Source organism: Centrocercus urophasianus, unplaced genomic scaffold, assembly GCF_019232065.1.
Source record: "Centrocercus urophasianus isolate 14NV4802_14NV808 unplaced genomic scaffold, USGS_Curo_1.0 seq_1060, whole genome shotgun sequence".
Classification (NCBI taxonomy): Eukaryota; Metazoa; Chordata; class Aves; order Galliformes; family Phasianidae; genus Centrocercus; species Centrocercus urophasianus.
The window spans coordinates 1-111,799 of record NW_024884210.1 but is presented as its reverse complement, the minus strand read 5'-3'; the positions used below and the strand labels follow the sequence as shown (position 1 = coordinate 111,799).

The window sequence follows — 111,799 nt, the reverse complement described above, 5'->3', positions numbered from 1 at the left end:
ACGGGGCCGGGCGGCGCGGGGGCGGCGGGGACCGCGGGCGCGGGGTCGGCCTCGGAGCTGCAGCTCATCGCCCGCCGCCGAACGGCTCCGGACGGTCCTGCGAGGCGCGTGCGCCCGGCGCGCCGCCCGATTGGCCCCGCTGCCCCACCGGCCCCGCCCCCCGCCGCGCCCCATTGGCCGCCCGGCGGCGCCGCTCTCCCGCGCGATACCAGCACAGCACAGCAAGGGGCGCCGCGCCGCGGCCTTTATTGTCATGGCGCCGTCAACGCGCGCAGCAGCTGCGGGAAGTCGGGCGTCCCCCAACCCGTCACCGCGTCCCACGCGGGGCCGGCGCAGAAGCCTTGGCCTTGAACCGTGCCGTCCAGGCAGGAGAGGTGGCAACCCTGCGTCACCTGCGGAACGGAGAGCGTGGAGACCCCGCGGGGACACGCTGCCCCCCGGCGGAGCCCTGCGCTCGTCCCGCGCCCGCCCCCACAGCGTGACCCCGTGTCTCCCCCCCCGACGCGCTCCCGGGTGCCAGGAGCTCCCCCCGCCCCCCCGCCCCTTCCCGGCCTCTCCCCGAGCAGCGGCACTCCGCCCGCATCCCGCAGCTCCCCGCCCCGCTCACGTCGAACAGCGCTCCGCCGTGCCCGCGCTCCCGCAGTTGGTACAGCGCGGGGTTCAGGAAGCCGAGCGGCGGCTGGCCCAGCTGCAGGCGGCGGTCGTTGATGAGCGCCAGCATCCCCGCCACCACCGGCGTCGAGGCCTGGGAGGAGAAACGCCTCAGTACCGGGCGGAGCGCGGCCCCGCACCGCGACCCGACGGCCCCGCGCTCACCGAGGTGCCCGACACCCAGGGCAGCGGCAGCCGGTTGGTCACCACCCAGTAGTTGTCGGACAGCGCGGCCAGGTCCGGATAGGCGCGGCCGCTGCTGTTGTAGTAGGAGCTGGGGGGCAGCTTCGGGGCGGAGCGCAGGAAGCTCCGCACGGCTTCGACCTGGGGATGGTTCAGCCCGGTTCAGCGCCGGCACCGCTCGGCACCGGGCGGCCCCGCACCCCCCGCCCGCACCTGGTAGTCGGGCATCGGGAAGACGTTGCTGAAGCCGCCGCCGCTGATGTAATCCGTCACTTCTGTCGTCACCAGGAACGGGTTCTTGAAAGATGTGCCGCCGACGGTGGTCACGTAGGGGCTGAGGACGGACGGACGCTGCGGCTTCCCCAAAGCCGACCCCGCAGCGCCCCCCATCCCGGCAGCGGAAAGGAGCCCCGGGGCCGCCCCGCCGTTACCTGGAGGCTGGGAAGCTGGGCCGGAAGGTGTGGTTCCCCCCCGGCACCCTCCTGCACCCGGCACCGTCGTCACCTGAGGGCGGCCGTATGTGAGGGGCGGCACTCGCCGCTCTGGGCGGCCGGGCGCCCCCAGCCCAGCAGCTCACGCACCCGAAGCAAAGAGCACCGTGAGGCCGCGGGCGGCCGCCTTCATGAATTCCACGTTGACCCGCTGCAAGTAGACCTGCGAGAGGCTGTCCTCGTCATCCCCGTAGCTGACCGAGTGCACCCAGGGCAGCGCCGACATGTTGCTGAGCAGCAGCAGCCACGCCAGGAAGGGCTCCTGGCTTTCGTGCCGCCCTGCAGGCACAAACGCACTGCTTCAGGGGGGATTGGGGTCACTGTGCCCCCCCAGCAGAAGCCCTGCCTCCTCCTGTCCCTGCCTGCAGAGTGCAGAATAACTCAATTGGACGCTGCCGTGAACTCCTGGAGCAGCGCAGCTGACAGCAGCATGGCAGGAACGGCTCTGGATGCCTGCAGCTCTTGTGAAACGGCTGCACTCAGCACCTCTCCCTGCTAAGGTCCCCCCTGTCCATCTCCCCACTCTGTGCAATATAGAGCAGAGGGTCCCAGCCTCCCTGCTGCCTTGCAGCTGCTCAGAGAGTCTCTCTGTCTCCCTCCCGCACTGCAGGCAGCACAGAAGAGGAAGAAGCCCACACAGGGCTTTGTGCACCAATAGACATCACCACCAGGACAGAGCCAACAGTCCCAGTGCGCTCAGCCCCTGGCCACCCTCTAATATAGACACGCTGTTCCACAGCACCAGCACATCTCAGAGCAGACTGGTTTGCAACCTGCTTCCCTCAAACTGCCCTTCACCCACCCTATGGCAGATTCATGCTCAGGTCAGCCCTTCATGGAAAGGCAGAGGAGTGAGGTGACTGCCTCACACGGCAAAGCCAGGACAGGGTGAGCAATGCTGCAGGGTGCTGTGGATGGTGCAAATTCACGTGTCCAAAACCAATGATGACACCTCCCCTAAGAGCTGTCAGAGACCCACAGCGCACAGTGCTGGAAGCCCACAAAATATGTCCCCAAAGCAGTTGGGAAACCACAGTCCCAAAGCCCCTGTGAGGTACCACGAGGTGCAACTCACACCAGCTGGACAGCGTGCAGCCCATCTCACACCCCTGGCAGATTCACAAGTGCTTCCCTGACCCAGTGTGTCAGTGCTAGATCGAGTAGGACAGGTGGAGGCAGACAGAGGGCAAAGTGGGCTCTGGCAGGGGAGCAGTACCTGCATTGCTGAAGACCCACGTGGAGATGTTGGCGCCCGTGCTCATGATGTACTCCACATCCAGGCTGGCCTCCAGCCCAGCCCTGCCCTGGCCCTGGTGCCCAACCACACGGTCGATCTCTGTGCGGTGGGCAAAGCTGCTGCCAAAGAGCTTCATGAACACAGCCAGGTCAGCCTGGTGGAAGTACTGCTCCAGGAACTGAGGGGACACAGAAGGACACAAAGTTCTTTCTCCCGACCTGGGAAGTTGGCTCAGTGTTCTCGTGGAACATTGGCAACAGCTCTCAGCAGCTGATGAACCCTCCCACGGCACCCTGGGACCATCGGAGTGGCACACCAGCTCTGGGGTGCAAGCTGCTCCCCCTCAGCACTGGGCAGTACCTGGGCACAGGCCTGGCTGTTGTTGGGCAGCAGTCCGATGTCTCCTTTCGTCATGTTGTATCGCTTCCGAATGACTGATGGCATCACACCCAGGTGGAAGGCTGCTCTCTGCCCATGGGACTCCATCCCCTCCTTGGCCCAGGCCTTGCTGACCACACTCCTCTCCGCAGGGAACCGGTGCAGGCCCCCCACTGTTCCACAAACAAGGACAAGGTGCCAGGGTCCTGTGCTCTGGCAAGACACAGCCCTGCTCCCCCTCCTCACCCTGGCTGGAAGCAGGGCACAGGATGGAGCACCCATAGCACACTGCCCTCCGTGTCCTTCTGGGCTGCCATTACCCCACTGCTGAGCAGCCACCACTGCCCGGCACCTTATGCTCTCCTTGTGCCATGACTGCGGTGCCACGGCTTCCTCATGGCAGGAGCTTCAACCCCTCAGAGGCAGTGGCAAATCAAACACCTGCAGAGCCACAGACACCTGCACAGCCGGCACAGCCATGGGAAGCACTGAGGTCACCGCTCGCCTCCTCGGGGGGCACGGGGCAGCCGGGACACGGCCAGAGAACCACTGTGCTCTGTGCGCTGTGGCTGCCCCATCCTGGCCAGCAGCGCTCAGCCTCCCACCTGCATCTCTGAGCAGCCCAATGCCCCCACACATACCAAAGTCGATGTGCTCTGCCAGCTCCTCAGGAACGCTGTAGGGCTGCGGGGAGCGGATGACGCTGCGCTGGCCCTTCACGTAGCGGTGGAACTCAGCCCCGGGCAGGAGGCGCTCAGCCGTGCTGCAACACAAGGACAGCTCACACGGGGACTCGCACACAGCACGGCCCAATCCAGCCCACGCCCTGCTCACACTTCCCACTGTTAGGAGCCAGGGATGAGTGCCTCTTCCTACCCACGCTGTCTCTGTGGAGCAAAGAGTGCCCTCTATACCCGGGCTGAGCACCACAGAAGCCAACTGCAGCTCATCCCAGCCCTGCTGTGGGGACACTGTGGCTCCAAAAGCGGGCACAAGGAGGCGAGGGGCAGCCCGAGCACTATTTCATACACACACCTGTCTATCTCACATACACTCTGGGCCAGCAGGCCGCAGCTACTCCAGCACCGGGGCTGCACAGAGCAGCCGGCTCCGGGCCACGGAGCCCCATGGGCCAGAAGGGCTCGGCCCCCGCCTGCTATTGCCCAGCAGAGGGCCGGGTCCGGCACAGCGCTCACCTCGCCGGCATGCTGCACTCCAGGAAGTCCAGAGTGGCGACGCTGCGGCAGTCCTCGACGCCGTGGCCCCGCAGCCACTTCAGCACGGTCACCAGCGTGGCCGGGGAGGGGCGCACGAGGTCCCGCAGCTGCTCCATGGTCAAATATTTGCCTGCGGGCACACGGGGTCAACGCGCGGCCCGGAGCGCGGCGGGGCCGGGCCGGCAGGTCCAGTCGTTACCGTATTGCGGGGAGCGCGGCTCGGACACGGCGCGGACGAGGCGGGCCAGGCGCTCGGTGCCACGCTGCCGGAGCGCCAGGGTCAGCTGCACGCCGTGCTCGGGGCTCACGCGGCCGGCGAGGACCCATCCGGGCGGAGGGCTGCGGGCAGACCGTGAGCGGCGCGGGCGGCGCGGGAGGCACCGCCCCATCCCGCAGCGCACAGAACGGCACCTACCGGAACGGCTGGTCCCGCTCCAGCGCCCGACCCGCGGCGCAACAGCTCCAGGCGGCCGCACAAAGCGCCAGCACGGCGGGGAGCGCCCGGCACCTGCGGTGGGCAGAGGGCAGCGGGGCTGAGCGGGGACCGGCGGTCCGCCCCCCCCCTCTCGGCCCCGCGCCCCCGTTACCCTCGCGCCATCCCGCCGCTGCGCCCGGTCACGTGATGGAGCGCATGAGTCTCGGTCACGTGAGGAAGCTGCGGTCACGTGACGCGTGACCCAGCCCCCACCGGCGGGGCGCGGCCCTGCGCTGCTCGGGGCGGGCTGTGATGGCGGTGCCGGAGCGGCGCCCGGTCCGTCCCTCTCCTTGCCTGGGTCACTGCCGTTGTGGCCGTGCGAGGCCCCGTGGGGCGGGCTGGTCTAGAGGTTGCCCTGGGGCAGCGCTCGAATGGGGCCGGGGGGACCCTGGCGGGGCCGAAGGCTCCGTGCCCGGCAATCACCGGGCAGGGACGGCATTGCAGGGCTGGAGGAAGCCATCCGGCGGGGCTGTGCCTGCAGGAACCGCACTGCGGTGAGGGGAGCGGAAGGTAGAGGCTGCCCGCGGGGTCTGCTGCTCAGTGCCCACCCTGCAGTGAAGGGCCGGAACCGGATGGACGGGCTGCCGGCTGCAGGGCGCGTACCCTGGAACGGGTTCCTGGGGTCTGGAACACAGGCCATATGAGGAGAGGCTGAAGGAGCTGGGAATGTTCAGCCTGGAGAAGAGGAGGCTCAGGGGAGACCTCATGGCTCTATAACTCTATATATGGCTCTCTATAACTTCCTGAAGGGAGGCTGCAGTGAGCTGGGGGTCGGCCTCTGCTCTCGTGTCATCAGTGATAGGACCAGGGGGAATGGCTTCAAGCTACGGCAGGGGAGATTGAGGCTGGACATGAGGAAGTATTACTTTTCAGGAAGGGTGGTCAGGCAGTGGAATGGATGCCCAGGGAGGTGGTGGAGTCACCGACCCTGGGGGTGTTCAAGGAAAGGCTGGATGTTGTGTTGAGGGACATGGTTTAGTGGGAGCTATTGGGAATAGGTGAACGGTTGGACTGGGTGATCTTTTAGGTCTTTTCCAACCTTGGTGATTCTATGATTCTATGATTCTATCCGGGTGCTCTGCGGGGTCCTGAGCGCCGCCCGGCTGTCCAGCAGGAGCTGGGAGGCGTTGGAGCACATCTACATACCGCACATCTACGTACCGTACAGCCGGGGTGCAGCCGCCCAGCACTGCTGCCACCAGCCGCAGGGCCTCGGGGAGCTGCAGGCGTGGGGCGCCCCGGGCAGAGCAGGGAGGGCGGGGAAGGAGCTGCGCTCTCACGGGGCTGTGGGAGGGGCAGCGGGAGTCGTAGCGGTTCGTCGTGTCCTGTCCAGCTGGTGCTGTCTCTGCAGCTGCTTGGCTCCCAGTATTGCTGAGCAGCAGCTCTTGGTTTCCTTGCCTTGTTCTCTTGGATATTCCCACACTAGGAGCCATCCTGATTAGTATCACAAAAGCAGGATCGTGATACTTGTGGATCTTGGGACTGTGGAAAATTCAGGTACTTTTTGCTGCTGTTGAAGGCAGGTCTGGAAATGGTGCTGTGGAGTTTTTTACCCTGCCCGTGAGCCCAAGGACAGCCCTCAGAGGCAGACGTGAGGTGAGGGTGCTGTAACCCCTCCTGCCACCTTGGCGTGGATCAACGAGTCCTTGTCCCAGCCACAAGTGCAGATGTGCTGCTTGCAGCAGCTCCAGGAACTCCTCCTTCGTTTCCTGCTTCTGCAGAGCAGTGTCCAAGCCAGAAGGAGATGGACAATGGGAAAACCACCTGCCTGGGCTGGGCTGCCATCTCTCCCACGCCGGAGCCACAGCGTGGCCGTCCAGAGCAGCAGCTGCAGAATGCAGAAGCACTCTCATGCTGAGAGCGTCTTGGGGCGCCACTGGGGTGGTGGCTGCTGAGTCTGGGGCAGGAGGAGCAAAGGTGGTGGTCCAACCTTTCTGCCTCCTGCCCTCAGCCCTGTTGTGCAGGCAGTGCCATTCCAGCCACAGCCGTGCAGCTCAAGGTGCCACACGCCCATGCAAGGGGTGCCTGGTGCAGGCCTTGGCTCTGCTCCCTTTGGGTGAGGCAGGGCTGCTAAGGGATTCAGTGGGGCTGAAGCGCAGCCCTTCCTGTTTGCAGAACAGCATTCGGCATCTCACTGACACGGGAAATGCACCCACGTTCCTCAGCCCCCATTTGGCCTCTGAGGTGCTTCCCCCGCCACCCGGAGGACCTCTCCTGTCCTGTAGGAATCCACTGCTTCAGACCCGCTTTCTGCAGGACACCACGCTCCTCTCTGGGTGTTGCCCATAGCGTGAGTGTCTGTGCAGAGCCCTCGGGCATTTCTGGTGCCTGCAATTGGAAACACATGTGGGGCCGCTCAGAGTTTCCATGCAGGCAGCGCAGTGTGGTTTGCAGCAGCTGGAGTTGGTTGACCGCCCGAAACTGTGCAGTTGCACCCTGTGGGGCTGGGGGGAAAAACAGGAGGGTGGTGGGACAGGAAGGAGCTGGGCATGGTGGGTGCAGCTTTGAGGGGACACGGCAGGGAGGGTCAAGGACTCTGCTGAACCCCATCTCCCAGCCACGTCCACGGAAGGAGCTCTTCTGTGTCGTGGAAGAGCTACCGAACCACGTAGGACAGCCGCCCACCTGGGCTGAAAGCTGCTGTCACTGTGTGAAGGGGCTCCTGGAGGGAGGAGGCCCCATGTATGCTTGGGGCATTCCGGGAGGTGCAGCAGACCACAATCCATGTGCCAGGCCACGTCTGACTGCTCCCAGCCGTGACACTGCCTGGTCCTGCTCCCGGCTGCACAGCGTCTGCCCGGTGCCCAGTCCTGTCCTGGCTCACCCGTCCCCTCGCCCACGTGTGGCCCAGTGCCCTGCTGGCTCCCAACCGAGGGCTGCAGCTGCAGGGAAGGGACGTGGACTGCTCCGTGCTGCTGCTCCGTGCTGCTGCTCTGTGCTGCTGCTCTGTGCTGCTGCTCCGTGCTGCTGCTCCGTGCTGCTGCTCCGTGCTGCTGCTCCATGCTGACACGAAGTGCTGCAGCCCAGCCGGCCATCAACTTGGGGCAGGGCTGTAAGTGGGATAAGATTTGCAGGAGATTATTTCCTGGAGCCGTCTGGCCAGCAAAGATTAGGATGTTCTGGCAGAGCTAATTACTCTAACAAGCATCTGCTGCTGGGACTGCAGCAGGCTGGGATGGGAGAACCGGAGCTGCCAGCGGAGCTGCCAGTATGTCCCAGGATGTCCCAGGTGGGGCCGTGCCGCCTCCAGTGTGCCGTAGGTGCCGTTCCTATCAGCTGGTCAGGATTGCCTGTGATTGGGCAATGCTGGAGAACATCCAGAGTCAGCCTCAGCCACAGCCCTGGCATCGCGTTTGTAACGTCAGGGAGATGGAGGTGCTGCGGTGAGTGATCAAAGCAGCTCAGGGGAGCAGCGGCAGGCAGGGAGCCCCGACAGCCCGCGCAGGGGGGCTGCATCTGCTCCGGGCTGCGGCAGCAGGGATCGCAGCACAGCTGGGGGTGGCACCACACCGCGAGTGCAGGCGTGGTTCTGCTGATTAACAGCTACAAGAACTGCAGGGCACGCCCTGAGAGGCGGAACGTGGAGTGTTTTAGGGTCATACAAGACTTATTATGGGATGTGAGAAAAGAGAGGGATCGGTGCACTTTGGAGAGGGGAAATCAAGTGTGAAAACAAGGAGAAAGGGTAAAAGCAGCTGTAAATGGATTGGTGCTCGGCGCATTTGTTTGGCTGTACCCTTCACTGGGCAACAGCACAGCCTGCCCCGGCTGCTTCTTAAACCCCACTGCAAAGGATTCTCCTGGGGCTCTATTCTGTGCGTCCATGGAAGCTGTGTCAGCAGGTTGGATCACATGTCCCAGGGCCCGCAGTGCCAGCCTCCTAGCAGGTGGATGCTCGGGGTCATCGCGTGTCCTTCCCGGCAGGCTTATTCTGGGCTGGGCGATGGGCAGAGTGCCCTGGGAGCTGTGCTGAGTGAGCCTGGGCAGCTGCAGCAGGGAGGGAGCAGGGCAGGCCAGAGAGCACAGAGCCTGGGGTCAGCTGAGGCCCCCAGGGGTGCCTGTGTGCCCGTGTAGGAGAGCTGCAGGTGAGAGTGTCCAAATGCCAGCTGGAGTGGGGCTGTCCCTCGAGGGTCCGTATGCAGGGTCTGTAGCTGAACTACCTTCATCACAATACTGAAAATCACACCCACAGGTGAAAAAGATTCCTGCCCAAGTTGAAGACCCCTCCCCTGAGGGGTTTGATTCTGGAAGTACAGAGTCAGCGTTGTTACAACTGCGTGTAAATCACTGACCAATCACCGCCGGGAGGATAGGCTGGAAAAACTACCAACTCTGTGTCTCTGTGCACAAATATAGCACTGATGGTTCCATTGGGTGTGCTGGGTTTGTGGGAAACCACTGCACAGCCAGGCTTGGGCAATCCTGAAATAAACAAACGATGTCTGCTCACTGTATGATCATGGATTGCGCAGACGGAGCAACGAAGCTGCCTTTGGGACAACACGACCTGGATGCATGGAGCAGTGCAGCCTCGCCTGCCGGGCTTGGCAGCCACTAAGAGAAAAGCCTGCAGCTGCTGAGAGGAGACGTGCAGCCACGAGGAGAGGAGATGTGCCCGGTGTGGCCATGCATGCAGATGCAGGCATCTTGGCGAGGGCAGCAGCCAAGCCTGCACGTGTGCAGCACTGCAGGGGAGGGCACAGCTGCAGCACACCTTGCTGGAGAAGCTGGGCGTCCAGACCAGGCCCACAGTGTGTGTAATCTCTGCATCCTCTGTTGTGCTGAAGTCTGAAATTGCTGCATGTCCTTCGTTGGTCAAGGCCAGGAGGCAGCTGGGCTGGGCAGCGGGGATCCTGGAGCTGCCTGCTCCCAGGGCAGAAAGCAGCACCACGCTGCCTCCGTGCCCCCAGCAGTCCCAGCTCTGCCACAGGATTCCAGGGACAGGTCCACAGCTTCATGGTGCTGGGTTCCCCAGCGCCGCCTCCCATCCCCCAGCCCTGACAGTGCTTCTCCACAGCTCCTGTAGGGCCACAGTGCCAGCATGGCGTGCACCCACAGCAGCAGTGATGATGCTCATCATGGCTGCATCGGGCCCTGAGCAACCTGTTGTAGCTGTGGACGTCCCCATTCATTGCAGGAGAGTTGGACTGGATGACCTTTAAAGGTCCCTTCCAACTCTGAGGATTCTATGATTCTCTAAGCCGAGCTCTGTACAAACAAGTGTGGTTTATTAAGGCATTTCTTTGAGAAGTTGGCACTTGGGTCCAGGCTGTGCTGGAGCAGCCCAGTGTGCGGGCCGACAAGCAGCGCCCAATACATGCAGCTCAGCGAGACACGATACAAAAGTACAAACAAAGTAGAAAACAGGAATCATAGTACAATGTGTAAAAATAAATAAATGGAGGCTCGGCTCCTGGCTGGGCTCAGCAGCACATGGCTGCAACCCCCACACCGAAGAGGGGCCACGTGTCTGACCCTACCCTATGTGGCGTGCAGGGGTGACCCATCCCAACATGCAGAGAGGAGTGGGGCTGCTCAGCCACCCCAGCACTGCGCAGGGCTCACGCAGCCCCTCAGGGCGCCTCCGGACCATCCCTGTGCCGAGCAAGGCAGGACATCCTCCCCTCCCAGAGCCACCTCAGCCCCCCTTGGGCCTCAGGCATGGCCCCGTGGCCTCCCCGGTGCCACCTGATTCTGGCCCTCTGTTGTCAGCCAGGGCAGCTCCCAGGGCTGCCAGCGCTGGGGACCTGTGGGCACCATGGGGTCATGGGGTCTGGGGGCAGCGTGGTGCTGGGGTGCAGGGCTGTGCTGGGACCTGTGGTGTGCAGAGATGGGGCTGCGGGCACAGGTGGTTCTCAGTGGGATGCACAGGGGCGGTGGGTGAAAGTGGTGGTTTTTGGCTGCTGTGATAAATATTTGGGGCTGGGGTGACCGACGAGGGTGCAGCCAATGGTGCGCACAGGCTTTGCACTTGAGGCTACAGAGTGGCTCTAGGAAAAGTGTGATAGGAAGGAAATCCCAAAATTCTGAAAGCAGCCCCAGATCCCCTTCTCAGACAGCTGGGGGTCCTCCCAGGCTGTGCTTTTGGGGCTGCCGTGGCTCGCGTGCTCGGCTCCTGATCCTCACTCTGCACCTGTATCTGAGTGTGGGTCACAGCACCCTGAGCACCCAGGGCTGCAGCGCCTGGCGCAAGGACAGCAGTCCCAGGGCCATGCCACGTGCTGTGAGCCGAGGTGAGCGCTGCACGAGGGCTGACACCGATTGTGAGCTCATGCCAGCTGCGAGCTGACACCAGCTGCAAACTGCTGGTATGAGGATGGGGACCAGCCCCAAGGATGTGTGGCTCTGCCTATTCCCACAGTGTGACATGAAGGAGCAGTGCAGTGCAGCTGCTGCACAGACGGCTGGGCACAGGGGCTGGGGATTCTGGCAGCCCCCCACGCCGTGGAGGTGGCCCCGCTCATCCCGATGAGCACGGCAGGCTCCTGGGGAGCCCTGCTGCCCGCATCCCACGCTGTACCAGGACAACAGGTTGGCTGCCACCGCATCAGCCTCAGGCCACATGGCTTTTTGGGGTACCCCCCATGCTCCCCTGCAGCTGCAGGCTGGCCAGCAGGCCATGGGCAGACGGAGTGAGAGGAGGTCACAGAGCAGCTCTCCCGGTGTCTTTCTCAGGGCCGGGCCATCCTGGGGTCGGCTAATGCAGTTCTGGCTTCTCCTGCCAGCAGTGCTGCCAGCCCAGTATGCAGACAGTGCCTGTGCCCAATGCCAGCCTGCAGCCCCAGAGGGCAGCCATGCAGCCATGCCCCAAGGCCCTCAGCCCTGCAATAGTGAGCCCTTAGGTGGGGCAGATGCAGTGGTGGGAGATGAAGGGGCCTCCAGGACCATAACAGATCCATTTTCCCCCCACCAGCCACGGACAGGCAAGCAGGTAATGGGCACTGCCGTTTGCTCCCTGTCCAGCTAGGCCTGGGATGTGTTTCAGACCATCAGTAAGCAGGGTCACCCACGCTGCTTCCCGCAGACCTGCAGGCTGCTGCAGCTGAGCAGTGACACCCTGTCCCTGTGAGCTCCCACGGGGACAGGGCCGGCCGGGACGGGCCAGCCCCTCACTGCTTCTGGGCTGCTGCACGGCTTGGGCAGGTGGCCGGGACAGAGCAGGGGCTGCAGGTGGCAGTGCTCTGACCCAGCAGGGCAGGGAGCGCCGCTCTGCTCCCAGCCCCTCTTAGAGCACGGAGTACCACAAAGCAGCAGCGTGCCAGGCACTGGGACACCACGAGCAGTACAAGGAACCGTGCCTTAGGGTGCTGGCGCTGGGCTCAGCAGTCCACAGGGCACCAAAACCAGCACCGAATCTGCCGGACCACAGAGAGCGACGAGAGTCAGCAGTCCCAAAGCACGGGGGAGCCCCCAGCACGTGGGGCCCTGGAATGGGCAAGGTGCCGGGAAAGCCAAACCAGTACCGTGCTGAGCGGCCCTCGGCCTGGCCCCGCTCTCGGCCCCGTGTCTGCCGGGGAGGGCGGGGAAGTCCGTGGGCCCAGGCCTAAATCCTGAGCTCGGCCTCCTCAGAGGGCTCCAGTGAGTGCTCGGCGCTGATGGTGGAGGCGGAAGGCCCCTGTGAGATGCCAAAGGGAGAGACCACAGGGGAGCGGGCGGCCAGCGGGGACAGCGAGGGGGAGAAACTGGGTGACATGGCGGAGGACGAGATGGAGCCCTCGTGGCTGATGGGCGAGCGACGCAGCGACGATGGGTGCGGGAAGGTCCTGCCTGCTGGCGGCTTGGGGGGCACGGACTTGGCGCCCGGGTGGGCCACAGAGGTGATGAGGGGTGGGGGGTCGATGCGGGGCTTGGGCTCTGCCTTGGGCTTGGTCGGGAAGGGCTTGCGCAGGGAGCTCTCATCCTTGAGGCGGGCGATCTCCGTGAAGACGCTGGCCAGCGGCTGGAACTGGGGGCACCAGTTCAGCAGGTAATCCCAATTGTAGCTGCCACGGAGCTCCTCGTCGCTGGCCACGATGGCGGTGAGAGAGCCTTCCACAGAGGGCTTGCCATCCTCTGGGAAGGTGTAGTCCTGGGGCTGGGAGGAGACGCTGAGGCCGCAGCGCACGCCGAGAAAGGCGCTGCCTCCCCCATCCTCGCGGTACAGCTGCGACGTGGGCCCTGGGAGCAGCAGCCCGGAGCCCTTCTTGCTCTTGAACCACTGGGAGCTCTCCAGGGCGGCCGGCTCGCAGGAGATGTCGGACAGCTGGTCGGCATCCTGCTGGATGCCGGAGTCGGGGCCGCGGGCCGAAATGTGCTCCTGCATGGACGCTGTGATGCTGGCCACGCGTGGGTACTCGTTGATCATCCGGATCTCGTCGTCCTCAGCTGCCTCGGCGGAGCCTCTGCCACTGGAGTGCGAGGGGTCCAGGGAGCCGCCCCGCGTGTACGGCCCCGCTGGCTCCCCCCCCGTACCCCGGCAGCGCTTGGTGGTAGATGTGCTCAGCCCCGGGGAGTGCCGGCTCCTCGTGGCCCAGCTTTTGCAGAGAGCTGCTCTGCACGTGGGCCAGCGGCCGGTCCCCCTCCGTCTTCTCGTGGCTCCGGCGGTGACGGGAGCGGACCAGCGCCAGCACGATGGCCACAGCAGCCAGCACGACCACAACGCCCAGCGAGGCGGCCACGGCCACCAGCAGCAGGTTGAGATCTGGAGCCAGGCCGAAGGAGGTGTGCGTGACGTCGATGGTGACCTGTGCAGAGGCTGAGCGGGAGGCTGGCAGCGGGCTGCGCGCCTGCACCTCAAGGCTCATCTCACGGGGCTCCCTCTTGGTGCGCCCGGCCCCTGCCTGGGGCTGGCTGTCCACCCGCAGGTAGATGGTGCCTGTAGTTTGGTTGATGGCAAAGTACGGCGAGGGCTTGGCCAGGTTGTACAGCACGACACCGTCGGCCCCCTCGTCCTCATCTGTTGCCAGGACCCTCCCAATGCTCTGCCCTTTGTGGGCACCCTCAGGGACCTCAAAGCTGAAGGAGGGGCTCAGGAAGATGGGATCGTACTCGTCCTCCCCGGTCACCAGCACCCGGACGGTCACCGTAGCAGAGGCGTTGCCGGCATCCGTGGCCCTGACGAGGAGCTGGAAGGCTTTGGCTCGCTCATAATCGAAGGTGAGCCGGGAACGCAGCTCCCCAGAGCTGCTGTTGATGGCGAAGGCGTCCCGGCCCTCTGCCACACCAGGCCCCCCCACTGGCTGCTCCAGAACTGCGTAGTGCAGCTCCCCAAACACCCCGGTGTCGGTGTCGATGGCACGTAGGGTGGTCACAAGCGTGCCCGGAGGCAGGTTCTCCCGCATGCTGGCACTCAGCACCTCCACTGGGAAGTACGGCTTGTTGTCATTGACATCCTTCACCTCAATGGCTACAGGCACCAGAGCGAAGTGCCCGCCTGGCACATCCATGGCCTGCACCACAAGAGCGTGCGATGCCTGCGTCTCCCGGTCCAGGGGCCGTGCCAGGCACAGGGCACCTGTGCTCTCATGGATCTGGAAGAGCCCGTGCTGGTCACCTGAGCTGATGGTGTAGTGAACGTGGCCGCGGGGCCCTGAGTCGGCGTCGTGGGCCGTCAGACGGAGCAGCTCTGTGCCAGGAGGCGTGCTCTCGCTCACTGCCGTGCGGTATTCGGCTCGGGCGAACACGGGTGGGTTGTCATTGACGTCCTGCACCGTGATGAGCACAGGCACCGTGGTGCTGCGCTGCGGCAGGCCCCGGTCCAAGGCAGCCACGGTGAGATTGTAGACCGGGATGGCCTCGAAATCTAAGGGCTCCACAAGCACCAACGCACCCTGTGTGCGTAGCTGCCCACCTGCCCAGGCCACCCGGCTCTCCACCTGGAAGGCATTGCCACCGTTGCCACTGACAATGGTGTAGTCGAAGCCGGCGTTCTCTCGGGAGAGGTCAGCATCGCCTGCGTCCAGCGTCAGCACAGTGGTTCCTGGCCGCAGGTCCTCAGGGACGCTGGCGTTGTAGTGTGGCACCTGGAAGATGGGGCTGTGGTCATTCACATCAAGCACCTGAAGCTGAACCGTGGCCCAAGACGAGAGGCTGGGGGAGCCGTGGTCACGGGCCTCCACCACCAGTTCCAGGGTGGGCTGGTTGGCATCAAATTCCACCGGTCGGATGGTGAACAGGGTCCCTGTGAGGGCACAAAGGCAGAGTCAGCATAGGGGGTCAGCAGGGAGCAGGGCAGGGTGTGAGGGTGGTCAGGGTTATTGGCTGCAGGGACAGGCGTGCGGGATGCTTGATCTGCCTCCCTGGCCACTGCAGGCCTGGTGAGGGGGGAGCATGAGGGCCCCTTCCTCTGCAGGAGCTGCTGGAGCAACCCACAGCGTGAGCCCCCCCATAGCAGCCAGCCCCACGCACCGTTGCTGGGGTCAATTGCAACGTCAAGGCTGGGCACGGCCAGGTGGAAGGTGATCTCCCCATTGCTGCCCGAGTCCATGTCAGTGGCGCTCACGGTGAGAAGGATGCTCCCTGCAGGAGTGTGTTCTGGCAACGTCACCTGGAAGAGGAGGAAGCTCTGATCAGCACCGCTCTTCATGTGGGCACTGTCCCCGTTCTCCTGGAGCTGGCCAGCAGGGATGGGAGAAAGCCTGGAGCTGGCTAGGGCAGCCATGACGGAGTAACCCAGTGCAACGCTAGCCAAGGCCTTCCCCACCTCTGCACCAAGGCCATGGGTGGAGCCTGCAGGCACCTGTCCCACATGCATAGCATGCAGCCTCGTCTGTGTGACTTCTGAGCTTCTAGAGCATCCAGGTATTGACCTTTTTCTCTGCTGATCCCAGTGCTGTCTGCTTGTTTTCAGCCTTCTGACTGCAGTGACAGCAGGAGGGGTGCTGGGATGCGGCCCAGAAGGACGGGGACCAGGATAGGCTCAAATCCATCCTCCAAAAAGTGCTCTCTGTCTGCTACACGCGTGCTCGTGCGCGAGTGCAGGCAGTACCTGGTAGAAGGCCTGGCTGAAGGCTGGAGCGTTGTCATTCATGTCCTCCACGATGACGGTGAGGTTGGCCTCGGTCTCGTGGCGGCTGTCGGAGGCTCGCAGTGTGAGGCTGTAGCGGCTGCGCTGCTCGTAGTCCAGCGGCCCCGTCAGGGCGATGCGTCCCCCATAGCGTAGCACACTGAACGTTCCCACAGCATCACCATCCAGCAGGAGGGTGTAGGAGAGCGCCGGGCCCGAGTCCACATCGTTCCCCGTCAGCTGGGCTATCTGGGTGCCAAGCAGCATGTCTGTGGAGAGGTGAGGCGTGAGCCAGCATCCCCGTCTCCTCAGAGGCACTGGCTCACGTGGTGGGAAACCTGAGCACTGGGGACAGCAGGGAGATGCTGAGGTGAAGAGGCAGGTGCTGGGAGTCAGGCCGGGGATGGGGCACGAATGAGGGCAGGAAGCTGGCGGGGCGGGGGCGCGCAACCAGAGCCCTCCTGGTTTGGGGCCAGGGAGGCCAGAGCTGAGTTCAGATGGTTCCCTCAAGACACAGAGCTGCACAACCCGCGGGCACCAGGACGTCACAAATGGGCAGTGCTGGAGGCTCAGAGAAGCTGAGTCTAAGGGCCAGCACAAGCCAGCCCTTGGCAAGGGAACAGGCCCACTGGGTGCTTCTGTGCCACCCACAGGCGTCCACCACAGCCCAGCTCCTGCTGTTAGTGACACGTTACCTCATAGGGCTGAGAGGCACTTACTTTCTGGGACCCGCACCTCCCAGGGAAAAGGAATGGTGGGGCTGTTGTCGTTGATGTCCATCACCACAACTGTCAGCGTAGCAGAACCTACGAGAGGGGGTGTCCCTCTGTCCATCGCTGTTACCACCAAGCTGCAGGAAAGCACAAAAGCAAAGCAGGAGGGTCACAACCACATGTCAGGAGCAGTGTGCACACAGCATCTGGAACAGGAGGACGCTGCACATGTGCACAGGTTGGAGCACGTAGTAAAACTGTGCACAACTGGAGCGCATGGGGCAATGGATGTGTACAGAGCATCTGGAGTGGGTCAATGGATGTGCACCTATCAAGAGCATAGGATGCACATCTGGGTGTGTATTTGGAGGGCAGTGGGTTTTTGTCCCGCACCTGGAGCATATGAGCAGGCCGTGCATGTGGGCACAAGTGTCTGGAGCATCTGGTAGGCAGTGCATTAATGCACAGACATGGCACGTAGGCATCCACAGCTGGCCGCTTTTGCAAGGGGACAGCAGTGGATGTTTTCAGTCTGTGAAATGGGCAGGAGGCTGGGATGTGCATGGGAGAAGAGCTGGGCAGAGCAAGTGGGGTGAGCAGGGGACAGACAGGGGACAGATGGCAGCATTTGGGGCGTATTTGGGAACTAGGGAACATGTGGAGCCTCGGTTTGAGTGGAGCAGCGGTGGGTACGTGAATGGAATGAATATTTCCTAGGTATTTCCTTGCCTTGGAAAAGGGGAGACAGACGTGGAGCGGTGAAGCATGGATATGGCAAAGGGAATGAGGTCTGGGTGGGGTGGTGGGAGTTGTTCCTTGTATCTGGGCCATGCTCGTGCACAGAGGTAGGGGAGGACGTAAGCTCATCTCACATAGCTGTGGTTAGACTGGAGGATTAAAGAACCTGTATGTGTAGTGAGGGACCCAGAGGACTTGGAATGAATGCAGGGGGACTTGCAGGATGGTTGAGGTTGACGCATGGCTGCTGGAGGACATGTGGTAGGGCAGCAGGGTGCAGTGTGTGAGAGTGGGTAGAAACTGAACAGATCTAACCTGGGTTAAACATGCAGGAAAGGAAATGGATGCAACTACTGAAGAGTCCACTGCCCCCTCCACAGCCTGCTCGGATTTGCAAAGGCCAGGCTGCACGGAGCTCAGGCTCATCTCATGGCCATCTGTCACACCCTCGTTTGATACCCAGGTCACCACTTAGTCCTGGTTTCTGCTGTTTGGCAACAGCTTGGTGTGGCACCAAGCAGCAAAGTATCCTCCGCAACCCTGGGGCTGCTGCTCCTGTGTCACTTTCATACCTAGGGTACAAGTTGGTCCGGCCCTACTCACCGGGTCTGGGACCAGATCTCCCTGTCCAGGATGGCAGCAGTGGTGATCGTGCCGCTCTGAGGATCGATGTGGTACAAGCCTGTCATCGGCAGGGACTGGTTGATGGCGTAAGTCACCTGCCCGTTCATTCCCTGATCCAGATCATCTGCTAGGACCTGCAAGGCCATCGGAGAGATTCAGCAGTGCTGTTTAGAGCCCTGTAAACAACGGATCTGCAGAGCAAGACATACGGATCCACAGGTGCCAGCCTTAGGCACAGCCCCCACCTCCTCCTGGCACAGCGGCCAGGGGAACCACTGTCCCTGTTTTTGCCCCCAGTGCTACCTGGATAACTGGGGAGTCATAGCTCTGGGACTCCCAGATGAATGCCACGTAGTTCTGCAGCTGGAAGCGTGGCAAGTTGTCATTCACATCTTGCAGGTTGAGGTTTATGGCCATAAAGCCAAAGGAAGCCGTTGTCTCTGCCTGGACCACAAGGCGCAGCCGGGGGCTGGCCTCAAAATCCAGGCTGCTGGAGTCCTGAACTGAGATGGCACCTGGAGAGACAGCAGGGTGGGGGGAGAAGGGGCAGGTGATGCACCAGCATGCCCAGCCCTCACCTCTGTTGTTCCCCTGCACTTAGTCCATCCCTCCATCAGTCTATCCATTCTCAAACAGGAGCACACTGAGCTTCCTTCAAACCAAAAGCCTTCTCACGAGCCACACTGAGCTGCTGTGCTGGTAAATTCTGCACAGTGCTCGGGACAGACACCTTGCATTGGCATTAAAGCATGCAATAGTCTTCCCAGTGGGGACACATCTGGTATAGAATCATAGACTCCTCAGTGTCAGAAGAGCCTTTAAAGGCCATCCAGCCCACAACCCTGCACTGCACAGGGACACCACAGCTCCATCAGGTTGCCCAGGGCCTGATCCAGCCTCACCTGCAAAGTCTCCGGAGATGGAGCACCAACCACAGCACTGGGTAACCTGCTTACTGCCTCACCACCCTCACCATAAAATATTTTTTCCTTACATCTAACCAAAATCTACCCTCTCTGAGCTTGAAACTGTCACTTTAGATGAGAACTGCCCCATGTCGAGCCCCATACTGCAGAGCTAGCTCATCAAGCCCTAGCCTGACGTCAGCTATCTGCACTGTTTGTCTAGGCTGAGTCCATACAAAGAGACTGAAGGGCTGCAAACAGTTCTTGCAAGGAGCCTGAGGACACACATCCACATAAGCATGGGCTCTGCCCATGACACATTGCTGTCCCACCCAGGAAGATCATGGGGCTCCTAAAGGATCTACTAAAACAGAGCCAGGTAATTAGTGCAATTGCACTAATTGCACTAATTGCACTAATTGCAATTGCAATGGCATGAGGTTCAACAGAGGAAAATGTCAGGTTCTGCACCTGGGACGGAGTCACGTTGGATGCAGGCACAGGCAGGACAGCAGCCCTGCAGGAAGGAACTCAGGGCTGTCAGTGACTGCAGGCTCAGTGTGAGCCAGCAGTGTGCATCTGGGCTGCACTAAGAAAGCACAGCCAGGCGGTCAGAAGAAGTGATTCTCTGCCATATTTAGCACTGGTGTGGCCTTGCCTTGACTACTGTGTGCAGTTCTGGGCCACACAATATAGAAGTACGCCAAGTTACATGGAAGCATCCAGATGAGGGCAACAAAACCCATAAGAAGGACTGGAAGACAAGGGGAGAGGCAGGGTGCATGGGAACAGGCAGAGCTGGGCATGGGGAGGGTCAGGCTGGGCATTAGGAAAAACCTCCTTATCACAAGCTGGTCAGACACCAGACCAGGCTCCATGGAGAGACGCTCGATGCCACATCCCTGCTGGTGTTTGGAGGCTTTGCATAACGCCTCAATTGTAAGCTGTAGCTTTTGTTCATCCCTCTGGTGGCTGGGGAGCTGGATTCAGGGGTCTCTGTAGTTCCCTTCTGCTCTGTTCTATGCTATGCTATGCTGTTCTCTACTAATGACTGGCAGCATTCCCAGTGATGCATCCAAACATGAGGAGGAACTGACTCGGTGCTGCAGTGCAGCTTAAAGCCAAAGTGTGCCACTGCTGGCAGCCGGGGGGGCTGGGGAGCCACACAGAGCTGCCCCGTGCCTGCCCCATCTTCATGGTGCTCCAGAACCTGCATACGGTCACAGTGTGCAGCCTGCTGCCCAAGGAGGAAGCAGAGATGTGTTTCCCAGGCAGACAAATGAGACCTGAGGGAAAAATCCTTCTGGGCACTTTGGTGGAGGAAATGTTTCCTCGCTGACATGAAGTCACACTGCCACAGAACCGAGGCACAGCCAGGGCATGTCCAGGATGGCTGGGGAACTGCTGGCAGCGACAAGCCGGGATCTGACAGGACAGGGATCACACAGACGTGGCAGGGGATTTGTGTGGCACCGCTGAGCTGGGGCCCTTTGGCTTGGAGGAGACTGAGGGGTGAACTCATCACTGTTTATGCAAAGGCTGCGTGGCAGGAGAATGGAACCAGGCTCTTCTCAGTGACGTCCAATGGTGGGACAAGGGGCAAAGGGTGCAAGATGGAACGGAGGAGGTTCCACATAAATATGGGAAAAACTTCATGGTGAGGGTGAGAGAACACTGGAATGGGCTGCCCGGAGGGGTTGTGGGGTCTCTTTCTTGAGACATTCAAAATCTGCCTGTATGCCTGTATTCCTGTGTGATCTGCTCTGGGTGTTCCTGCTCCAGCAGGGGGATTGGACTCGACGATCCTTCAAGGTCCTTTCCAACCCCTGTCATTCTGTGATTCTGTGACTGCTGGCCTGTGAACCAGGACTTTTCCAACTTGCCACCCCATCAGCCCCTCTTGCACTTCACACAGCAGCTCCAGCTCAGCCCCACTTCTCCTTTTGCATGCAGCATCAGGCGGGCAGACTGCTATGGCAGTGTGTGAACCCCTTCACAGGCGGCAGTCGCTGGGACTCAGAACACACAGTGGACCACCAATAGGTGCAGCTGCTTTCCACAAAGACCTCTGTGAATCTGACTGAATTTCCAGCACCTGCCCTTTCTTTGTCTCTGGGTTTCAGGAATTGCACTGTGGCAGCTGCCAAGCTGTGGTTGGAGCTGGGATGACTCTAGGAGTGACAGAAGCACTGCAATGAGGCACACGGGGAGGTGGAACCCAGCACTCCGGGCAGGCAGGGTGCAGGCAGGGTGGGTCAGCTGCAGCAGGAGGTCTGCAGTTGTAGCTCAGCTTCCTCAGGGCTGGGGCTGCAGACTGATGTGAGGCTGGGACGGGTGCTGTGACCTGGTCTGGCCTCTTCCCCATGATCCCAGTGTTCAGAGGCCTCTTCACAGCAGCAGCACAGGGTAATGAGTGGCTTGCAGTGACTGCAAGGTGACTGTAGAGCGGCTGAAGGGACACCTGATGACACAGACACTGTGGCTGGCAGCTGTTAATAGGGGTGCTAATGGTCTGCATGCCGTGCCATACTGCAGGCAGCTCACAGGGACCTGCACAGTGGCCATGAGCTCAAGCACAAGCACTGTGTCCAGAATGGTCTGGAATCCTGTTCCAACCCCAGTCATCCAGCAGGCTACAAGAAAATTGCATTTTCACAAGAAGCTCCAGCTTGACCTTTGTGTCTGCAGACCTTCTTATATACCAGCCTCTTCCAAACTGTAAGGCAAAAAAGGTCCCCCCTCCCCCTAGACTCAGCCAGGACTTCCTTGATGTCAGGGGAAATGTAGCCCTTCCAAGGCTGCCCTTTGAAGCTTGTAGTGCAACCAACACCAGCTTGCCTTGCAGCACCCTGCAGCCTGCCTCACTTCTCTGCTGGGCCATCAACCCCCCACAAGCACCACTGTGATGTTCAGTGTCTGCTGACTGCTCAGGGCACAGTGGTGCAGAGATCAGAAATGTCCACAGGTCAGTGAGCTGCTCACCATTTTTGTCACCTCTGGGACCACGCAGCCATAACCACGCAGCACAGCACACTGTCACCTATAAGGCATGGCAGCCCAGGTGCCTGGCTCTGAGATCCCACCTGGGCTGTGTTGTTTGGCCATGGCTGGCTGTCTAAGGCAGGGGCACATCCAGATCACCTCTTAATGTTGTGGCCTCTGCTAACTCCTGAGCATGGCATGCGAATTTTTTAGGAAAAGTCCAATTAGCAGGGACCAGTACTTTGCCAGGAGCTGTACCAGCCTCCTCTGGACACTGATGGGATACTAACACTATTAGATTTAGTAGGATAGAGGTGTAAACTGCATTCCTCTGCCTTTGGAGGACTCTGAGCGCTGTGACAGCTGAGCAGGCACTGGCAGAGCACAGGCGACTCTCCCTTGCTGCTTCCCTGTGTGGTTCTGGTGCTGTACCTGAGCTGGGCTGGATAAGGAATGCGTTCTTCTCGTTGCCACTGATGATGCTGTATGTGATGCGCCCAGAAGAGCCCCCCATGTGCACAGCTTGGATGCTTGCGACAGCAGTACCTGGAAAGACAGGAAGCAGTGTTGGATGGGCAGCACAGTCTCAGGGCACACTGAGGGTCAGGATGGTTTATAGGTAGCACATGTCATACCACAGGAACGCAGCCCTGCCTGATGACACTGCTGTCAAAGTACGTGAGAACCAATGGTAAACTCTGGGCTGGAGATGAGACTCCTGGGGCCTGTCTACGGCCCTCCTATGATCTCAGTGTGAACCCTGCAGCCATTCCACCAGCAAGTGGGCACTGTGACTGCCCACAGCAATCAGAACGTCTTGAGGCAAAGGCTCACAGGATTATCACCCCCAACACCCTGGGCTCAATCAGGCCCCGCCATCCCCCTGGGTCTACCCAAAGCATGACACGACTTCCTAAGGTCTGAGTTCCAGCCCACGGAACTATTCTAGCTTGTCACCCACCTCCCCCCCATCCCATCCCACTCCATCTCAGCTTGCACTGAGCGTTCTGCCCAGCAGACACCTGGAGCAGCATTTTCTGGCAGGACCACTTCATTGGTGCTCCGGGGAAAGCGCAGCCCCCGGTAGGGCTCTTCCTGCAGATGGATCACCACTACACCAGTGGACGAAAGCGCCGGCTGCCCCAGGTCCGTGGCCAGGACGAAGAGTGTCCGCTGGCGCTGGCTGAGTGAGCTCAGGGGCTGCAGCAGCTGGATATCCCCTGTGTAGGAGTTGATTGAGAAGGCCGAGTTCGGGGTGGCAAGGCGATACAGAATGGAGGCATTGGCACCCGCATCCCTGTCCTCCGCCCTCATGGTGGCCACGACTTGCTTGAGCGGCGTGTGGCGAGACAAGCTGACAGTGAGCGGGCTGTGCAGGAAGGCAGGAGCGTGGTCATTGACATCCCGCACCGTGACCGTGACACGCACAGCCGCGCTTTTGGGCTCCCATGGTGCTGAGTCCACAGCCTTGGCCAGAAAGCTGTAAGTTGGCTGGCGTTCCCGGTCCAACTCCTGGGCACTTGTGATGCGTCCGCTCTGCGGCTCCACCTGGAACATGCCCAGGGACTCATTGCCCAGGTAGTAGGTGACCTGCCCGTTGGTGCCCTCATCGGGGTCCTTGGCTTCCAGCTGCAGCACCAGGGAGCCAACAGGCAAATCCTCGGGCACCTCCACCATGTAGCTGGCTTGAGCAAAACCAGGAGCGTTGTCATTTAAGTCCAACACCTGCACATTCACTGACATGGTTGCACTGCGTGGTGGGGTGCCGTGGTCTTGAACCACTACTGTGAGGCTGTAGAAAGCAACTTGCTCTCGGTCGAGGGCACGTGCAGTGGAGAGCACACCAGAGACAGGGTCTAAGATGAAATCCTGCTCAGGATCTCCATCTAGAAGAGAGAAGGAACAGCAAGACAGCATGACTGTACACTTGAAGTTGGCACAGAGAGGGTCCTGGACTATGCTGCCTGGGATGGTAGTGAGCTGGTGTCTGTAAGGCCCCTGTGGGACTGAACCTCCTCAGGCCCAGAGTGTGTGTTTGAGTACGTGTGTTGTGCAGGAACAGGCTCCACCAGCTCACTGACCAGTGCAATGCCACAGTAAGACAAGGCATGACAGCAAAGACTCGGCAATCCATAAATTCCACAGGCCATAGCAAGCAAGAGAGGTACGGAGCCAGTCTGAACCTGGGGAAACGGACAGAGTGTGAGCAATGCAGCCTGTGCACATCCTGGAGTGCTTTTCACTGCGGCAGAGGAATCAGAAGGTTGAGAGAAGGGAACAGCTACTCGTGGTCCAGGGCAGGAGAGAAATGATGCAGAACAGGAATTGCCAGAGGTGATGCTTCCCAGAACTCCTGGCAACCCGTGGTGAGCAGCCATTACTCTCTCCAAGAACGGAGCTACAGAGCTCCCGCGCCCCTGTGCTCACCTGCCACGCGGTACTCCAAGCGCCCGTTCTCGTCTCCGTCAGGGTCAGTGGCACGCAGGGTGTAGAGCGCCACGCGGCTCTGGTTCTCAGGGACCTCCACAGAGCAGGACTCACTCTCCAGCTGCGGTGTGTGGTCGTTCTCATCCCCTACTGTTATCCGCACAGTTGCCTTGGAGAGGTTGGGGGGCAGGCCACCATCCCGGGCATAGACTGCAGGAGCACAGCAAGAGTGCTGCAGAGTATGCTGCAGACTGGGAGCTACAATCAGAGCCACCACGGGCGGCCGTCCAGGCAGTCACAGGGCAGCAAAGAATGGGAGCGCTGCCATTTCTGTATGCCCGAATCACCCAACAACGCCGCGTGCTCCACAAACCTCCATTACTTCCCACATCCTGCCCTCCTTGCAGTGCTGCTCTATCCCAAAAGCAGACAAAGTGCATCTGCCTGCTCCGTGCCCTCCACCTCTCCCTCCCCAGTGCCTGCTGCTCCCTCCCATGCCCCAGCACAGCCGTACCCATCAGCACATGCTGCTCCTGCTCCTCACGGTCCAAGGGATGCGTGGTGACAATGAGACCTGTCTGCGGGTGGATGGAGAACGGCCCCCCAGAGAGACCTCCATAGGTCACCTGTCCGTTGGCACCTGCAGGAGAAGCACGTTTGAAGGTAACCCAGTAGCAACACCAAGAACCTCTCACTTGGCTCACAGCCCTGTACTTCCTTCCTCCCAGGGGTGACACTGAGGAAGGGGGTGATCTGACGCCATAGCAAGTAAAGGCGTGGGGAGAGATGTGTGGTGGAGGGAAGCCTCAGCCCTGTTCAGCTTGTGGAAGACAGGACAACAAATCTCCAAAGAACAAAGGGCACTGACTTGGGAAGCACAGGGAATTGCAGCCCCTGTTCTTCTCCTCAGCTTCTTCCCAGGTCTGTCCCATCCCTCATTGCCAGGTCAGCCGATCGTCCCTCCCTCCATTGTCAAACATGCACTGCAAACCAGGCAGGAGGGAGCACATCTTGTCCCGTGTGCTGTGTCTCCAGAAGGTCCCTGATTGAACCCTGCATCCTCACCCAGGTCCCGGTCTGTGGCCAGCACCTGCAGGACAGGGCTGCCAGCTGGAAGGTTCTCCGTGATGTGCGCCTCGTACTCAGGCTTCTCAAAGGTGGGAGCTTCATCATTGACATCCAGCACCAGTATGGAGAGTAGCTGTGTGGCCGAACGGCGCGGGAAGCCATGGTCAGCAGCCACCACAGTCAGGTTGTGTTGCACCACCTCCTCACGGTTCAGAGCCCGCACAACAGAGAGAGCACCTACAGACACGGGGAGAGGGGTGAGCAGGGTGAGCAGGGATCATTGGCCTTGAGGCCAACCACCCCCGGACAGAGTGTTGCAAGTCTGCAGGGATGGAGGGGAGCCAGGGCAGCCAGGTCTCAAGACAGCAGGGTCACCTCAGCCAGGTGTGCACCCCACAAATTCTTCACAACTTCAGGTGACCTCAACTCTCCGGCCTACACTCTCCTGCATGTGCAACATCCCCACATCTGCCTGCACCCTGCCCAGCCCCCACAATCCAGTGTCACCCTGCACCCTGCCCAGACCCCACAATGCAGTGTCACCCTGCACCCTGCCCAGGCTCTCACCGGTGCTGGGGTTGAGGTGGAAGCGCCCATCGCTGTTGCCCGCTCGCAGTGAGTAGCTCACTCGTCCATTCTCTCCCAGATCGTTGTCCTGGGCCACCACATGCAGAGCCACAAACCCAGTCGGCCGGTCCTCGGTGACGCTGATGGCAGCGGGCGACAGGAAGACGGGCGCGTTGTCGTTCACGTCGGTCACGAACACACGCGCCGTCACAGCGGACGAACGGCGCTGGCTGACGTTGCGGGCCTGGTCCGTGGCCTCCACCACCAGGAGGAAGGAGGCCACGGCCTCGCGGTCGAGGCTCTGGCGAAGGCTCAGCAGCCCCGAGCGGCCGTCGAGCTGGAAAGGGCCCCCCGGGGGCTCCTGGCGCAGCAGCGCGTAGCGCACCTGGCTGTTGGGGCCGGCCCCGTCCCCATCCAGAGCCTGGAAGGTGAAGACAGACGAGCCGGCCTGCGCGTCCTCGGGCACCACGATGGTGATGGGGTCTTCGGGGAAGGTGGGCGCCTGGTCGTTGCAGTCCTGCACGTGGATCTGCACCAGCACCAGCCGGCTGGACGGGTAGCCGTGCTGCGTGTCCTCGGCGCTCACTTGCAGCGTGTGCCGGGCCCCGGCCTCGTAATCCAGCTCCCGGGCGGCGTAGATCTCCCCTGTCACGCTGTCAACAACAAAAGTGCCGTCCCCGCCACCTCCTACCACCGTGTAGGTCAGCTGTCCCCGGGCAGGGGCATCGGGGGGGGCCACTGAGCCGATCACAGAGCCCGGCCTGACCCCCTCCGGGGGGTGCAGCGTCAGCACGGTGGCATCGGGTCTGGGCAGCAAGCGGGAGGAGGGCAGCACCTGCGAGGAGAGGAGAGACAGCAGTCAGGGATGCGCTCTGGGAGGGATGCTGGGGAGCCGGTGGAGAGGGGACGCGCAGACTGCAGGTTCAGGGAGGCCAGGTCACAAGTCTTGTGGCCTGAAAAATACACGGAGAATGAGCACAGGCTTGACAAGGTGAAAGACGAGCTTCACCTGGGGAGCTATGGCAGGTAAGGACAGAGCTGCTGACTGAGCAGAGAAGGTTCTGGGGCACCAGTGTATGTGAGTATCTGAAGAGAGAGTGTATGGCTCTTTTCTGAGGATAAGGAAAAGGCAGAGGTTCTGAATGCCTTCTTTACATCTGTCTTTAAAAGTCAGACCAGTTATCCTCGGGATACTCCTCTCTCTGGAATGGACTGCCAAGGGAGGTGGTGGAGTCACCGAGCCTGGGGGTGTTCAAGGAAAGGCTGGATGTTGTGTTGAGGGACGTGGTTTAGTAGGAGCTATTGGGAATAGGTGAACGGTTGGACTGGGTGATCTTTTAGGTCTTTTCCAACCTTGGTGATTCTATGATTCTATGATTCCGTGGCACCCAGCGAGAAGACAGGTTTCACTGGGCACAAATGAGAGCGCAGTAGGTTCCACCTTGACACCAGGAAGGTCCTTCTGTATGGGTGGGTAACTGAGCACTGGCACAGGCTGCCGAGGGAGGTTTCCATCCATGGAGACCTTCAGAAATCACCAGGACGTGGTTCTGAGCAAGCAGCTCTGGGTGGCCTGCAGCAGGGAGTGGAGCAGATGGCCACAGATGTGCCTGCAGCCTCAGCTGTGCTGTGATCCTGTGAGTGGGTTAGGTACTGCAATGGGAACAGTTGCCAGCAGAAACAGCTTTGAAGTGAAGTAATTTCAATCAGATGAGTGGTACAGAGAAGATAATTTAGTATGATCCAACGATACATGAATACTATTATTACTCTAATTAAAGATACTGCTATTAATTCAGGGGTGACAGTGAAAAGCAGCAGTGCCATCTGATGGGAACGTATCTCGAAAAAGTCAGTGCACTCATGTGAAAGAGCTGGGAAAAAGAGAATCCAGCAAAACTATCAACCTGGAGGAGTATCAGAACCAGTGACTGTCAAGCTCCATTATGGGAATGCAAACAAGCAATTCAGCCTGGTCTCATTACTTTGAAGGCTGCAGAAGAACTTCAAAGACAAGAACAGCTACAGACGTGGCATAAAAAGGAAATGTTTTCAAAACGTGTTGTGGAATGGCTGAAGGCAGATGTGCCAGTCTAACATGGGACTTCTCAAGCACAACGGAAATACAGCGAGTCTAATTTAATGTAATAATAAAAGGAAGCTGCGTACACGATGGGCTCACTGAGAGTGTTATGGGCACTGCCTGCACTCTGTGCAGCAGAGCATCAGATGGGAACATGGAGCGGTGATGGAACTGCAACGACACGACAGGATGTGAAACGGCACACCATGAAAGTGCATCGGCTGCAGGGAAGCTGGAGTCTGCTGTCCAATTAAGCTCATTACTAACAACGGGGAAAGGAGTTGGCGATCTGAGCCAACACACCAGACAGTGAGCACCACAGTTGGGCAGACATGAAGAAAACCCCACATGCCTGGAGAAAAAAATGCCAGGAGGAATTAACGTCTCCGGGCCGGAGAATTCTAAGATCTTCCCCACAAAAGCACATCTAGGACAGGGCGGACTGTCCAAGTCTGGAGAAGACAAGTGTTCAGACTTTGTGAACGAGGATTCATGCACAGTGGCCACCAGACCCATCCTTTCCCATCCCACGTCCTCCACACAGATGCTGAGGCCGGTGCAACAGCTGAGCAAAGGCAATGGCTGCTCTGGGTGGAGAGTAAGGACGGTACAGAGGAATGCTGTAAGTAGCTGCATGGTGTCCTCTGAGAGGTGAGCAAGGGGTGGATGGTGCAGGGCCCAGAGCGGTTGGGGATACCTGGACACGAACGACGGCTGAGGTGCTGCAGGGCACCATGCCCCGGTCGCTGGCCGTCACAGTGAAGACGTACTCAGCACGGTCGGAGCGGCGCAGCACCGTGGCAGTCCGCAGCTCCCCAGTGGCCGTGTGCAGTGTGAAACGCTCTGCCCAGGCTCCTGCGGAGAGAAGGTGAAATGCTGCAGAGAGAGGAGGGAGGGTGGGGGCACGCGGGGATGGAGGAGAGAACGTGCTGTGGCAGAGCATCCGTGTGCCTCTGAGGGTCACGGCTGCATGCCGAAAGCCAGGCTGGCAGCTCGTACCTATCAGTGAGTAGGTGATGGTCCCATTCTCACCCTCGTCAGGGTCCTTGGCTTGCAGCGAGGCAACAAGAAGTCCCGACGGCTTCTCTTCCAGCACCTGCAGAACAGCCCAGGGAGCAACTGAGTGACATCCTTCACACCATCCCCGAGACCCCAGCGCAGCAGCATCGACACCTTCCTACACCCATCCTGCACCTCACCCAGGGCACAGCGCCCCAGCCAAGACCCATAGGCTGTGCCTGAGGCTGGGTGATGTGGGGAAGCTTACAGACGAGCAGGTGGAGGGGGGTCCTGCCCTACCAACTGTCCTGTGATGCCACAAGGCTTAGTGCAGCTCAACAGCCTTGGTGCATGCTGCAGTGGTGAAGTATAGGGTGATGGAGGGACACTGCCCGTGTTACAGCCAAGGCCTCTGCAGTGAGGAAAATCCCCTCCGCCCCAGAAGAGCCCTTCAGAGGGAAATGTTTGAGCACTTCCCATCCTGGAAATGGAGAGAGTTCCTTCAGCTCCCATCAGCCACTACAGGTGGTTCATGGTCCCTGGAAATGCAGCAGGCAGTTCTTCCTGCACCCACACTCTGACTCTTTGGGCCTTTCCCTCCTCTCCTTTGCTCCCATCTAGCGCTGCTCTCTGTAGGATTTAAGGCTACCATTTTGTGTCAGTGCACCATGTGCTCAGCTAACCCCACACTCTGGGCTTCCTGACAGAAGCCACATGGAGCAGCACCGCATGGAAGCTCCCTTCCTGGACAGCTGTCAAAATGGACACATCCCCATTACAGACCCTCCCCATTCATCATTTGGGGTCCCTCAGTGCCCCACACCTGCTGGCAGACTGTTCCTTCCCTGGCACAGACTCTTGCACCTCCCCACACCCCTGCAGCAGAGCAGGAGCCCTACTCAGCACAGACTGCGACCCGTTCCCATCAGTACAAGACTGTCACAGACCAAATCTCATCCTACAGCACAAACCATGCTCAAAGACCCAGCTCTCTGACCTCCGTGTTGTACCACTTCAACGCATGCATGCATGCAAAAGGCAAACACAATCCATGCAAGAATGTAAGGGAAGAGGCTGCAGGCCCTCGGGAGGAAGCATGTGCTAACACTGCTGCACAAGCTGTTGGCACAACGCTGGTGGTGCTCTGGGGGGGGGAAGGGGGGGACAGAGGAGCTGGACTTGTTTATCCAGGCCAAGCAGTGATGTGACTGTACTCTGTAAACACTGGGGAAAGGGGAGGGAAATTCCAAGGAGAGAGAAGAGCTCTCTAAGCAAAAACACAATATTGGCACAAGAACAAATGAGTATAAAGTGGTCAGAAATTAGTTTAGGCTGGAAATTAAGAGATGGTTTCTAACTACTAGATCAAGGAATCTGGAACAGCATTTTGCAGCAGTGATGGAGGCAGAGACCTTCTAAATATAGCTGGCTGTTTATGAGGAGGACTGTCTGCGTGGACACCTCAGAACTGTGCTTGAGAAGACCCCTCCAAGCCCCTCTCCGCTCCAGGCTGGGGCAGGGCTTTCTCCTCGTGCTGTTCCTAAGGGCCTTCAACTGAGATGCAAAGGGCTCCCACGTTGTGCACAAAGCCACACTGCTCGTCCACCAGGAATCAAACTCCATTTGAGAAAGCAGTGACTCAGCGGGGGAGCGAAACAAGCATCATCTGCACGGGCTGCGTTAGAAACGCCATTTCAGATGCTCCGAGGAATCAACAGCAACAGAAGCGGTTTTGCCTCTGCAAAAGCCTCAACTTCAGTAAAACTCCTGCCAGGCAGCGGCGTGCAGCTCAGATGCCCGCTCTGCAAAGGCTGCTGCAAATGCCAGCCTGGCCCACAGCTCAGAACCGCCTCGACGAGGGGCACGGCTCCGGGAGCGGCAGCAGCGGATACAGAGAGGATGCGAGAAGTACGGAGCGACTCTCCTGCGAAAAACCTTCCAGCTTCCAGCAGCCTGTGGTTCAGTCACTTCCTGAGCCACACATCGTATTTTTGTTCAACGGACTTTGATGGATTTTTTTCCTTTCCATGAATTCATCTAATTTTGAACCCATGCGACTTTTGGCAATGATTTCACGTTTTAATTACGCTCCGCATGAGGAAGTTCTGTCTTTGTTTATTTTAAACCTGCTGCCCGGTCATTTGCTACCAAGCTGCCTAGTTTTTGTACCGTGAAAAAAGGACCTTCGATTTCCACACGACTTTCTTTGCACCACTCAGGGCACACCTTGGATGTATGTTCCCACAGTTTCTATCATGCCAAAGAATGTTCAAATATTTTCTATCTGCATGAAAACCATTATCTACCGAGATCACATCAACACTCCTTTCTCAAGCCTTCTTAGCACTACTGCTGCTTCAGAGCGATGGGGGCAGAGCAGAGAGCGTACGCAGAATTGGAGATGCAAGGTTTTCTTCCAGTCTCTGCTCCTTTCTGATAAAACCCAGCATTTCTGACCGCTGCCGAGACCTGAGCTGACATTTTCAAAATGCACTTACAGCAATGCCTCAATTTTCTCCCTAAGCTTCAGCAGCCAGCTCAGAGCCCATCGCTGTGCAGAGTGAAATTTGTGCTGCTTTTCGCCACGTATGTTATCGCTTCCCAGTTAGAAACAGCGAATGCCATCTTCCATCTTCTTTCCTCACTGAACAGTAAAAGATCCTTCTGCTGTTCTTCACTGCGAGACCTCAGCTTTATTACCACAAATAAAGCAGGAACGTCAGCAAACAGCCACCTGTCCTGGAGGGCATAGCAAGATGCTGAATAGCAGGAACTCCAGCAGCAGCCCTGGGCGCTGCCAGCGGCATCTCTGCTACTGAAGCAGGTATTGACCCCCTGCTGGTCTCTCTCCTTTTCCTGGTGGCTGCGCCCTGGCAGGACCCAGTAATACACAGAGTTTGTTTCTGCCATCCCTGTGTGAACGGCTCCTGGAGCTGACACACACTGCCCACGTGTTGAGAAACAAATCTCACAGACCCGCAGTGGAGAGGCCAACCCAGCTCTCGCCTGGAGCCAAGCATCGATACAGAAGATACAGAAGCCTCCCGCTGCTTTGCTTGGTGAGCATGAATACGAGAAGTTCACTGAGCACATTGCCAGCAAATCACAGAATCACAGAATTGTAGGGGTTGGAAGGGACCTCCAGAGATCATCGAGTCCAACCCCCTGCCAAAGCAGGTTCCCTACAGCAGGTCGCACAGGTCGGCATCCAGGCAGGTCTTGAACATCTCCAGAGAAGGAGACTCCACCACCTCCCTGGGCAGCCTGTTCCAGTGAAATCCAGTGAAATCTCCAAGTTTATGCCTGTTGTTTAGTTTCTCCTTTTTTCTCCAAGCCTTTCTTACACACCCAGATCATCCAAGAAACCTCTTCCTGTGCTTTACTTCTCTTTCAGTGTTTCCTACCAGGAAAGCTTAAAATCAAAGCGTACAGATAAGAACCTGCTTCAAACTCCCATCACATTTACCTGCCCTCCCAATTCTAAATACATCTCAGCCATGCTCTATCTCCTTAAGGATGCATATGCTTTTGTGGTACCTCTGCAAGAAAAGAGACCTCCCAGGTTCTAAAACACTGAGTGTCTCATGGCCCAAATGCTGCACACATCTGTTGCAGGTGTCCCCACACAGAACACTCAGCAGACCACAGACAGTGAGCAGTCTTTCAGCCTGCCATGCTTTAAGGTGCACTTCAAGTCCATCCGTTCTGCTGCAGAGGCTCCCCATTGCACAGAGATGAGAGCAGGCCTTTCGTCACGCACGCCATTGCGCTGCTGTGTCCTGGCCACACACCACTGCAGAGGGGCCAAGCAGAGCAGTGCTGGGGGACAAGGGGACAAGGCCTGGTCCTTCCCTTCAGCAGCGCAGACATGACTCAGAGCAGAACTCTCGGCGCTGGCTGACCTTGGTCACCACGTCACATTAAAGGGAAAGCTGGGCAGGGACCCATTGCAGATTCTCAACAACCTGAGGAGCGCTTTCTTGGCCTCCCAGAAACCAAAGTGGCCACTGTGAAGGTCCTGAGACCCAGAATACAAACATACCCCAAGCCTCCCCATCCATCAGTGCTCCACTCTCGGCTCCATCAGTTCAGGTTTAGGGCTTCCTCCCACTTTCCCTCTTTGCAGGCAGGTGTGAACCCAGACCTTCTGCCTGCTGTTGGCCCCAGAGCCCTTTGCAAGCCTTACTCACTCTGTGCACAAGGTCTGTATTCCCCAAGGACGTGCTCATCTCATCACACCCTCCCTGAGATTTGCCAGGCTGCCCTGACTGTTGCATGCAAGCAACCTGTGCCTTCTCATCTCTCACCACGAGACTCTGCTCTGCCCTCACCCTCCCCAGCCTGCCCCCAGCCCAGCCCACCAGGGCCTCAGCCGCTCCACCTACCTGCACGGTCAGCTCCTGGCCAGCAGGGATATGAAGAAAAGCAGGAGCGTTGTCGTTCTCATCCAGCACAGTGACATAGATGGTTCCCGTGGCACTGCGGGGCGGTGCTCCTCCATCCTGCACAATCACCAGCAGCTGGTAGCTGGACTGCAGCTCCCGGTCCAAGCTGTGCTTGGTGCTGAGCTCCCCTGCAAGGGAGAAACAGGGACACAGCTCAGCCCCAGAATCTCTTTAGAAAAGGACTTAAGTGTCAGGGAGCCCAACACCACAGGGGTAGGAAAATGAGTAATTTATGGTGGCACTGGCTTGGTCTGCATCACTTCTGACACGCTCTGAGCTCTCACCTCCATCAGCCCAGGAAGCCAGGGGGACTCTCACCTGTCTGCGTGTGGATGAGGAAATTGGAGTCGTGCTGGAGCAGGCGGTAGGTGAGACGGCTGTTCTGCCCAGCGTCCCGATCGCTTGCCATCACCCTCCCTACGCTGCTGCCAGGAGCCTGGTTCTCAGGAACAGTGAAGAAGTACCGCTCCTCACTCAGCCGGGGGCTGTTGTCGTTCTCATCAGTGATGCTGATCCGTACGGTGCTGGTGCCCGTTTTCCGGGCTTCCCCCCCTGAGCCGCCGCCTCCTGCCGACGCCAGCACTGTGAGAACATACAGGTCTCGCGTCTCCCGGTCCAGGGCGCTTTTGACATACAGCCAACCGCTCTCAGACATGATGCCAAAGCTGGCAGCATCTCCATCTGCACGCAAGTGGTAAGTCAGGGTCACAGCTTCTGCATCCCGTGCCAGGGCCCGCACCTGCAGGAAGCGGGTGGAGACAGGCACGCCTTCCCGCACCTCCACACGGTAGGTGAGCGTGTCAAAGATGGGCCCGTTGTCGTGCTCAGCCTGCACGTGCACCAGGAGCGTGAAGGTGGAGCTGAGCTGGGGCACGCCGCTGTCTCGGGCCGCGATGGCCAACCTGTAGGCTGCGCTGGCTTCGTACTGCAGCGCCCCGGCCAGCCGCACCGCCCCCGACGAGCGCTCGACGCTGAAGGTGCCTTCGCCTCCTGACACCAGCTCAAAATTCACCTGGCCGTTGGCACCGCTGTCACGGTCCTCGGCCTGCAAAGTGTACACTGTAGTCCCGGGCTCAGTGGCCTCTGGCAGCAGAATGGAGTCAGAGGGAGAAGGGAATGCTGGCGCGTTGTCATTCACGTCTGACACGGAGATTTTCACGCGGGTGTTGCTGTAGGCCGGGGGGGAACCACTGCGGGCCTGGACATCCAGAACCAGGACCGCCTGAGACTCGTGATCCAGAGGCAAGCTGGTGCGGAGCTGCCCAGAGTCGGAGTCAATGGAAAAGTAGCCATGAGGATCCCCCGAGGAGATGGAATAAAAGATGTCATCGGTGTGACCTGCAGGCAAGGCAGTGAAAACAGCAATTATTCGCGAACCTGGCTTTCGGCCCGCTGAAGGGAGTAGAAGAGCAGGGCAGTGCTGTCTGGGGCAGGCTCTGCTCTGGAGGAGTACAGCAGCAGCGTGCACTGTATGTGAGATGCGTGGGCACACGTGTGTACACACAGGAGCACGTGTGGGAGCATGCACTGCAGCTGAGGGACACGGGGTGCGCGTTCACGTGTGCGTGCATCTGCGTGTGCACGGAGCTCCCAGGACGATGCTGCTCTCCGAGGAAGCGTAGAATCACTGCTTTGAGACAACGCGGGGACAGTGAAAACAGCTGCATAGGAAAGGGCAAAGCCGTACCGGGAGGATTTTGGGCACGGACAGCCCCCACGGTGGCGCCCTGCAGCGTGTCCTCCGGCACTGTGAAGAAGTACTGAGCTTGCTCAAAGACAGGCGGTGAGACCGTGCCCTCCACGATGCTGATGTTGACTCGGGCATTCGGCTGCGCCTGCAGGCCCCCTCCATCTTCTGCAGAGATCACCAGCTGCACCAGGGTGTTGGCTTTACCGCTCAGGGACCACGAGAGAGAGATGACACCTAGGAAAGAGAGGCGTTCAGGGTGCGCTGTGCCCACGGCCCTGCCCATCATCCGGCACCAAAGGAGCAAGCAGACTGAAATGGGCAGCAAACAGTGTGTGTCACAGGGCAACTGGCCGTGGAAGAATCGGAGTAAAGAAGACAAATATTCCTGGGGAAGGCTTCCCAAATTCTCCCTTCTTGATCTCAAGCCCAGCCCCAAGCTAAGCAGCTATGAGGGCTGCAGTAAGCAAGCCAGAGAGAAAGTCTTGCAGAAGGGGAAGGATGGAGTAGGATTTCAGAGGTGGGGCACAGGGTGAGGGCCAGAATCTAGCAAGGGCAGGTTGGTTCTGTGCTGCGAGCCTCCTGGAAGAAATACAGAGCTGAATGACCTTCCCAGACAGGCCCTACAAAGGAGGTTGCCCCTGTGTAATGGTAGCCAATTGGCCTGTTTCATCCCAGATACATTCTGGCAATCTAGTGTGGGGAGACCTGATGCCTGTAGCGAGCACAGAACACCATCCTGTCCCTCTGAGAGCCCCTGGCATCACACAACCATGTACTCATTCCCCCACGCGGAAACTGTTCTGGCTTTGGTGGCCAAAGAAGGCAAGCATTGAGAGGTCAACGAGAAAGGTTAGACTAGGAGAGCAATAGAAGGGAGGGAGAGTAAACTGAGCAGGGAGAGGAGGGAATTAAGCAGGGGCAAAAAACTAAGCAGGATACAGTTTGATGGGGCAAAGCAAGCACTGTGCAGGAGGAAAGGTGTAGGGAGACATTGAAGAACAGGGAAGAAGAGAGCAAAGAGAAGAAATAAGGAATCAGAAATTGAGAATGGGCAGCCAGAGGATCAAGAAGTTGGAACAAGGACAAAATAGGAGAGCAATAGACATTCTGGTAGCATCTTGCACAGCTGAAATGGCCAAGCAGTAACTCTCAGGCTACTCTTCACATCTTCCTGCATCACACTGCTCTGCCTGGTGCTGCCTTTGGCTGGCCGTGAGTTCACTCTCACCTGTGTCCTTGTTGAGGGAGAAGAGGGGGGGCGAGTTCCCCAGGACGATGCGATAGGTCACTCTGCCATGCATCCCCTCATCCTTGTCGTGGGCAGTAACACGCAGCACAGCTGTGCCCGGCATGCTTTGTGTGCTGATGCTGGCAGCATACTCCAGTGGGTAGAACACCGGCCGATTGTCATTTATGTCCTCCAGGAAAACCTTCACATACACCATGGAGTTCAAGCCACCCTGTGGAAGGACGATAGAACCATAGAATGGCTTGGATTGGAAGGGATCTCAAGGATCAACAGGTTCCAATCCCCCTGCTGCAGGCAGGGTTGCCTACTGCTAGATCAAGTATTAGACCAGGTTGCCCAAGGCTCCATCCAACCTGGCCTTTAACATCTCCAGGGATGGGTTGTCCACAACCTCTTGGGGCAACCTGTTCCAGCACCTCCCTGCCCCCTCAGTGATCAGAGATGGGGCAGAGAACAGGGCAAGAGCCCTGTATCCTCTGTACGGTGCGGAGACAGCAGCACTGTATGGCCACGAGCTCTGCAGCACTCACCCCATCCACAGCAGTGATGGTGAAATCGTAGGCAGACGTGCCCTCGTCGCGGTCCAGGGGCTGCGCAGTGCACAGATGCCCCGTGTGCTTGTCGATGCTGAACTGCGTCGGGACCACGCTGCCGATGCCAGAACCAAGAGAGTACGAAAGGGTCCCAAACAAGCCGCTGTCGGCATCGGTGGCTGTCACCTGGAAGGGGGAAGGCACTACGTGAGCGAGGTAACACTGCTGAGACCACCAGCCTGAGCAGATGGACCCAGCCCACCACCACCACCTCCACAACCCACTGCTGCCCTCCATTGCACAGCCCAAAACCACTGCGCAGCTCTCAAAGCTGGCCACAGTGAAGCACGCTGACCGCTGTGTCTCAGCCCTGCCATTCTTGTCCTAGACAAGGTGACTTCCACTGCAGCACTCCCTGGAGGGCCCATGGTGCCTGGAGCAATGTGCAGGCAGCAGCGGGGCACACCGGGGTCAGCCTACGTCCCCAGAAGACACAGGGCTGGGAAGCACAGGCTGTCAGACTCGTTAGAGCTGCACCACGCTTGCCGTCTGCAGTGCTGCCACAGGTGCACACAGGTGCTGCCACCGTGCAGCCACCAGAGGCGGTTTGTTCCAGGTGTAACCTCTGTTCTTGCACCACTGGGGCAACATCCACGACCCAGATCCACTGACTTCCCTTAGCAAACAAAAAGGCTGTATGGGAGGGGGTGCAGAAAAGCACACAGATGCCAAAGATCTAGCAGCCAAGCATCCCCACTGCACCCAGCCTGAGCAGCCAGCCGGAGACAAGCCATGCTTTTGCAGCTGCTGGACGTGGCCTTCCGCTCATTCTCTTTTGCAAGCTTGTCTTAAACTGGGAAGAAAACCCTCCTTCCCCATGCCCCAGGTCCCATCCTGTCCTCAGAGCTCTGTGCCCAGCAGCCCTGGGCTCCAAGGGGTACAGCGGGCTGGCACTGCCCTCTGGCAACCAGGCCCAGCCAAACCTGTGGCACAGGATTTACAGCAGCAGTTGCAGTCACAGCAGGGGGATTAAAACAGCTCCTGCCTGCAAGGTCCCATTCTGCCTTGGGTTCCTTGCAGCTCAGGCTAGCAGAAAACAGCTTCCCCCTGGCCGCAGCATCACTGTCCACGGCTCGTCCACCAGCTGGGAGCTCTGAGTGGAGAACAAAGCTGGAGCACGAAGCCAGGAGGGAGGCAGCTGGGCCAGGCCCGGGTGAAGTGGAGTTCAGGCCTCGTCAGCCACAGCTCCTCCCAGCAGCAGCGCTGGGGCCTCGGCTCCCGTGAGCAAGAAGCGCAGGAACGTTGCACACGCGCCAAGGAAAGGGCCCAGCTGGGGGCTGCAAACAGTTCCTTCCTACGGGCAGGGCCCCCAACCTGAGCCACTACCAGATCCTCGGAGATGGAGGAACGACCAGAGTGCACAGAGGCTGCCGGGCCAGGGAACACAAAATGAAGCATGCCCTTCGTCAGGCCTCGTGTTCCTGCCCCTGGGAGTAGAGGCAGCAGCTGGGGGAGCCCCTCGCCAGCTCTCCGGCCGGCACCCACAGCCCCGGGAGGGCAGTCAGCACCTGCAGCGCCCTGCAGCCCTGCCTGCAGGCCTGGGCTCCCCTGCAGGGGAGGGGGGGAAGCTGAGAGCACAGTGAACACTTTGCTCCTCGCAGAGGGACTGGATTTGCTCCTCAGCCCTATGGCACAGCTGGAAGATGCGCCAGGGAGCAGGATTCCTCCTTTCTCCTTTCTGCTCCAGCTGCAGAGCACTCAGAGCCTCAGGTGCCGTGACAGCAGCCTGTCCAGAACACACTGGGGAACTGAGCCCACTGCCTCCCTCTCTGTTCAGCTTCTTCCCTCTCCCCATCCCAGCTCCCTCCAACGCAGCACCAGCAGCATCAGGTTAGAGATGCTTGGTGGTGTTCAAGGCCAGGCTTGACGGGTTTCTGGGCAGTCTGATCCAATGGTTGGCAACCCCGTCAAAAGTAGGGCGTTGGAAATAGATGATCTTTGAGGTCCCTTCCAAGCCAAGCCATTCTGTGACGATTCTACCATGAAGCTCTGGCACAGGGAGTTCAGAGCAGGGCCTGGCTGTCTGCGCAGGGTTGTGGGGCAGGCTGGGCTGAATCCACTGAGTACATATGGTCACTATGCTGAGTATCTGGTTCAAAGGGCCACAGGTGAAATGCAGCACGAATCTGGATGGGATGACTATAAACCTGTGTCATTCAGATCAGAATCCGTCTAGAGACCCAAACATCAAGCTAAGGCTGTCAGGGAGCAAGAGGAGGGTGTTAAGTCAGGGATCTAACGATAAGGACAGTTAGCAGCAGATGGGGCTGCTCATCTGAGAGTATAAATCTGACCTCTCACATTGCTGAAACATTTATTTGAGTTACCTGCACTCTGGCTCCATGCTGAATATCACTATGGGAGAACTGCCCTGTTTCACCTCATTGCAGCTGTGTCATGATAGGGTTTTACTGGGAGCATGCAAAGCCACTGCAGATGGAAACACACCTGAAATGGTTAAGCTGCTATGATGGCTGGGATGGCACTGTGGCAAATTAGTAAGGTCCTTCCTTCAAAAGGAACTGCTTATCACTCCCAAAATACTCTACAATGCATGTCAGCTGCTTTAAAGTGCTGTACAGTGAGAAGCTCTACAGCACGGTACATTGTTTCCTGTAGGCTTCTTTGGCCAAGGATGCTGGTACTTCCAGAACAGCCCAACCTTCCCCATGCTCTGACAATCTCTGTCCCGAGACAGTTATCTGAAGTTATCTGAACTCCAGCTTTCTGCCACAGGGGCTGGGTGGGGTTTTGGGAACAGGGGAGAAGCAGACGAGCTCTCACTATTACACAGCACAACACATCTGCCTGGATGCTCTCTGGTACCTGCAGCTATCTCCCTGCAGGAGTGCCTCAAGCAGTCTGGCATCACAGGCCGGCATCTAGTTGGGTGCAGAGCCAAGGCATACTCACAGACATTCCCCATTCATGTGTGCTTGGCGGCCGGCCTCACCACCCTGCTGCACTGCCTCAGGAAGCAGTGACTGCCTGGGAACAGAGCTCCAGCACAAGCCCTGTCTGCAGGCAGCGTCTCCCAGCGCTGCACACCATGATGGCCACGTCCAGGCCCAGTCTGTAACAGGCTATTGCACTTCTACGTCCTGCAGCATTCCTCAGCCCTATCCACCTCTTGTGTCCCACCCTGCTCCACCACGTCCTAGGCCCCATACGGATGGTTGCATGACTTCTCTGACTGGTACATTTCTGTTGTCACCCCACAGCATCTCTCCTTCACCTCCCTGTATTGTTGGCTTCCTCCACCACTTCTTATCCAGACTGTATCAATAGTGCCCCAAAGTTCTTTGGGGGATGTGCAGAGTTCGCTCCTGACCGGGTGCTGGAGAGCACAGCATGGACTTGGGGCACTCCTCACCTCTGCTGCAGGACAACCCACAAGAAGAGCAACACAGCTCTTCTTACCAGGGAATCTGATAAACACTTCCAAACACCTGAAGGGAGGTGGGAGGTAAATGGATGAGGCCAGGCTCTTCTCGGTGGTGTGCAGCAATAGGACAAAGAGCAGTGACCCAAAATCTGTACAAAGGAAGTTCTGTACTAACAAGCAGAAGTTGTTTTTTTACAGTGAGCTGACAGAGCACTGGCAGAGGTTGCCCAGAGAGGTTGTGGAGTCTCCTTCTATGAAGAAATTCAGGACCCGTCTGCATGCCTCCTTGTGTGACCTCTTGTAGGGACTGTTCAGCTGGTGGTTGGACTCGATGATCTCTTGAGGTCCCTTCCAGCCCCTGTGACCCTGTGGCCCCAACCTGCTGAAGTGTGCTGACAGCACCCTGGTTCAGGGCCAGCCAGAGCTCATTGCTTTCCAGCAGCGTAACAAAAATGCACTTCGCTCTGGAATTCCTTGATTCTGGGTACTGTGATGCTGAACTGTGTAAGCAAAGAATCGCAGTGAAAAATCCAGCACAGGACTTAAAGCACAAGGACACGGATGACGACCCAGTAAGTCCCTGGAGTTGGAGCTGAGACAGCGTGCCAAGGAGGCAGCAGCTCCTGAGGAACATCTCCACATCACAGACCCCAGCTTTCTCTTCAGCTTCCCAGGCCAAGAGAGGGTAACACACAGCTGGATCTGCTGTTTGCTGACAAGGAAGAGTTGACTGAGGATGTGCTGATAATCTAGTGACCATGCACTAGTAGTGTTCAGGATGCTAAAGGGAGCAAGGAAGGAGAGTACCAGGATTCAGACAAAGCAAGACCTCAGCTTCTACAGGGACCTGGTAGGTGTAAGGGACCCCAACTATAAAGGCTAGAAGAACTCAAGAAAGCACGTAAGCCTCCAGGACAGCATCCTCCAGGCACAAGAGCAGCATCCCAGTACTTGTGAAAAACACTGCCTTGGCTAAGCGGAGACCTTGGGGCAAAGCTGCAAAAAGGCAACATATGTGAGGCAAGCTACAAAGAAAGAATTTATAAACACTGCCCAGGAATGTAGTGGTAGTGTCAGGAAAGTCAAAGTTCAAGTGAGGTTGAGACTTGCAAAGCAAATTGAGGATGATAAGAGCTTCTAGCACTACATTGGCAGTAAGAGGCTGAACAACAGCCTGCTGTGAATAGGGTGGGTGGTTTAGTCACAGCAGACACAAGTAAGACTGATGCTCAACGCTTCCTTTACCTCAACCTTCACTAAAAAGTCTTCCAGGCCCTCCATGCTTAATGTCCACATATGAGACAGAGAAGGCAACAGCTTGCACAGACTAAGTCTAAATCATGCCTGAGGAGGCTGCTTGCTTGATCCAGGGCCCAGATGTGCAGGGAAGGGAGAGCAGGGGATGACAACGGCCTTGCCTTGAACGAGGATTTGGGCACTGCGTCCCGCAGTCCTCACACCAAGGCACGGTGCTACGGACAGCTGGGCAGACGGCAAATCGGCTGCGGCTGGGGGGGCTCCGGACGGCGGCTCGGAGCTGAGCCCTGCCTGGAGCCGAGTGGCAGCGCAGCACCACGGGGCTCTGCCCTGGGCCCTCTGCTGCCCAGCATCTGCTCTGTGCGCACGGGGCGCCGCCAGGAGCAAGCGATGGCATCGGCCCTGCTCTGCTCTGCTCCGCCGAACCGCGTGTGGACGCTGCTGCCGGTTCGGGGAAACGCGGGCGCAGGAAAAGACTCGGCCCAGCGCCCCAGGTTCCAGGCGGGCCCTGGGGACGGAGTTCAGGATCCGAACACCGGGAAGCACTTCTGCACACTGAGGGGGCACAGAACGTCCGCTGCTGCCCACGGGCTGCGGAGTTTCCCCCCACGGAGATCTCCCAAAGCTGCCGGGACGCGGAGCCGGCACCGCTCTGGGTGTCCCTGCCGGAGCAGCGCCGGGCCTGAAGCCCTGAGAGATCCCTGCCAGCTCCACCAGCTGGGGCTCCGGGAACCCTGCAAGGAGGGAGCTGCAGAGGGACCGGAGCTCACTCAGCCTGCGGGAGAGCTTCGACCCAGCGGCGACCCACCAGCTCCCATGGGAGGTTATGCGCAGCCAGAGCCGGGCTCTGCACTGTGCTTCACAGCAGAACCAGAAGCCACGGGCAGAGCTGGGAGCGCAGGGTTCAGGCTCCATCCGGGGAAAGGCTTCCCCCACACCCAGTGCAGGGGTGTTCAATACAGATTTGGGTCACTGCTGGCTGTGCAGCCCGGTCTGACCCCACAGCTGACCCCACTGTGAGCAGGCAGTTGGACCAGAGGCCATTCCATGTCCCCAAGCCCTCAGTCACACCGTGATTCTCGTACAGCTGTTGCATCCTTTTCCCAGAGCCACTAGCAAAGGCAGCCTACTGGGCCGTACAGAACTTTGCTGTTTGGCTCCTTGGCACTCAGTATAGCCCTGGATTTGCTGCAGCCACGCCATTCAGTTTCAGTTATAGATTCTCTCCCTCGTCTTCTCTCAGTCATACACAGAGCAGTTCACAGCTCTTCCTCTGAACCTGTACACTCCTTCCCTGTGTCTGTGGGGGTGGGAAAACACAAGACATTCGGGAGGGCTCCAGAAACACAGTCCATAAATCCCTGTCAAACCTATGGGCAAGGGGCTACAGGACTAGCTGGGCTCTCCTCAAATACCTGCATCCCTACAAGAAGGTAAGAGCCTTGTGACCAGAAGACATAAACCACCCACTACACACAACATGTATGCCTCACTACGGAGGTCTGCAGTCGCCTCCGCTGCCATAATCCACAGCAGGAGTCAAAGCGTGCTGAGATCCTGTGGGGAACAGCAACAGACTCAGATTCCCAGCAGGTTTTCCCAACAGAATCTACATCACCCGCACACATAAAAATGTCCAGTGCCAACAGCAATGATTTAGCACAGCCCCCACTCAGCAGTGTCACACAGCAGAACACGCACATTCCTGTGCTCATTGCCCATTCCCTTAATCTCTCTTGCAGGCTACCTCTCTTTTGCCATGCTGCCCTGGCCTCACCTGACACCCTGAATTCCGCCTGGGACCATCTCTAACGCCTCCTGAAGTTCTTTTATACAGAATTCTGCCTCAGCTGTTTTCTGGGGTCAGTTTTTCATATCATTGCTCCCTTTTCTGGATTCTGCAAGGGTAAAGCCCCCTTTGGCTGGCATGTGCTGAGAGCTCCAAGGTGCTGCACAGCCAAATGGAATAAATACTCCCTGGAGGAGGGAGAAGGAAGCAGGAAGTCCTTTCCCAAGGGCCACGAGAGATCCGATGTATTTGGCTTAGAACAGGGTTACGCTGATCTAAAGGGGCAGCACTGGCTTCCCAGCCTATATGTGCCACCGGACCCTGCAGGATCAGTCACTGCCAGAGCCAGGCTGCACGGCCATCGCCGCCCTGTGCACACAAACAGCACGGATGCTCTTTAAGGGAAGGTGAGACAGGGCTCACAGTGACACAGGCAGTGCCCTCGCAGCCGGGCAGTGCCACGGGTCCAAACACAACGGGCAGAGCAGGTGCTGCTAACAGGGCCTGTCGGCAGCCCTGGGCAAAATGAGGATGAACCGGGTCCGGGGTCCTTCGACAGAGCAAGGCAAGGCCAAATGCAGATAAAGTCAGAAAGAGAACTGGGGTTACGGCTGAAATACATATGGATATCCAAGGGGATCCACCCCAGTAGATGAGCTGCCTAAAACATGGGTTTGGGGTCTATGTAAGAGGCAGGAGATAAATACACTAACATCGCTTCAGTCAGGCTTCGGTGCCAGACCTGATCCTAAATGGAGCTTCTGGAACCACAGGCAGATGGTGGGGGCTGGGGGTCCCAGGTAAGGTTAATCAGGGCGATTAAAGCCAATTAGTGCTCTCAGGGCCCCATCATTCTCCACCATCTGCCTCTTCTAGGAAGGCCTTGGTTTGTGCTAAGCAATGTTAGTCCCACGCTGTTCTGCAGCATGTACTGCTTAGCCAGGATCGTGCAGCCAAGTCATAGAAGAGCAACAGTGTCAGAAGGATTCTATTCCCTTCATTAATTGTTATTCAGCCCTGCTTCACACTTGAATTCTGAGGCTGGTGACTCTAAGGTTATTTGGAAACACGTTTCGTGCCTGTTTTGGTTTTGTTTTGGTTGGTTTGGTAGGTTCTTGTTTTGTTTTGTTTTTGCCCTTTCTGTTTCCTTCTCACATCAGACAAGGCGAATAACACAATACAAGGCCGCTCTCAGCAACATGCTGTAGAGCAGCACAGACAGTAAGGAAAAAGCTGATGGAAGGGAATTAACACTTTGCTTCCTGAACAGTGGAAGCAAGAGGTGGAAGGAGCAGGGGGAACTGAAAGAGGCTGTGCCCCTTTGGTAAGGTGGAGCAGCCTGAACCAGGAGCATCACAGTGCAACTGAAGAAAGCAGCCCAGAGATCCAGCTGGAGGCTGGGGCCTCACACCAACAGCATCCTTAAGGGAAAAGCTGTGTTTCACTGCAGCCTTTGGAGACAAAATGTTTACTATAGGCAGTTGTTAATCAGTGCTGCAGCCGTGCTCCAAAGTAGGATGGGCAGAGGGGACAAAGACACTCAAATGTTGATAGCAGATGAGAGGGCAGGAAGCCTTACAGACAACCCCAGCAAAATGTGTATCTGTGTATCAGTGCATCTGACAGCCCCTCCATGTCTGCTGTGTAAATGTGTGACAACTGTAGAAAGGATGAGTGTGTTCTTAAATCTGTACGCACGGTGAGCCCTGAATGTTTATTTAAGTGACTGGCCAGATACGGTGTAATTAGACCTAGGAATATCACAACAGTCTTGTGAATACTGGTATATAAAAGGCATGTCAGTAGGAGAAACGTGCTAATTGAAAAGCACCAAAAGCAGTAAAATGTTAAACTAAAATAGCCATAGTTTGGCACAGCTACCATCTTTGTGCCAGGAAGGAAACCGAGGAAGAGAAAGGATGAAAGGCAGAGGGAGAAAGACCAGGATGGTAAAAGTAAAGAGAACTGCACTGTTTGGTGGTAGCATATATATGCACCTCTGCTGTGAGGAAAGGCTGAGGGAGCTGGGCTTGTTTGGCTTGGAGAAGAGAAGGCTGCAGGGAGACCTGATGGTGGCCTTCAGTGCTTGAAGGGAGCGGATAAACAGGAGGGGAACGGCTGTGTGTGAGGGTGGGTGGTGACAGGACAAGGGGAATGGCTTGAAAGTGAGACAGGGGAGGTTTGGGTTGGGTGTGAGGAGGAAGTTTTGGAGGCAGAGGGTGGTGAGGCACTGGCACAGGTTGCCCAAGGAGGCTGTGGATGCCCCATCCCTGCAGGCATTCAAGGCCAGGCTGGATGTGGCTCTGGGCAGCCTGGGCTGCTGGTTGGCGACCTGCACACAGCAGGGCTTGGAGCTGGATGAGCGCTGTGCTCCTTTGCAGCCCAGGCCATTCTGTGATTCTATGAGCATCATTACATTAAAATGCCAGGTAAAGAAAAGAAACTGGGAGAAAGAATGAAATGTACTGTTTCTTTCCTAGAATGAATGCAATTGAAATGGCATGTGCTCCTAGAGACCCAAGAACGTGTTTAGGAACTCAGGGGAGGGACCTGATGCTGTGCTTTCAAGAGTTTTCTTTGATAGAGGCTGCTATCACTGAGGGGCTCATGAAGTACAACTGGGGCATTTTCCAATGAAATCGTTGACTGACCACTGTAAATACATGAAAAACTTGCTGTTTGCATTCAGCTTCCAAATGGATTGGAATTTGGCCAGGGATCTCAAAAACAGTCTGAAGGACTGCTGCTGAGTGATTCAGGGACCTGGTAACACGGAATTAGTGGAAAAGTGCAAGGTAATGGACCCCTGCTTTGCCTCAGACTTCACCTGCAAGTGGATATTGCCTCCCTGGATTTCAGGAAGGCATCTGCACTGTTCCCATAAGATCTTCACAGACAAGCTGCTGAAGTATGGACTGGATGAGAAGGCAGCGAGGAGGGCTGAGAAAAGGCTTAATGGTAGAAGATGGAGGTGATCAGCAATGCAAAGTCTAACCGGCAGCCAGAAACGAGCACTGCAGGGTCATGCAGAGCCTAGTCCTGTGTCACACCTCCATTACTGATTTGGACGATGGGCAGCGTGTCCTCAGCAAGTCTGCAGGTGACAGCAAAGCTGGGAGGACTGGCAGATACACCATTGTCATGCTGGCTTCCAGAGGGACTGTGACAGGCTGGAGAAACAGGCTGACAGAAACCTCAACAACAAGAAGGACGAAGTCCTGCCCCTGGGGAGGAGCAGCCCCAGGCATCAGGATGTCCTGGGACCACTCATCTGGAAAGCAGCTGTGCAGAAAAGGACCTGGTGGACACGACGACCATGAACCAGCAGTGCGCCCTTGCTGCTGAGATGGGCCTTGCTGCCCCCAGCTGCGTTAGGCACAGCGCTGCCAGGGGGTGAAGGAAGGTGGTAAGGTGATCCTCTGCCTCTGTTCGGCTCTGGTGGGGCCTCACCTACAGCACTGGGTTCAGAGCTGGGTCATCCAGCACGAGGGAGACGTGGATGTCCTGGAAGGACTGCAGCAAAGGTTCGATAGATGCTGGAGGGACTGGAGTATCTCTGCTGTAAAGAAAAGCTAAGAGAGCAGGGCCTGTCTAGTCTAGACAAAAGAAGATGCATGGAGAACATCATGAATGCCTATGAATAGCTGAAGTGGCAGTGCAAAGATGTCAGAGCCAGGCTCTCTTCTATGGTGCCCACTCTTAAGATAAGGGCCAATGGGCACAAACTGAGGCGCAGGAAGCACTTCTTTACTGTGCAGCTGACTGAGTACTTAGGTGACTCAGGCATTGTGGAGTTGTGGTCCTGGGCAGCCCCAACACAGCTCTCCTTTCTGCGAGTCTGTGATCTGCATCCAACTGCCCTGAGCAGAGAGCTGCTCTGCTCCACCAGCCCTGCACGCAGCCAGCAGCATCTGCTGCCTGATCCTTCTTTCCTGCAGTTTGCTGGGAGATTTTGCTTGTGTACCCTGCAGCCGCTTGACAGGCACAACTGGGCAGAAGGGGAACCTCATGGAACTGCTGTGGCTGAAGTAGCAGAAAAGAATGGCAAAAAACTGCAAGATGCTGCACGGTTAGGGGAAAAGAAAGTGCAGCACAAATATCGGGGAGCTAAGATTGCTCTGAGGGAAGGAGTGCACTGAGCAGGTGTGCCTCTCCGCAGTACACAGAGAACTGGGAGAACAAAGATGGGCACTAAAGAATTCAGGCCTTATTTCACCTACCTCCTCTAGTCCTCTGGCAAGATGGGATGGAAGGGAGTGGAGTCAACAGACCACAGAGCTCTTCTGAGTCCCTCAGAGGAGAAGGATAGAGAGTCACATACTGCAGTCTCCAACTGCACAACTTTGAGCAAAGGCTTCTCCCTCCATCGGATCTGTCTGCAGGGCAGCACCAGAGCGCCTTGCCCTCCCAGCCTTATTGCTCACCCACGTGCCCCCCTTCACAGTCCGCAGTGCGTGAAAGGATGGAGTCCCTCTCAGCAGCCATTCTCTGGCTGTCCTCCCCATCTCCAGTAAGCACTGTCAGCAAGCAGGGAGCTCATCTGGAGCCCTGCCCTGGCTGGATCTCTGCTACGCACATGTTACGCTGCGGCTTTGGCAAACATCTGGCTCTGGGCTCCCGCCCCTCAGAGTGACGGCTCTTGGTGGGAGAGAAGGGGAGGCTGGCGCCAGTGTGGTCAACGATCCCACGCACGGCTCCCATTGCTTGAGTGTGTGCCAGGCATCCTGCCCTCCCCAGCCCTGGCACAGATGCTGACCAGCTAAAAGCAGCCAGGGAGCGGCCACGGCTGCTATTTCAGGAGTTGTCTCTGGCTCCGGGGTTGTGTCTCAGCCTCCAGCACGCTCGGGCCTCAGAGGAATGAACGGGGTCAGGGTTCGGCCCCAGTGATTGTCCAGCACGCGTGGCAGAGGCGAGGGTCAGACCCTGAGGCTGCAGGATGCGCCACATCCGGGGGGACTCTGCACAGCTGCAGGCGCTGTGTGCCTGCTCCGCTGCATCCCACGGCTACAGGGCGCAGCAAGGCTCTGGCTGGCAGCCCCACAGCCATGGTCCAGGCGTGGGAAGACGCAGGGCTGCTGCAGCCGTGCAAGAGTGAGTATGGAGAACAGGGGAGAGGCTGTGCCGAGATGTGGAAAAGGCCTCGGTTTTGAGAAAGAGGGGAAGCAGTGCAAACACAGACACTAGCGGGGAGGTAGAATCCAATGGGGAGTAAGGCTGGACAAGACCTGCAGGAACCTGAAGGTGAGTGCAAACTTCCTGGGAGCCTTAGTGCTGCGGAGAGCAGGGGAAAGTAAGGAGCAGAACAAGGATAAGCAAGGCTGACACACAAGCATCCAGGTGTCCTCTCTGTTCGAGCAGCAGGGAGACAAAATGGGAGCTGCAGCAGACAGCTAAAGGGCACTAGGAACCTCAACAGAGCAGAAGAGTTTGGGTGCTGAGCAGGGGAGAAAATAGGACTCTGCAAGAAAAGTCTCAAGGGGATTCAAGCAGGGCAGCAGCGGTGTAGCGTAGGATGTCAGAGGGTCTGGATGCAACCTGCTGGGGGACGCCGATGCCAAGGACTTTAAAGTGGGTTGCTGGGCTGCAATTTGACTGCACAGAGCTCAGCAGCGAGAGCTGGCAGATTGTGTCTACACAGCAGGACAGGACACAGGCAGAGATGTATGAATAAGACTGGAGCTTGGCGTATCAGAGGGAGAGCAGCAGAAAGGGATGGGGAGCAGAAGATGCTGGGGTGCCCCAGGGCCATGCCCATGAGGAAAAGCACTGCCAGCGAGAACTGTCCTGGGGGTAAAACAGCAAGGGTCCCCTGGGGGCAGACATCAGCAGCTGGCAGCAATCAAGGGGTGTGGAGAGAAGAGGAGGGAGCAGAGACTAAGGGAAGGGGAGGGGGAGAATGCTGTGGGGCTCTGTGAGGGGAGAAGCAGGGCTGGGCACTTTGGGGGGTAGGGTGCACAGGTGTGGGGCTGCGGGTGGCGTGGAGGAGGGACGGTGTGAGCAAGGACTGTAGGAGAAAGGGGAGCTCTAGGGGACCTGGGGCCAAAGCAGAGATGAAGGAAGAGGGGCAGCTGTGAGGGGGCTGGGGATCAGAGCAGAGGAAGGAGGGATCTGTGGAGGGGGCTGGGGGAGGAGCAGAGCATGGGGGGAGAGGAGCACGAGGGGCTGGGGCCTCTCGGCTGCAGTGGAAAAGCTGCTGCAGCTCCAGGGGAAATGCTACTTGAATTAATCATGGCGCTGGCTGCTGTGCCAAGCCCAGGAGGAGGCTGCTGGCAGCACAAGGAAATAACTTTCACAGGAATTTGGAACAAATGCAGCTCTTCTGGCGGTAACAACAGCGCTCACCTCCCCCAAAACCTCCCTGAGTACCAGCATCTCCCCCATGTCCCATGTCCCTTTGCACCCCAGATTCATCCACACGATGGTCCCTTTCTCAGAAGCATGATGCACTCCCTCCCCTCACGCTGATCCCCAGTTAGCTCACAGACATCTCCTCATTTTGTCTCTGAAAGCTCGTCTTCCTATTTCAGAAGAGGAGAAGGCCTGTTCTGTGCTGTGCAAAAACCTGAAAATAGGTTAATGCTAAAGCTCTTGTCCCAAGAAACCGAATGCACACAGCAGCATCCTCCCGCTCTCCTTGGCAGCAAAGTCAGTGATCATCAGTCCTCCTGCTGTTCTGGTCCCCGTCTGTGGCTGCTCCCTGTGTTCCCTCACAAATATTCCCCTTCGGGGCCATAATGATGCACCAGGATTATCCCTCAAGACTCCGTGTTACTGTAGCCTGCTTTAGCCTAGAGCACTTCATGCAGGCGCCATATAGTGCACAGCCCCAGAGGCTGCCCAAGTGCTGTTCATGCAGCACAGCCCCTCACAGAACCACAGAATTGCACTCGGGCTTCAAAGCTCATCAGACTTGTCCTCAAAACTGTAAGACAAGGATACACACTGTGCATGGGGTTGGTCAGCTTCTGATTGCTGATGTTCTTCCCTAACACCTAACAATGGTGTGTAGGGGTGCAAGTGAAACACACAAAGCCTGGTTCCAAAATCATTGATACTGGATCTATACAGGAGTCCATAATCAACCATCTCATCTCATTCACATTTCAGTCAAATCAACCACTGCTCACAATATGGGGTTTACACAACTCTCTGCTTTATGCAGACTGCCAGAGGACAGACAATACTTGATTCAGCTTAAAAAGTTAGAAAGGCCCAGAAAGAAAATATCTGACCATGCATGCAGCTTGGTACAGCGTCAATCCAACGGAACGTTTGAAACAAATGTAAGCCAGCAGAGTGAATTTATAACAGAACAAAGTTCCACATCATGTAAACACAGCATTTGAATGTGAGCTGATGAGCCTTAAAGTATCCATGCCAACCTCATGAAGTTCAACAGGACCAAGTGCAAGGTCCTGCACCTGGCTCAGAGAAATCTCAAGCACAGATGCAGAACGGATGGAGAACGGCTTGAGAGCAGCCCTGAGGAGAAGGCTTTGGGGATGTCAGCTGATGAAAGACTCAACACGGGTTGGCAATGTGTGCTTGCAGCCCAGAAGGCCAATGGCATCCTGAGTTGCACTGAGAGAAGTGTGGCCAGCAGGGCGAGGGAAGTGATTCTATATCCAGCTGTGGAGCCCCCAGCACAGGAGGGACATGGAGCTGTTGGAGCGGGTCCAGAGGAGGGCCGTGAAGATGATCAGGGGGCTGGAGCAGCTCCCCTATGGGGACAGGCTGAGAGAGCTGGGGATCTTCAGCCTGGAAAAGAGAAGGCTGCGAGGAGCCCTTATGGTGAGTGGCCTTCCAGTACCTGAAGGGGCCTCCAGGAAAGCTGGGGAGGGAGCTTTTATAAGGGCGTGTAGTGACAGGACGAGGGGAAATGGTTTTAAACTGGAAGAGGGCAGATTGAGACTAGATATTATGTCTTCCTGTGAAGGTGGTGAGACACTGGCACAGGTTGCCCAGCCAGGCTGTGGATGCCCCCTGCCTGGATGCCCTCAAGGCCAGGCTGGATGGGGCTGTGAGCAACCTGGGCTATGGGAGGTGTCCCTGCCTGCAGGAGGGGGTTGGAACCGGATGACCTTAAGGGTCCCTTCCAGCCCAAACCATTCTATGATTCTATGATATGTATTACCAGCTCATGTCTACACAGTGAAGCAGAGACAACTGACTAGTGTCTGCCCCCTGCTCTATTGTTTGATGGTCTTGTGTTCATTGGTTACTTAGGCTCCTTCTGTGCTTGTGTTTTTCTCTCATCTCAGATTTGAACCGTGGTTTGCTATTTCCTTTGCTTAGGCACACGCAGGGTCAGTTACTGTAGGCCTCGACCCATGATAAACATAAGTAATAAATAAATATGTTGAGGTTTCTTTACTATGAGATGCTGGAACAGCTGCCCAGGGAGGCTGTGGATGCCCCATCCCTGGAGATGTTCAAGGCCAGGTTGGATGGGGCCCTGGGCAGCCTGGTCTAGTATTAAACGTGGAGGTTGGTGGCCCTGCATCTGGTGGGGGGTTGGAGATTCAATGATCCTTAAGGTCCCTTTCAACCTTGGCCATTCTGTGTGATTCTGTGTGATTCTTTCTCTTTCTCAGGTGCTCAGGTTTGCTCTGCTCAGCCCTGTTTGTACATCAAACACAAAGAACACCGTGGTGGGGAGAATGGGATGTTGCTGGGATGCAGGAGACCTGCAGTGGTGCCATGGTCAGTTACGTGGTGTCCCCACCTCCCTATCGTTCTGTCCTGCCCACACAGAGCAGATGTCAATATCCAAAAATGGAACTGGTCCTCCCATGGTTTCTGGCTTAGAAACTTGATGGTATGATGGACACCAAAACCCTTTCTGTTCTGGGTCAGCCTTAGCAGCTGCTTTTTTCCTGCAGGACGTGTCAGCAAGGCCTGGGCTCTCATCAGCATTATGCAGGTCTGGACCCTCAGACCAGATGAGCCCTGATGCCTGGAAGTCACAGAGAGATGAAGTCAAGCAGGGGGAAGAGAGGGTCTGTGGGGCTGCACACCTGACTGTGACCTATGAAATGTGGCACCAGCTGCTGGCTGCTGTGCACCCCAAAGAGCCCATGGAAGCCCTCCAGTTCCTGGCAGGGGTGGCTGGACTGGGCAGCTCAGGCCGCGGCTCCTTGGCCCCCAGCTCTGCCAGCTCCTCAGCCTGGCCTGAGCCTGCTGGGGCCTGGTGCTGAGTCGGCAGCCTGGCCGGCCTCCTTTCCCATCCTCTCACATTTCCCGGCCCAGAGGAAGCAGCAGCAGATGTGTGCGCTGTTTGCTTTATGCCGAGGCCACGAGGGAGGTACCTGCGCTCGGCCCAGATGCACCGTTTCCAAATGAAACATGAGGGCCAAGCCAAGACCATCGAAACCTGTCCAACCCCCCAGTCCCTGCCGGCTGCTGGACGGGTGCCTCCCTGCGCTGTGCTGTGCAGGCCAGGATGGCTTCACTGCCGCACGGCGTCTCAGCACGGCGCAGCCCTGTGGCCCTACCAGCATCTTCATGGCATCCCCACAGTCTCACGTCTTCCCACCTCCCTCCTGCCTGTCCTTGCACTTGCAGCCAGAAAGCCAGCCTTCAGTGCCGGCGATATTTCCAGAACGCCTTCCTGCCTTTGCAGTAAGCAGCACTGAGCAGGATGGCACTGAGAACGAGAGGGGCCTCTGCCGGAGCCACCGCAGCTGAGTTGTCCCTGCAAGCACCTGAGGCCTCCGTGTCCCCCAGGGCAACAGCGCTCCTGCCCTGTCCCGGAGCCCATTGCCATCCTCAGCCTCCTCCTGACCTCCGTCCCAGCATGGCTCTGGCCCCACCTGTCCCACAGGGACAGACCTTGTGCTGCCCTGACGGAGCCTGCAGGGTCATGCTGATGGAATAGACGGCACAGCTGAGCCCCCATGAGAGCTAACAGAGGGGCAGCAACCCCCCCAGGACTCACTACACAGAGACTGATGTAGCACGTGCCTCTCAGCTCAAATCCCAAAGATGCTGCTTCTGAAGTAATATAACAGCAGCAGTCACGTATAACTAATGCTGCTGTCCATCACCAGAGGGAGAGAGAAGTTACCAGTCCTGCCACAAGCAGTTTCGAGGCCTGACCTTGCCCCTCAGCACTGTTGCTGGTACTCCAGGCTGACAAGGACAGCTCTGCACTTGTGCAAGCAATGCCTGGCAGAGCAGATCACCACGTGAGCTGAGCTCAACGCAGCGCTTTGCACAAAGGGACTCCTTGAGATCTGCCTCTGGCATCAAAGGCACCCCCCAGCATGCAGATGTGTAACAGTGCTCTGCCAGCTTCCTGCTCACGGCGAGGGAACAGCTCTCTGCCTGTCGAAGCCATGAAATCTGCGCAAACATCCTTCAGCAGCACATCTCTCATCTCCAACCTCTCACAGCCCTGTCTGTGCCCTCCTCAAGCTCAGCTCCTGACAGCTGTACCTACCTGTAGGAAGCAGGTACCGACCGGGGTGTTCTCCTTCAGGGACACGTTGTAGAAATTACTCCTGAACACCGGCTCGTTGTCATTGACGTCCTGCAGGGCCACAAGCACCACAGCTGAAGAAGAGAGGGCAGGGGTTCCCCTGTCTGTGGCCAGCACTGTCAGCTGAGGCTGAGGATCCTTCTCGTAATCCAGTGGGGCAGCAGTGGTGATGATACCCGTGGCAGGGTCAATGGCAAACCAGCTGGAATGGGTGTCTTGGCTGTGCACGATGCTGTACTGCACCTCCCCATTGGGACCCTGGTCTTTGTCTCGAGCGGTCACTTGCAGGACAAAGCTGCCTGGGTACACAACCTCAGGGATGCTCTGTTTGTACTCCTGCTGGTCAAAGAGTGGAGGGTTGTCATTGATGTCTATCACCTGCAGCACAAAGGTTGATTCTGCTCGGAGCGGAGGTGTTCCCGAATCAGTCGCTGTCACTCGCAAATCATAGGAGTCTCTTTCCTCCCGATCCAGAAGCTGGTCCACGCAGATAAGGTAGATGATGTTGTCCTTTGTAGTGAGGGCAAACTTGCCATCCCCCCCCTCCAGGGTGACATTGACATTGGAGTACTCTCCATAATCTGGGTCAGAAACAGAGATGCGTGCCACATACTGACCGGGCTGGGCTCCCTCAGAGATCTGAGGGGAGCCATCTTCGCTCAGAAAGATGATGGTCATGGTGGGCTGGTTGTCATTGTAGTCGCGCACGTGGATAGTGACAAAGGCTGTGGTGACCTCAGGGTGGACAGCCCTGTCCCGTGCCTGCACCACCAGCTCGTGCACCTTCCTGACTTCGTAGTCCAGACCCTTGTTGAGTTTGATGACTCCAGTTCGGGAGTCGATGGTGAAGTACTGGTCAGGATCACTCTGTCGCCGGTTGATCTCATAAATCACATCACCGTTGTCTCCTTCATCCGCGTCGGACGCGAAGACCTGCAGGATGCTACTGCCAGGTTTCAAATTCTCTGATATGAGAGTATGATAGCGGCTCTGGTTGAAGGTGGGAGCGTTGTCATTGATGTCCTGGACGGACACGTCCAACGTCATTTGGCTGCTCCTGGGAGGAGAGCCCCCATCGTAGGCTTCCAGCACCAGGGAGTACGACGAACGGTTCTCCCGATCCAAGACGTTGCTGACCACCAGGTCTAAATACAGGACCCCATTGGGTCCTCGCCGTGTTTCCAGACGGAAGGCCTGCCCCACATTGTCACCCTTAATCACGTAGCCTTGGGTATTGAGCAGGCCACTGTCAGCATCAAAGGCTGGGTCCAAGGGAAATCTGCTGCCAACAGGTGTGTGCTCTGGGATCTGGAAAGTGCTGTGTTGCTTGGGAAAGGCTGGAGCGTGGTCGTTGATGTCATTAACTTGGATATTCACTTCTACTGTGATGCCCTCGGGGGTAACAGCTATGAAGCTGTAATGGTCCCTGGTCTCTCGGTCAAGGACGCGGGCTGTTTTGATGATGCCCCTGTTCTCATCTATCCACAAGTCAGTGGCAACGCCACTGCCCTCCTGCGCTGATATGAAATACATGTAGGCACTGGTGCCAGGGGGCAGGCCAGCACTGATGTCCCCAATGATGGTGCCTGCTGGCTGCTCCTCATCTATTTGTAGATCCAGGGTGCCCAGGACAGCAGAGCCCTTCTCTGCTCTCAGGCCCCCAAGGATTAGCAGCTCCAACAGAAGCATGGCCGACCCTTTCATCTGCTCCATTGCTAGTAACTTGCAGAGCAGAAGGTTGCTTGATCTTCTTTGCAGCACTCTTTAATCCTGCAAGGAATGCAAACCAGAGGAAGCTGGTTAAGAGAGAGCAGCAAACGAAGGACAGAATAAGAACGTGGGGAGGGAGAGCCTGCCAGGTACCTTCCGCTTGGTTGCTCTGTATCACTTATCCCTCATGAGTCGAAAACTTGTTAGAGCAAAGGGTGTGAAGGAAAGGGAATGAAGCCCCAGGCCAGCACCTAACGTCACCGAGCAGAGCAGACCTGGCCATGTGCTGGTGTTACCAGCTGGTACTCTGTCACATCGCTTTTTTTCCCACACAGCCAAGTATCCTTCCCAACTAGCAGCCTTCCTGGCAGCACCGGAGCCAGCTGGTTCCTGTGCCTTTAACAGCTGAATGCTTCCTGCAAAGCTGAGAAACAGTGTCTGCAAGACCTCAGAGATTTTTGGACAAGCAGCAGCCTAGCACCTCTCTATCCTGAAAAATATGGTCTTAAAACTGGGAGCGATCCCAACAAGTGACCCTGCCGAACCCCCCTTCCCCAGTAGCTTGCTTTTCATGACCACAGGGATTTAGGTTCAAAAAAAATGCAAAGTGCAAATCGGGTGTCCCTGGTGGGGTGCAGCAGAACTGGAATGGGCTTACATCCAGAGCACAATAAATCAGAATGGCTCCATTGCAAAGGACAGACCCACAGCCGGGAATGCCCAAGACAAAACCCCGTCCTCCCAGGGCAGACAGGGCCCATTGTTCAACCAGGAAAGGAGATCTGGGGATGCCCCAAGCTGGTACCATGGAGGGTGGTGGTGGCACAGCAGGAACGCAGCAACTCCCTCTGAACTGCCGGCTGCCCTGGCTCCTTCCCCGTCCCACTCTCCACTGCTCGCTCTCCTCCTTTGTCTCCTTCTCGCTGCTCCTCGTTCGTTCTGGCTCCTTCACTCCATTTCCCCCTGCTGTAGCTTCATTTCACTGCAGCAGTGGGGGAGGGACAAGAAGGGAGGAGCGGCTCCCTGCAGCCGCAGCGCTGCTGGACACGCTGGCCGTACGTGCGGCACCCAAAGGCTGTGAGCCCCCCAGGGCTCTGCCCACCCTCCCTGCAAGCAGCCAGAGCAACTCAGCAGTCGAAGTGCTCGTGCACAACACCAGCCCCAGTGCCGCTCCGAGCCGCCGGTAAACGAGGCTCAGTGGTCTGCAGGGATGGCGGCAGCATGAGCTCACACTTGGACTCTCTTGAAAGCATTTGCTGCTGGTCCCATAACCACGCTCAGGAGCAGCTCATGGCAGACGCAGGACGGCAGAACCTCCCTGTCTTGTGGGGGCAGAGGTGGCTCGTGCTGCCTGGTTTGGGGACTACAAATGGCAACCTTTGGTCTGCAGAGCTCTACAGCAGCGCCAGCCCTTTCTGAGAGATGTGGTACCACTATTTGTTGGCCCTCTTTCCCACCTCAGGACAACTGTTAGGTTGATTTTTCTTGCAGCAATTGTGGGTTGGTGACAGAAATAAAAGTGTTTCCTACATATAAAGGAATGTTTACCTCAGTGGGCTACAGGAACTAGAAACCCGTGCACACCCCCAGTGCCTGATGCCTGTGCAAGCAGTGCCACACGCTGCTCTTGCACCTAGCAAACACGAATCCTCATCATCTCTCAGGAACAGAAGGTCAAAGAAGTTACACGTTCTTGAGGACTGCTGGATGCTGAGCTGCACCAGTTCAGTGGTCCTAGCCAAGTCCATTGCTCTTCCTCTTGGGAGTCAATGAAACTTCCCCAGAACAATTACGTGCATCTAGAATTGGGAGAACGGGATCCAAATTTGCTTCTGTGATGCAACTGCATCATCCTAACTGTAACTTGGACACTTGGGTCGTGGGAAGGTACAGGGCAGAGTTCAAAGCCCTGGCAGGTGGGTAAATGAAAACTCAAGTAAAAGGAGAGTAGAAAAAATAGAGTAACAAAAAGAGGGATGCAGCGAGGGGATCTCAGTGGCTGAGGATGGGATAAAGCTGAAACGTCTTGAGTAGCACCTGGCACAGGTAAGGGCACAGATATGGGGAAAAGAACCTGCCCTGGTTTGATTACTGATGTCACTCTTGGAAAGCAGAAGGGAGAGCAGCAAGGCTTTGTGGACTGCTGCTGTGGGGATGGGGAAACTGGGAACGTGAATGGGGGTGTGAAGAGCAGCTGGGAGCGCTGGGGCAACGCAGTAACACAAAGTCAGGTTTCTGGGGTGATGAAATGAGTGCAAATTTCTCCCTTTCCCTCCTTCCTGGATGCAGTCAGAGCTTTGCTGCCTCCTGGGAAAGAGACGCGACTGCCTGCTTGCCAGACTGCACAGGTCCAGGATGGGCAGAAGGCCCCCGGGGTACCGGCAGCCCTTTACTCCTCTGGGACTTGCAGGGTTGGGACAGCAAGGAAGACAGCGGCAACCTCAGTTGATGCAGAGTCACCAAATCGAACAGCTGCTTCCAATTAGCAGATAGCTCAGTGCGAGGGGCTGGCTTGAGTGGTCCAGGCCCAGCCTGTGTAATGTGAGCCGGACTGCCCTGCTCCCCTCCCGTCCCTCCCACTACCGGGCACTGAGTTTCCTAGTAACAAATGGCAGCGAGAGCCTCTAAAGGAACGGTGGTATCACAGTCTGTCCGGAGAGGAGGCTGGGGTGCAGAGCCACAGTAAGGGGGTCGACAGGAAGGGTGCTGCAATGCACAGAGGCGTTTCCAGGCCTGGCTGATATGCCCAGGCATCAGGGGAGCCGAGACTACACTTAGGAGATGAGCCTTGTTTAGAAAAATGCATAAGAAACTACAGAAGGACCAAAGCAGAATCCCCTGCTTGCAAGCCTGCCAGTGGCACTGCTTCTCATGTCGGCCACGGAGAAGGGAAAGCAGGCCCACCCCGGCACTGGCAGAGAAGCTGGAAAGACGGCACCCACTCTGCGTGCCACAAACAGATGTCAGAGTGCTTGCTGTGCAAAAGCTCCACCAAAGCTCAAAGCTGCACACGCTGCTGATGCCATACCCAAAACTTCACGAGGGGCCATGATTCATCCAGTGATGTTTTCAAGACTCCACATCAGGAGGGATGTAGAATCCCATTTCATCTTTGCTGGGCACCACTCACTGTGCTGGAATATGCTCTCCTGTTCTACATCCATGCAGGTCTCTCTCAAGACTTCCAGATCTTCCCAAAGCCAAGCACGGTCCAGCCTTGCCTGCAGTGCAGCCCTAGTCTGAAAACTTTCAACCTCTGCTGTCCATTATGACCTGAGCCACCTCCATGCCTCCCAGCCCCATCTCCTTACACCTGCATCTGCAACACCAGCATCTCTATTGCTCACTCCCACAGTTGCCACACAGCCTAATCTCCTTCTAACATCAAAACAAGCAGTGACCAGCAGTGGTAGCCATTCTCTAAGGATGCAGTCAAGCTCCACTTCATCCCCATGGATTCAATTCCTGTGCCACACGAGGGCTTCCTTCAGGCTATCCTGTCTCTGAAAACATTATTCCTACAAAGGAAGCTCTAATAAAAGCTCCTCACGCAAAAGCCAGTTCCCACAGTCCCGGCCCACAAGCCATCAGCACTGGCTGTGCCCTGCCACACTGCGTGCCCACTGCGCAGCCGTCCCGGGGTGTCGAGGCTCTCTGGCCGTCGGGCTGCCCGGCCCCCGGCGCTCCCCGGCTGTCCCTGGGGCTCTCCATCTCTCGGGGCTCCCGGCCGTCTCCCCCTGCGGCTGCTGGGGCTCCCTGCCTTTCGGGGCTGCCCAGACACGAGGCGTCCCTTCCTCCCGGCGCTCCCGGTGCCCGCGCACACCGCCGTTCCGGGGCTCTCCCCGGCTCTCCCCCCGCACGCCGCAGCCTCCGTTCCAGCACACCGCCCGCCCCAGCCCCCGCTCCGCTCGGGCCCGCAGCCCCCGCCCGGCGCCTCCGCGGCTCCTCCGCCGCGACCGCCGAACGCCCGCCCAGCGCCGGCTCAGCCCTGCGGCTCCCCGTCCCGGCGCCGCTCCCGTTCCCGCACCGTCCCGCTCCCAGCGCCGGCCTCAGTGCCGTCGCGCAGCGGGCGAGGCTGATCGGCCGATCCAGCCGCGGATCCGCGGTGCTGCGCCGCCGCGGGCGCACCCCCCCGCCCCCCCCCCCCCCCCCCATTGTCTGCGCGGCGGAGGCAGAACAAAGCGCCCGGTCCAGTCCGGCCCGGCCCGGCGTGCGCTGATGCGGATGTGCGGCACAGCGGTTGAAGGCGGGGAGGCGGCGGGAGCGGATCGGTCCGGCGCTGGCACTTACAGCTCGCGTCCCGCGCCGGCAGAGCTCGCATCCCGCACGATCCGGTCCCGGCGAGACGTCCCGCAGCAGAGCGGGTACCCCGGCACCCCAGTACCCGGCGCTCTGGTGCCGACACCGCTCCGGTACCGCCGGCCGCTCCGGTACCTTCAGTGTGTTCCGGTGCCCTCCGGCGCCGTGCCCCCACCCCGTCCTCCCGGAGCTCGGCCTCCCGGTGCCGCGGCCGCCCCGGTGCCGCAGCCGCCCCGCGCAGAGCTCGGCTGCAGGCGGCGGATCGGCGCTGGCTCGGCGCGGAGGCTCCTGCTGAAACCCGACCCAGCGCCGCCCTCAGCCCCTCTCTCCCCCCGCCGCCCCCATCCCCGCCCCGCCACCGGAGCGCGCCGGCAGAGCGCGGCCCCGGGCCGGGGTCCGCGGAGGTGGGTCGACGTGGTGGGACGCGGGATGCGGGACACGGGGCGCGAAGGGGCCGGGGAGCAGCGGCGAGGAGGGGGCCTGAGCGGAGCGGGGGGAAAGGCTGCAGCTGGGAGGGATAAGGGGGAACGGGTAGGAAGCAATAGGAGCCAGAAACCTGGGGAAGTGAGAAGAGGTGGGAAAGAGCGAGGGGCGAGGACGGGGGTGGGAAGGGACGGGGCAAGGAGAGGGCTGGGCAAAAAGAGGTGGAAGGACACGGAGGGTGGTACTGGGGGGATGTGGGGACGCGATCACAGCGGCACAGCCCGTTTTCTAGTCTACCACAGTTCCTTCTTTAAAAGCAAGCGCAGTTTGGGGTGTTGGAGCTTCATGATCGCTGAGGTCTCTTCCAACCCAAGACATTCTATGATTCTATGATGCTATGCTTCTGTAACCTGAAAACCTCGTGTTGAGGCTCCTAATGCCTGGGAAGGACAACAATCATCTGCAGCGCCTGCCATTCAAGTTACTGGAGCCCCATCAGCCTATACTAAGAATAAATACAGAACAAGAGTGGGTGATGGTCCACGCTGCTCCCTTGGCTTAAAGGGGCCACCTCGACTAGTTTTCTCTGCTCCAGACTGGCCAGGTCACAGCAGTGTTGGTGTATTGACCTGGAGAAAGAAATAAAGAAGATGATGCTTCACATGGGGGCCCAAGGACCTGGGGAACTCTTTGCCATTGGACGTTATGGATGCTCAAAATTTGCACTGGCTCAAGGGCTGTCTGGATTAGTTCACAGAAGAGAAATTCTTTGAGGGCTCCTGAACGGAAGAAGCTGCCTCCAGGTCATGAGCTCTGAGTTACAACGAATTGGGGCAGAGTGCAGTGAAGTGAAACATAGCACACGTTTCTCCTATTCTTCCACACCTTCTGTGCAACTCTTTGTAGCTACCCTTGGAGGCTGCTCTGGGGCTAGGAGTCTTGGGCTGACTCCCAGTGAGGCAGTCATTGCTGTCCTTCAGCTGTTCCAAGTGTAACAGTGACATTTCAGCCTTTTTGTGTGTTTATTTCTCTTTATTTTTGTCTACCGCTTGCTTTTTTTCTGCTTTTTTTTCTTTTCCTAAGTTAATCACACACATAGGGCTGCCGGTCCTTTTAGTAGCTTGTTGATGTTATTGCAAAGCTGCTGTCTATTACATGTGAAAAAAGTGGTTTTGGAGATATCCGTGGTGACTGGAAATAAGCTCACATTACACTCTCTTTTAAGAAAGGCAAGGAAGAACTCAGAGAACCATCGGTGTTTCAGTGTCGAATCATGGACCACATCGTCTTGGAATCCATTTCTGAACGTGGAGAACAAAGAAGCAATCAGGAACAGGAGATTTCTATAGCACAGCTTGTGCTAGACCAGCCTGATTGCCTTCTATGACAGAATGACTGGCCGAATGGATGCAGAGCAGTGGATGAAATGTACCTCCATGTTGTCTCCCACAGAATTTGCATTTATAACCAAAGAAGTGCGTGCCGAATGAAGGAGGGAGCATTAGGGGGCCTGAAAACTGGTACCTCTGGGCTCAGTAGATATTTCAGTGTCGGGCAGTGGCTGGCAGTCGTTGGAGTATGCCAAGCTTTGATTTGGGAGCCAGTATTTTTCAGTGTTTTTATTCATGATGGATGAGAACACAAAGTACCAGGCTGCAGGTGGCACTAGCAGGGACATCTAAAATGTTGCACAGCACAACTGATTCAGAGAGAAAGTCTTAAGAACTGAGTCAGTGGAATCCACATCAAGTTCAATAAAGGTAGATTTCTGTACCTGAGGCAGCACAGCACCATAGCTGTACAGGCTGTGAATCAGCTGGAGGAGCTGCAGGTCCTGCTGAAAAGAACATGAAGGCAGGAGTAGGCAATGAATGAAGAATCTGTATGCTTTCCTTCCAAACACGGCAAACCAAACACCTCACCAACTTCAACAAAAAGGTGAGCAGCACATCAAAAGAATAATTATCCTCCTCAGCTTGGGATGCAGTGAAGCTGAACCTGGTCTCCTTGGTACATTTTTGGCTCCATCCATTCATGAGGGACATTGAAATAGGACACAGAGACATGGCAGACATGATCTACAAGGACAGGCTAAAGAAGTAGTGCTTGCTTTGCCTGGAAATCAAAGAGCTGTAGAACCATAGAACCACGGAACCACGGGACCACGGAACCATAGTCATAGAATCATGGAATCATAGTTTGGTTTGAAAGGGAACTCTGGAGATCGTCAACCCCAAACCCTCTGCTAAAGCAGATTTCCTGCAGTAGGTCGAGCAGGAAAGCATCCAGGCGGGTCCTGAATATCTCCAGAGAAGAAGACTCTACAACCTCTCTCTGGGTGGCTTCTTCCAGTGCTGCCACCCTCACAGTAAAGAATCACAGAATCACAGAATCCCAGCATGGCCTGGGCTGCAGAGGAGCACAGCGCTCACCCAGCTCCAAGCCCTGCTGTGTGCAGGTCGCCAACCAGCAGCCCAGGCTGCCCAGAGCCACATCCAGCCTGGCCTCGAATGCCTGCAGGGACGGGGCATAAAGAAATTCTTTTGCATGCTTGTATGGAACTTTCCGTGTTCCAGCTTTCTCTTATTGCCTTCTGCCTGGCTCCATCCGTTTCCCCCTGCACATTTAGGTACATTAGACACTTCCAATAACATTGGTAGGATCACCTCTCAGCCTTCTCCACGCTGAAGAGCTCCAAATCTCCGATCCTTTCCTCATACAGGAGATGCTACAGGTTCTATTAATCTTTTGGCTTTCCACTGGACTCTCTCTAGATGATCCCTGCCTTTTTGGAACTGGACAGCTCAGAACTGGACACAGTATTCCAGGTGTGTCCTCACCAGGGCAGAGTAGAGGAGAAGGACCATCTCCCTCCATCTACTGTCCACGGTCCTTTTAATGCACCCCAAGATACCACTGGCTTTCTTGGCCAGCAGGGCACACTGCTGGCTCGTGACCGGCCTGTTGTTCACCAGGAAACCCTGGTCCTTCTCTCCGGTGTTCCTCTGCAGCAGCTCATCCCCTAACCTGTACTGATGCTGTGGCTGTTCCTCCCCAGGCACAAGAATCTACACTTCCTCTTGTTAAACCTCACCAGGTTCCTCTCCGCTCTGTTCTTCAGTCTGTCCAGGTCTTGCTGAACGGCAGCACAGCCTTCAGGGCTGTCAGCCACTGCTCTCAGTTTTGTACCATCAGCAAACATGCTGAGGGTGGACTCCATCCCTTCAGCCAGGTCAGTGATGAAGATGCTGAACAAGACCAGACCCAGCACCGCCCCGCAGGGAACACTGCTGGTTTCAGGAGAGCAGCCAGACTCTGCGCCGCCAATCCAGCGCTCTGAGCTCTGCTGTCAGCCACTCCTCAATCCGGGTAGGGTAAGGCTTTCTAACTGCACAGTGCTGCTATCTGAAGAGCAGATAAGCACTATGGAGCCAAATGCTTCTTCGTAGTGGCAGACAATAGAACAGGAACAATTTCCACAATTACAGCTCGACTCATTCAGAGTGGACTTCAGGAAACATTCTCCATCAGGAGCGCAGTGCAGCGCTAGGAAAAGCTGCTCGCATGGGCTGAGTTCCTACCTTGCAAGGTTTCAATGCAGACCTGGCCTTGTGTTTTTGATAGCCCTGATTCAAAGGAGAGGTTGGGCTGTGCACGGATGGATGTCCCTTCTAACCATGATGGGATAAGGCTACTATGAAGGTACTAATTTAATTCCATTGCTATTATGCCTATCCATAGTAACACCTTTTTCTTTTATGATGTTTTAGTCAGCATTTATATTCACAAGGCCTCTTTACTTTGTTTCACTGTTGAACCTTATCAGTGTAACCTTTGTTTTCTTTCTTTTTTTTCTGCCTGAGATCTTTACTGTAAAAAGATTAAATAGATGAGCTCCAAAACTGCATCTAGAAAAGACGGCGTTCTCTCAAGCCTACAGCTTCTGATTTACTAATAATCCCTTTTTGTTTCTTAGATAGTTGTCTACTATGCTATTCTGACAAACTTGCTGCATTCTATCACATGCCATTTATTGTCCCATTTCCAAAACCTGTGTTGAAACCCACGCATAAGTCTACAAGTGCAGTCTAGGGGCTGGTGCATGATGCTGCACCAAGTTGGTAGCTACTTAAGCATAGCTGGAAGGCAGCACAGAAGGTGTGCTCTGCATGCACTGTGTTTCCCTAGCTCTACAGGCACATACATCACGCTGCCTCTCACGTCTCTTCTGTCACCACAGTGACCTTGATTCTGGAGTGCCACACATCCATACGCCTGAATTGACTTTGCATGTCCCCACTCTGATCGCCAGCAGGTAGGAAGTGGTCTGGCACTATAGCACATTCCTGCTAGATGGCATTTTGCTTCTGACCTGGATAGGAGCAATGTGGCAGGTAGCCCAGAACTGACTAAATCGCTCAGAGGGTTCCACTCTTGCACGTTGAAGGCTGGCTCAGAAATCCCAAACAGGAAATCTTTCTAGGATGTGCTCAGGCCCTGGTTCCCGGATGTTCACAGCAAGCAAAGGCTTCCTACATTCAGAATGGAGGTTAAAAATAAAAGAATTCAGCACCTGCTCAAAGCGTACACGGCCAGGAGGGGCAGCGGCTGGAGTTCAGGACAGTCCTCTAAGACAGATGTAAGGTTGAGACAGCAAAGCAGACTTTGAACTCTTCAGGGAACTGCTTGACAGGGCGACATGGAGGAAAGCCCTGAGGGGAGAGGGGCCCAAGAAGCTGGTTGGTATTCAAGGACCATCTCCTCCAAGCCTAGAAGCAGCGCATCCTGAGAAAAAGGAAGGCAGGCAAGAATTCCAGGAGGTCTCTGTGGATCAAAGGCCAGTCAGTGTTTCCTCTGTGCCTGGCAAGATCATGGAGCAGATCCTCCTGAAGGCCCTACTGAGGCACATGGAAAATAAAGGCAAGGTGACTGGTGGTAACCAGCATGGCCTCACCAAGGGCAAGTCATGCCTGACAAGCTTGGTGGCCTTTTATAACGGGGTTACAGCACCGGTGGATAAAGAAAGAGCACCTGACATAATCTACCTGGATTGTACAAAGCATTTGACACAGTCCTGTGTGTCATCCTGGTTGCCAAATTGGAGAAAAATGGATTTGATGGATGGAGCACCGGCTGGGTAAGGAATTGGGATGGTGGTCGCGCTCAGAGACTTGCAGTCAGCGGCTCAACATCCAAGTGAAGGCAGGTGACGAGTGGAGTTCCTCAGGGATTGGACTGGGGCTGCTGCTATTTAACATCTCTGTATGTGACTTGGACCGTGGGATGGAGTGCACCCTCAGCAAGTTTGCAGATGACACCGAGGGGTGCAGTTGACATGCTAGAGGGAAGGGATGCCATCCAGAGGGACCTGGACTGGCTTGAGAGGTGGGTCCATGCCAACCTCACAAAGTCCAACAAGGCCAAGCTCAAGGTCCTGCACCTGGGTCAGGGCAATCTCAAGCATGGATTTAGGATGGGCAGGGAATGGCTTAAGAGCAGCTCTGAGGAGAAGGATTTGGGAATGTCAATTGATGAGAGATTCAACATGAGCCAGCAATGTGTGCTTGCAGCCCAGAGAGCCAACCATGTCCTGGGTTGCATCAAGAGAAGTGTGGAAGAAGAAGAGGGCAAGGGAGGTGATTCTGACCCTCTACTCTGCTCTTGTGAGACCCCACCTGGAGTACAGCATCCAGCTGTGGGACCCCCAGCACAGGAGGGACATGGAGCTGCTGGAGCGGGTCCAGAGGAGGGCCGTGAAGATGATCAGGGGGCTGGAGCAGCTCCCCTATGGGGACAGGCTGAGAGAGCTGGGGATCTTCAGCCTGGAAAAGAGAAGGCTGCGAGGAGCCCTTATAGTGAGTGGCCTTCCAGTACCTGAAGGGGCCTCCAGGAAAGCTGGGGAGGGAGCTTTTATAAGGGCGTGTAGTGACAGGATGAGGGGAAATGGTTTTAAACTGGAAGAGGGCATATTGAGACTAGATATTATGTCTTCCTGTGAAGGTGGTGAGACACTGGCACAGGTTGCCCAGCTAGGCTGTGGATGCCCCCTGCCTGGATGCCCTCAAGGCCAGGCTGGATGGGGCTGTGAGCAACCTGGGCTATGGGAGGTGTCCCTGCCTGCAGCAGGGGTTGGAAATGGATGATGTTAAGGGTCCCTTCCAACCCAAACCGTTCTACCATTCTATCATTCTATCTTAAGCTGCCAAGATGAATTTAACGTGACAAAGACGTTGAGCTTAATGTCGGATGCATTAAAAGGAATGTGGCCAGCAGGTTGAAGGAGGCGATGCTCCCCCTCTGCTCTACCCTGGAGAGGCCACATTTAGAACACTGTGTCCCGTTCTGGGTTCTCAGTTCAAAAAAGGCAGGGATCATCTAGAGAGAGTCCAGTCCCATCTGGACGCATACCTGCATGACCTGTTACAGGGAACCTGCTTAGGAAGGGGTTGGACTCAGAGGTCTCTTGAGGCCCCTTCCAACCCTTGCAATTCAGTGATGTCCAGGCAGCTTTTGAAGAGAGTCTTTGAGAGACACTACAAACTGTCAGTTCCTTCCACAGACAGAGGCTGCCAGTGCAGATTTACAAGCTCTGTACGGGGACTTTTGTTTCTAGCATATCTATGCTCAGGCTGCAAAACAGAGTAAGCTGTCAGGCAGTATTTGTGGCTGATCCTAAGTGTGGCTGCTTCCAGAGAAGCATGGCTGAGAGACTGCTGAGAGAACAGCATGGCCTGAGGAGACTGAGCTACTCCAGGATGAGAGCGGCAGATAAAATCCAGCAGAGAGAAACCCGAAGTGGAGCCTACGGGAAAACAGCCCCTGATTCACATGTCAAATGACGGCATCTGAGATGATTGCGACAGGGAATGAGAGCTTCGGCTTCAGAGAGTCTTGCGAAAATGTCAGCTTAGAGCTCAGCAGTCAAACGAATATTAGGAATAATTAGGGTTGTTTGTTTTATATTCTTCAATCCTCCAGCAACTCTTGCAACAAAATTAACACAACAGGATGTAGATTTACAGTGATTTCTTCCATCTTAACGCATTCTAAGGTAGCTCTAGCTCTGTTTGCTGCAGTACTGAGTTTTAGCTTGTCTGCTACCACTGTAAAGCACTTCAGCCTTATTTTTCTGGGCAGACACATAATCATGAAAATGCTTTGCATTTCACTGTTTATTACTTCCCTGTTTATATTTCTACCAATATCAGCATCAACTGCAAACTGTATCAGAGGCGACTTTTTTTTACGTTCAAAGCACCAGAAATATTGAAGGAACACCTTAAGCTTCAAATATTCCTTCTGACAACTTTTCCCGCTGAGACATCTTACTACATGAACATATGTCTAAACAGATGCAGCACTTTTAAACAAAAATGGCATGGAGTATGATAGAGCATTTATAATTTCAACTGGTTTGTTGTTTTGTGTAGAGGAACTGACAGGCTTCAAGCGCAGGCTTACTCTGATTGCAGCTGGCTGCTTTTGGGCCTTCGCCATAAGAAGTTTAGGGTCTCAGCCCCCAGCACAAGAAAGACAGAGAGCTGCTGGAGCAGGTCCAGAGAAGCCCATGAAGATGCTCAGAGGGCTGGAGCACCTCTCCTTTGGAAACAGGCTGAGAGAAGCGTGCTTGTCCAGCCTGGAGAAGAGGAGGCTCAGGGGGGAGCTCACTGCAGCCTTCCCGTGCTTCCATACTAAAAGGAGCTTATAATGAGGATGGAGACTGACTTTTTACACTGTCTGACAGAATCATAAAGTCATAAAATCATTGAAGTTGGAAAAGACCTCTAAGATCATCTGGGTACTACATCCACCCTTCCTTCAACACCTCTGGGGACAGTGACTCTACCACCTCCCTGGTCAGCCTGTTCCAATGCCTAGCCACTTTTTTCTGAGAAGAACTTCTTCCTAATATCCCACCTGAATCTCCTCTGGAGCAACTTGATGCTGCTCCCTCTTGTACTGGTGCCAGCTGGTGGATTTAACTCCATTCACCACCACTTTCTGGGCTGGGCTATCCAGCCATTTTTTACCCACCAAAGAGTGCCTGTCCAAGCCATGGGCTGCCAGCTTCTTCAGGGAAATACTACAGAAGACAGCGTAAAAGGCCTTGCTGAAGATGAGGCAGGCTGTGTGAACAGCCCTTCCCTCATCCACAAGGCAGCTCACTTGTTATAGAAAGAGATGAGGGTGGTCAGGCACTGCAATGGATGCCCAGGGAGGTGGTGGAGTCACCGACCCTGGGGGTGTTCAAGCAAAGGCTGGATGTTGTGTTGAGGGACGTGGTTTAGTGGGAGCTATTGGTGATAGGTGAACAGTTGGACTGGATGAGCTTTGAGGTCTTTTCCAACCTTGGTGATTCTATGATTCTATGATTCTATGACCTGCCTTTCAAACCTCATTTCCTTCTATGACCAGGGGCACAAAGGAGGACAGTTTCAAACTAAAAGAAGGCAGGTTTAGATTAGATGTTAGGGGGATTTTTTTCACTCAGAAGGTGGTGAGATGCTGGAACAGGCTGCCCAGAGAGGTTTTGGATACCTCATCCCTGGAGATGTTCAAGGCTAGGCTGGATGGGGCCCTGGGGAACTCAATCCAGTACCTGGTTGGCAACCCTGAGAGAGGAGCTGGAACCAGATGATCTGTAATGTCCCTTCCAAATCGAGTCAGTCTGTGATTCTATGAGGTGAAATAAATGTCCACTACTTAACCTTGCTTCAGTCATCATCTGTCATCATGTTCCGCTGTGTTCTGAAGATCAATGGAGTTGAGCAGTTTCGTCCCAAAAATGCATTTCATTTAAAAACAAATGCCCTGTTCTTGGATCAAGGATTTCTGTGTCACAGTTCTACTTAACTAGGCTGTGGATAGCTGATGAAAAAGAAAAAAAAAAGAAAAGAAAAACATAAGCAGTGGAAGCAGGGATGGGTTGCCTGGGAAGAATAAAGGGATGCTGTCCAGATATGCAGGGCTAGGATCATGAAAGTCAAGGTGCAGATGGAATGAAACTTGATGAGGGATGTGAAAAACAACAAGAAGGGTTTCTTTAGGTAGGTTTGGCAGAGCAGACAGGCAAAGGAGAGTGCACTCCTCCTGTTAAACGAGAAGGCAGAGCTGGTCTCCTCAGACATGGACGAGGCTGAGTGCTTAATGAGTTCTTTGCCCCTGTCTTCATGAACATTCAGGCTTCCTACATCTCTCTCATGTCCAAGAACTTCTAAGCAGGGGTGGGATGAGCAAAATCCCTGCCAGTGTAAGAGCAGAGCTGAATATGTGCAGTATGAATATGGATCTGAACAATACGATCCCTAGTGTTCTAAGGAGCTGCCTGATGTACCTGCCAAGCCTCACTCCATCACATCTGAAAAATCATGGCTGTCAGGCAAAGTCCCTGCTGAGTGGAAAAAGGAAAGCATCGCTCCCATTTCTAAGAAAGGGAGAAAGAGGAAGACCCAGGGAACTACAGGCCGGTGAGCGTCACCTCTGTGCCTGGGAAGATCTTGGAGCAGAAGCTATGTTAAGGCACATGCAAGATAAGGAGGTGATCTGAGAGCCAGCATAGCTTCACCAATGGCAGATCATGCCTGACGAATCCGGTGGCCTTCTGTGATGAAGTGATGCCACCAGCAGACAGAGGAAAGGCAACTGGAATCGTGCAAGGCTTTTGACACGGCCCCACACCACATCCTTAACTCTAAATTGGAGAGGGATGGATTTGAAGGCTGGATTATTAGGTGGATAAATAAATGGTTGGACGGTCACAGCCGGGGGCTGTTGTCAATGGATTTGTGTCCAGGAGGAAGCCGGTCACAAGTGGTGACCCCCAGTGCTCTTCAGCACGTTTATCAATGGCACAGACAGCCGGATTGATTGTACCTTCAGCAAGTTTGCTGATGGCACCAAGCTGAGTGGGGGGACTTGGGGGTCCCGATGAACAAAGAGCTGGAGGGACAACACTATCCTGGGCTACGTCAGCAGAGCGGTGGCAGGCAGGGACAAGGAGGTGACTGTCCCTCTCTACTCTGCCCTTGTGAGGCACCATCTGGAGCGCTGCATTTAGCCCTGGGGCTTTCTTCTTTTCATCTTCTCTCCTTCCCTCCCTTTCTTTTTCCCCCTCTCCTTCCCTTCTTCCCTTCCTTCTCTTTCCCAAAGTGTGTGTTAGTAAGTCAAGGAAAAGATAATTCAGAGAAGTTCCACATCATGTGTTTTAAAAAATATGAAACTAAGTCTCTTTGTGGTTTCATGATTTATGAATGCCAGTAACTATCCCAGTTTAATCTGAATCCTACTGTTCTGAAGATAAAACTCACTGTTACACATTAAATTAGACTGCAGATCACATAACTGCAAGAACCACGTGCATCACTAGCAAATATGGATAATGAAATGGAGAACCGGCACAGGAGGAATGAAAGAACATGGATACACATAAACAAAAACGCTCCTCCAAAGCATTTGAAAAAATGCTGATCAGATAATTTTCATACCAGGAACCCAAGGTCTTTGACTACCAGACTAAAGGAAAACTTGCAATACAAAGCATAAAAATTAAGACAAGAGCATTTTCCACATGCTTGCAACATTCCCTGCTATCTGAAGGAGCCACGAGAAGAAGGATTTTGCTGGACCTTATTCTTACTAAGAAGGAAGGGCTGGCTGGGGATATGAAGGTTGGGGGCAACGTGAGATGCAGCAATCATGAGATGATGGAGTTCAGGATCTTGTGTGGGAGAAGCAAAGCAGCATGTAGGACTGCCAACCCTGACCTCTTCCAGGATGTACGTGGAGGTGTCCCATGGGCTGAGCGTTGGAAAGCAAGGAGGCCTGAGGGAGCTGCTCAGCCCTCAAACACAACTTCTTCCAAGCTCAGGATTGGTGCACGGCTAAGAGTGAAAAATTGGGGAAAGTTGGCAGAAGGCCTGCATGGATGAGCAAGGAGCTCATGGATAAACTCAAAGGTGAGAAGAAAGTCTATAAAATGTGGAAAAAGGGCCTGTCTGGTTAGGAGGAATACAGGAATGTTGTTAGAGCCTGTAGGGATGCAATGAGGAAGGCCAAGGCCCACTTGGAATCAAATTTGGCAAAGGAAGTCAAGGATAACAAGCAAGCAAGGTGTTTTTAAGTATGTCAGCAGTAAAAGGAAGACTAAGGAAAATGTGAGTCCATTACTGAAAGAGGTAGAGGCCCTGGCAAGAAGGGATGCTGGCAAGGTGAAGATACAGAATGCCTTCTTTGCTTCTAGCTTTACTAATCAGACTGCGCCTCAGGAATCTCAGACCCTGGACATAAGAGAGCCTGGGGAATGGAAGCCTTCCCCTTAGTTGAGAAGGATATGATTAGAGAGTGTCTGGCCAAAACCAACTCACACAAATCCATGGGCCCTGATGGGATGCACCCACGTGTGCTGAGGGAGCTGGCAGAAACGACCGCTGAGCCACTCTCTTTTATCTTTGAGAGGTCCTGGAGAACAGGAGAGATGCCTGAAGACTGGAGGATAGTCAGTATCACACCAGTCTTCAAAGAAGGCAAGAAGGAGGATCTGCAAAACCACAGGCCAGTCAGCCTCACTTCTGTCCTTGGAAAGCTTGTTCTGGATGCTATCTCCAAGCAATTGGAAGAGAAGTGTTGATGAAGGGAGAACAGTGGATGCTGTGTACCTTGACTTCAGCAAGGCATCTGACACCGTCTCCCACAGCATTCTTGTTATGATACTTAGAAATTGTGGGATATATGAGTGGACAATGAGGTGCATCGAGACTTATCCCATCATGGTTAGAAGGGACATCCATCCATGCACAGCCCAACCTCTCCTTTGAATCAGGGCTATCAAAAACACAAGGACAGGTCTGCATTGAAACCTTGCAAGGTAGGAACTCAGCCCATGCGAGCAGCTTTTCTTAGCACTGCACTGCGCTCCTGATGGAGAATGTTTCCTGAAGTCCACTCTGAATGAGTCGAGCTGTAATTGTGGAAATTGTTCCTGTTCTATTGTCTGCCACTACGAAGAAGCATTTGGCTCCATAGTGCTTATCTGCTCTTCAGATAGCAGCACTGTGCAGTTAGAAAGCCTTACCCTACCCGGATTGAGGAGTGGCTGACAGCAGAGCTCTGCGATTAGCGCTCTGAGCTCTGCTGTCAGCCAGTGGAAAGGCAAAAGATTAATAGAACCTGTAGCATCTCCTGTATGAGGAAAGATTGAGGGACTTTGAACTCTTCAGTATGGAAAAGAGAAGGCTGAGAGGATCTCATAGCTGTTTGTAAGCATAAGAATGAGAACATTCCTGCATCCTTCCTTTGGACTGGGACTGCACTGTTCATCAGCTCCTGCAATTGTACTGCAGCCTGGCTTCTCTGAAATGAGAGATAATTAAAACCTTCCCTGGTACTGCTTTCTCTACTCAGAATAGAAAGTGCCTCTCTCTCCATTACAAAAACCATTCCCAGCCCAGAACAAAGGCCAGAAGTTTTTGGTAAGTAGAGATCTCACCACAAGAAAGCAGGGCCCAGCATAATTTATATTGCTTCCTCCTTGCCATCTATGTGTGGGGCCCCAGTGTGATGACATCCTGGCTCAGATGCTATAAACAAGGCCATATTAATGGATCATAAACTCCTTGGAGGCTGGCTGGATGTCTGTATTAGGTTATGAGTTCCTGAAAGCAGAGATAACAACAAGGTGAATCTGAGAATGGAAAGTTGGAGAAACGGAAGTTAAGACACTGGAGAAATACCTCCCCTTTGCTAGTCCTGTTTATCTGAGCCTCTTACAAAGAAGTTGGTGAATGTGATTCTGGTTTCAGCATCACGTGGGTGAGGAGATCTGGGCTAAGCAGCGCAATGTCAGATTGCAAATATGCCATTATAATGCTGCTGCTCCCTGAAACATCAAGCAGCTAAGAAATGGCCACCTGCAAGAGAAGGCATAATGCATCAAGGACTACGAGAAAATTGGCTTAGAGTCCAAGTCCAGATTGGAATTCATTTTCTGATAGCCCTTTGGTAGATTCATTCCGGATAACTTTACAACCATATTAAAACTAAAGAGTTTGCCTTTATTCTGACTTAGGGGACACCTCAAACCACAACTCCTTACTACTTACAATCATAGAATCTCAAGGTTGGAAGGGACTACAAGATCATCCAGTCCAACCATCCTCCCAGCACCACTGCTGCCCCCAGCACCAAACCACATCTCGCAGCTCCTCCAGGCGCCCCCCGAGCGCCGCCAGGGACGGCGACTGCACCACCTCCCTGTGCAGCCACTGCAGTCAGCACAGCTTTCAGTGCTTATCCCAGTGCCCTGCCGTGATGCCAGCAACCACTGTCCTACTGAAATACACCTATGCAGCACCAATCCTTTTTTGTTGACAGTACTGCCGCCTTTATGTCCTCTTCGAAATAGATTTTGGTTTAACTATGTGATAAAACTGAGAACTCGTGATTCATTGGCCACCTAATGTAATCAATCCTTCAATTTCTGCTTTCCAGGACACAGCCATTAGCCAGCAACCACAAACTGCTCTGTGGGACTCTCATGGAAACAACAGCCCTCCTGGATGACAATTATCCATTGTTACATACAGCAAGAGATTTTAAACCAAAAGTTTATGAATTACTGCCCAGTGTTTATCCAGCTCTTCATGCACTACTGCCAAAAGCTTTATAAAAATCCCTTATCCATTTCTGAGGTGCCAAAATTCCTTTTTTTCACACACTCTGCCTCGGAGATACAAAACTTGATCTTTTCACCACTCTACTGATGGAGAATTGAGACACACATTTGAGGAGCAAACAATGTAACAGTCAGATTTTGAAGGTCTTTAAGTCACTGAAGAAACTATGAAACAGACCATGTTTAATTACTGCATTTGGAGAGAAGCACAGGGCAGAGTCCTTCTATCTAGTGCACAGAGGGAGCTTGGAGATGCTTAGGGCTGTAGGTTAACGTGGCTAGAGGAACAGCATCCTCATGCATCAGGACCTTAAAGAGAGCCAGAAGCTTCCCTAATCGTAAGTTACAGAATCCAATATTGCTCATTTGTCTTTGAAAAACCCAACACTAGACAATACATGAGTCTGAGTTGTTTAGAGAAAGCAAACTGAGAAGGTGTGATAAGGTCTTTGAATAACACCAGCACAAGTGGAATGCAGCATAAAATGATGTAATTGCTGCATCAGAGTCTTGTGGGTGTTTATTCATGAAATGCCAAGCGCATCGCTGAATGTAAGTTCATCTATGTTCAGTAATGTATTACTTAAAATGAGAAAAAGCACCAGCTTTTTTTTCCTTAGTACAGGGACTCTAATGGGGGGTAAGGAGCTGAGGAGTGCTTCCACCAAGGAGATGGATGCCAGGGTGGGGGTCAGTATCACTTGATCTGAAGTAGAAAAGCATCTTCCTGCAAGACTTCATTGCAGGCATTTTCCAGACAGCTCAGGTATTTTTAAAGAAAGACATGACCACAGCTCTGCCTAAATCAAGCTTCTGTCCTTCAACACAGAATTGACAATATGACTTCATGAAGTTGTAATCTATTAGAAAGGAGATTCTAAAAGACCACAGTACTGCAAGGAATAAAACAGGTAAGCAAATCTCACACAATCGTATTTCCACTGGTATTATAAATAGACTTATTATTATCTTGCTCAGCAATGTACAGTGCTTGTAGAGTTAATGACAGTCTTCACTCCCTCTCACAGTGTGCAACAACAACCCTTCCCATTTTGCCTAGAGCTGATACTATACGAAGTGTCCAAGAATTTCACAAAACATGCCATTTTCATTTATCACCGTCAGCTGTAGGTAATTCCCCACGATCCTTTGGTCCAAGATCTCTGCAAAACAAAAACAAAAGACAACAAAACCCCATCTCAGTATTGATTGCCCTCACATCTCCTCAGTCTGTTCTTTGCACCCTCCTTGATTCATAAACCTAAATCCATTACAGTGCTGCTGCAAATATTCTTTCTCCGGGTTGGTATGTTAGCTATATCCTCACCTCATCTCTACTGCACAGTTTCTGTAATGCAACAAAGCACGCCACATCTCCTACCTTTTAAAATCCCTTATAATGGTTTCCTGTGCTTTTTAAATTTTTGTTACAAACCACAGGGTAATTACCTATTTCTTCTCTTCTATCATCAGTGGAATCAACATCTTTTGGTACCTTCCAAAATTCTTTCTGTCATTCTTTTTGAAAAAGAGGAGAAAAGATTCCACTGAGCATCGAAGAGACATTGGAACAGGTTGCCCAGAGAGGCTGCCTCCTTCTTGGAGGCATTCAAGGCCAGGCTGGATCACAGAATCATGGAATGGCTGGGGTTGGAAGGGAGCTCAAGGATCACGAAGCTCCAACCCCCCCCAATGCAGGGCCACCAACCTCCCCATCTCACAGCAGCCCAGGCTGCCCAGGGCCCCATCCAACCTGGCCTTGAACACCTGCAGGGATGGGGCTTTGAGCAACCTGGTCTTGTGACAGGTATCCCTACCTAGAGCAGGGGGTTGGAACTAAGTGATCTTAAAGGTCGCTTTCAACCCAAACCATCCTATGATTCCTTGGCAGTGGATTATTTTGCTTTACAATATATTGGATTATTGTTTTTTTCAGGTTCTTAAAAATGACTAGGAGTTGGTTCCCGTGATTGTAAGTTGTTTTGTCAATCACTGCCTTTGATGACACAGCTGTCTTTTGTAAAGTATTTAGGATGCACACTCAGGAGTTACATGTGTGTAGAGGACTTAGAGGTCATGCTGCTTATCTCCACATTTTGCCATATTGGCCTTAGCTTGACAAGGCTTTGCCTTGTAACAGAGGCCTCTGTGGTAATACTAATGTATTTGAATAATAATAGGATTGAGATCTGAGATTGGTATCATCTGTTCTCCAGGATTTTGCCACATTATCCTAGATCAGCAGATGAGTCCAGCCCTCGTCTCTTGCAGTATTTGAGAGCAACAAGACAAATAGGTAATGAAAGAAAAAGGTACCAATATCATTAATGTACAGCCCTACTGCTCTGCACCATGCACATATGTCACCTTTATATCATTCACAGAGCTTTTTCCCAGATGGAAGCTGATAGAGAAACTGATGCAGCTGATAACCTTCAGCACACATCCAAGTGATCGGAACAGCAAGAAAGATAAGGGAAAATGCTTCGCTGTTCAGCCCATGTCAAAGCCCCAGCATCGTTGGTCCACCTTGAACTGAAGGCAGACTCTGACACTGGGCACAGTGCACCCTCCTGTGGGAGGACAGCACCACTCAGTGAACCTTTGGGGGATTCTGGCGTCCCACTCCTCCATGCTGAGCAGCCTGGCTGCTCGCTCCAGAGCACTCCCTGTTTCTCATCGGGGTTCTCTGCCGTCATCTCTGAGGTCAGGAAGAAAAACCACGCCTCGCCTGCTCCTAAACAAAAGACTATAGATAGCTGTGGCAGCAAATGCTTCTCATTATGTACTCCTCTCTCCTCAGACTGCCTGCCCAGTTGGGGGTGGGAGCAGCATGGGGCCCTGAGATGCCTGTGCTGCTCTGCTGTGTGTTTTCTGTTATGTGGGGTGAGGAGTGCATTCCTCACAGGCTTTGAATGTCTGCAAAACCCCAGAGGAATCCTCGGAGCAGTGGGAGGAGAGATGGGGCACGGAGAAGTTACCCATGCACATCGGGATAAGGCGTCCCCCTCCTGCATCGGCCTGCAAAGGCGTCCAAACCTGATGGAAGTGCAAGTGCTACGGCAGCACGCCCTCTCAGCGTGCATTTAAAAGCCTTACTCTTCCCACCAACACAGCTTGTTTGGCTAGGCTTAGTCTGGCAAAACAGATCAAGCAGTGATAAACCTGTCTGCTTGTGCACTTAGAGTCAGTGCAGGATAGGTAAAGGAATCATTTCAGATTAAGACTGACTGTGAACCAAGAACAGATAGATATAAACTGGCTATTATTGCAATCAACAAGAATTCTGCTAGCTATTACAACTATCAGGCTTTAAAACATCTTTTCTGAGTAAGAAAGATATAGGAGCAAAAATTCCAGCGTCTGATAAAATTGAGTGATTACAGGATTTCATACCTATGGCAGCTCGAGTTTGGACGTGGAGGCCCAAGAATTACTGGCACCACATTCTTTTCCCGCATCACAGAACTCCAATATAGAGCCTCTCCTCATGGAGTATGCATGCAGGGCTTTGTACCAAGGACAGGAAACTAACCTCCCAGTCCCACTCCCTCTCAGCTTTACGTGTCTGATGCCTAGTTCATGTTTCAGTGTCTCTGACAGAGCTTGCACAGAAGATTGTTATGGATATAGAAACATGGAACTGGAAAAATCTTCCTGGGACAGCTGGACGCAGTGTTGAGTGGCCATTCCCCAGCTTGCTGCCAAGCATTTTTTTTTCATCATCGTTCTCAGGATGCTTGTAGAATTGGGAACATTGCAGGACCTGAAGCATCAGCAGGATGGGATAGCGCTGCCCGTGAGCCTTAACTGCAATGCAATCCAAACATCATCTCCACACCGCAGAGATGGGACGATCAACAAAATAATGGGCAGTTTGCAAAAGAGAGCCCTGGAGGGAAGGGAAGTCTTGATATCCCTGGAGAAAGTGCATACGACCAGAATATAAACAGAACTACTGACCTGCATCCTGCCCTGTAACCACATATCTGAGCCACTCCAAATCTGCCGGGAATAGCCTAAAAGGCAGCTCTACTAAAGTGCACCTCTGGAAAAAGAAATCTGTACTGCTACTGATGAAATGCTAGCAGTAGTAGCAGTAGTAGGTCGAGGAGTGAGCTGCATGGATCCCAGTTAGAAATACGCATGCTGACCATTCTCTGCAGAAGTGACATTTTGTGATTCCAGCTGATGCAATGCACAATATAATACTGCGCGGACCACAAGATAAGTAGAGACAATGAGCACAGAGGCAAGCGCAGTCCTGGTGACACCTTGCTACGGCCAGGCCAGCACGGCTCTTCTACAACTCCCAGTGCAAACCCTAAGGAGAAACAGCAGGAACATCCGCCTGCTCTGCAACAGGCCGTGCCCCGCCCGTTTCTCGGTCACACCGCAGGCTGCGAGCGCTCACAAAGCCACGGGCAGCGCCCGCGTCAGTTCTGCTCAAGAGCGCGCGGAGCTCCGCGCCCCCGGGCAGCTCAGCAGCTCGGCGGGGAGCTCAGGCCCACAAGGCGCTCAGCGCCGCGCTGCCGCACCCCAGCACCCCCCGGGGAGCTCCGCACGGCCGCAGCGCCGCACGCATCCTCCGGGCAGCTCCGCGCTCCTCCCGCGTCCCTCCGCTTACCGCGAAGAGGCTGCCCGTTGCCACGGCCGCGAGCCTCCGGCCCTCCCTCGCTGCCGGGCTCAGGTACGGGAGCGCGCTCCCGGGTCCGCCGAGCGCCGCGGCAGCAGCGAGGGACGGCCGCGCCCGCAGACGGGGACGCCGCGGGGCCGGGCGGGCGCTGCACGCGGATCGCCCGGAGGCGGCGCTGCCGGGACGAGGCGGGGCGGGGCGGTGCGGGCCGCCAGGGGGCGCTACGTAGCGTCCACAGCGTCTACGTCACTGCGCGTGAGCGACGCGTCTCTGCGCGCGGCATGGAGGGAGGGCGGCCGGGCGGGCGGCGGAGCGCCGGCGTGAGTGAGCGCCGGCTGTGGAGCGGGGCGGTTCTGCTCGGGAGGAGTCCGGCCGGGCTCTCGGGGCGGCAGGGAGAGGCGGCGCCGCGAAGGAGGCTCGGCCGCTCCGGCGGGAGCTGTGCCGTAAGGCAGCCGGGCTGCGGCGCGGCGGCGCCCGGTTCGTCACGCGGTTTGTCGTCCCGCAGGTGCGGGGCACGGGCGGCAGCAGCGCCGTCAGCAAATGCTCGGCGGCGGAGCGGGGATACGTGCGGGACCGCTTCGTGCGGCTCCTTGCGGGCCGGCCGCGGAGGAGAACTGCGCTCATCCACCGGTAGGAACGCGCGGTGCGGCTCGGGGCGAGGAGGCGGACGGGAGCGGCGAGCAGCGCCTGCCGCTCAGCGCTGTGCGTGAGCGCGGCTGTGCGGGGCGTTGAAACGCGGGCGCTTACAGTGCGTACCCGCGGTGAGCCTTGGTTAACGTGGGGCGGCTCGATATGACAGTGACTGCGAACTGCCGAAGGAGTTTCGTGTAGGTAACGTGAATGTCAGGAGCTGGCAGGCCTGTGAGGGCAAACGCTGCTAATCGCATCTGAAAGTGCATCTGTGTCGAGGTGTCTGCTCACGTGGCGTCGGTGTGCCAAACTAAATTCATGCTAGGAGCTCCATGTTAATGTTGTTAATGCTGTCTTCCCAAATCCTTGGGTTTCTTTTAAAATGTTTCTGTGAGGTCTGGGGGTGGGGATAATGAGCGCCTGCTGGGGGAGTTGACAGGGAGAGGAACGGCTGGTGGGAACCCCGTGAAACTGAGTAAAACTGGTTTCCTGAGCACTGAGGAAAAGGAGGCAGCAGCCAGGTGGATGCTGAATGCTTTCCAGGAATTCAGTTTTCTTGGTTTTCATCACACAGAAAAAAGAAAACCAACACAGAGAATGAAACTCCTTTCAGTTTTCATTTTTGCTCCCTGTTAATGCTCTTGCACACACAGCTTTCATTTTGTTATACCCAATAACTGCTGGTTGAGCACATCACCTTGTGTATAAAGGAGTTAATTTCATATTGTCACACCATCTGATTTGGGGCAGGAAGTGAGATCACAGAATGACCCAGGTTGAAAGGACCCCAAGGATCACGAAGCTCCAGTTCCCCTGCCGCAGGCAGGGCCACCAACCTCCCCATTTCACAGCAGCCCAGGCTGCCCAGGGCCCCATCCAACCTGGCCTTGAACACCTCCAGGGATGGACGGGGCATCACAGCCTCTCTGGGCAGCTGTTCCAGCACCTCACCACTCTCTCTCTAAACAACTTCCCCCTGACATCCAGCCTCCAGCTGCCCTCCCTCAACTCCAAACCATTTCCCCTTGTCCTGCTGCCATCTCCCCTTGCACAGAGCTGACTCCCCTCCTGTCTGCAGGCTCCCTTGAGGCACTGCAGGCTGCACTGAGGTCACCCCGCAGCTTCTCTTCTCCATGCTGAACAAGCCCAGCTCCCTCAGCCTGTCTTTGTAGGGAGGTGCTGCAGCCCCCTGATCATCTTTGTGGCTCCTCTGGACCCTCTCCAACTGCTCACTGTCTTTTCTTGTGTTGTGGACCCCAGATCTGGACACAGTACTGCAGATAGAGAGTAGAGAGGGAAAATCACCTCCCATTTCCATCTGACCACCCCACTTCTGGTGGAGCCCAGGATCCCATTGACTTTCCAAGCATCTTGAACACACTGCTGGCTCATGTTCAGGTGTTCATCCATCAGGACCCCCAGGTCCTTCTCCACAGGGCTGCTCTCAAGCACTGCTCCTTCCACTCTGTTTGGATGCCTGGGATTCCTCCGGCCCAAGTGCCAAACCTTGCACTTTGCTGTGTTGAACCTCATCAGGTTGATCCAGGCCAAGATGTTGGCCAACTGCATTGCAGGAAGCCTTCTGACTGCCTGGACTCATCCTTTTCCATCCACTGAGTATTTTACGTGTTTTCTCTCCGTTATCTGTAGTCTTGGTGGTTAGACATTAAATACAGGGTCTAGAGATGACAAAATCATCAGATATCTCCAAGTGCAAATAAATATGATTATTGAGTGGAAGCTGAGAGAAAAAAGGTTTTTTTTTTTTTTTTTTTTTTTTGGAATAGACTGTAATTCTTGGAGAAATAGGGGTACTGGACAGCAGTTGCAGTTGAATTTCATTCCACAGAGGTTATTATGTCCGTGCCCGTGCTGTAGATCACTGTGTTCAAGATTTCCTGCTGAAGACCAGAAGTCATCCTAGGAGACAGGTACGTTTCCGTTGCCTGGCTCTGCTGGCAGCTTCTGCTGTATTTGTACATGAAACGTTTTTTAGCAGCTGTGGTGGTTTTCTCCCAGAATAGTGCAGAGGATCTACTTGGCAGTACTGGATCTGCATTTGTCACTGATAGAAATATCTATCTAGTTTTTGCGCAAGTTTTTCAACCTCTTTTGGGAGATTACCTGGTTTTGTTACTCTGCAGATTGTGCACCTGAACTGGAATGTTCTTCACAGGGAGATGCTCAGGATGCTGCTAGAGTATAACTTGTTTTCTGCCAATTTCTCTGCAGATCCTGTCTCTAGGTGCTGGCTTTGACTCCTTGTACTTCCGTTTGAAAGACATGGATCTTCTACATCACACTGTGATATACGAGGTGGATTTCCCAAGTGTGGTGTGCCAAAAAGCTGCTCTGATCAAGAGGACGGAAGAGTTGTCAGCACTGGTGGGAGATGCTGGAGCAGAAGGGTTAGGTATGGTGTTTGTGGAAAATGTTCTGGATACTGCATGTATGGAAGAAGGAAGAAAAAAGCTTCAGCCTTTAAAAACTGAGTTGCATTAGAGGAACTTGGAAGTGCGTGTGTGTAATAAGAACGTGTGTGAGGCACGTGTTTATTTTGTGAAAAAAATCAGAGCCGTTTGTAAGCACTGGGAGACAACAAGATGCAGAACTGCTCGGAGGTTTTTGAGGAGCAGATTACATCAAACAAAGCTCAGTGTCTTTTTGTGGCAACTTTTTAAGTATTGTGTCTAACGTTGGACTTAGCAGTGCGAAGACAGTGGCAAACTGCAGCCTGCGCTGTGATGGGTCGGGAGAATGAGGAAGGGCTGAAGCACAAAATGTAGGTAGAGCTGAGAGAACTTTCCTCAACATGAAGAGAAGGATGAGTGGTGGGGAATGGTCTTAGTGCAGTTTTTAACTACCCAGTGGAAAATTATAGTGAGGATGGAGCCAGACTCTTTCTGGAGACAGTAGTGCTCGACTGTACAAAGCCTGGAGCAACCTGTTACACGTAACCTTTGAAGTCACCTTTCCACCTAAATGATTCTGTGATTTATGATCTTTGTGGATAGGGGAGAAGCTATTATTCTTAAGTATGCTGACTGTAATTGCAGCATTAGTCATTGTGTTACTTGACTTCTTTTAAATCTCCAGGAAGAGGAAGAATTGGGTCTTGGGAAAATATGGTAGAATCTAAGCACAGCTGGAGGGCTAGTTTTGCCAACTAAGTACTGAGTGGCAGGTTCATTTGCAAAATGGAGGGATGTAAGGTATGGGGTTCACTAGGTGGTTCTCTTGCATCTGATCTCCTTCAAGGTTTACATTAATGTTGCAGTTGATAGGCTGTGGAAGGTGCAAATGTTATAATGCAATAGAAAATAGAGATAGTTGCAATGTGATGGATGGAATTAGGGTTTTGACAAAGCACAGGAAATGTGTAAATACAGGAAATCTGTGAAATGTGGGATGAAATACAATAGGGACATATTCAAGCCACTACGTTTTGACTGTAATCACAGGATTATGGGGCTGGAAGGACCTCCAGGGATCACTGAGTCCAACCCCTGCAAAACGGGCTCCTACAGCAGGCTGCAGGTGGGCGTCCAGGCGGGTCTGGAATATCTCCAGACAAGGAGAAGCCACAGCCTCCCTGGGCAGCCTGTTCCAGAGCTCTGCCATCCTCACTGTGAAGAACTCCCTTCTCACCCACGTGCAGAACTTCCCGTGCTCCACTTTACGGCCATCTCCCCTTCTCCTGTCCCCACAGAGCACTGAGAAGAGGTTGGCCGTGTCCTTTGGACTCCCACACCTCAGATATTTATAAACGTTGATCTGATCCCCTCTCAGTCTTCTTTCCTGAAGGCTGAGCAGACCCAGGTCACCTCTCTTGCCCTGCTGGCCACGCTTTCTAATGCACCCCAGGATCCCATTGCCCTTCCTGTCCAGCAGGGCACACTGCTGTCGTCCACCAGCACTCCCAGTCCTTCTCTGCAGAGCTCCTCTCCAGCAGCTCACGTCCCAACCTCTGCTGATACCTGCGGTTGTTCCTTCCCAGGTGCAAGGCTCAACACTTGCTTTTGTCACACCTCATCTGGTTTGTTTCTGCCCAGCTCTCCAGCCTGTCCAGGTCTTGCTGAATGGCAGCACGGCCTTTTGGTGTGCCGCCACTTCTCCCAGCTTTGTCTCGTTGATGCACTTGGTGAGGATGGACACCTATCGCCCCATCAAGGTTGGAGATGAAGATCCTGAACAAGACTGGACCCAGCACCGACCCCTGGGGAATGCTGCCAGTCAGATTGTCAGTTTAAATACAGGTGGAGAGCAGCTACAGTTAGACAGGACACAAGATGTGGCCTCCCATGAACAGTTGAATGTGGCTTAGTGACTAGCTCTTCCATAAGTGGGTTTGGTTTCCTCTTGAATCTGTCTACATTTTATGTATCTACAGCATCCTGTGGAACAGGATTCTGTCCATATCAATAATCTTCCATGTATTTGAAGTAAAAGATGTGTATCGAGGGAAATGGGAATATCTTGTTCTCTGTGTCCAGAAGAAGTGATGAGATGGGCAATTGAGATGTTAGAAGAAAATAGCAGGAAGCACTGGGGCGGGCTGCTGTTGGAGGCCACTTAGTTTTTTGATAATGGATGCCTTTGAGAAGCATGTACATCAACAAATCTCAGGACAGGTGCAGTTGGATTTCACTGGCATAGAGGCAACAGAGCAGCTAGCATATAGAGCTACTTTACTACCTAGTCATTTTCAGTCTGGTTTTGGCAGAAAAGAGTGAAGCAGCTTATGATTGATGATAGTCATAAGCAGCCTGCCTTTATAATGCTTGCAGATCATAAGCTGGGCCCTATTTCTGAGAACAGTGCTCTGTAAGACTAGTGCTAGTGTTTGCAGGGAGTTCTCATGGTTCAGAATCCAAAGCCATTTTGCAGAAATGAAATCTTTTTTTTGAGACTAAAAAACACAAAATACAGAAACCCACCCACCCCTCAAGCCCACAAACAAATTTGAGAATAATTTTGTAGATGTGAGAGAAGCTATTTTGTCAAAGCAGTGGTATTCTCTTAGCTTGAATCAAAATGTCTGTGAAGGAGAGCAGTGATATAAAAATGTTGTTAAAGTAAGGGTGATAAAGCTTTGTTTGTATAGTAAATATAACTGTTGGAAATCAGTAGTTGAAATTTGTGCTAGAAATAATGGAATTTCAATTCTGAGTTTATTGGGTTCTTTTATTCATCTTTTCCTGATGCTTCTGGGTGCCACCCTATTACGGATCATTTAGTTTTGGGGTTTTCTTCTTTATTTCACAGAAAAATTGAGTTGGGCATGGTCTTGTGAATGATTGCTGGTAGTGCTGATTTTCCTGGCTTGGGTCTCAGTATTGCGAAGCCGCTGTAGTGAGTTAGTGTTGTTTTTGTCCCACAGGAGTCACCACCGCCTTTTCTGGGAAGGATTATAGGTTATTGGGAGTGGATTTATCAGAGCTGCCAAAGCTGAGTGCAGCTCTAGATGAAGCAGGACTGGACAGTGAAGTCCCCACCCTTTTCATAGCAGAGGTGGTGCTCACCTACATGGAAAGCAGCAGGTCAGTTGAGCTGTCCTTTCTTAGCTGGGTTCTAAAATGAGAAGCAGAGACTTCATTGTAAGTCATGGGAGACTTGCTGTCTTAAAACTAAAGCCTCATGAATTCTGTGGAAGTTCCAAACAGCTCCTTACACTGTAAGTATGATGGAGCAGTTGATTCCCACAACATCAGAACAGGAGGCAGTGTGCACAGCTGGAGCACAGGAGCTTCTGTCTGAACATCTGAAAACGCTTCTTTACTGTGTGAGTGATGGGAGCTGTCACAGCTTGCTTAGACAGGCTGTGGAATCTCCCTCCTTGGAGATCTTCAAAAGCTGTGTACAAGGGTGGATAGTGATACTGCAAGGGGGAATGGCTTGAAAGTGAGACAGGGGAGGTGTGGGTTGGATGTGAGGAGGAAGTTTTGGAGGCAGAGGGTGGTGAGGCACTGGCACAGGTTGCCCAAGGAGGCTGTGGATGCCCCATCCCTGCAGGCATTCAAGGCCAGGCTGGATGTGGCTCTGGGCAGCCTGGGCTGCTGGTTGGCGACCTGCACACAGCAGGGCTTGGAGCTGGATGAGTGCTGTGCTCCTCTGCAGCCCAGGCCATGCTGTGATTCTGTTTGGCCATGGGCCTGGGTAGGCAGCTCTGGGTGGTTCTGCTGGTTGGACCAGAGGTTGGACCAGATGATGTCCAGAGGTTTCTCCAATCTCATCTATTCTGTGAACCTAAAGGGGAGGTTAAAAAAATGAAAAGAGGAAGAACCTTAAGTACTGTGGGTTTTTTTGTTTATTTGTTTGTTTTTAAAATTTTGGGGTCTTCTCATTCCTGACTTCCTCTATGAATGGGTGAGACTTTCATAGATGCCCAGTACAGGTTTCTCTTTTGTATGTGATCTGTCAGGGTGCCTTAGTAACATGCTTTATGTTGCATCTGTCCTGCAATAGGGGGTCCCACAGGTATTTAATTGTTCTTACTTATATCTGCCCAACAGGTCAGATGCCTTGATTCAGTGGGCAGCAGAGCATTTCTCTCATGCGTGCTTTCTGCTGTATGAGCAGATGCACCCAGAGGATCCCTTTGGACGTGTAATGCAACAGCATTTCAGTCAGCTGAACTCTGCACTTCGTTCTTTGTCTCAATACCCTGATTGTGAAGCACAGCAGAAGCGTTTTTTTGAAAAAGTAAGTACCTGCAGCCCTAAGAGCCATGGGAAACCTGGAGCACCTGGAGAAGGTGCAACTTGACATCATTTCAGGAGTCGTCAACTGGGCCAGCTGGGTTGAAGCGAAAATGGCCAAGGCAGAGCTGCTGCCTGCTCTGGTAACGTGGTCACCTGAAGGTCCCTCGCCTGTTTGGTGGTATGGGATTAAGGAGACTTATGAGCTCCTCTTAAGCTTTTAATGTTAGATATTCAGAATTTTTTAGGCAAGCCATCTCATCAGAATTTGAGCTGCTGCTATTTTCCAGCTGGACAGTTTTAAAGACTCATGCAGATTCTTCATTTAGTGTCATTGTTTTCTCGTGAGAGGTCTTTTCTTCCAGAAGTAATAATTTTGAGGGATTTCTGTTTCAGGGCTGGACTGAGTGCAGTGTCATGGATATGAATGAGTTTTTCACCCATTGTATTCCAGAAGATGAGCAACAAAGAGTGCAGGCTCTGGAGCCTTTTGATGAATATGAGGTAATCCTTTTCAGCATTCAAGAAGACTCTTCTGTGTTACAAAGGATTCGTGTTCCTTCCTCAGTGAGATATCTGAGGGAGACAATCTCAGCCCTGCAAAGCAGCTGCTGTTACAAAGGGTATTGCTGACGCTGAAAATTTGCAAGTGCTCCAGTTGCAATTCTTTCAATGCAGAAATCCATTGAGGATTACTTGAATACAAAGAAAGTATGCCTGGTGTGAGGTTCCTGACCTGCAAACGTCTGGGAGCATTTCTGGAGGGAGTGTATGCTGCTCTTGCATTTCCCTGGGCTGTTAGTGTTTTGTCATTGTTGAATATGGTTTTCTAGCTATATTCAACAGGTATTTTGTTCTGTTTTTTTATGTGGCCATTCCTACAATAATGACCGAGTTAGCTATGACTGTGTTCTGCCATTTTTTATGTTAACTGCTGGCAAATTTGCAAGTGTCAGAAAAGTAGGAGAGAAGATAAACCAAGGGCAATGAGTGACTCTGAGGTAAGTGTTGTGTAAGATAAGTACTGGATGTTTCTCATTCTACCTTGTGGTTCTTTGTTTGCAATTCTAGAAATGCAATAGCCTGCATTATGAGAACAGTTTAATGTGGCTGTGTTTACTTTGCCACCACGTGCTGTGAACAGACTCACAGAATCACCCGGGTTGGAAGGGACCTCAAGGATCATGTAGTTCCAACCCCCCTGCCCAGCAGGGCCACCAAACACACACATTCAGATCAGGTTGCCCAGGACCCCGTCCAACCTGGCCTTGAACACGTCCAAGGACGGAGCATCCACAACCTCCCTGGGCAGCCCGTTCCAGGGCCTAACCACTCTCCTTGTGAAGAACTTCCCCCTAACATCCAACCTCAATCTTCTCTCCCTCAACTTGGATCCATTTCCCCTAGTCCTGCTGTTGTCAGCCCTTTTGAAGAGTTTACTCCCCTCCTGGGTGTAGGTTCCCTTCAGGTATTGATAGGCTGCAATGAGGTCACCCCGCAGCCTTCTCTTCTCCAGGCTGAACAAGCCCAACTCCCTCAGCCTGTCCTCATAGGGGAGGTGCTCCAGCCCCCTGCTCATCTCAGTCGCCCTCCTCTGGACCCTTTCCAAAATCTCAATGTCTTTCTTGTACTGAGGGCTCCACACCTGGACACAGGACTCCAGATGGGGCCTCACAAGAGCCGAGTAGAGAGGGACAATCACCTCCCTGTCCCTGCTGACCACCCCTAACAGAACCGTTAACTGAAGTTCTGGCAGGTTTGCAGAGTGCTGTAGCAGTGTGACAGCAAATGCTGTAGAGGAAGGAAATTTCTCTTGAAGTGAGAAAGCAGAGAACGTCGTTTCGTTAGAGGAAGGTGACAAGTGCATGCTGGGAGATCTGCATAGGAGTAACGTAATTGATAGCAGGGAGCTCAGGGATTGGCCTTTCAGATGAAGATGGGGTGAGATCTGGGTCGGACTGGAAACAAGCTTAATGGGATTAGATTAGAAACACAAAATACGTCCTTATGCTGAGGGGGACTAATTTCTAGAATCATTTTCCTAGAGACAAATTGTGAACTTTAAAATTTCCAGTATTTACATTCATTTTTTCATACCATTTTTTGGGAAGTTTCATCCTCACCTAAGAGGAAATTTGGGCTCATGATGCTGATGTTGTTATTTCTTTGCGCTTTAAATTTCTTGTTTATGCTGCCCTGCCATACAGTGGGGTGGATGTATTCAGTGCCCTGGTAGTGAACACACTCAATTTCTCAGTGTCCACTAAAGCCAGGGTGAACTCTAGTATTGCTACTGACTTCTTGTGCCGTTTGCCTCTGAGTGATTCCACAGTGAGACTGGCAGTCATATACAGGTATTGTCAAATAGCAGAGGCCGGGGGGGAATCTTTGAACATTTATGATTTCTTTAGGGTCAGTTATATTCCGTGACCTTTGGGGAATCTTAATCCCTCTGGTATACAGTCCTTCTTATGAGCACACCTGGGAAGCATAAAGGGAAGCTGGTTCCAAAGAAGAGCATTCATCATACAACTTACAATAAAGCTTTGGAACTCATTGCTGTAGAATGTGTGTGTGAGTTTAAAGAGCAGCTGGATAGTTCATGAATGAGGAAACCACCAAGAGTTATTTGATAAAGCAGAGAATCCCTGTGCTGTATATTTTTGAGGGTTAGAAGAGATTGTACAGACTTGTTTCTTCTTTTCTTCTCAGATTCAGTTTTAGACTTCTGATTATGGCCATTGCTGGGAATACTGTTAAGCAAGTTTCATTTATGACTTCTTGCTCTGGCCATTCATTACTACCCTTCGGTCTGAGATTTTGAGAGCGTGCGCTTGCTTTTGTTTCTTTCTTTTGGCTTGATACAGGAATGGCATCTGAAGTGTTCTCATTACTTTGTCCTGACTGCATCAAAGGGGATGGAACCCTCCTGGACTCCATTATTATCCAACGTGGCAGGTACAAACTGGCTAGTTTTTGTAGTATTCTTTTATCTCACACAGGCTCCTTGGATAGATTTTAGGAGACAGCAAAACCCTGGAAGGAACACATGATGGTGATATCCAGTTGGCTTTTTCCATTCTCATTCCCTAAGGATAAGGACTGCTCATTGCCAGGTGAAGCCAGCCCAACAAATTCCTGCTTTTGGCTGCTTCCTTCCTTTAGGGAGCAGCAAGCAGAAGCTGAAAGTTGTGTAGGGCAGTTGAATGTGATGCAGATTGATTTCTAGGGCATGTCAGATCGTCAGTGGGCTGCATCAACTCACTCCGCAGTTTTTTATTTTATTTTTAAAACTAACAAGTGTTGGTTCTTGTTTGCTTGAAATTTACGTTGTTTTGTTCCTCGTTGGCTTACAGTTCCTCCTCATCATGGCCCTGTCAGGTTGGCTGGGAGCGTCAGTGCGTTGGCATGTGCAGCTCAGTCTGAAGTTGTTGGCTTGAGACGTTACGGTCACCACTCTGCTCTTATAAAACCTAATGTGATTCTGACCACTGGAGGCTTTGGGGAGGAGAATGGACATCACTGTCGTATGAGGAGTTTTCATGTTCTTACGAAGTATGCAGGCTCCTGGCAAACCAGATGTGTGAAAAAGGAAAATCCTGATCAAGGATGGGGTGAGTGTTTCAAGTGGGATACTGATGGCAGGGGCAAGGGAGATGTTTGTGCTGGCAGTGAAATGTCAGTAAGTGGTGCCACAGTGCGATTACACTGGCAGTCAGAGAGATGTGAAGGTTCTGAATGTCGCAAGAAAAAGAACAGTGTGACCTGTGATATCTTCTGTCTCTCCAGATGAGCGACTGTACCATACGGTGTCATGTCTCTCAGACAGCCTGGCCCTGGTGGTAGGAGGACGAACGTCCCCATCAAATGCAGCGTTGGGAATGTTGTGGCTGAGGTTCCCCAAAATCTGTAATGACTCAGATCCAGGTGATGTTACTGTGGAGCCTGTAAGTCTGCAGCCCGCTGCTGAACCAGCTGCTTTGCGTTGGAGACACAGCACAACTGAAGTAATATTCAAAGGTAAGAAGGTTGGGAAGACTGGAGGTACGTTGTGAGATTTCTGCATGGGTTGGTCCTGTGGCCAGGTCTTCCTGTGCTCTCGCCCTTGGAGGACACAGAAGAGCATGCATGCTTCTCTTCCTGCCGTTACGCTGTTCCCACTGCTGCCTTGCTCTGTATGCTGTGCTGTTTCTCCCTCCTTTAGAAAAATGGCTGGCAGATAGAGAGGCTCCTGCGTAAGAAGTGATGTCACTAGACTGGGATTCTTCTAACTGGAGGAGAGTTGAGGGGGCAGACTGTGAGCAAAGGAACTATTTGAACAGGGTGGCCTGAAGGACGAACAGGAAGACAGAAGCACCAGCTGGAATTGTTAGGCAGATTTCAGTAAAACTGAAAATCTTCCTCGTTAAGTGTTGCAATTATTCTCTGAAGCTGCTTGTTGCAGTATGCTATATACTGAAAGTTAACCTGAACTTAAGCAGAGTGGTTAAATTCACAGAAGAAAAATCTGTTCAGGGCTTCTGAATTGAAAGACAAAGCATCAAAGTGACATAATGCTTTTGGCTCCTGCTGGAAATGAGATGTAGGATGGTGATCTGATGTGTTCCTCTACTTGCTGTTGCTATCACCTAATGAGTGCTCTCTAAAGGAGAAAAGAAATTAAACAGCACCCTTTTTGAAACTCTTACTTCTTGAAGTAGGATAATTTCTTGTTTCATAGGCCATGTTATCTCCAGCGGTAAGCAGAATTGGAACCTGGGGATGTAATCTGTTCTGGAAGAGTAATTCTTTGAGCTCATTTTATGACTGACGTGTTTCATGCTTCATCTCACCAGAAAGAAGATCTAGAACCTCCTCTCCAAAGGACAGTGTTTTAGTTCTAGAGCACTGTGGAGCAGGATGCCTAGTGCTTTTTCCACAAGTGCCTCAGAAAAAATGCTGTACTTCTAGTGGCAATTAGTAACTATTCATTAGTTGTGAGGTCTAGAATCAAGATTGGCAATGACACGCTGCAGGCTCATCTAGTAAAAGATACTCACTGTAAGGGCAAAAACTTCAAGCTAATAGCAAGTTGTTGGTGAGATTGACAGTGAAATTCAGGAGGTGGAAGCTGTCCTTAAGCTGTTTAACTCTTCACTAGGAGCTATTGCAGGAGAACACCCCAGGAATTACAAGGCAGTCATTAGTTCAGTCTGCAGCATACTTTGGGTTTGTGAGACAGTGTTCGAGACCATAATGCAATTCAGAGTTCAACTTTCCAAACTAAATTTTCTATAAAAAAGTAGATGCTAAACAGGGGAATAACATTTTATGAAAATGAAGTATTTTGTAAATCTTTGTTAGACTGCACTGCATCATTTTTGCCACGATTGTGCTTTGTAGAAAAATCAACATTATGTTACTTGTAAGTCCATTATGAGGATGTGGCTCACATCCCTGACATGTGCCCAGAGCACTCTTATACCTTTTATATCTCCTTTTTGAGACCTCTTCAGGTCTCCTACTCATTTAAATTATCCTTTATTTTCTCTTTGTGTGTGGAAAAATATACCTTCTAGTTTTATGAAGCTTCACCTGTGTTACTGTTTTGGTTAAATCTGTGTTGTTGTGTTGCTACAGTTTGTGTTCTTAAGAGTAGTCTGGTTTTATTATGGAGTCACTGGAATCACTTTGTCACGTGCCACTGGAACAGGCTGCCCAGGGGGGTGGTGGAGCCTCCTGCTCTGGAGATGTTCCAGACCTGCCTGGACGCTGACCTGTGCAGCATGCTGTGGGGAGCTGCTTTGGCAGGGGTTGGACTCCATGAGCTCTGGAGGTCCCTTCCAACCCCTAAGATTCTGTGATTCTTTCAGTTGCCCAAATTTTCATTTCTTGCTGCCATGAAGTATATTCTAAAAAACATTTTTTTTTTCCTTTTTTGGCTTTGTGACTTTGCTTTTTGAATAATGTTCAGGCTTTGAACAGTCCGTTAGTGCATGATAAATGAGTGGATGATAGAAGTCTTCTGAATGATCACAAGCCTAAGGAATACATCATCTAAGTGAAAATATTTTCAGTCTTCCAACCCATGTGCCTTGTGTGTGGTCTTCTTGTTTGTTTTTGTCTTACAAGACTAACGTCCGTGTCTATGGGACAGTTCATTGCATTTATTGCTGGAGTTTGGAAATACGAAATGTTCGTCAAGTTGCAGGGCACTTTCTTACAAAACTGCATGAGCAGATATCTTTGATCAGCTTTCCTTACGTTCAGGCAGACCCTTTTGCTTTTGCAACATACCAAATTCTAACCTTTCCACCTGGTTGTAGGAGAGAAGTACCTGTTTATGTATGGAGGCCGCTCTGCTGTGCAGCCAGTGCTTGGGGATTGGTATTTCCTGCACGTCCCAGAAATTTCCTGTGCTACGGTAAGAGCTGAGGGAGACTGGGGATAGAAATTGCTGCTGTGTTGGAAGCTCAGCTAAACCACAGCAGTACATTTAAGCAGATGGCACCGGCAGTGCTGTTGTACTCCACACTGTTTAGTGTTGAGGAACTTCTAAACGCTTCACTATTTACTGGATCGCAATCTGCAGAGAACAGTTGTAAGGGAGGGCATCTGGAGGTCATCTAGTGCAGCCCCCTTAAGGCCACTGGAACAGATTGCTCAGGTCATTGTCCACTTGGGTTATGATTACATTCAAGGATGGAGACTCGGCAACCTGTTCCAATGGCTGACCACCCTCATAATGGAACGTGAGAGTTTTTTAATGTGTAAGCAATTCTCCTAATTCTTTTATTTCAGTTTCTGGCCATTTTCTCATGTTCTGTCTTGGATACATCTGAGAACGTTCTTTCTTCATGCTCCTTCATCTCCCATTGGACATTTATGCATATTGATAACATTTCCCAGTGAATGTTCTCTTTGTGAGGTTCCTGTCCCATAATTATCTTTGTGGTACTTTTCTGGACTCGCTGCATCAATTCCCTGGTTTCCTTGTACTGAAGAATGCAGAACTAGCCACAGCGCTCCATGTGTTGGACTTGATCTTAAAAGTCTTTTTCCAACCTGACTGATGTCTGGAATTGTTTCTCCTCATGCTCAAAACTTTTTACATCCCATTGTTGAGCTTGATGAGCTTCAATTCCTCCAATTTTTCCAGCCTGTTTGATCTCTGGCAGCACAACCAGCCGGTACGTTGGATATGCCTTTTTATCATTGATCATACCCTGATTGTTCTGGGTATCGCTGAAGTGCGTGGAGGTAACATGCCTAGAAGTTACTGTTGTTAGCAACAGAACACCAAAAAAATGCAGGGAAAGTTGACTGTCTTTCAAACAGAAATAGATTATGAACTCCAAACTGCATGGAGGAACTTCTGTTAACAGCTGTTAAAAGTAGTGACCAGCTCCAGCAGCTGTGGAGCCTGAGAATTCCTCCCTCCATGGAAGGAGCCCTGTGCTGTATGCCTCAGGACCCGGGATGTATTCGTCCCAGGACAGCAGGCATGGCAGTTTCTTTTCCCATTTGCAGATTCAACCAGTAATGGAGGTGAGCATACATCCCAGAGACGTGCACATGAACACGAGCACATGTGGGATGTGCTGGTGTGGCCATCTGCACCGACTGCTGCCAATGAGATAATGCTTTCAGCAACACCCATTTAACATTACGAGCACTCACATAAAATGTAGATAGCCCATTTCTCTTCCTCATCTTTGTCTGATAAGAATTAAAGTTCTTATGAGAAGATCAGCGCATATGTGCCCTCACTCTGTAGACTGACAGGCATGTGCAGATCTGTAGTTCCCTCATGTATCAGGATATTCCCTGTATACAGCTGGTACCCCTGACCAGATCCTGAGCCCTCCTGCCTGCTCTGAGTCTGGCTTGAAATTTGCTAGCAAACAGATACGCACACAATTCACAGGCACCTTGCACTCACGGATCCTGTGAATACTGGTGTGTAATAACAATACCTATGTGTGTCTGAGACCCTGGACCAAGTGCTGGAGGTAGGAGGCTGACAGCTGACTGGATTAGTTCCAAGTTTTCTAGCACATGTGGGATGCACGTCCCACACATATGAGGTTCAAGGAAGGAATAATAAACACAGTGGTCCCCTTTCCAGGAACTGGCATCTGGGCACAAGAGCCCTGTGACCCTTAGTTGTCCTCCAGCAGCTGGTGCTGAGACTCTGATTTGCTTCAGTTGCCTGAGTTGCTCTTGTGTCTAGGACCTGCACAGCTCCTGTTACTAAGCATCTTGTCCTGGTGACTGAAGCTAGAAACTTCACTTGTTCCAGTTGTTGGGTGAGGCTCTCACTACAGGACCAGACTGCCACTGGTCTCTGCAATAGAGCAGTAATAGCTGGCACTCTGGATACAAAGCCTTGGAGAGCCGTGAAATTGCTCTCACTGGAACCAGAGAACCTGCAGTCCTTCACCATAGTAGTGACTCTGCTGGCCTTATGTTTCCTAATTCATGTCTCTGTACTTGCAGACACGTAGTCCCAGTATCTCTCCTATTAATGTGTACTGAGTATTTTGGCAAAGCTAGTTAGGAAGGTATTTAATCAAAGGTAAGATATACTGTGGTGACTAGGCCTGGGGCTCAGTAAGGCAATTGTACTGAATAGAGACTGTTTATATGTGATTAGCCCCCTTGTAATCTTGTTTCTGTCTATTCTTCGTCTTTATTCCTCAACAATCCCCTTTGCCTTAAAAAGTCTTTAATAAGTTTTGTGTAGTCCTGTGGGCCCCCTCACTCTGAGTATCCTGAACCCCAATGTTCCTGATTCCTTTCCTCTTAGAATTTGGAAGGTCCAGGCTGGCTCTCGCTGAAGCCATGCTTGGAATTTCGTTAGTGGTCCATGGATATTAGTGACTTCTGGTTTATTGTATTAAACTAGTATGTTTCATTTGGATCTTTAGAGATCAGCAGAGCTTAAAAATAGTGAGTAGCACAGGGTGAGAGGTTGATGATAACAAGAAATCACAAGCTAAACGTGTAAGTAACGTGATGCTGTTGTGGAAGAACTAAACTGTGCGTTCAGATTTACAGGGAAGATTGAAGAACTCTGAGCTACTGAGTTGGTAGAAGATTCAAGATAGTAATGCTTTTCAAATATGTAAAATAGAGCAGCAGAGGGCAAATTATTCTCTGTATTTATTTTGGATAGTCTATAGAAAGGACAGCTTTAACTAGATACTGAGAAAAGCTTCTAATTGTGGAGATAATAAAGTGCTGCAAGAAATGCTTCTGAAAATCTGCCCTGACAAACTACTGGATGACTCTTGCCAGATGCCGACAGATATCATTATGTTTGCCTTAGGAGAGAAGGGTGGACAAAATGGTCCCTGAAATTTTTTCCCAGTTCTGTGATATTGTTTTAGCAGTCTTGCCCTGAGGGTTTTCTTTCTGCCCGTTCCTCCTGCAGCTCAGTTTCTTTTCTTGCTTCATGCTCTGAGTCACTGATCACAGCTTTGTGACCCGTGTTGTTGTAAACTTGTGGTTCTCAGGTGAGAGGAGCATGCAAGAAGGACAGTGTTGCTTCTAATAATATGCAGAACTAAATCCCTGTAATGACTGAGTAACTTATATTCTTGAAGCCAGAGAAGTATTGAAAATACTGTAGATGGAAACACTCCTGTGTAGCCATTCTTAGAGGAATCACCCACACATGCAGATGGGAGGCTTTTTTGTTGCTCCCTATCATGCTTATTCGGGCTGTTCTCCTCCCCAGCTGTTCCTGTCCTCTGCTGGGAAGGGAAGGGGTTTGATATCATAACCACAGCAAGTGCAATTGGAATAGAGGCAAACTTCAGGCTTGTGCTTCTGTTGCCACAGATCGCTGTTGAGGGTCCGGTACCAGAAGGCCGCCACTCGCACAGTGCCTGCAGTTGGAAAGGAGGAGCGCTGATCGCCGGAGGTCTGGGAGCAGCTGAGCAGCCCTTAAGTTCAGTTTTCCTTCTGAGGGAGGCTGAACGGGGCTTTCGGTGGCAGATTGTGGAGACGCACCCTCCTCTCATCCCAAGGTGAGCAGAAGGCAGTGGTGAATTCTAGGCCTGCCTCCAGCTGCCTCTCCTTACTGATGGAATAAACTGAGCGTTAAACTCGCAGGTACTCGCATACTGCTCATGTGCACGATGGAAAACTTGTGCTTGTTGGTGGAGTGTGGTTTCACTCGCTGTGCGTGCCAGGCATCACTGTCGTTGACTTAATGACTGGGCTGTGCTTGGACTACACAATTAATGCGGTAAGTACTGGAATTTTTCTTTCAGGATAGGCAGTACTGTGTGAAAGAGAGTAGTAGCTTCAAGGTCATTCCCAGAAATGGAATAGAGAATGCAAAGGAGTCAAATTTAGGAGTGGAATAAACATTTCCCTGTTTGCATGATGTAACAGTTTTCCTGAGGTACCGAGGATAGGATCCACGTGTACAGATGAAACTGGAATTTGTGATTACTATGTGTAAAAATATATTTTATAATATATAAGCAGTATGTGTGCACCTGGCTGACTTTCCTGCATTTTCCTGAAAATATAAAGGATAAAGCATGCTTATGTGTAGTGTAGTGTTTTCTTATTCTCTACAGCAGAAGTTAGAAGGGAATTAATATCCTTGGATAAAAGAGGCTGCTCATGTTTGATAGCAGCGAGTACAGTATGAAGTTTTATCTAAAATAACATAACTTCTAAATGTTACTGAGTGAGTGGGTGCAGATTGATCAGTAGCTGCCTTTGGTTATGATGTTTTTCCTCGAACTAGGCTGCAGTGTCTGCCAGTGCTGTGCTAAAGCCTTGTACTAGTAGGTACGTAGTGCCCAGTGCGGATTGGTCTCGAGTTTTGGAAGACTGGAAACATCAGTGACTTTCTGTGTAGTTAATATTACTGCTGGTGTTATGGCTTTGGTGTCCACCAGGACTCCCAGGTCCTTTTCTGCACAACTGCTTTCCAGGTGGGTCGTCCCAGCATGTCCTGGTGCCTGGGTCTGCTCAGGGCTTCACGTTTCTCCTTAACTCTGGGAGGCTTCTGTCAGTCCATTTCTCCAGCCCATCACAGTCCCTCCGGATGCCAGCATGGCAGTGCTGTATCTGCTGCTGCTCCCAGCTTTGTGTCACCTGCAGACTTGCTGATAAGCAATGGAGATGTCAGAGGGGACGGTCCCAGCTGTCACCCCTCCAAGTGGGCTTTATGGTATGGATCACCAGTTCCCCTTGGTGAATCCGTGCTGACTGCTCCTGGTGCTTTTCTTGTCCAGTAATTCTAAGGGCCTGATGAGTACAAAGACATTTTCTCATTCTCAGACACTGAACTGAAAGTTGTTTAGTGAATTGACTATTCCTTGAGGAGCACATCATGGTCTCCTTGCTGTTATGTTCTTCTCTTTTTGTCACTGTTGTGGGTGCTGTAGTTGATCAGCTGGCTGGTTCCCAATGGATGTATCGTGGCTATTCTTAATTTTCCAGTGAGAGTAGCTATATGAAATACTTCTACAGTACTGTATGAGGTGATATCTGTTGAAGTCCTTTATGTTCAAGGATTACTTTCTAAGTGAGATCTCGTTTGGTGGAAGCAGTAATTGAAACTGTATTTACCAAATGCCTGACTGACGAAGTGAATCCTCTTCCCTTTGCTTCCTAGTGGGGGAAAAAAGAAGTTTCACGCTAGGATTTTGATTTTTGAGTCATTTGGACAAGCCATTCGTTCTGTGTCTTGGGCACTTTGTTCAGGCATCCGTTTCCTCAGTGTCCAGTTCATCGTCTTGGCCTTTGTGTACCTCTCCATAATGTGACTGTGGTGTCCTCTAGACTATGCAAGCTTGTGTTTCATCCTAAGAAATTTGAATTCCTCTTCTTTTTCAGGAACATTTGGAGTGGCCTTTAATGCTGCATAATCATAGCAGTGTTTTTCTGCCAGATGAGAAGGAGTTGCTGCTTATTGGTGGTGGTGGGAACTGCTTCTCCTTTGGGACACACTTGAATCCAAATCCTATCTCACTGAACCTCAGCAGCATTCTGACCAGCCACTGACAGGGACCAAACAGGACTGAACTGTAATGCTCCACCATGGTGTGACATCTGCTTACCTGCATGTCCAAGAGCAACAAAATGTTACTTGCAACGTTTTTTGTATCCTGAACACATCTGTAAAGGTGGGATAAGGAGAAGGGATTAAGAAGTGAAGTTCTGTCAAGGGGTTGCATACCTCATCTGTCTGTCTTCTTTTTCTTTTTTTTTTTTTTTCAGTCCTTTTTTGTGTTGTTTCAAAGAGTATTTTTCCAGAACTAGCTCTGTAGCCCTTAGAGGTGAAATAAGGAGCTCTGCTGTGTTCAAAAGTGATGTAAGTTTGCACAGTGCTGACTTGAAGCTAGCGAGAAGTCACTGCGTCAAGAAGCCGTTGGAAATATGCAACCCAGCATCACTAAATGTGAAACAGAATGTGTCATTAGTCATACCTGAATGTTTCTAAAGGCCTTTGTAAGGGTGTATGGAAGGAGTGTCTATTCCTTTAGGGATATCTGGTCAAATACTAATTTACAGTGCAACAAGGGGAAAATGGGAAAGGGAGGAAGACGTAAGCAGGAACGGACCAGCAAATGATAAGGAAGGCCATAATGGGAAGCTGCCCGGTCAGTCAGTTTTATGGGCAGGTGTAAGTGTGTGAGAATGCTTATTCCAGCAAGGTTATCTGACTAGGGACTTTATTGAGTGGGAAACTAAAGGAAAAAGAAACCAGAATAAACGATGACATAGACCTGACAAAACAAACATGGAGAAATGTCAAGAAACAAATCTCTGATAATCTGGGACAGCGTGGGACTCAGTAGAGCCTGCAAACCCATGGTGAGGTGCTCAAAGAAAAGGGGAACCAGGGATGAACAGAGTGAAGATGCTGGAAAATCAAGGTTATAAAAGTTGTGTGTGAAATAGAATTGGTCAGGGCTTGTCTGGCATCTGCATCTGTTGACTACAATCTGTTTTATTATAATTTCTTATTAAATCTGAACTCACTCTGTATATTCACACACTGCCCTATGTGTTTGTATTGTTGCAAGGGCTGCTGAGACCTGTGCAAGTAGCAAAACTTTGGTGCCAGCTTTGGAGTCCAGGTTATCTTACTTCCAGCCACATAGGGGATGATCTCCAGGGGACCCTTCCAATTTTAGCCATTCTGTGTTAAGGGCCTGAGATCTGCCTGTGTGTATTGGACAGAGACACTGTGCTGCTACTTAAGGGATCCAAGCAGGGGTGCTGTCTGGACAGAGAGGCTGTATCAGTGCTTGAACGTGTGCTTTTGCAGCTTGAGGACTGTGTGTGCCTGCGCTGGTGACTTTCTGTCTCTACAAGCCAAAGGAGAGGAAAAGGATTTCACTGTGTGTGTTGTGCATGATTGCTGTGTCTGGGTGCTGGTGAAGGCAGCATCTTGTCTGTGTAGCTGACTGTCAGCATCCTGTCTGTGTCTCTAGGTCATGTGCTTAGTTTCATTTATGGTTGAATCTGCAAATGGGAGAGTGGCAGCAAAGATGGTGGGTCCCCAGACATTGGGCTACTACCAGTGGCTGCTCAGGAGTGGTCTTGGGCTGTAGCAGCTGCAGGAGGCAGTCACCCTTTACCTCTTAGCAGGCTTGGTATGACAAGCTGTGTTTTTTGTTGCCAGCAGCTCGGCTCCAATCTGTAGCTCTTGCTTGTTACCTGTGAGGATAACAGTATGCCAGTTATCCAGAATGGGGCAGGGCTCGTGGCTTTGCTCTCTCCCTCCAACAAAAGCAGTGGGCGCACAGGAAGGCCTTTAGGGCAGGCCCAGACTGTCCCTCCTCTTACCAGCTGAGAAGCAATCCCCCTGCAGCTGCACAGAGCCCTTCTTTCCCTCCAGAGAAAGCCAAGGTAAGCTGCAGCAGTATTCACTGGCTTACTGACACCAACTTGGCCAAGGGCAGGAGCAGTGACAGGGATAAAGCTGGTATTCCAGCAGAAGGGAGTTCTGTGCAGCTGGTGCTTGGGGCACAGCCCCTGCTTCTCCCCACCACCACCAGCACAGGAGAGCCCCAGATCCACCCTAAGGAGCTGCAGGGGGGCTGCAGCCCTCCACATGCTAACAAGCTTCCTGGATGGCAAAGGCCAAGGGCAGTGATGCACCCCAGTGAAGCATTCGTGCTGACCGGGCTGCCGGTGGGAGGGAAATGCTGAGGCTGTGGGAGTGAGGCAGTGGCCCTCCCCTGTTTGTCCAAAAAAGGAGACAGATTGGCATAGGGAGTACTTTGGGGTGGCCCTGGAAGCACCTGGGATTAACTTGGAAACTTCTTGGGCAGCCTGAAGGACACTGAGGATTTTGGTAGGATACTGTGAGCTGGAGTACACTGTGGGGTTGACAAGTCATAACACAAAAGGGTAAAAAAAAAAAAGGGGGGAAACTGTGGGAGGCAGATACATAAAAACATAGAAATATTTGTCATTGTGTCAACCGCACCACTCAGCTTGGTGTTGTCAGCAAACTTGCTGAGGGTGCACTCGATTCCGTTATCGATGTCTCTGATAAAGAGCACTGGTCCCAGGACAGACCCCGGGGGGATGCTGCTTGTTACCGGCCTCCACCTCAACATAAAACCATTGATCACCATCCTCAGTCTGCAGCCTTTCAATCAACTTCTTATCCATCGTGCGGTCCACCCATCAACTCTACATCCCACCAATGCCACCATGGAAGGACACCACAGTGGTTACTCATGACCTTCCCCTGCTGAAGCTGTGGTAGCTGACTTAGATCACACGCTCCTTCCTCTTACGATCCAGCATGTCCTTGAGATGGATCTGTTCCTCACCATCTTCCTAGCAGTTATACATTGAAATGGAATAACTGCTGTTGCTTTCATGAAGAAAGCTCCCTTTGTCTTCCACTCCTGCTGCAGCCGCAACAGCTTCACCGGCACGACTCACGTGTTTGACAAAACTCCAGCTCTGGCTCAGCCAGGCACAGCAGCAGTCCGTCTCCCTCCCAGGCCACTGACCAGCGTGCTGCTGTGCCACACAGCGCAGCAGCAAGAGCGGGCGGCACCCACCAGCCTCTACCCACCCTCCCTGCCAGCTGGGATGAGGGCTGGCGCCGTGTGCCCACTCAGCTTTTCTGCTGAGACGCCTCCCATCAACCACCCAGCTCAGCCTGAGCTGTGCCCGGCTCATGCGCGTGCTGCAGCGGTGCTTCTGTTGGGCTCTCACATGGTGATCTCTTCCAAGGAGGCCCAAAGCTCTGCTTCCGCATGCAGCACTCTCACCAGAGCACCAGCTCTGCTCAGCAGCTGTGGAATAAACGCTCCTACCCCAGCAATGATTGCAACCTTGGTGAATGCCTGCAGCACTTCTGTGCTTTCATTGTAAGCAAAGGGAGGGGGTCACCTCCCAGATCCAAATGTTAAGAAAAAACAGAATGGTCACCCAATGGGGTTATCTTAAGTAAAACAACAGAGAAATCAAGATGACTCTTCTGCACCCAGCTCAGATAAACCCCTGGCCCAGGCACCACACAGTCAGACCAAGGAGATGTTGCCTCTGGGCTGCTTTCAGCACAGAATCTGGAAGGATTTGGCCTTCCACATGTGCCACACAGCAGCCCCGAGCCGAGCCCTGCATGCAGTCACTGTGCCCACAGCTGGTGCACCGCTGCCAGAACCGATCCGAGGACACAGGTGGACGCAGGCACTCCTGCTCCTTCTGCAAAGCCATCCTCTGCAGAGCCCGCTAGGTGCTGCTCACTGCTATGCCATCCGTTTACTGCAGCCCTGGAATAAACACGCGTGCACTCTCCTGTGCAGCAGTGAGCTCCAGGCATGAAGCACCAGAGGGCACATGAACGGAATGTACTGCTGACTCCATCAGCTCCTTCTTCTACCAACCACAGGGCAAATACCATGGGACAGAACACAAGGGGGAAAAGCACTTCTGCTTGCATGCCTACAGTGAAATTCAGAACAGCTACTACAAGAAGAGCTCGTGGGGTAAACCCAGCCTGAGAGAGGCAAACACATCTGGTTCCAGGAGTTAGTATGGCACATTGTTGATGAAATGCTGCTTTGTTGCTCAGAGGGCACGCAGCACGCTGCTTGGACAGGCACAGCAGTGCTGCAGCATCCAAGCTGAGCAGCAAAACCTCCCCAGCTCCCCTGGCCAACGCTGCCAGGGAAATGCACCGCCTGCAGCCCCACGTGGCTCACTGCACGGGCACTGGGGGGCTGCCTTCGTCTCAGGTGGAGGGATTTTCTTCAGAGTATCTGGTATGATGGTATGTTTGGGCTCTAGGAGAAAAATCACACTGATAACACTCTGATGTTTACAGATTCTGATAAGCAAAGTTGCACAGAGCCAAGGCCATTCTCAGCAAAGCTCTCAGCAAGAGGCTGGGAGGGAAGAGAATGAAGACAGCTGATGTAAACAGCTAGCTGGACACTGGTTGGCGGGTGGTGAGCCACTGCTTGTACATCACTTGTAATTTATTCATATGTATATATATTCAAAGATGTGTACATACGTAACTACTATCTTTTTATCTTAGTAAACGGTTTTATCTCAGCACATTACTTCGACTTTTCTCTTTCCACCCAATTCCACAGGGAAGAGAGGAGTCAGCGAAGGACTGTGTGGTGCTGAGCCCCCCGCTGGCTTCAACCAGCCAGGGCAACGGGAGCAACATGAAGTGCACTGCGGTCAGGAGGAAATGAAAATGGGCTTGAGTTACACAATTCAACTGTTTCATTTTCCATAAAACAACGTATGGCGTCAATGAAACCTTTCCCTCAATAAAAACATGTGCAAGGATGCTTTCAATGACTGAGAGCATGGGATACCTTTAACGTCACGCTGCTGACAAAATGTCCTTTTAGTGCAGCAACTCCTGGCACCAATACCTCTGAGTACAAGCAGCAAAGGGCACTGGGTTGCTTAGAAAGCAGTTTGAGCACGGATCTGAGGCCTCCGTGGAAAGGCCTTGCGGAGCACATCGTGTCCTGCACCAGGCAGAGCGCCGTGCATCTCTCATCTCCCCAGGCCTTGGGGCTTTGAAGCTGCACAGTGTTTCTTGAGAGCTTGTCCCCCAGAACTCCAGGGCACTTTGAGCTGTTCCCCGGCAATTCAGAACTTGCAGAGTGTCAAACACAACAAAGAAAGAAGAAAAGAAAGAGGCAAAGGTTGTGGTTATGCACAGAAGCATACAGGCATGGTTCAGAAGAAGGACACCTGCACATGTCAACTAAACAAAGTATTTACATCTCACAGTTACAGGATTTTGAACGCCAGAAGCAGACAGCACAGTATTTTGAAAGCAGCAAGCAGAGAAGTAAAGCACACAACTCTGTTTCTTTGCTCGTGGCAGCCGTGAGGCTCGTGCTTTAGTGACACACAGAAGTGCATCTCCAGCTGTCGTGTGTCTCACGAACCACAAGCTCAGCTGTGAGCTGTCCCTCAGCCTGACACCACAAGCAGAAAATAAATGTACATTAACTTATCCACACGTGCCAATCTGGGTGCGAGGAATAAAATCCTATCAGGCCATGGGCAAAGCAGGGAGGACAGAGGCAGGAAGCAGGAAGGAGTTCAACTCCAGCTCTCCCCCACAAAAGACTGGGAGAGCTGAGTCAGCACCACGGGAGGAGTTACGACACAGCTTGGGAGCTTACAGAGAGACCTGAGATTGCCAGAGGACGGCGCCAGGGAACTCTCACCAGTCCTGTGCAGGGGTTTCATGGATGCTTGGGATGCTGACTTCCACTGCCTGTGTCATTGGTAGAAACAGGTGACAAATGCTCATTTTGTCTGGGTAACGCTTCCATGGTTCCTCGGTTATGACTCAAAAAAAAAAGAAAAAGTAGCATGCAACTCCATAACATTTACCTCTCTGCTCTTCTTGTCAGCACAACATCTAAGATGAGCATTACACGTCCCTGCACCTGACTGAAAAGTCATCCAAGCCTGTGTTCCACGCAGCTTCATCTCAGTGCCAAAAAGAAACACACAGTATCCTTTATGCTGGTAATTCTCTCAGGGCAAGAGCCTCCACTCTCACAGCAACAGCCAAGAGTTGAAAGGCTGAAAAAGCCTCCAGTCCCCGTGCATGTGGCTGTCTGCAAAACAACAGCTGCCTGCTCTTCAGGAGGGTGATGCTCACCCAGGCAAATGCTCAGCAGCAGATGCTGTTTCCTTACACTCAGAACTGTTACAAGCGTGTGCAGCCCTTGGCACTACCTTTCCAATCAAGGCTATCATGTATCTAAACCATTCCTTCTGTGTTCGTATCTGGATCCCCAGGTAGGGCTTGAGCTCCAGAGGTCAGCACAGTGTGCATCTGGAAGACATGTCTCAAAGCTGAGAGGAGTCAACTCTTTGACTTGGGCACAACTCACCAACCATGAGCCGTGTCTTGCCACCTTGGCTCATCTGACCACGTGGGAGGTCAGTTCCGGTGCACCACTCATGAGCACAGACACGAAGGAAACCAATCAGCTCCACATTAGAAGGCCTTAGGTAGGCAGAGACCCACAGCGAAAGCCCCCTCTGCCAGCCCTTAAATGGACTCCATCCCTTCATCTTCTGGTGTCCAGGCTCCAACATTTCCTGCAGCTGCAGGTCAGGACCCAGCACGGCACAGACCCCACTGATATGGATGTTGTAGTTGTATTCCCACATCAACCTGGGGCCACACACCTGAGATATGGGGCAGAGCCAATGGCTGCCCCATGGCTGCCCCATGGCCCTACTCACAATGGTGGCGTTGCCATCATGGGCCAAAGCCATGCCCATGTGGGCAGCAGTGCAGTTCTCTGTGGGTCAGCGCAGTGCTGTTCTCCTGGCCAACCCCACCCAACCCCCTATTCCCACTCACCCCACAACTCCACCTCTGTGCACTCCCTGCTCTCCGCCTCACAGCCATACAACCGCTCCACATCTGGGGCCCCCACCACCATGCTAGGGGAACACACACATGTGGGGCTGACCCATAGCCCCAGGGATTCAGGATCACAAATGGGTCAGGAGATCCGTACTGTGCCTCCAGCAGTGCCAGCACCCATGTCCAAAGCTGTGGGTCCCACCGAGCTCCAGGACATGACGTGGGGTTGAATGAATGTTAAAGATCCCCATGGGGAGGACAACACTTGGGGGGTACAGTGGGGTCCTCGTGGGGCAGTGACAGCCTCATAGCACCCCACAGTGCCCCACAGCACCTCATTCATGCCAAGAACTACTCCAATGTCTCCATGTCTCCCCCACAACCCCCATGCTGCAACTCCCCTCACCCCCCTAGCACCATGCCCATAAGGACCACTGTGAGGAGGGCCTCACCTTGGGGCCACCACTTCCTTCCACCCCACAGCAGAAGGGGATGTAGGGTGGGGGTGGGTGCTGTGGAAGGCCAAGGGGGCCACAAAAGTGGGGCACAGGGATCGGTGGGACTTCTCTGTAGGGAACCATGGGTGTCTGTGGGGACTGTGGGGGGACCATTGTTGTGTCTGTATGAGACTTTGGGGTCTGTGGGGAACCTCAGTGAGCACAGAATGGCACAGGGACCATAGTGGAGCACAGGATCATAGGGGACATGGGAGTCGGTAGGGGAAATGAGGGACGTGGGGGTCTATAGGGGATTGTGGAGGACCATGGGGGTCCAAAAGGGGATGAGAGGTATGCAGGGCACCATGGAAGGTATTTGGGTTCACAGAGAATCTCGGGCCCCATGGAGGGCTGTTGCGACCACGCTGTGGGGTTTGTGGGGGGCACAGGGACCCGGGGGCCCATAGAGGGCACTGAACTGCACACCACTGCAACTGCAGTTGTGCAGCACATCGCTCTGCTGTCTCTGCTCTGTGCCCCTCGTCGCTATGGTAGAAGTCCTCCAGGCTCAAACATGCACAGACTGGGGGTCTTGGAAGGGGTGACTCTTTTGCTCCGTGTGGTCCTGATGGGCAATGGTTGGAGCTGAGTGTTTCTCACTCTGAGGGGCACTCGTGTGACTTTGAGTACAGGGGTTGACCCAGAGATGTGCTGCAGAACCCAGGGGGGCTCCAGGTATCTGATGGGGTAGACTGGAATACACTGGAGGTTCCTAGGGGCCCAGGGCTATGTGTCAGTATTAGAATGTCTGCTCCCCTATCTGCTAGAAATGTCTTTGAGGACAGACTGCGATCCACACACACTGGCCATCGCAGCTCATCCATTGATAAGCCACCCTTGGCAGACATTCATTTTACTTTTTTTTTTGCCTCATGGCTGTATGGGAGCTGTGAGGTCACGACCTGAAGCAGTGACTGAGCACCTGGCGAGGGCTGCAGCTCTACGAGCACAGCTAGGAGCAGCTTACTTGCACGTCTGCAGCGTGATGCCGCCAGCGGCGCTTGCGCAGTGCGGTGCCGAGAGTGGCGCCGAGCCGATAAAGGCACATGGGCAGTTCTGTGCCGGGACTGGCACTGGAGTGAAGCAGTGCCCTGATTCACGCATGCGTATTGCTTTCCTGAGACTTCTGGTCCCAGGTTGCTGTCGAGTCGGCGCTGCTGCACGCCGGTACCGCGACAGCGAATCCCCGAGCTGCTCACGGTTCCGCTGTCGCTGCGGGGGCTTTTACGCAGCTGGGGACGGTGCGGGGCTGGGGCTGGAAGGGCCGTTCGCTAATTCACCGGGGTGGCGAGCAAATTGCTTGGCACGAGGCGCTGTGGAGCAGCTGTGAGCCCAACTGCTCCGTTCCTTGGTGGGTTCGGGCTTAAAACGGCGGAAATAAACGAGGGGCATCCTGGATTAGAAGGGGGAGAAGATCGCTGAGCCGGCAGTCCGAGAATCGTCTGCTTGCCTGTATCCGTAGTGGTGTTTCGAAAAAATTGCTATTGTTAAGTTGATGGGTGCGTGTTTGCTATTAGCTGGAGGACTGATCACCATAGAGAGTGGCGGATGAGCTGCGCAGAGCGGTTAAAACGCCACTTCCGCATTTCACAGAATGACAGAATCACAAGGTTGGAAACGACCTGCAAGATCATCCGGTCCAACCACCCTCCCATTGCTGTCATTTGTAGGCACACGCGTTGTGCTGCTGGCAGGACTCGGCGGCAGACAGCGGCAGTTCCGCGCATTGGCCACGAGGTGGCAGCAGAGACCGCGGAAAGAACTTTTCCGACGGGACTGGGGGAGCGGCGGCGCAGCGCCTGGCGATCCGGTGCGCGTGCTGTGAGGACGGGAGAGGAGCGCGAAGTTCGAAGTGGAGGGGTTGTGAGGGGAAAGACGAAGAAGAAAGAGGGAAACTACTCCAAACCCAGGAGAGCTGTGCCAAGTGCTTATAAATAGCTGTAAAAAAGGAGTTGGTTTTTTTTTCTTTTTTTTTTTTCTTTTTTTTTTTTGCCAGCGTCTGTTGCATTGTTTCTAAATGTTCGAACACCAAAATGCAACTGCCCAGCAAATTTAATGATAATGGGATTAGAGCCCATTGGCAGAAAGCGCCGGGCCGTGTTAATGTTTGCTCAGCCTCTGTCTTGTTTATACTTCCATGTATTTTTCTTCAAAAGCCTTTCTTTCACTGCGGGTTTCATTTTTGGCTTTTTGTTCTTTTCATGCCATAAAATGGGAAGTTTTAGGTCCTAGCAAGTCTAAGCAGCCAGATCTAGCACAAAGCTGCAGTTTTGAGTTCTGTGTGGACCATTACAGTGTTCCTACAAAGATTAACAAAAACTGCAGTTCTCCCCCTAAGTTTACAGATGGAAAAAATTAATTCACCTGCCTAGAAAGAATTGATGTGTCACAGCTGCCATTGGCAAGATGGCCCGAGAGTTGTGTGGGTGCATCTGGCTGTGAGAGGAATGTCTCTGTGGAAGGACAGCTTGTTCCCCCCTCAGGGGGGATAGCTTGTTACCCTTCCCAGGGTAGGGAAGACCCTACCCTGGTCTTCCTGCAGCTGGACAGACAGCCCAGAAGGGCGTGGGGTACGCAGACCCTCCCCGGCCAGCTGCAGCAGTTGCTCCTGCCAGCACTCCCTTTCCCCCCGACTGTTCCCATTTCGCAGGCTGGAGCCCTGTGTGGCAGAGGAGGAGAGAGCTGCAGGCAGAAGGAAAACAGGGTGCTGGGATTCCTCCAGCTCACTGCCAGCTGTCTTCTCTGACATTTTGGGGGTGGGCAGGAGACTGTGGGAGCGCCCTCAAGGCTCTGGGCAGGAGGGAAGGAAGCAAAGATGCAGCTGCAGGCAGCGGGCTCTGAGCTGGAGCAGTGCAGCCGGGCACTGTAGAGCTCACAGTCGGGGCACACGGAGCAAGTTTGTCCAGCTGAGGGCTGCAGGGCTGTCCTTATCAAGCACTCCCCCATCGCACAGGTCTGCAGCGACTGCACCAGTTGCTCGAGCTCTTCCCACTGCAGGAGCTCGGAACTGACAAGAACCCTGATCCAAGCAGGTAATGGCAACATGCACACAGATACACACCTGATACAGAATCTGGCATACTACAGTCCTCTCAGAGCTTCTTGCTGCTTTTTAGGCTGCTCTACAGCTATTCTGTCCATTCCCCTTCATTCCCCTATGTCTTGCCCCCTTTCTTAGCCCATTCCTTTTTCAGGTTTTCTCCTTGCTTTCCTCGCTACCTTCCCCATGCCTTCTCCCTGCAATGGCCCCATGTTCTGCTGATCTTCTCAGCTGACAATCCTTAAACCACACTTTTCAAAGACATGGGATCAGACCGCATACTATCACTGGTTTTAAAACAGCCAAAGAAGTACAGTATTACGTATGGATAACAAACTCCTACCTGCTGGAAGACCAATATCAGCTCCTCATCCTGGAGCATCACCATCGCCCCCAGGTTGGGCTGGTGCTGCTCATCTGCCCTGCAGTGCTGCTCGAATGGCACCGGCACCTCCTGGCACGGCCTGCCACCTCCCTCTGTCACATCTACATGTCACCTCCTCTCACCTCTGTAGTTCTGACTCCACACATCAAACCCATGTCCCCCCATGTCCTCACGCATCCCTGTGTCCCCATATGCCCTCTCATGTCCCCTCAAGTCCCCCCATGTCCTCTGCCCCACTTTGCTCCTTGCTGATGTCACCATGGGGTTGAGGACGGGGACAGGGATGCCTGTGGGATGCGTGGAGTCCTGGGACGAGTTGATGGCCGTGCGCAGTGGGGTGATGGTGCCCTTGGCGCACAGTTGTGACACTGGGGGGGGGGGTAGTGCCCCACAAGTGGGGGTCATTGCCCCCAAAATGGGGCTCGTGCCCCACGCAAGTGGGCAAGTTGTACGGGCAGTGCTTTCTGGAGATGATCTGTCTTTTCTCCAAATCTGCAGTGGCTTCAGCAATCCCGCGTCGAGCCGCAGCAGCAATGGGGCATTGCAGCACGTCAGCGATCTCTGGCTCGAGGAGCGCAGGGCTGCACGAAGGATGCACTGCAGCCTCCCTGTTTCTGTGGGGTTTGCATTGCTGTTGGAGCCCAAAGGCCACACGCTGCCATACAGGCAGGTGCCAGGTTCACCCACTGAGGACACCAAACCCTCCAATAACGTCACAGCAGCCTTTAATTGCTGTGCGAGGAGATGACGCGCGTTTCTCCCTGGGGAGCCGTAAGCTGAGCCCGGCAGCTGGGCAGCCAGCACTCGCTGCATTGACGCCACTCATCTCAGCCCTTGTGCTCCACGTGCAGCTTCTCAGCACCTCGCTGTATCAGTATTGAAGTCTGTGCTCCCCTATCTATTAGAAATGTCACCAATTGCCATTGGGGACAGACTGGAATCAAAATACATGGGCCATCCTAGCTCACCCATCAATAAAACTCCCCTTGCCACACAGGCAGACCCAATTGGCTGCTGGCTTTTTTTTTTTTTTTTCCCCTTCATGCCTTTATGGGAACTTTGAGATCACAGCCTGAAGCAGTGATGGAGCTCCTGGTGAGGGGTGCAGCCCTGCCTGCACAGGTGGAAGCAACGCAGCTGTGGGAGCAAATGGGGCTGAGCCTGGCTCCAGCCCTCCCTCACCTCATCTGAGAGCTGGCAGCCCCACAGACAGGATTCTTCCCAGTGACCCCCCCCTCCTATGGGTTGTTGGGGGACTCTGGTTCTTGGAAAGAGGTAAGCAATTCTTTCTTCATTGTAGGGTTTTGGTCTTTCCCTTTCTGTGGGGATCCTAAGCTGGTTTAGAGTAGCTCTTTCTGCTTTGCCAGTCTTTATGATGCCCTTCAATTGTTTTCTGGGGGAAGTGAAGGGGCTATCTCCCTTTCTCTGAACTGGTAATGCAGGGACTGATGCTCATTCCTTTCTTTCTCTCTTATCTCATTTCTGGAAGGCACCGATCAGCCCCAAGGTAACGCTGGTTGGCTGACTGTGCCTTGCAACTCTGGAAATACCTGGAGCTGATGCTCTTTTCCATAAAGGGATTCTGTGTTCTTCAGATCTTCTTTGCGGCTCTTTTTAAACTCAATACTTCTCATGAAGTCTCTGTTCCCTCTTTGGTGATTCTTACTGCATAATCTCCAGCCTGAGGCTCCAAATTTGGTTTGTCTGCTACCACGTTGTCCCAACGACAATGACACGTACCCTCTGTGTCCCCTTCCACTGTGTCCTTGCATCCACCTGTGTCTATGTGTCCTCCCTGTGTCCTCTCCTCTTGTCCTCTTGTCTCCTGTGCCACGTATTAATTCCACCCGTGCTGAGTGTTGTTTAAGGGCACGTATTTAAATTATGTTCTGTGTCTCTTTGGATCTTGTTCTATTTTGCAGCTCGATGGGATTTAAGGTTTTCTGGGGCTCCTCCAGTTAGTGGTTTAAGCACTGTGAAATCTGTGGAGCAGGCAATGGAGCCCCTCATGAGCCCCCTGTTCATGCATCACTTGTATGCAGGTGGGTTTTGTGATGGCTGTTGGAAGCTCACTTAAAGATGGAGTGGGGGTCACAAGGGGCTCCCTGGGCTCTGTTCTTCCAGCGCAATAAGTGATGTGACTGGTGATAGAGTGCGGTGCATCCATCAGGCTGGAACCTGAGCTTAAGAAAACCTCTGGGTCCCAGAGGCCCTTTTCTTCATCCTCACTTAGTGCAATGCAGGCTCCACTACTCGAGCACACTGAACACAAGTGTTCTGTTCCTGTTTTGTCTGGTTCTCTCCTGGATCTCCCTTATGAATTTGTAACAGATGCCAGGGCATGGAGCTCAGAGCATGCTGTGGCTGACCACCCTGGGGTCCTATGTTTTTTTCTGTTTCTTGCAGATCTTGCTTTGTATTTATAGGAAACGTATTTAGAGGAAAGATTTCCCTCTTCTGGACCACTTTGTCAGGATCAGCCCAGATCTCCATCCCAATTGTCAGGGGATGCTCTTAGTTTCCTAATCTGTATGATACCCAGCCCCCCCCTTCCTTCCACCCCCTGACTCCCGTTAAACAGCTAGCTTTGCAGCTACGGGACCCAGCAGTGTGATGAAGCAAGGCCTCTGGTCTGCTGAATACTGGGACTGTCACGGACAGGCTCTGTGCTGATGTGGATCTTCCTGGTTGGACTGCTTGCTGAGTGTCTCCAGAGCTGCTGAGCACTCAGGCTTCCCTGCCTGCCCTGATTGCTCACCAGGCCATCGACGTCCTTTGTGTCGCCGTTCCTCATGGCATCGGCTGTCACACCATAGACTCCTTGGAGTCGGAAGGGACCATTTGTGATGATCTAGTCTGACTCCCCACAAGGAACAGGGATGTTCACAGCTACATCAGATCCCGATCCAACCTCACCTTGGAAGGGACAGGGCATCCAGCACATCTCTGGGCAACCTGTCCCACTGCCTCACCACCCTTACTATAGAAGATATTTTTCTCATATCTAACCTAATTTTTCCCTTGTCCTTTCCTTTTGCTCCCCTTTAGATATTGAAAGGCTGTTACCAGGTCGCCTTGGAGCCTTCACTTCTCCGGGCTGAACAGCCCCAGCTCTCTCAGCCTGTCCTTGGAGGAGAGCTGTTTGATCCCTTGGTTCTGTTTTTTTTTTTTGTGGCCATCCTCTGATGTGATCCAACAGGTCCATGTCTCTTCTGCACTGAGGACTCTACATTCTGACACAATCTCTAGATGTGGGATTGTGCAGAATATAGACTCAGATAAGGGAAGCCTCTTTACTTCACATGTCCTACAGGAGCTGATGAGAACTTCAGAAATGAAGTGGGAGCTC

At 53.7% G+C, this 111,799-nt stretch overlaps 3 protein-coding genes and 1 long non-coding RNA gene across 4 annotated transcripts; 1 reads left to right on the top strand and 3 right to left on the bottom strand.

The window, feature by feature from the left end:
- Positions 1-229: 229 nt before the first annotated feature.
- TPP1 (tripeptidyl peptidase 1) lies at positions 230-6,065 on the bottom strand. Its single transcript, XM_042832640.1, has 13 exons — positions 5,779-6,065; positions 4,573-4,665; positions 4,357-4,496; positions 4,137-4,287; positions 3,582-3,703; positions 2,923-3,113; positions 2,542-2,740; positions 1,416-1,604; positions 1,266-1,338; positions 1,048-1,168; positions 817-975; positions 608-745; positions 230-392 (listed from the first exon to the last, which is right to left on the bottom strand). Exons 1-13 carry the CDS (start codon positions 6,063-6,065, stop codon positions 252-254), a joined length of 2,004 nt encoding a protein of 667 aa, XP_042688574.1. The 3' UTR covers positions 230-251.
- A 6,109-nt stretch (positions 6,066-12,174) lies between these two features.
- On the bottom strand, positions 12,175-59,651 carry LOC122167810 (protocadherin-16-like). Its single transcript, XM_042832657.1, is given in 22 exon segments — positions 12,175-13,066; positions 13,068-14,791; positions 15,019-15,157; positions 15,599-15,885; positions 16,336-16,466; positions 17,671-17,825; positions 17,995-18,206; positions 22,011-22,124; positions 22,601-23,464; positions 24,006-24,215; positions 24,520-24,645; positions 25,071-25,310; positions 25,641-26,475; positions 28,421-28,578; positions 28,723-28,819; positions 33,108-33,295; positions 33,486-34,505; positions 34,855-35,091; positions 36,086-36,317; positions 36,637-36,825; positions 53,572-55,380; positions 59,611-59,651. Coding segments are annotated over 21 exon segments (9,801 nt in total). The 5' UTR covers positions 55,324-55,380; positions 59,611-59,651; the 3' UTR covers position 12,175.
- Positions 59,652-74,646: 14,995 nt separating this feature from the next.
- LOC122167797 lies at positions 74,647-78,424 on the bottom strand. The gene is made up of 2 exons (XR_006171098.1): positions 78,339-78,424; positions 74,647-74,874 (listed from the first exon to the last, which is right to left on the bottom strand). It is a non-coding gene; the product is annotated as an uncharacterized LOC122167797 (long non-coding RNA).
- A 204-nt stretch (positions 78,425-78,628) lies between these two features.
- LCMT2 (leucine carboxyl methyltransferase 2) lies at positions 78,629-98,682 on the top strand. The gene is made up of 14 exons (XM_042832628.1): positions 78,629-78,790; positions 78,853-78,977; positions 80,827-80,908; positions 81,210-81,390; positions 84,358-84,517; positions 85,490-85,679; positions 86,072-86,179; positions 88,543-88,633; positions 89,032-89,289; positions 89,465-89,695; positions 91,981-92,078; positions 95,501-95,688; positions 95,774-95,909; positions 97,520-98,682. The coding sequence occupies exons 1-14, from the start codon at positions 78,629-78,631 to the stop codon at positions 97,685-97,687; spliced, it is 2,178 nt and encodes a 725-aa protein (XP_042688562.1). The 3' UTR covers positions 97,688-98,682.
- The last annotated feature ends 13,117 nt before the right edge of the window (positions 98,683-111,799 follow it).

Bases quoted from the DNA above. Each gene is read 5' to 3' on its own strand.
- TPP1 (XM_042832640.1), bottom strand. From the start codon at position 6,065: ATGGCTCCTAGTGTGGGAATATCCAAGAGAACAAGGCAAGGAAACCAA. The intron at 3,704-4,136 runs GTGAGCGCTGTG...CTTGTGTTGCAG, and splicing joins GAGTGCAGCATGCCGGCGAG to CACGGCTGAGCGCCTCCTGC. The intron at 393-607 runs GTGAGCGGGGCG...TCCGTTCCGCAG, and splicing joins ACGGCGGAGCGCTGTTCGAC to GTGACGCAGGGTTGCCACCT.
- LCMT2 (XM_042832628.1), top strand. From the start codon at position 78,629: ATGGAGGGAGGGCGGCCGGGCGGGCGGCGGAGCGCCGGCGTGAGTGAG. The intron at 85,680-86,071 runs GTAAGTACCTGC...TTTCTGTTTCAG, and splicing joins AGAAGCGTTTTTTTGAAAAA to GGCTGGACTGAGTGCAGTGT. The intron at 95,689-95,773 runs GTGAGCAGAAGG...TTAAACTCGCAG, and splicing joins CACCCTCCTCTCATCCCAAG to GTACTCGCATACTGCTCATG.